The 144179-nt window shown below is 32.4% G+C and overlaps 1 protein-coding gene across 1 annotated transcript; it reads left to right on the top strand.

The window, feature by feature from the left end:
• The first annotated feature begins 9852 nt into the window (after positions 1-9852).
• On the top strand, positions 9853-105910 carry sNPF-R (short neuropeptide F receptor). The gene is made up of 2 exons (XM_085960125.1): positions 9853-11374; positions 105727-105910. Exon 1 carries the CDS (start codon positions 10057-10059, stop codon positions 11365-11367), a length of 1311 nt encoding a protein of 436 aa, XP_085816251.1. The 5' UTR covers positions 9853-10056; the 3' UTR covers positions 11368-11374; positions 105727-105910.
• Positions 105911-144179: the final 38269 nt, after the last annotated feature.

Below are 144179 nucleotides of genomic sequence, written 5' to 3' on the forward strand. Positions count from 1 at the left end.
ATGCAAAGTAACGGGACTAATATTGGCAGAGAAAAAAGTTTACATTCAAAATAAAATCTGTCAATATGAATTCAGTGAAATTTCCAAAACTTCCAAGAAAGAAAATGCTTTCAGCCTACATACCATATTGTAAACAAACGTGTACAATACACATATATTTGGGGATTGAGAGGGTTCGTTAACAAAATATAGTTTGCCCGGAGCGCCTAAGAATCACAAACCAGCCCTTCCTACTAATATTATTAAACAGGAAACGGATGATAATAATGTACGGAATAAAAAATACCATAAACGGAAAAATAGATAATTTCGTAATGTTTGTTTGTTAAATATTGTGTAAATAATTTTATTTTTCTTATTACCTACGGATTTGATAAAAATAACACAGATATACAATATTGTACACGTGTTCAGGGTCAAAGCTTTGTTGAACCAATGAACTTTCAATAAGAGATATTGGCATTACAATCGCAAAGGATTTGGAAGTAATTATTTTTTTTTTAGGTAAATATCGATATACTAATAATAATAATTATCAACCAGGATTATTAACCTACTGCCGGATGAAGACTTTCCCTATTTCCTGCTACTATTATCGGTACCTAGTGACACTCCTTCTTAGCTGAATCCTGTGTGTGATAGGGTGCTCAGGAAGTTCTTCATTTTGGAATATGAGTGGATTGGGGTTTTGCGGGTACTTGAATCACAGTTATTTAGCAGAAACAATTAGATATTAAAGGACATTATTTTCTTATTTGTATATAATTAATTCTCTTAGGTTTCCACCGCGCGTACTTCTTCCTTTTTTTCCCCAACGTTTCGGGCTCATTGTAGAGGCCATTATCAAAAGAGATGTGTTATGATGAAGTGTAGGATAGGTGTATGAATGCAAACGTCGCTCTAAGAATGCCAAAAGGAATCCGATTAGTTAAGAGTAAAAATGCTCAGAGTAAATAAAAAAAAAAAAAAAGATACAAGAAAGTACACTAAATGAGCTAAGTAGACCATATTTTAAGAATTTATAAAACAATGCCTACCTATACTCATTTCACGTAAGTGGAGTATGTACATATTCGAAACGATTTGTTTGAACAGAGTTATTGCCCTTCCAATTGGCATTGCCAATGACACGTCAGTTCTGCAGCTTGGTAGAATTAATAGACAACTGATGATCCGATTTCTAAGATAGTTATCGGGGACGCACATGTCAATACTATCAATAATGACAGGATTCTCATTTACACCGCGTATAAGTCATATAAAATAAATATAGATATCGTATAGCGTTATTAATTAAAACTGCTTCTATCAGCTAGAAATTTACGCTCATATCAGTTCGATCTTGTTCAAACATGAATACTCACGCAATTTCAATACTAATAACTGAGACTACATGGAAATTCTTGAAATTAAAATTGTCACAAGTGTGTGTTGCCTCAAGTAGTCTCAAGTAAAAATAACTTAATTTAATAAAAGATCGTAGAAATGCAATCGAGATCTACGCCGGGAAGCTTGGTTACACCGTATATACGTCGTATATATAAATATCGTCTAGTGTTATTAATTAAAACTGGCAAACATGTTCAAACACGAATACTCACGTAATTTTAATACCGTCATAACTGAGACTACATGGCCATTTCTGTAATTAAAATTGTCACAAGTGTGTGTTGCCTTAAGGTGACGCATCAGTGAAACGCTAAATAATTTTAAACTGTAGGCGCGACGAAATTTTGGACTCGCTGCCATTCACTGAGAGAATGTCGAGCCAGGAACACGTCACTTTGCTGCGTGATGGCGACGGGTCAATTAATTCTAAAATCGTGTAAAGATGACTAAAAACGTTACCCATTTACTTTAAAAAGAAAACATGTCAATGAATATATTATTATTGTTACTAATAGAACAATAAACAGAACATAAAATGGACGTATGTTGGATTTATATGACAAATATTATTTCGTTTGACAGGCGTCATTTGCACCCGCCACCCGCAATCCGCGCATCGCCTAGCGACGATCTTTTTAGACCGAGCCTCAACTAATGCATGGCCTTAAGTAGTTTTCATAAAAAATAACTTAATCAAAAATATTTGATAATAAAAGATCATAGAAATGCGGTCTAGATCCACGCTGGAAAAGCTTGGAAAAATATTAATATGATTAAAACACTTGGATTATAATGATTATACATAATGTTCCTTGTTTGTACTTTAAAACTTTTTATTATTGTATATAGATGAAAATTATATTTTAACTTTAAAAACATGTATTATAAATAAGCTATCATTACAATATGCCAACCTCTTTACTTATTCCATACTTTCAATTCTTACCTAACTCTTATAAAAGAATTTTAATAATCAAAGCGGAAATTTTGTTTGATTTTATATCCTTTTCGATGTGTATTAAAACATTTTACAAAGATTCCAAAATTTCACGTTGTTATACGCCGTCATCTCTTTAACTTTATTTGCATGGAAAGTTGGATATAATCTTTGAAAGAAAAAAATATACTGTCATGTTCCTTGTTAATTGTACACCTTTTGAGTAAATTATTGGAAGTTGTTTTTATTAAAACTCATCTGTATTTTTAAATATAGATAACTAATAGCTGACAGTTGAAACGGCCATCATCATTGGCAACTCAGAAAATGAAGAACTAACAAAATGTTTCAAACTATTAATTATTAAGGTGCTTTTAAACAATCAGTTTTGTTATCCAATCAGTCTCTGTTTCCGTCGAGCTGTCAGTTAAATTGACGTGTAAATGCAAAATCAAAACGGCCGACTGAAACCAGGAGAAAAACGGAGACGAGACATGTTCCATCAGTTATCGTTTTCGTTTTTAGAGATTCCTGTTAAATTTCCGAATAAAATTGCCAAAGAATTCTAGTTAAAGAACCGTTTCTTCATGTCACGCCTATCAGGCACCATTAGCAAGGGGTGCAAGATTAGAAAATGCACTCCCTAAAGACATAGACATTTTCAGTGATGTACTTTCCATTTTGTTTTTGAAACTTTATTTTTCTGTATAAAATTGTATGTTTTTTGTTTTCAAAATTTTATTTTCCTGTATTAAATTGTACTTATGTATGTTTTGATTTTTTTTTGTTTTTATTATTATTTTATATATTCTCTTTTTCTCTCTTGTGAGGGTAATATTTGTTTTAATGTAAATCTCATGTTGTGTACGTCTTGAATTTAGATTTGTTATTTCAACAATGTTTTGTATTCTTAAATAAATAAATTGATGTGTTGCTTCTGTTCCGACTATGTTGCCATATTTTACAACGTTTTTATTAGGTCATATTCTTATTTGTCCGGTGATTTTTTGTCCGGTACAAATCTTGCAATCGATTTTTAACTAACTTCCCGACTAGCTAGATATTGAAAAATTTTAGAATATATCAGAACACGATGCCAATGCATTTTTTTAAAACACTTTTAGCCATCTTTAAGTAGAATTGAATTCATTTTTAGTTAATTCTGTTTTGTATGAAAAGTTGAAAAGGTGAAAAGTTACTATGGAAATCAATATGAATGTCAAAATGACATTTCAGTATAATTTCTATCAAATACATTTTTTTGATCGTTTTAGCTAGTCAAGTCAAGTTTATATGATTCAACAGAAAATTTAAAAAAGTTCTTTTTATTTTGTAATAATTTCATACTACTTTTCTAATTTCAATTGAAATATTATAATTTATTTAACTATCGGTATTGCATTATTCCAACCAATATGTTTAGGAAGTCATTATAAAAACAATATTCATTTTTAGTGGATAAAAATACGCAAACATACATCACCATTTCCCAACTGAACAGATAATTAAACTGATTATCTAAATAAACCGCCTTTTTAAAACTGAACGGACCAAAACATAAACCTCGACTGAACGGACAACAGAACAGACGTTTGAAAGGATCTTTACTATTGAATATAGTAAAAAATAATTAATAGCTCCATATAAACGATTTGCTTATTTACTGAAGTTTTATTTACCCTGGTTTACTCGTAACCAACAAGTGAGGAAATAATACGAATAGTTATAGTAGCAAACGGGTGCTACGTTGGTCTCCAAAATTAGTTAAAATCTCGCATCCTCTCTCGTTAAGCAAAATTTCAGATGTGCAAGACGGTGATTCGACCATTACTCTACGGGTAAAAGTGCTGGAATCGCACTAAGACTGACAAGCATGCACTCAATATGCTATGTAGGATATATAATTTTAAATTGAATCCAAAAACAAAATTATGTCTAAATAAATACACCTATAGTATGAAAATTGGATAAATAAACGAACCTTAGCTAAGGTTTTAAAATCTCCCATATGAAGATTTTGTCAAAATGGTTTTTCGATTTTTCTGTTCATTTATATTAAACCTCATAGCCAAGAGACCTAAAACTATAACTTGAAGTGCGGCTGTTTAATGCACTGATCATTCAAAATACACGGAAGTGTACTTATCGCGACAGTAGCGCCAAGGTTACGCCTATAATTTATTATGGTTATCGGTCTACAAATACTAAAACTCTCAAATTTCTTTATACTACTAACATTTAAATCTCGTATCATTCTATAAGTTAATAATTAAAAATTACAAGATAAAAATAACTTTTTATAGACAACGTTTTTAAATTTTCTGTTGAATTATTATACTCAATATGCTCAAACTTGTACTTGATATGAAGTAAATAAAAAACAAACAAACAAACAAACAAATATAGCATACTCAAATGTCATTTTGATTTCCATAGTAACGCACGTATTAATAATTTAGTTGCTAAGGAGGTCGTCCTGATGATAGTTTTACTTTTTACGAATTTTTCTGAAATAACTTTCCATACAAAAAAGAATTAACTGAAAATGAATTCAATTATGCTTATTTATATATGGCTAAACGTATTAAAAGAATGCATTGGCATCGTGTTCTGATATATTTACTTACTCGGGAAGTTACTTAAAAATCGATTGCAAGATTTGTACTGGGCAAACAACCACCGGACAAATAAGAATACGAGCTAATAAAAACGTTGTAAAATATGGCAACATAGTCGGAACAGAAGCAACACATCAATTTATTTATTTAAGAATACAAAACATTGTTGAAATAACAAATCTAAATTCAAGACGTACACAACATGAGATTTACATTAAAACAAATATTACCCTCACAAGAGAGAAAAAGAGAATATATAAAATAATAATAAAAACAAAAAAAAAATCAAAACATTTATGCGTCTTTTATAACTACAAAATATTTAATACTGGGTATACAATTTGTCTAAATTATATAATATTACTAGCTGACCCGGCAAACGTTGTTCTGCCAAATAAATTTTTCTAGTGAATATTTTGGTTGTTAAATAAAAAATAACGAATGTATCGTAAGTATGTGGGGATGGGATCTATGACAGAAAGAAAAATGGAGCGCTGTAGACGATGACCGCCAATAAAAACAAAAAAACACCAACCATTAATTTTCTCAATTCAAAATGAGTAATGATGTTCATAATGAATGAATTACATGTGACAGGATCTCGTTGTTTAATGTTTATGCAATATCCGTCTTGTCCCTTCCAGAAAATTAGCGAATAATGGAGAGCGTCGTATGAACGGTGTGCGTCAGCGATGAACTTCAAATTATTGTTTCTTCTTCGAATCACGATTTTTCGCGTCGATGTGCGGTCGCCAACCATGATTCCAGCAATGTCGTGAACAACAGGCGCATTGAATCGACGCACGTGCTCTCCAGCTGGTGTTTTATCAGGATTGATGACAATAGCGTGATTGTCACTTTGCAATTCGTGCATGTGTGCTTTGAAGAATTTCAATAATTCATTGTGCTCATTCAATAGGGGGTCCAGTTCACCGACAATGCGCCTGGCATTAGGCAAATTGAGGTTATTGTAGCCGCAACGTGTATCCACACGATTGATGTCCTCACCGCCCATGAAGTAGATTTGTAAAAATTGATGTGGTTCGTTTGGCATTGGCAGCAATGAGCCTACTTTGTAGTATACCTACTTAGCCTTTGATTTTGAACGTAGAATGGAATTGTTGACCATTTGCCGCAGTATTGTGAACTATTTCTGTTGCTCCGAACGAAGTCATTTGGAAGCATGAATTGAATGTGCGAATGGACTTGAGGAACAGGGTTGAATCTGGAACCGTGCCGATGAGCAAGCCGTTCAATGGTTCTGGTGGTATCTCAATTTCTGGTAGTTGCACTTTTCCTGATGCGCAACATATTTGAGCGCATGACAATGGGGACATTCTTTGTCCATAGCACCAATCAGCACTTTCGGATGAGCGGAATATTCAATATCTGGCTCGTACTCGAATGCAAGACGAAGGAATAAAGCGGATGTAAATGCTGGATTTACTTGTTGGCGTTGTCAGTCATTTTCTCTGCGTGTGTTAACTACGAACTGGCGCGCTTGGCTCCGTTTCAATTGTCGTTGTTGATTTCGTTCAGCTCGTGCCTCTTGTAATTTAGATGCACGCAATTGCAACATGCTCACACGCACGTTTTTGTTATCTTGTTGAATTTGTTCGTCTGTTCTTTCTGCTCTACTATTTTGCATGTTTATTGCTTTATTCGTTTGACGGCCCAAATGGCCCCCCTTGCGTCTTGCTGGAATTGTGCACTGTAATACACACACACAAAAATAGATTATTTAAAATAAATCGAAAAAAATTTTGCACGCACTGCGTTGTGATATTCCGAATGAAATGTCAAAATGACGCGACGCTTCTCTTGAATTCTTCTCGGACGTAGCGCCATCTGTCATTCAACAACATAAATAATTTCGTTCTGTTTGAAATACTAACGACGGTTAAATTTGTTCATACAAAAATAATAAAATTGCGATTAAAAAATGGGAGGGTAGGGGTAGGAGGATGAAAATTTGGGGTTATAAGTATTTTTTGATGCCAAATAATAAAAAAAATACAAAAAAATGTCAAATAAATAAAAGAAAAAAAATTCTGGATAGAGATACCCTATTCACCTAGCGGTATGAAATATACTTGTTGACCTATTCTCATACCCAACAAATATACATAAAAAAAATCATAAACATCGGTCGAGCCATTTCGGAGGAGTGCGACCACAAACATCGTGACACGAGATTTTTATATATTACTAGCTGAAGTACCCGGCTTCGCACAGGGTCACTTCGTGGTTATATTTATCTTAGATATTTGAAAAATAATAAGAGTTAATTATTTTTTTAATATTAAAATATCTGTGTAATACAATATGGCAATATGAAAATAATTCTAATAGGAGTAAAGGTCAAACATAAGAACACTAAATTAAAATCGAATCCAAAATATGAAAACGTTATTAATGTTATTAATATGTGGTAAAAAAAAAATCAAAATTGGATGGAACAAACAAACAACAAACTTTGTATTTTATATAATAATAATTTAGAAACCTTCGCAAGTGTGCGCACAACAACTGACAAAAGTTTCATCGCAATCGGATGAATGGTATAGGAACGCATACGAATATTAGAAGATGATTTTCTAAATCAGAAATCTTCGTGGGCATGCGCATGACAACTCACCAAAGTTTAATTGCAATCGGATTAATGGTATAGGAACGCATACGAATAGAAGAAGAAGAAGATGGTTGTACTAATTCAAAAACCTTCGCGGGCATGCGCACAACAACTGGTCAAAATTTCATCACAATCGGATGAATGGCATAAGAACGCATACAAATAGAAGAAGAAAAAGATGATTGTACTAATTCAAAAACCTTTGCGGGCAAGGGCACAACACTTGATAAAAATGTCATTGCAATCGGATGAATGGTATAGGAACGCATAAGAATAGAAGTAGAAGATGATGGTTTTACTAATTCAGAAACCTTCGCAGGCGTACGCACGACAACTCACCAAAGTTTCATTGCAATCGGATGAATGGTATAGGAACGCATACGATTAGAAGAAGATGGTTGTACTAATTCAGAAACCTTCGCGGGCTTGCGCACAACAATGGTCAAATTTTCATCGCAATTGGATGAATGGTATAAGAACGCATACGAATAGAAGAAGATAGAATGAAGGAGAGGAAGAAGATGATGATTTTTCTAATTCAGAAACCTCATGAATGTGCATACAACCACTTACCAAAATTTCATTGCAATCGGATGAATGGTATAGGAACCAAGGAAGAAGAAGAAGATAGTTGTACTAATTCAAAAACCATTGCGGGTGTTACCACAATAACTGACGAAGGTTTCATCGCAATTGGATGAATGGTATATTGACCATACGAATAAAAGAAGATAGAATGAAGAAGAAGAAGAAGAAGAAGATGGTTGTACTAATTCAGAAACCTTCGCGGGTGTTGGCACAATTATTGATGAAAATTTTATTGCAATCGGATGAATGGAATAGGAACGCATACGAATAGAAGAATATAGAATAGAAGAAATAGAAGAAGAAGAAGATGGTTTTACTAATTCAAAAACCATTGCGGGCGTTACCACAACAACTGACGAAAGTTTTATTGCAATCGGATGAATGGTATAGGGACCATACGAATAAAAGAAGATAAAATGATGAAGAAGAAGAAGAAGAAGATAGTTGTACTATTTCAGAAACCTTTGCGGGTGTTAACACAACAACTGACGAAGGTTTTATTGCAATCGGATGAATGGTATAGGGACCATACGAATAAAAGAAGATAAAATGATGAAGAAGAAGAAGAAGAAGATAGTTGTACTATTTCAGAAACCTTTGCGGGTGTTAACACAACAACTGACGAAGGTTTCATCGCAATCGGATGAATGGTATAGGAACCATACGAATAAAAGAAGATAGAATGAAGAAGAAGAAGAAAATGATAATTTTTCTAATTTAAAAACCTTTATGGATGTGCATACAATCACTTACCAAAATTTCATTGCAATCGGATGAATGGTATAGGAACCATACGAATAAAAGAAAATAGAATGAAGAAGAAGAAGAAGATGAGGATTTTTCTAATTCAGAAACCTTCATGGGTGTGCATACAACCACTTACCAAAATTTCATTGCAATCGGATGAATGATATAGGAACGCATATGGGACAGGCACACATACAGACAGACATTCATTTTTATATATTAGTATAGCCTATACTCTTCCCGCAAGTGCAAGCAATAAGTTTACAAAGTTTTATCGCAATCGGATGAACTGTATGGCTGCGCATTAAATACGAACAAACAAACACACAAATATTAATTTTTATATATTAGAAGATATAGAGATATTATAATAGTGACATTATTTGAGTATATTTTCTTTAATTAAAATATATTAGTTTTCAGCACCTAAATGTTGTTAAGAAAAAGAAATTGCCTAAACGTTTTAAGTTGTTTTGAGTAGATAATAATGCGGTTTTTGCTTTGTTTTGTTTCAGATTCTACGCAGCTTCGGAAGTTTGAAATTCCAATTAGCGGCGGCAGGACAAAATGGAACCGCCAACTTGACGTACCGTCCAACTCTACCGAGTCGTTCCATTTCAAATGCAATCATATAACGTCAAATGAAATTTAAAAACTTGGTAATTAAATTCTTATCTTAACATAGACATAAAAACCGTCAAATTGTGTTTAAAATACGAGTGTTAAAAAGTTTCCCTAATATTTTTTTTATAATTTAAATTTTAAAATCTTTAATACATAATAAACGACTAAAAATATCATTAATTATATATAAAACATGACAATTTGAGTGATTCTTTACATGAATTAAAATAAATAATCAATAACATAAAGATTTAAAATACATATAAAATTTATTTATTTATTATTTAGACATAAAATATAATACAATAAATCATTATTAAGTTGTTTATTAAACTAAAAAAATGGCTGTAATCTAGAGTAATATTAAAAAATCTCACTAAAATTATTCTTTGTCATAAACGGTTTTGAGTTCAAAAAATATCGTAATGTAAATGCTAAATATGTAAGAGCGCATATTATACGCGAAGTATTCAAAACCACGTGGCTATGATAATGCTCAGTGTAACGTGAAGGGCAGCGAAATGAACGACTCACTCGTATGGACGGGGGTGGCCTCTACGGCCTACGCCGTAGAGACCTCTACGCCAGTGACCACCTATTTGGAGGATATCGCGGAAAACGCTACGAAGGACGACATCATTGAAACCAAATTTGTGCAAGCTATATTCTGTGTACTTTACACCATAATATTTGTGTTGGGGATCTTCGGAAACGTTTTAGTGTGCTACGTGGTATTTAGAAACCGTGCAATGCAGACAGTTACGAATATGTTTATAACAAATCTTGCTCTATCTGATATACTTTTGTGTATTTTTGCAGTGCCTCTTACACCCCTTTATACGTTCCTAGGGAGGTGGATTTTTGGGCGATTGCTCTGTCACGTAATGCCATACGCTCAAGGAACAAGCGTCTATATTTCAACTCTAACCCTAACATCAATAGCGATCGATAGATTCTTTGTAATAATTTACCCATTTCACCCAAGAATGAAGCTTACTTCATGTATATGGATAATAATTTCTATATGGACTTTTTCTCTATTGGTGACATTTCCATACGGACTTTATATGGATATACTTCAAGACGAAACTACAGTACTTTGCGAAGAGGCTTGGCCTTCTGAAAAATTTCGAAAGATTTTCGGCGGACTGACAGCTACCATGCAATTTTTATTACCATTTTTAATCATCGCGTTTACTTATACAAAAGTAAGTCGGAAATTGAACGAACGAGCAAAGGCAAAGCCAGGAAGTAAGAATACAAGAAAAGAAGAAGCAGATAGAGATAGAAAACGAAGAACAAATAGAATGTTAATATCTATGGTGACAATATTTGGAGTATCTTGGTTACCTTTAAATCTTATAAACATCTCTTCAGATTTCTACATACCGATCCAAACTATGAAGTATTATTATCTAAGCTTTTTCCTGGCCCACTCTTTGGCTATGTCGTCTACGTGTTACAACCCCTTTTTGTACGCTTGGCTGAACGAGAACTTTCGTAAAGAGTTCAAACAGGTTTTGCCTTGTTTTGACCCGACCGCAGGGGGGAGGAATGGCACCCAGGCGGGACGACTGGGGGGTTATCGATCAGAGAAAACCTGTAATGGAAACAACGAAACTATTCAAGAGAGTCTACTGCCTTCTTCAACGCACCGGGTTCCTTCAATCAAGAACGGCGACGAGAGGAAGGAGAGCAGGGTAGATGTAGAACAGGTAGTCTTGGGCGCCAGCTATAGTCCTCATGGAGAGACCGTGCGGCTTCATCTTATATCTGAGGACTCACCAGTGGAACATTTTTCATCAGCGAGATCACCACTCCCAGGAGTTTAATTTAATTGTAAGTATGAAAGTTTTAATTTATTATAATATTAACCCAATGCTTACGGGCCGCACAAATATTGAATTTTTATTATTAACCATTATTGCAATATAAATAAATTTTCAAGATGTCCATCTGTATACGAACGAATAAAATTCGTACGAGAATACCGAGAATTGTAGATTCGTTTACGAGGGCCCTTTTATTATTCAGATTCTGTATGTATTGAAAGGTCAATGGTTTCAGCACGTCATTTGTGATAATAATAATATGACTCGCACTATTCGTACTCAATAGTACCAAAATCAATAATTGACAAGCTGGAGATTAAAAGATTACAAGTGACATGTAATTAACGATATTCTTTAGGGACATTTTTTATATTATTACATACAATGTAAAATAATTGTTTCATATACCTAGTAATATAAATATGTCATATTTATATGATTATATGAAACAAGAAAAATGTAACGGTACTGTTCGGTTATACCGGAGCCAGCGGAAAACGCATTTTGAAAATAGTCGATAAACTGGATTATTTGTTAGTTTGGGTTAGTTTAGGTTCGGTTAGGTTGGGTTAGGTTAGGTTAGGTTAGGTTAGGTTAGGTTTGGTTAGGTTAACCTAACAAATAATCCAGTTTATCGGCTATTTTCAAAATGCGTTTTCCGCTGGCTCCGGTATAACCGAACAGTACCAATGTAACTTCTACGTAATATGTAGTCTTACATTTGATTACACATTTGATGGATTCCTGTCTATGAAAAATTATTATTATTGAAGTTATACTTCTTTAGGCGCGTTTGGAAAATCAGATCAAAGTGTATTTTTGGCGTGTGACATGTAACACACAATTTATTTATTCAACTTGGATTCGAACCACCGATTATTCGGTTATCATCCGAACGCACTACCATTACGCCACAGTATAATACTCCAATCCTGACGATTATACGGTATAATATTATAGTTTAGAATTGTTCCGTTAATTAGGCAGCGAATTTATTATTGTCGGCCATTTGTAATTCCTTACGTAAACAAACTATTAAACGTCATAGTGGCAGTTGTTACTTTAACAATGAAAACAACGATGAATCTGCTGCTTGCTTGGGATAATGGCATAACATATGGGGCGCCGACTAGTAATAGCCATCCCCGTTATATCTAGTGTGAATCTGTGGTAGTGCCTTTTGGGTTTTTTATTAACCTCTTCTGAGTTTATTGGGCCTCAGTGGCTTCGCGACCGATCCGAGGCCCAATTTATGATCTGGATTTTAGTAATATAATTTAAAGTGTTTAGAAATAAACCAACGGCGTTCCAATAAGCGGTTCTTTTTCTTGAGTGTGTAATTTAACAAGATAATTAAGAGCTAGTCAAAGAATCTATGTTATCACAAGTTTTGTTTTTGTTTTGTTACGCCAAAGAAGTATAACTTCTAACGCGCGTACATAAGTACACACACCGATTGTTTTTTATATCGTAGGTATCTTAATTTGAATGGTTTGGCTTAACTTATCGTCCTTTGAACACTAAAAATATATTATTTTTTTGGTCAGGTATAACAAGACCATATTATTCAAAATGTCAAGACTCAATACTATATATAATATAGATTGTTGTGATAATGGTCGGATTACAACCGAAATTATTTTTATAGCTATTGTATGATGGAATTTTAGGTATCTACTTAAATGATTTTACGCCTTTTTAAAGCTTAAAGTCGATTTTTTCAACTTCAAAAATGTATAATAATTGTTTTTTTTTAATATATAATATTATATTTATCATCATCATCAGCCGGGGTTGATCCACAGCTTGATGAAAGCCGTTCTCAGCTCCCTTGTTCTTTGCTACCACGTACATCCACCGAACTGTATGATTTCGTCTATACATGAGGTTTTAGGCATCCCTGTGGACGTTTAGTGTCTCTTGGGTAACACTGTATGACATTAATCCGGCGGTTGTCCACTCATCAAACGACATATCCAACCCATTGCCATTTCGCATACTTAGCGACCTATATCATATCGCGTACTCTTAACTGTGTCCTTATCCATTAGTTTATTTTATCAGATTTACGCGTTATGCCCAACATACACTATTATATGCTGCATTGCGCTTCTCATAATTTTTGGATTTCTCTTACATTAAGATTAAGAGTCAATTTTTTACATGCTTATGTGATCGTTGGTAGCATATATTGGTTGAACACTTTACGATTAACTATTCAGGCGCCCAAACTACAATAAATACTACAAACTGCCCTATAAATGCCAGTTTGGTTTTGTGAGCAATCTTGTCATATATATTATGATGACATATTAGAGATTATTATACATGAACATATTTGTGAACTAGTACATATTATTGATTATAATATTATAAAACATTTTGATGCCAGTAATAGATAATTAGATAATAAATAACAATACGTCATAATGACTGGAAAAAACATTAAATTGTATTCACCCACATCTCTCTTTTTGGTCGTGCACTCATGGCTGAGGATCGTGACCACATATAAATTTCGCCATCCTTTGAGCGACCAAGACTTTCCATCCTTCTCGATCTTCCGCTTCTCTCAGGGCAGAATGGATGGTGCTCCCAGTCAGCTCTTTCACTTGGTCGCTCCATCGCGCAGACGCTCTTCCTCTGCTTCGCCTTCCCTGGAGGCTACACAAAACTACCAGTCCCTCCAGGTTGTCCGGTCCGCGCCTGACAATATGTCCAAACAACTACAGAATTCTTCTCAGACATATCGTCGAGAGCCGTTCCTTTATCTTAAGTCTCTGGATGATTTACTGGTTCGTCCTGTGCTCCGTCTAAGAAATGCGAAGCATTCGGCGCCAACACCACATCTCAAAGGCATCAATTGCCTTCCGTTCTCTTGCCTTCAGGGTCCAAAACTAATGTTTGTAGAAGCATCATTTTTGTGAGAAATATCCCTTATTCCGACCCAGGATCTTGGTTTTGAAGTAAAATTTGTGTCCTGTATCCATTGAGTGCTCGGTAATTGCTAACATCGTAGTGTTTAAGTCGGTATGCCTTCTCGTGTTCACTCATGCGCTTTTTTACCATTAGAGAAGTTTAGCTATATATTTTTTGGGCTCCGCGATAGCTTAACTGGTACACACCGGCCGAATCCCAAGGGTGCGAGTCGTTTACTGGTCTTAACATATTCTGTTCCTTATCTAAACGAATTCATTTTGGCATTCTTAGTGCGACGTTTGCATTCATACACCTACATTACACTTCATTATAACACATATCTCTTGATAATGGCCTCTGCAAAGAGCCCGAAAAGTCGAGGAAAGAAGGAAGAAGTACACACGGTGGAAACCCAAAAATCTATCACGATAAGCAACTGAATTTACTTATTACTAGAAAACATTGTATTTATGTAGCTATTTACTAGTAGGTATGTTACATTTTATGTTTTTTTTTACATATGCGAGTTATATATATATAAATCTAATAATAATAAATGTAGGTACTGATTAAAAAAAACGGAGCGTTGTTAATTTATACAGCATATTTTTCAACGGTAAAATTAAAATATTTGGTACTGTTCGGTTATACGGAATACAGCGGAAAACACATTTTGAAAATACCCGATATACTGGATTATTTGTTAGTTTGGGTTAGTTTAGGTTAGGTTAGGTTGGGTTAGGTTGGGTTAGGTTAGGTTAGATTTGGTTAGGTTAACCTAACAAATAATCCAGTTTATCGGCTATTTTCAAAATGTGTTTTCCGCTGTATTCCGTATAACCGAACAGTACCAAATATTTTTATATACTGTTATCTATATCTATAGTTAATTGCAAAGTGATTCACGTTTTTTGTTGGCAGTATTTGATTTATATTAATTTAAGTTATAAATAATGGTAGATATGGTAGATTATTATTTTATTTCTTCGTTTCACTTTTAAATTCAAAACACATAAATTTATGCGTTTTGTAAAGTCTGCTTATTTCTCATTTGGCTTTTGAAAATGTAGATAATAGACATAGGGCATACAATATCTTATACAATAAAATATTTACTTTACGATCGACTTGTTGACCATATCTGAATTATATACAATATTAATGATGGAATTCTGTCAATAATTAATTCACTATGTCGGAATTGTCATAAATTTACCTAATTAGGTGTTATGGCACACACTAAAAATTACTAAATTTAATGTTTCGAATTTAGGATTGAATTAATTAAAAATAATTTCAAAATATGATGTGGGTTGCGTCTATAAATGAACACATGATAATAAAAGCAGTATCGACATGTATTGATAGTTTTTAGACACTTAGACAAGTTCAGAATAAAATAATTGACACCTTGTGCGTAAAAAATAGCCCTCATACACGAAGATTACGAATTTATTTATGTAATTATCATGGACTTATATTATTATAAAGTACCTATATTATTGTCTTTATTCTAAAGTATATTACTATTTTGGTCAACTGCAACTGTTTCAGTCAAATAATGTCAACTACTTTTGTTCTCAACAACTACTGTTGTCAACAATGGTCAACTGTCTGAATTTTTGCCTTCTTCATCGATTCTTAATCCCTTCATTGAGTTAAATTATTGGCTCAGTAATATATAAGGCTCATTTAATCAATCTGCTCATAGCGGGTATTTTAATTTTTTAAATAACTATGTTGTATTTTTTTTAAAAAGAATTTGAATACCTTTTTTATTTGTCTGAAAATTATAATTCTGTTTAATCAAATATTTTTAAAAATGATTCTTAGTAATTTTTCCAACTCATTGTAGATATGAATCAAATACTATATGTCAGGGTTGGCGAACCATTTTATGTACGCGTGCCAAAATTTCCCAAATATTATTTTTCAACTGTCTGACGTGCCGAGCAGTTTTTCATGAGAAAATAATTTTGAAAATCTATTTATCTAAAAAATTGTTGATTTTCTAGATACCACTCACAGAACGTAGCACACGTATAGTTTTGTCACTTTTTTTAATTACGCCATACATTTTGGTCCACCAATTTTGAAACTGTCTGCCAGAATTACTACTACTAGCTCCACCGAGTTTTATTTCTTATTTGGTGCAGTTATTTTTAGTGGTCATACATGAAATTGTTTGTTTATGTATTGATTAGTTTGGTTCTTATCTTACAAATTGATTTGAGAATTGCTCCGATCAGATGGGGCATTCTCTCGCTACAGTGGTCTCAAGCATCGTAAATCGATCAAAATTAGAGGTTTGCAGCGCGGCATCTTCCGCCGCCTGAAGAGGATAGTGTGATAATATTATTTGTGATACATAAACTGTAAGGACCGACCAATGCAATTATATATTTTCATTAAACGTAATGCTTATTCTTGAAGAGTATTTGCCTGCTATTTTTTATACTATGCGATTCGTAATTTATTATTATTATAGGTATTTTTTTCTCTTCAAACGCGTGCCATGCAAATTCATCTCGCGTGCCATAATTTCGCCACCCCTGCTATATGAGAACAAGTAATATATATATATATTAGATTATAATACCTTCTAGAAAAAAATGGATTCGAGCCAATGCTAATTAGGACGAAAGAAATTAGTAGTTTTTACATCTTGAAGCGCTTAACAACTTTTAATTTTTGTCAGTCAAATTTTGTAATCAATTACCCTAATTATTAACCGGTCTAAGCAACAAATTCTGTAGTAAGAATGTCAGATTGAAAAACGACTATTTTTATAATATTAATATGTAAATACACTGTTTTTCAAAATGATGAATTACATATTATTTCAATAATAAAATTCTAACATTCTTAAATCACGTGTATATTAATTCATTTAACATTGAATTTACTGGCAGTATTTGTTCAAAAAATATTTCAAGTAAACTTAGTACAAGTAAAATTTATTTCGACACTCGTAAGTAGGTACTGAAAAACTACTAAGTAAGTTTTAAATTAACTGTGTAGATAGAATATTACTAAAAAGTTTTGAACACCTATTATAATTTCATATCTAGATTATCTGCCAGAGATCGAAAGTACTTATAGAAGCTTGACTTGGGGGATTTTATATTATCTGATAAAATTTAAAAAAGATTAGAGTTTTATTTTCAAATTAAAACATCTTAAGTGTAATCAGACAGATTACTTTGTAAGTTTTTAATAACTTCCGAAGGCGAACTTATTCATATTTTATTAAACGCCACTCTTGGAATATTCGGGGAAAATGACAATGTTGATAAACATTTTGAGCGAGCTCTTAGTATTTTACCCTCGCAACAAATATGATTTAGGCATATTTTTTAAACGAAAATAACTTTCGCGGAATCACGATTCAATATTAAAGTAGGTAATTTGATTTTATGATAGGCGGCTTTAAGTGTACATGTCAAATCTCGGTCAAAACAGATTATGTGGATATTTAGAACTGAAAAATTAATATCTATTGTTACCAACAGAATAATAAATCGCCAAGGTGTATGAGGTGATATAATATTATTATGTTTGAGATAAATTTGAACAAAACAGACCATTTGATTTTTATCTCGCAATTCTAAAATAAACAAAGTTCGAATGAAAATCAATAGGCACTTCTCGTCGCAGATGGTTAGATAATATTCATCTGTCTTACTGGAATATTGGAAACCATGCCATTATGTTATTTGTGGGATAGGAGAAATATTCAACTATACTCATAACTAGGCAGCGGATTTATATGCAACAAAAAACATGATTATATGCATGCACGTATGCACTTAAAATCATTAAAATATGCACTAAAACTGAAAAAATATGTAGTTAAAAATTGACATTGTTTATGAAAAAAATTGTAATTACTCATTTCACCCAATATTACTGATATAGAATCGAATAACAAATTAATAATCTTAATCAATATAATACAATAACAAAAAAACACAAATAATCAATATAAAATTAATTAATAATTACAATTTTCAAAAAGTTTGTTTAACTAAAAATAATTGAATAAGAAATGCAATGTAAACTTAACACCACTTAAAAAAACAAAAAAACATACTTAACTAGGTAGTACTAAATATTATTTGCTCTTTTTTTGTCCGAAAAAATAAGTTAAAAAATATCTCTTTTCAGTGTTTTTAGACATTTAATTTTTCCGCAAATCTGTCAGTATTTTCTTTATATGCGGAAAACGACCTCTCAAAGTCCACAGAGGTGATTGGGCAAAATTTAAATAAAAGTGCCCGAGTTGACTTTCTGGGATACCAATAAAAAAATGCAAGTGCACCTAACCTACCTAATTTAAATATATTTTGATAAAATAATTAAAAAAAATAAAAGTATAAATGCAAAAGCCCTAAAATATGCACTAATGTCTCAAATATGCATTTATATACACAATAAAATTTTATTTTTGGATTCTGTGTCTTTCAAAACATTTCTGTGAAACTCTCGTGTCTGTGCATACACCCTAACAAAACATGCACTAGCATATAAATCCTAGCATATAAACTCATAGCCTACCTTCTGTAATTGAGTTTAATGTATATAACAGTATAATTTCGTAAGTATATGTTTAATTTTGGTTAAATGTTAAAATATCTGTTTAAATATATACATTTGTCGGGAGTCTAAAATTATAACTAAGTTTTATTATAATTCAAACACATTAACTGCTCGTCAATGGAGTCACGCCATCTATTCGATTGTAAACCGTAGTTGTTGGATTACTCTATGTTCAGACGAGATTGTGTAAATGAAATATATTTAATCTTCTTTGTGGAGACTTCATCACTAATAATCGTGATGATAACTTAACATTTTGGCGTCAGGCATTAGAATTCATCCTGGTCTGGCTCAATCTTTCTTGGCATTGAGTAGTTCTCAGAGCTCGCGTCAGTAAAATAAATCTGGCACTCTTGGTTTAGCTTGTTGATCTATATGGAGACTTTACCAATTATCACCAATATCATCTTCATTGCAAGCTACACCTCATCCCACCAAATACCGAAGACCTCAAAAATATATTTATTGAAAATAAAAATGTTTATAGCGAATATAACTTACGGGTGACGATTTACGAATTATGCAGCATTATAATATGAATTAGAGGTGTCACTTAAAATTCGGTTGATATTGGCAACCGTGTTTTCTTATTTTTTACGTTTTTATTAGCTCGTATTCTTGTTTGTCCGTCCGGTGGTTGTTTGTCCAGTACAAATCTTGCAATCGATTTTTAACTAATTTTCCGACTAGCTAGACATTTGAAACTTTTAGAATATATCAGAACACGATGCCAATGCATTATTATAATACCTTTAGCCATCTTTAAGTAGAATTGAATTCATTTTCAGTAAATTCTGTTTTGTATGAAAAGTTATTTCGGAAGAAATCCGTAATCCAATCCACTATTATTGGTTGCTAAGTGGGTGGTCCTGGCAACTTAATTATTAATATATACGTGCGTTACTATGGAAATCAAAATGACATTTTAGTATTCTATATTTGTTTGTTTGTTTGTTTTTTATTTACTTCATATCAAGTAAAAGTGTGAGCATATTGAGCATAATAATTCAACAGAAAATTTAAAAACGTTGTATATAAAAAGTTTTTTTATCTTGTAATTATTTTTATTATCAAGGTATTATTAATTAATAGATAGGTGCTAACCTTGGTTCAAAGAGAGAGATTAAAAACAAAAGAGACAAATATAATTCTATTCTTTATTCTGATTTCAAATTATGTATGGTCAATAAAGTTACAGGATTATTAAATGATACGTATAATTTTTGTACTGAATACACTGAATGTACACAGTAACAGTTGCTATATCAAATAATATATAAAAAATGATTTGTCGGTTTTTGTGTTTCAGCTTACTAAATAATTTCTAATATGATCTGACATTTCTTGATGGAAATCCAATAACGTTTGAGCAATTAAATTAACGTTAGTTCTGCGTTGAAATTACTTGGACAGCCGTTTCAAGTTATCGGACAATCACCCGAGAAGAATAATTACTTTTCATTATGTGTAAGTACATACTTATTGATTTTAGATTTAGAGTTATGCTGATAATGATCAACTAGTTTCCAGAGTGATTAATGTATGCTTCTATTTATTCTTGTATTGCAAACATGATAGTCGCAAGTCGCAATTTTGAAGGACGGGGGATGGGGTGTATATTGGAAAATATTACTATACAGTCGTCAATACTTGATAATGAATGGTAATTTAATAATTAATGTCTTCTCTGACTTTTAAATATATAATTTAACGACTTACTCACGACAATGTATTAACTAAGTTACTATACCTATTATGTTTTTTTTATTTATAAAATAAAAATACTTCCGGTTTTAGTATTTATTCAGAGTTTACAGAGATTAATCAACAATAACAGAGAATACTTCAAACGGTACACAAAATAAGATGACTCGATCCACCAAATAACCAAATGAATTTGCCAAAGGATTAGTTCAGTTCAGATAGGTATCACATTTGACAACTGGAAACCACACTTATCACTAGAAAAAAATCTTGACAGTGTAATGTGATTAGTTTAAAAATAGAGAAACTGTATGACCAAAAGAGTCAGAGCTAATCAGACTAAGCTGACTGGCTGTAAGGCTGTGAGAGATAAAAATTACGGTGTTCACATAGAGTTAAATCCTAAACGGTGTACATAGCGCGTTCGGCGTCTAGTCAATGGGCCGCGCCATCTATGGGTCTCGTTTCGAAGTCGCGCCGCTACATTACTTAAAATATGCAGTGACATTAGTAAGTGACTTACAATTTTTATTATTTAAACCTAATATACGCGTTTAACCCATTGAAAACAGATTTAAAATGAGAAAAAAATGGACGAACGGGCAGATAAAATTTTCTAGCAAATATGATATTAGAATTTACTAAAACTTCTAATTATAGCTTTTATATTATAATATTGTTTATGTTTATTATTATTTGACCATACCACCCGTTAAAAAAAAATATGATTTTCGGTTAGGTACATGTTCAAACACGCGCGTTAACATCATTTTACTCCCTACTTCAATTTTAGTTTCTCAATTTATGGCTACGGCCGTATATTGTAGCTTAACCACTGGGGAATGCCAAAAGAAATGGTGTATTTCAAAAAAACACTACCTTATTCTTAGGTCCATAATAATTATAAAGCAATCATTATTCATAGGATGTTTATCACACTTGAATGATCAAAGACATAGCTTATAATAAGTATCTTGAAAATTATCTTCAAATGTGTTAATCTTGCCCATTTTTTGAATAATATAATGCCTAATTCTTGTCAAATTTGCGATCACAGAGATTATCAATATAATTTTTTATCGTAAATATTTCACTATATTAATGTCAATATAAATTATACTGATAGTTTTATACATGTGTTTAAAAATTAATAAATGTTAAAAATCTTAACACCACTGCACAGTTATGTACTGAAATATGACTATATTCTAAAACATTAGAGCGAGAGGTTTAAAAGAATACTATTTTATGTAATAAAAATACTTTATGCAGTCATCAAATGTTTAAAATAAATATAAAAGAAAATAAGGCTTCAAAATTATATAAATAGATTATCTACAACGTTTAAGGTATGTCCAGGATCATGCTTTGAAAATAGAAAAAATACTCCATTTTGACCCACGCTGAGCACGTCCGCCCTTAAGACGATGTCTTTACCTACCAGAGGCACCTAGCGGAAAAAAGAAGCGTGCAATTTGAGATATTTTTTGATAATTTACAACAATTTATCATCCGTATATATCATATTTATTATTAAAATTTGATTTACTAAGTTTTCTAAGCTTAATCTAATAGATTTTTGACTAATTCATAGTTTTAATATTTTATAATATTATATTTTATTAAAATTTTTATAAAAATATAAATGTGCATAACTTGAAATCCTTTTTTATTTATATGAAATTTTATTTAGGTATGGTTCCAATATTGAAGCTCGATTTGATATAAATAAAAAGGATTTCAAGTTGTACACATTTTTACACACGGTTGTTTTATTTATGCAATTGAAACTTTTGGTTTGAGAGTCGGGTATTCGATTTGAAAATCGAATATTATATTTAACTTCCTACTTTAAATAATTTAAGATAATGGATATTATTTTATAATAGTAAAATATAGGTCGAAATTGACGCCGAATGCTTCAATGGTGGAATGACTAAGTAAAAGAGCTTATAGGAAACAGCCTTTACTCTGCCCTGAGAGAAGCAAAGTACCGAGAGGAGTGGAAAGTCTTTGTCGCTTAGAAGATGATTGAACTTTTAGGTGGTCACGATCCTCAGCCATGAGGGAACGATCTCGAAGAAGATTGTAATAATGTGAATCAGCTTAACACTGAAGAAGCCCCGAAGTATGACTAGGGATCAATACTGAATTAAAATGTCAATACCGGGTTTTCGGTATTTCTAATTGAATACCAGTATTCGATAAACATTATAAAACAGAAGTACTTACCAATGAATAGGTATAGCTATTAAAATCTCTTTAAAACACCTACCTACATTTATTATGTTGACGTCTACAAATATATATTGATCATTATATTGTAGAACTAGTGATTTTTACAAATAATTTGAATATATTGATATTTTTAACTAAATCCCTCAAAATACGTCTAGTTCATCACGTGCAAATAATTCCAGCTGCAGGAAAAGCGTCTTAAACTCAACGCTTGTACAGTCATCAATAATTATAGAATAATTATAGAATAATTATTGAACATCTGTCACGAATATTTTCTATTTCGAAATAATGTTATGATAATTAATTCATCGCGACAATTATATGAATTTTATTTTATTATTATTTCACCTCTGTAGGATTCAGTCAATATTATATTTGAATTTTAGCAGCACACAACTTATCAAAAACGTAAGCGAGTGTGCTTTCTTAATACCAAAAATTCCGGTATTTTGAATTTTTAAACCGGTATTTCGGTATTGATAAATACTAGAATACCGGTTTTCAAATATCGGTATTGCAATCCCTACATATGACTAACCATCGCTTATTTTCCTACAACATACATTTTTCACCACTGATATTTATTATTATGCAACCATGCAGGATTGACGGAAATTTTATTGAAGGTATAAGGTATAAGGTATAATTTATCAAGGTATATAGATTCACTTATCGTTTTTTGCTGGTAGTGTCGTTACGTCCTGATTGTTTTTAAATAGCAGCTCGTATACACTTTTATTCATATAACCTAAAATGGTTGCCTGTATAGATGGACACACAATACTTTCAAATGAATATAATCTTGGCCGCATTTGAATCTTCACAATGTCTACTTCTTAAGGGGAATGCAATACTGAAAGAAAGAGGAGACCGGAAAAACACACTAAAGAGTTAAATGCCATAAGTACATGCACAATTTTATTATTCTAATTTAACAATAAATGTTATTAAATTAAGTAAATAATCTTATAATTTAAAAAACACAAATTCGAAAAATACTACAGAAACAAACGTACTCGTATTAGAAAAAGTTTAAAAAATTCACATAGTCTAACAATAAACAGAACCGATTTGTTTAATTAAATTACATTATTTTCCAACAGCTGTTTAATTTATATAAATAGGTTCTTGTGTAATATTTTAATTTCAGTGTATGTATTTTACAACGTTTTTCTTATGTAGTATTCTTATTTGTCCGGTACAAATCTTGCAATCGATATTTAACTAACTTCCCGACGAGCTAGACATTTGAAACTTTTAGAATATATCAGAACACGATTCCAATGATTCTTTTAATACTTTTAGCCATCTTTAAGTAGAATTGAATTCATTTTTAGTTAACTCTGTTTTGTGTGAAAAGTTATTTCGATACCATTATTGGTTGCTAGGAGGTCCTAGCAACTAAATTATTAAATAATAATATATACGTGCGTTGCCATGGAAATCAATATGAAATGACATTTCATTATTCAGTATTTCTATCAAGTACAAATTTTTTTGATCGTTTAATAAGCTAGTCAAGTCAAGTTTATATGATTCAACAGAAAATTTAAAAACGTTGTACATAAAAAGTTCTTTTTATCTTGTAATTATTTTCTTTATATTTAGCTTATAATAAGTATCTTTAAAATTATCTTCAAATGTGATAATCTTGCCCATTTTTTGAATAATAAAATGCCTAATTCTTGTCAAATTTGGGATCACAGAGACTATCAATATAATTTTTTATCGTGAATATTTTACAAAAATCATCTCGTCATAAATTATACTAATGGTTTTATAAATGCGTTTAAAAATTAATAAATGTAAAAAATCTTAACACCGCTGCACATTCATGTACTGAAATATGACTATATTATAAAACATTAGAGCGAGAGTTTTAAAAGAACACTATTTTATGTAATAAAAATACTTTTTGTCGTCATCAAATGCTTAAAATAAATATAAAAGATAATAAGGCTTCAAAATTATATAAAAAAAATCATCTGCAACATTTAAGGAATGTCCAGGATCATGGTTTGAAAATGCAATAAAAGTTACATTTTGACCTACGCTGAGCATGTCCCCCCTTAACCTAATGATATAATATTCGATAATGTACATAATTATATAATAAATATTTTATACAAAATATTTATACGATACATTTAATATGACAATATGTTAATAATATTATGACGATGCCATTACATAACGTAATCCTATGATAATTGGGGAAGCGTATATTTATTACGAAAACGTTTTTCTGGGAAAAATAATGGATACCTGAAAAGCATCGATCTTCCCTTCCTATACAAGCCATGTTAGTATTCTGACGTTAGCAATCACCGTGGAAAAGAATGGCCTATCTTGCGTTACTCAAAACTGTTTCTCTTCTTACTGAATTTTCGTATAGAAAAGAAAATATTATTTATGTAACAATGCAGAGCTAGTGGACCTCAATAAAACGGAAATTATTTTTTTTTAAATATTTTTAAATTTTGTTTTAAGTATGTGAAGTTCAACAACCCCAGGCCGTGTCATCAAATGCTTTGTGATTATAATAACGTGTAATCAGCGAATTGCCCAATGTTCGATTCATACACGGTCAGTAGGTACATTCTGAAAGTGTGACATATGTCGGTGAGGGTCGATAACCTCGAGCCTCGTCAGCGAAACGCTGCGAGGTAACAGCAATGCGACAGTCTGCATATTACCCAATTGTTACCTACATCAGTAGTAGCTTGCCGCAATTTATCTAATATTCATTTCATTAAAAAATAGCGAGTCACGATTGATGGGAGATAGCACTCTGCCAATACGCCTCGGATCACTATCAGAACGGCTAGCACTGGGCAGTCTTCACACCTGTTATTATATTTTATTTATCAGTAAATAAACGCTCATCATAATCCATTCGACAACCTCCGGTTTATTCATCTCCAACATCCTTTATCACTGCCAAAGGTATTTACTGGGAAAGGTTGATAATATTATAATGTTTGATATACTAGACTTTCGCGGTCGTTTGTTACCTTAATAGATTTTTAGGTTATCACCGTATTTTCTTCCTTCGTCTTTGTTTGACGTTCCGGGGTCATTGCAGAGGCCATTCTCGATACTGTATTGAAGTGAGAAAGCCTCAATCATTAAATAATTACTATCAATTTTTGAGTAGACTAGTTCATCGATTAATTATTCATGTTAATGTATATCGTTGAACGTTTATGATACTTTCCATGGTAATTCGATTGGAGTTCGAAATTTGAGCAAAATCATATCCGCTTTATGAATTTTGCGTCTAAAATCGCTTGTCTGCAAACATGCCATATCCCTTTTTACAGTTCAAACATCAACAACAAATGCATTTGGTCGTAAAAGCGTTTGCAAACTGCATGTAGAGCTTTTCAAGATAAGGATGGAATTTATTTAAATAACATAGATATTTTGAGCGCGTTTCATAATATATCTTTAGCCGGTATAAAATAACATGAATATAAAATGACGTCAGTATAATAAAATATGCATTGTTTGATTTAACAAGTATTTATCGTTACAAAGGTTTTACATATACAATTTTTGGGTTTTACATGACAAATTAGAAATTTAAAGCTTTCACGAAATTACAATTTTTTATTTAAATAAAAATACATGGAAATTTGAGTAAAAAAATAAATACAACAATTACATGGAAGTACTTCTAAAGAACTAAGTAGACCTTGTCTTAAAAACTTATAAAATAATGTCTACTTAAACTCACCTTCATGAAAGCGACCCTCGCAGTCTAGTGCATAAGGCGCTGGACTTCGGTGTTTGTTTCTCTTCTATTACTAAATATACTACAGTTTTGTTACAACGTGGCTTATTGTAGTGTTAAAAATAAAATATATATTATATAAATATCCAATTAACTTGATTGAATATAGTTATTGCCCTCTTAATAATTGGCGTTACAAAAGGCAGGTTTGTTCTGCAACTTCGGAGAATAAATCAAATCAAATAAAATTTATTTATTTTACATATAATGAACATAAAAATTACAAATTCAAGCGTTCACGACATGACATAAAATAAGTGTTAATTTTTAAAACAAAAATACAGATAAATGTGACTAATACAATAATTGATAAAATAAGAAATAAAATAAAAAAGAAATAAAATAAAGCAACAAAAATAAAAGTAGATGGAAGCACATAGAGTGAACTATCGATAGACCCAATCTTAAAACTTATAAAACAACGTCCACCTAAATTCACCGTCACGTAAGTGGAATATATCAAGATCCGAAGCGATTTCATTAAACATGGTTATTGCCCTCCCAATTGGTATCACTAATGGCAGGTTAGTTCTGCACCTTGGGAGAACAAACAACGGATGCCCTAGATTTCTAAGGTAATTATCAGGGACACACAATTCAACACCACCAAGAATGGCAAACAACGAATGTTCTTTTATGATATTACAACCAATTGTACACCCTTGCTACTTTAAACAGACTCATATTTTTCTTGCTCTAGTTGATTATACCCAGTGCTCGCGAGCATGTCTATATAGATTTTTAATTTATTTCACCTTGATTTTTAGGCTGTGGTTAATATTAAATAATAAAAAATCCTTTTGTAGAACAAAATTGAGCTTTGATTTATAACTGTAAATAAAATTCATAGTATTTTAATTTCAAGTAGGATTTAAAATTTCCCGCCTCTATCTTCGGGGAATACCAAAATAAGCAGCTGTTATCGAAAGTATACTACATCTAAACATAAGTAGTATATAAAAATTGAATAAAGGACTAATTCGTAAAGAAATTTCAGCAGAAAGTGACGAGTAAGCCCACCCTAATCAAACGGTAGTGATTGTTGCTAGAAAGGGTGGCATTGAATTATGTTTATTCTGCGGATCTTGTAGGCATAATCTCTCGTGGGCCGCCATGCCTTTTGTGTTCCGTATGATTGATTATTTCCCATGCTCCGTCACTCCCACGCGGCATCTTTTAGGTCTCTTTTTGATGTCTGGTCCGCCCCCGAAACGTGTCAATATTGATAGCACTTGTTATGAAACATGCTCGAGTGACAGAGGACCATTTCTATAGGGATGTTATGCACACATAATTATATTGTTATGAAGAGAAAAAAAAAACAATTTGCATACGAATAAATAGTCCGATTATCAGCCGGTTTCACTATAATCCGGTTGGTCACGCCTTTTAGCAGTGGACTGTAATTTGAAGATGCTGGTGGATTACGGATCTAAGGGGGGGGGTTTATATAGGATACCAGACACTGACATTTTATGTTGTGAGGGCTGGCGTGCTCTGGAGCCCGTTCGGTGTTCACGCACTCACGCACTGATAAACGGGCGGTTCGGAATGTCATTCTCACGGTTTCACTTGGTTTTGGGATTAATGTTTTAGGATGATGAAAAGTTCAGGATGGATGATAGGTCAAACATATGTGTTTTGAGTCACTCAGTGATTAACAATGGCTACCTAAGCTATAAAAAGCCCGCACGCGATCGCTTTCTTGATGTCACTCGAGCTAACTAAATATTATTCGCAATCACGGTCGTCTCATTACCCGTAACAGCTGGTCGCCCTGGTCTTGCGACAATAATAGAGAAGGATTTGAGGTAGGTGGGTTAATAAGGAATGGTGGCCAATATAATGGCCCTACCACTGGTTTTTTGTTTTTTCAAATTATAAAACCTACCCAATATTTTAAAATAATTATTATGTGCGTGCAAAGGATATGCATCGGAAATCAATCCTCTAATAGTCTAATAGACGAAGGCCTCTCTTGGCTCCATTCACTCTTCTCAGTTCCTAATTCTTTGCTGCCATATACAACCATCGAACTTTATGAATTCGTCTATCAAGCAGATTTTGAAGGTTCTCTGTGGGTGTTTAGTGCCTCTTGGGTGCCACTGTATGACGGGATTTGTCCAGCGGTTATCCACTCGCTGACAAATATTTCCAGACGATTAAAATTTCATCTGCTTGTTTACTTCTACCACATCGCGTACTCATGCCTGCTTCCTTATCCAGTACTTTATTTTGCGGTCTTCCCGCTATATGTCCAACATGCACGTTATGGTAATCTTAATTTTGGTGTCTCTCTTACATTAAGAGTCCATGCTTAAAAACTTTATTTGTATGTATTTTCCGTTCATTAATTTAATATTTTTCAGAGCTCTTACAATAAATTAAAAATAGTCTAGAATATTAGAAAAACCAATTAGCCCGACAATGCGAAGTATTGATCGGTTTTTATTTGTAACAGGACTATAACAATAATTATATTGTTGTTTTTATTTAATAAAACGCAATTTTTTTGTAGTACTTATTCCACTTTTAATCAATAGATTAGACCGGTTTCGTCTGCCTCAGTGGGACATTTTCAACTGAATCAGTTGAAATCAAAACAACAATACAATGCAATTCCACCATGAATTGACAGTTAACAAAATAAATGAAATTATAATAATTGTCTTTGGTTATATTAATGTTACGTCTATTTTTATAAAACACAAAAAAATCCTCCTTCTGATTCACTCTAGTATATATTTCAAAGACAATAACAGTATTCTAGCAATCTTATTTACGTAATCTCTAAATATATTTTTGTTATTGTTTATCAGATATCATGTATTTTCTGGCCCTTACGAATAAAATCACATTAGGTTACATCATAATAATATCCATAAAGGAAAGGTGACCAAACATTTATTATATGGACGATAGCCTTGTGGAAGAATACATAATAATATAATGGATGAAAAAATACACCGACGTTACATTAAAACAGTAAATAATAATCTTAAAATAGACTCTTTTATTATGTATACGAATACCACAAAATATTTATTGGTAATTTCCTTTATCCAAAGAGTCAACACCCAGATGACACTTAGCATGCCAGTTATGTCAAATCATTATATTTTTGTTCTATTATCCTCATATCTTTAATTATTACTGTCGAACAAATTGTTTCTCACTTAACTAACAAAATCAAGTTATACACGCTAGCAAGTTATCTACAAATACAATTTGAACAACAATTAAAAACAAAAATAATAAATCAATTCATTCATCAAAACTGTAATTATGTTTTACGGAAATAGCTCGATTACCAGTTGTGGAAAATTGTGTACATATAATTTAATTTAATACTTATTCAAACGGAAGTCAGTAAATATTTTCTTAACATACCCCGTTGGGAAATAACCACTTAATTTATTTGTTATATATTCATCATGAGATGAGATTCTTCTTAAGCTAGTATGAAAGCTCTAGAGTACAATTTATATGTTGGTTTTATAAAAAAAGTGCTTTTCTTCTTTTAGATCGTGATATTATTCGGTGTATCCTCACAATTAGTAATAAAAGGAAGCTTTATTAACATATCAATTGTATCCAACGGTATGGTTTAAAATGCGTGTTCAAGTTTATTCCATATTTTACTATAATAGATTATCGCACCTTCTTAATGCAATGTCATGGAAGTATCCTACTTGGCACTTACCTTATTTTTGTGTTCCCTGTCTACAATAGCTGTAGTGGAATAGTGGTTGCATTTTAAAGTTATATTGTAATTTGGAACATAATCGCGACTGTCAAAACAACCCTTAATGTGGTATTTGTGGCATTGAGTCGGGCATGATTATTTCATATATTTAAGATTAAAATAGCATAATATTAACAAAAACACATTAATGAAAATATAGGAATATTTACTGCTACATTTAGATTTATTTAAAAGGTTGCACATAATGGCCGATAAAGCAGCATGTGGTCTTAAGCCGGCTCTCACATCTAAACTCGCCTAGTGTGCCGCACAGGCAATCCAGTGTTGCGTGTGAAGACCGCGCACATCTATCTAGCCAGCGACAGTCGCGCGTAGCCTTCGAAACGTATCTGAATGCGGGGATCGGCCAGCCGGTATATGAATGAGCAATCCATAGGTGTTTGTATGCGACTTTGACTCTTCGACTCGGAGCCCGAGAAGCATGCAACTTATCGATTGCAACAGCAGATGTTTATTTTCAAACGAAACAGTCGCAATTGACCAATCTGTGGAGCTCCATTTGGAAATGTGTGTTTTGTGAATAACGAGACGTTGTAGGCGAGACTAGTTTTGATGTGAGAGCTGGCTAAAACTACAGGTTCCCAGCTTCTAGATCAGTGGTTTTCACGTAAAATTTAACTGTGGCCGCACAATTGACATTGAAAGTTCTATAGAAACGTCTGGTGGCCGCACCAAATTTCACTTTAGTTGTGATTGAAAAAAATAAAGTTAAATTTTATTTACTAGTTAAGAGTGTTCGTTGTCAGTGTTTGTTTTCCTTTGGTGAGTGTACACGACGCCTGAAGATGCCGAAAGGCGAAACCTGGGTCGCAAAAAACGACTTAAATGTAATAGTACAGAGCTTGATTCCATTAGAATTTCAAGTAATTTATGTTATTGAATGTCTATGGATCTATTGCTACGACCAGTCATAATTTTGTTAAGACGTGACCGTATTTTGTATAATATTTCGTATGTGCTTCATGTACAGCCTGCGTACTGTTGTGTACACTGATAAGACATCACACCTATTTAATTTACAATGCTATTTGATTATAGCATCATACAAACATTAAGCTTTTAAAGTAAACAATATAATATAATATAAACATTTATGCACCCACTTGACTGTGTCAACTTAAGTAATGTTCAAAAGGACCTCACAGTATTCAGTTCACAAACTAAAAGCAGTAAATTAACTAAAATAATGTCTTAAACCAAAATGCACACCTGCAGTAATAAATAAGATGATATATGTATTTTTTATACAAATAGCACTTTAAAGTCAAAGTAAGAAAAACTCTTATCCATACTTTTGAACAGATGTATACTCTTACCCTCTTTTAAAATGCTGACACGAGTTAAGAAATATATTTAAGTGATAATTATTAATATTATTTACGAGCTCATGCAATTTGTTGTCACCCTTTTGGAGTAAACACCTGCGATTCATACCTCATTTTTAACTATGTTGATTTAAACAAATGCATCATTATTAAATCGGTCCCACGCTTTTGCGAGCATAGAAAATGCACTTAACTGGTAATTACCAGTATTATTTACGAGCTTCTGTTCAATACTTGAAGTAAAGCAACTTGTTATCTACATTAATTGCACAAATGTGCATCTTTTTGGATTAGTTTAGACACTTATGAACACCTGCATAGTCAAATAATGTTATAAATGTTATTCCTTGTTAATGTAAAGCATATATCATAACGAACACGTGCAGTCTGTTCAAGTCAAAAACCCATTAAATAGAATAGTATAAAACCTCAGGGAATGTCACTCCTGTTGTCTTTAGTCTCCAACCATTGTACAGTACGTAACCTATGTCTGTCAAACACTTTGTACTAAAATTATTACTGAAATAAATAGTAATGTTTTACTTTACGTAAAACACTATTTGCTCCGCCGTGTTCACAATCAATTACAAACGCCCACCGCTCAAGCATCCTAGAAGGTAAATCTCCTGACAAATTACCCTCAAAGACGTACAGTCTATAAATGTACAAGAAAACTGTGAAGAATTACATCAAGGAGTTTCACAGAGTGTCCCAATTCTGGTAAGAAACTTAAGGAAGGTTAATATCATCAAACCATACAGGACCTGCCAACCCAGATCTCTTACTTCCTTAAGCTACTCATCACTAGGACATAACAGTACGATAATACTCTTAGATGTGAATATTATATACATTGAATATAAAGACTGAGATTTACAGATGCGTAAAACAGAAACACACAGAAGAAATCCCAGCTAAAATATAATAATATGTATCATCAAAAGGATTCGTGTTTTTGCTTTAAGGAACAGCACCTACATACATGATATTATGTAAATCTAATTTATTCACTCGTAAAGCAGTACGGCAGTGGTTTTCAATTTTTTCATCTTGAAATGTTCTCCGTGTCGAAATATTTTCTAACAGCACTTTAAAAAAATAAATCTTAGCGGTATGTGTGTGGCTGCTTACTTTTACTACACCCAGTTTATTTTTTTAATCTTTAACTAGACATAACTACTGATATATATATAATAATATAAGCACAACCATTAACGAAACCCAAAATACTGCGTTTATATTATTTTTGTTTGTTACATATACAGACACAATATGGAAAATCAGCGCTGCATGCAAAAAAGAAATGACGAGGAGAAATTGTCAATAATTTCTGTAGCGCTTTTCATAGTGTACTGAAATTTTGTAACAAAATGATTGTGATGGTGGATGTAAATGTGGATACTAAAGGTGGAGGGGGGTTACACTTAGGACTTAGGATACTAGTTACTGATATTTTATGATGTTTTGCTTCTAGGCTGAAGCTGGTCTCGATTCAAAGTTAATGTAGTAACATGTGAATCAATTCTAATATTATGGATTGGATTCCCTACTCCAGAGTCAAGTATTCTTAGTATTCTATCTCTTCAAAAGATATTTTTCCCCAACCTTTTATTTTAACTAAAACCTTGTGAAATCTGGGAGGATAACTCAATTTCCTGGTTAATTATATTTCTGGGATTGGATCTTGTAAGTAATAAGTCTTAATGCTCTTTCCCACATATAATATAGCTAAGTATCGAGCTGTAGAATTTACATATTTTACCGTCGCTTTTCAAACAAGTCTTTCAAGGGAAAAAGGTTAAGAAAAACCCTTTTCCGAATATTGTCCTTATATTCTAAAATTTATTATTAATTATTATAACTGTAGCTTCACTGACTCAGGCAGTCCATTGCGGGCTTTAGCAGAAGTGATACGCATACAGATATACCATTGCGTTGCAAATAAAATTATTATCTTATATTATACATAATTATACATAATTACCCGTTTATACTACATGGATTTACTGCTGACAGTACGTATTATCGCGCTCATAACAAGAAAATGAACTTGTAAGCATATTGCATTATCTTGCAAGTTGCAGGATTGCATGCATAAATCAAAAAAATTTGGAAGCTTCTGAATTTTCACGCTACAGTTGAGATTTGTTTGATATTTGCGCCTGGGCATTAGAACGATAGTGGCGAACCTGCCGTGCAAAGACTTATTTTGAGGTTAACCAATTTTTACGACTGTCAAATGCAGGGGTGACGAACCGTTTCCTGTGGGAAGGCCGTATTCATTTATCTTAAATCAAATATGGTCGCATTTAAGAAACATCACATAAAAATGCATGTACAGTCTTCCCTCAATTTACGCGGTAGATGGGTTCCAAAAGATTATTTTGGAAGAAAAAATGTCAAAAAAAAGTTGAGTTTTTTTTGTTTTTTTTCTCGACCGCGTAAAAGTAAACCACGTATATCGAGAGATGAGTGAACATTATTTTATAAATGAAAGAAAATAATGAAATTCATTAATTAATTTATTTACGGATTAACCCTTCAAAATGTATAGATACATTATAATAATATACATATTATATTTACACGGTTATGTATACCAACTATTTAAATATAATGAAAACAATTTGTTAATTTGACAGCTTTTAACGTCAAATTTTAATGACAGGGCTGTATTTGGTTTTTCTTTGAAACATAAGATTTTTTTAATATAAAATACGCTCTTTCTCTCGATGCTTGTGCATTCACTCCTTTGATACTGCATGGAATTATTTATTAATTTATATGATAAAAAGAACTAAATTTATACAAAAATAACCTAATACCTTTTATACTTTATACCTAATAAATAAAAAGTTATAAAAAAATAAAAGGATTTATTTTGTAAAATTTGATTCAGTCAACAGTCCACACTTGACACCCTAAAAGGCCGCAGGTTCATCACCCCTGGTCAATTGGTACCATCAAATGAAAACATCGCATCTCGTTTAAGCCGCGTTGACACGGTCCAAGTACGATCTAAGTACACTTGGACCGAGTGCCATCCAAGGGCATTCGTATGAGACATCTTCATACTAATTATTCCTATCCAAGCTAACTTGGATGAGTAAGACGCGGTCCAAGTAGCTTGGATAGGAATAATTAGTATGAAGCTGTCACTTGAATGGCACTCGGTCCAAGTGTACTTGTATCGTACTTGGACCGTGTCAACGCGGCTTTACTCTTAAAGAATGAAATTGGCGAGACAGTCAGCAATTTTACGTGTTAACAGTTATTATCCAGATAGTTTAAAATACACACTATTCGTGCAAGTAAATCCATGTACGTGTATAGACGCTATTAATAATTATAGTTAAAAGTGTAAAAAATAAATTTTTATCATTGTTTAATTTGTGTGTTACTTCTGCCGAGGTCCGCAATGGACTACTTGAATCGGCGATGCTAGATAACTATTTTTGAAAAAAAAGAGATTTATTAACCTTATTATAAAAAATATTATAGGTCATCGAAAAGTTACATTTATGTAAGTGTGCTTTTTATTTTGATCAATAGGTCGCCTCAAAAGAAACACTTTTTTATTTTTGTCAGATTTATTTCCGCCATCAAACAACGTTTTATATGAAATATGTCAATACGGAGGTAGGGTAAACGAAAATAAATGTCGTATTTTATCTTTAAAGGTATTTATCAACGTCAAATAAACATAAATATTGTTGGTTTAATATTGTGCTCTTTTGAATTTGGAGACTTTATTATGATTTTAATTTATTGTCTCGACTTAGATTCGAAAAGTATTTTTATCAGCTATAACTAAGTGGTAAAGATTGCTTGTTGATATTAGGTAAATGGTAAGTAAACAAAAAGTATAACAACACATAGAAAGTAGGATAGTATGCCACTGTTGACTGTATAATATAATATCGTCAGTCCCAATTAAAAAAGTCGGATCTGAATTTTTGTCATTTTCGGAATATTACGTAAAAGTTATTTAAACACTTTAAACATTTATACCACAATCACAGTTTTTTTTTGTTTGTTTGAAAAATTCCGAGATACATAAGTTAAAAATGACGGATCTACCGACAGTGTCCGAATAACAATGTCGGTTCTTACCAACCGACATTGTTGGCTGGGCGCGGGTGAGCAAGATGCGTCGGATCTGACAGTTGCTGCTATGTTCACCGGACAGACGGATATTTTTATAAAAGTTAAGAAAAGTTTCTATAATCCGTATTTTTATTCATCATGGCAAGCAATAGGTCACAAAAGATATTAAAAAATGCTTTGGACTCAAAGTATAGTGACAAATTCCCGGAGAAAAAGAAAGAATTGAACACTGAAAATTCAAATCTCAACGGTCATTCTGACAGAAAAGATAGTTTAAGTAAAATATTACTAAAATATTATTTTTAACTGGCATTCTTATAAAATTAAATAAGTGGATATTTTATAATTATAATATTTTTACATTTACTAAAAATAGTTCACAACTAGGTGTTTTCTAGTAATAATGTCGGTTGTGGAAGATATGACTATTTTAACCTGCATTTTAATAAGATCTCTGTCGGATGTGGGAAATCCGACGTTTTTAATTGGACAAAACTTTATGCCTAATGTCATAAGTGGTACAACCGACTATTTTCACTGTATATTAACAATTTTGTTTTGTGTTAAGTGGTAGAACCGACAGTTTTAATGGGACTGGTGTTTTAAAATTATTGTAGTACCGACAATGCTCCTTGATTAAATTATTTTTTTATTAAAATGTTTAAACTAACTTTAGGTTTACCGGCAATATCTATAAAATGGCTAATTTACATATTATTCTTCATTATTTTGTTTAGTATATCGTTAAGAATGACTATTTTTATTTTTCAGCTAGTGAAAAATGTTTGAAGAATCCATGCCAAAATGCCGACTGAAGTGCTATGATTATTTTTCTGAAGAGCAACGCTTACACATTTTTCACAAATTTTGGTCTCTAAACGTAAAATATACCGAGAAAATTCTGTAGCATTGTCAAACAACTGAAATCACCAAGCATGATCGTCGAAATACATTTGTTTATTATCTGCCTATTGAGGATAAGTAAAAGAAAAATTTGGAAGACCATGTTTCTGAATACTATTTCATCTGGAAAACGTACTATTATAAGCACTGCTTGGAAGAAATATGATGGAGATAATAATATTGAGCCTAACTAACGTGGTAAATACGACCATAAAAAACCGTCATAGATAACGAGATGGTGAAAAGCATATTATGCGATCACGTAAACTGTTTTCCTCTGGTAGAATCGCACTATATTTGAAAAGATTCTAAAAAACTGTAAACTAAGTGACTCTTGAATGTTCAATTTATATCGCGAGTGGTTTGATCTGAATAAATATTCTAACAAGTCACTAACCAAAGGGTAATACAGAGATATTGTAAATGAAAAGTTCAATATAGCATTTCACCGGCCAAAAAAAGATTGCTTTTGTCATGCATTTTCGATCAAGATCGGTCCAACAGACGAAGACAAAAAAAGACATGGAAAACATTTAGCCCTTAGGAACGCACATCGCACACTTAAAAATGAAGATAAAAACGAGGTTTTACAGAGTAAAAGTATTGTAATTGTTACATTTGACTTTCAAAAAGTACTAACGACTCTTCATGGGGAAGTATGACGTATTTTTTATTATAAACGAAAATTTCCAACTTTAAATTTAATGTTACTGTGTATAATATGGCAATGAAAATCGGAACTTTTTATATTTGGCACGAAGGAATTGCAAAACGGGGAGCAAATGAGGTTTCTAGTAATATGTCAGTACAATTTAATAAAAGAACCGCATTATTTATCGGTGTAAAAGAATTTAAATTTTGGTCCTACAATAATTGTGGTGGTCAGAATAGAAACCGCATCGTATTTACCTATTATATGCTTGCAGTCAAGGAGTTCAATGTCACCATTACTCATAGATTTATGGAAAAGGACCACACTCAGAATGAGAATGACAGGGTCCACTCAACTATTGAAAGAGCTAGTGATCGCAAAATGTTTGTATGTTCCTGAGAAGTGGTAGGTATTGCTTAATCCGTTAGGCAAAAGCTGAAGGTGAACCATACATAGTAAAGAAAGTCTTAACAATGATGTACCTATAGGATTTTAAATCATTACTCGCAAACAAAAATTGGACAAAAAATACTTCGTGAATTTATGTAATTGACTCGTGTAACAGAACTAAAGGTAAATGCACAACAATGCGACACGATTGAGTATAAATATGATTTAAGTGAACCTGTAAAAGCTGATGGCTCACTTCCTGTAAGTTACTATAAGTATAAAGATTTGCAAGATATGTGTAAGAGTAATCTTATTCCAGAAAAATATCACAACTTTTATATGGAGCTCGCCCATATTGAAAGATTCTAAAACATACAAGCGGAAAATATCATTGATAGTAATAGTGACAAAAAACAAAGTTAACTATTACTAACTATAGTTTTTGGGGATTTTTAAGGTAAAAAAAATACTTAAATATATAGGAATTTTATTAAGCTACAAAAATGTCCAGTTTTTATGATTATAAGGTATATTTTTTATGTTTATAATGTAAATTTTATGATTATGTTTTCTTTTTTGTATGTTGCTTCTTTTATATATATCTGTGATTTCGATTTTATACATACATTCTTTAAATTAAGTACTTGGAATTGCTTTATTCGACAGATCCGACATAAAATTTTCATCAAATTCCAGTTAATATAGTCGGAACTGACACATTCGACATATTAATTTTAACATAGTCCCATTAAAATTGTCATAACTGACACTTCTGACAAAATAACTTAATTTATTCCAGTTAAAAATGTCGCATGTGACTGTTCTCGAGTTTTTATAAGTAATTCTCAAAAATTGTAATATATATATTTGGAACACCTAAAAATAAATGTTTTTGCCAAATTTGGTAACAATATTTCATTATTAACGATTTTATGGATAAAAACATCTTTGATTGCTCGTACTGAAATGTAGCATTTTGCAGATCCGACTTTTTTAATTGGGATCGACGATATGATAACCCAGTGTTTCCCAATCATATTTGGCTGAATGACAATTTTTGAAATACGCTTTACCTATTAATTATCAAAGAAAATCACATTTTGTGTGAGAAAATTTACGTTTACTTTGATATGGTTTCGATATAATAGAAGATTAATTAGCTACATATTTTAATAATAAATTGTTTTAATAAGACCACTACAATTACTATGCTGATTGAATTTCAATTTTTTTTTTAACATATTGTGGACATTACAAATTGTAAGTTTAAGACGTTCACAACATGACATGAAACATTATTATAAAGAAGAAAAGTAATAAAAACGATAAAAATAAAAATATAAAGAAAATCATATAAACATTCAAAAGCAGTGAAAATACAATTATACATCTAGTTCAAAGAATTACATCGAGTTTCCTAAGGAGACCCTATTTTAAGAATTTATAAAATAGCGTCCACCTAAGCTCACGCTTACGCAAGTGGAATATATCAGCACCCGAAGAAATTTGGTTGAACACAACTGATGATATGTGGGTGTTGATTTATTGCCTTTACTGCTTCGGGGACATAATACGAATTTTGCAGTGAAGACAAGTGGTGTATTTTATTTTCCAGAATACATACTTGAGTACAGGATATAGCGTATACAATAATCAATATTTATAATACCGTAATTATTTTTTTTAATATCGGAGAACCCTGGTTTGCAATGATTTCAACAGATAGTTACGCTAAGCATCGAGAGGTTGATTTTTTCAAGTCAAAAAAAATACGAATATACTAATATTAATAATTCAAGTCAGTACGGTGAACCACACGAATTATTGATAACATGCATAGGGTATTTTCAACATTATGTTCTTTCGAAATTTATAGATGGAATATTCGAATAAATTCATCTATTATATACGGAACAATTCCAATTTAAGAACCTCTAATTACGCATTCTTTTTGAAGTTATACTTCTTTTGGCGCGTTTGGGAAATCAGATCAGAGTGTATTTTTGGCGTGTGACATGTAACGCATAATTTATTTTTTCACACGAAAAAAAACGCACTCGATTGCATTCAAACCACCGATTGTTCGGTTATCAACCAAACGCACTACCTTTACGCCACAGTATGATACTGCAATCATGACGATTATACAGTATAATATTATAGTTTAGAATTGTTCCGTTGCCTAGGAAGCGAATTTATTATTGTCGGCCATTTGCAATTCCTTACGTAAATAAACGATTAAACTTCAGAGTGACAGTTGGTACTTAAAAAATAAAAACAACCAGAAACCATTGTATAATTTAGTAATATAAGTTAAAGTGTATAGAAATAAACCAACGGCGTTCCAATAAGCGGTCCTTTTTCTTGAGTGTTTAATTTAACAACATAATTAAGAGCTAGTCAAAGAATCTAGTTTATCACAGGTTTTGTTTTTTTTTGTTACGCCAAAGAAGTATAACTTCTAACGCGCGTACATAAGTACACACACAGATTTTTTCAATTTGGTTCATTCTATTGTATTATGTAAATAACAATTAGATACCTAATCGAACTAAAAATGAAAATTGCTTTTATTTTCAGAATATAAAAGATATTTTGGATACAATAATATTGAAATTACAATTTATATTGAACAGATTCATATAAAAATCGTCCCCTCAATACTACCGTGGGGGTCATGGTGTTGTGGGTGTAGAGGTCGAGATTTGATGGTTGCTCCGACGGAAGGAGGAGCGAGTTTTATTTGCAGCAACAGTCGGTACAAAAGTATATTACAGTAGTTATGTTACAATACATATGATACTGTTCCGAGGTCCGAATCTCGGTAGAATGAGGTGTTGTGTGGAACGATACAGAGACTGAGATACTAACTGACCGGGAACTTATATTTGAGTGACTGAATTATGATCCGCTATTCATTGACTTACAATCAAAATAATATATTGAAAAGAATATTTAGGAAATAATTATTGTAGTTGAGTCAGCTACTCCATATAGAGTTGAATCATTATTGAATATTGCTGACTATGTGGAAAAACTATTTGCTAAGTTTCCCATAATTGAACACTACGGGAAATAGTTATTAGGCCATTTACAATTGAAGATCTTGGCATAAAAACAGCAAATGTCACAAAACACTTTTTTTTCAGGAGGGGGTAAAAACATAATATCTTGGTTATCAAAAGAAATTTTATTAATTTGACAATGAGAAATTATAGAGAAACCGTATATGCACTATATGAATGTAAAAAAAATATTAAATGTATTTTGGTTAAATAGATATTTAAAAAAGAATGAGTGTGACATTTGCTGTTTTTACACAATTTTTGGACATTTGTTGTTTTTATTGCAAAATTGAAAAGATCGAAATGTAAATAGTATGACTAAAACTATAATTTTATTAAATAAAATAAAGAATATATATTTCTGTTATTTTTTTATCATAATACAACTTTTAATAAGGTTTGGACATATTATTTACCTATTAACAAACGACTTCAATGTTTCTAAAAAATCAAGAATTAAATATTTGAAAACATGTTTTAATCATGTGCGGGTTAATACTGATTAGCTTCATATTATTATTATTGATTTAATTTAATAAAACACATTTTTTTAGTATCTACTTATTCCACTTTTAATAAATAAATCTGTACCGGTTTCGTCCGCCTCTGTTTTTCTGCCAACTGTTTTCAACAGTTGAAAATGTCCCTATAAGGTGGACGAAACCTATCCAGATTTATTTATTAAAAGTGGAACAAGTACTAAAAAAATGTGTTTTAATAAATTAAATCATTAACACAATGGATTTCTACCATGAATTGATAGTTAACATGAAAAAAGAAAACCGATGAGCCTCGTCTGACACCTTCACTATCAGCAAATTAAACGTTACATTTATTGGGTTTTGTAAATATTTAGCTAATTTTAAAATATTTTTTTATTAAGCTACTTTCAATGGAACTAATCCACCATATGTTGTTTTAAATGCAATCGTGACTTGCATTTGATTTTTATTCACTACATTGAATCAATCCCACAGCCTAGAGAGAAACTGAAATGTTCGCAAAGCACTTCTCCCTTACTAGCCTGGTCTATTTTGTACATTATAACTAGCCTACAAATTTTTACAGAAAAATGTCAAAGTTTTAACCTATATTTCATATTAAAAAAATTTTTTTCTCCGGTCTCTTTAGATTTTATAATGAAGGGCCCAGAATTTTCCTTATTGCATCAAACTGAATAATAATGAAAGTCACCGTTATTTGGTAAAAACGTTGCATAGTTTTGTTAATTTTTCTCTTTCGAGACGTTTCAGATGTCTTGCTAGGAATATTCATGATAAAATATAAAAACAATCATTAGAAAACGTTATAAAAAGCAATAATTAAACGAATCAAGGATAATTTGACAGCTCAGACACTAAATTGTATGGAATGTATACTAACATTACTAACGCCGCCTGGTGATAAAAGTGTAGAACTACTGGACCTTTGCTGTTTTCACACAAAAATGCCTGGACTATTGCGGTTTTTAGAAAAGTGGCATATTTTCGAGAGCAGATTTGAGGGACTTATAATTTTTTTTTAAAAATGTATCTTTGCACAGTTGTATGTAATCATACACAGGGAATATAGAAATGCAATAAAATGAAAATGGAAAAAAGTGGACATTTGATGTTTTTATGCCAAGATCTTCAATTGCGGTCAGTTATTTAATATCGTCGATCAATATGCTGACACGGATTGAGTTGTTTATCCCCATACTACAACTAGAAAACTCTGATATGGTCATTATTGGGAAAATAAAATTTAAACTTTATTTGATTAACATAAATCTAGGCTTCAATAATCATTATTTAAAATAAAAATTGAAAATCGTGATTTATCTAATATGGGGAACAATTAAATTATGTTCAATTAAATTATATAATATTGTAGAAATTGTATTATATTTATTCAATGCAATAATAAAGTTATCTAATATTTTCAAACACAAAATTAAAACAGTTCCCATTAACTTTTGACTAGGGATTGCAATACCGGTATTCAATGATTTATTGATACCAAAATACTGGTTTCAAAAATTCGAAATATAGGTACTTTCGGTATAAAGAAAGCAGATATGTTTGTGTTTCGAAAATAAATTTAATGTTATTTTTTTCATTATTTACCCCTATATTGTATTATAGTGTATAAGTTTTCTGCTGCCAAAATGCAAATATATTGACTGAAACCAACAAAAGTTACGTAATATTAAAGCAAAATCCCTCAAATATACTTATAGAATTGTTGCGATGAATTAACATATTTCGAAAAAGAAAACATTCGTGGCAAAAATCATCAATTATTCTATTACTATTGATAGATTTAACGTTGATAGTAAATCCAACAAACGTTGAATTTCCGAAAGATGTTCTGTAGGACCCGGACTAGTATTTGTAAAAATTAGCAGTTCTAAAATATTATGATCTATATATTATATTATATATAAAGGTCAACAGATTAAATGTAGGTAGGTAGATTGCAAAAAAAAAATACTTGTTAAATAGGTTTTAGTAGTTATATTTATTGATAGGTACTTCTTTTAATAAGTTTTGAGGAATACCAGTATTCAATAAGAAATACTATTCGGTATTGCAACCCCTACTTCTGACTAACGTAGTTTTATCATTTTGTAGAGAAAGAAATGTAGAATAATATAAATATTATCTGAGCTTTAAGAATCGATATTTCTGCCGAATCTTAAAAGTACATTGATACGACCGCGTTACAAGCACTCGAGTTCGTGAGCGGACACAGCAATCACTAAGAGATGCTTTTCGTGGCTGGAACATGTTTTACGAATGCCGCCAGAGAGTACGACACTTCCGTCACCGTGGCCTGCCCTCCCTCACCCTACAACGGTACTAAAAAAATGATCTACACGCTATAGGTATAACCTGGCGGGAAGCGTGAGTGTTGGCGATGGACCGAGGGAAGTGGAGCGAACTTGTGCTTTCCCTATGCCCCAATGCTGGGGCATAACAGGGTGAAAGAAGAAAAGAAAAATTGTCATTATATAATGTATTTAATACAATAAAAAAAATGCTACTAAATTAATCGTTGAACTTTTAAAATGAAAAAAATACATTCAAGGTGTTTTTAGTTATAGATATTAAAAATTCTAAATAGGAATAATAAATAAATGTAAAATATTGTCAATTTTAGTAAAGTATGCGGACAAATTTATATAAACCGATTAATAATATAATAAAACATTTTAAACTAAATTGTCATATCGGGGCTTTTAGCTTGTAGATGATATTTAAGTGCTTTTTTATTTTTCAAATAATCTCACAGTAGACGCACAATTCCATTTACAATTTCGCTTAAACCGTTTAATATAATCAAAACATTTAAATATTTAATGTACTTTAGAATGTGAAATAATAGTTGGGATAATAAATTAGGGGTTCATTTGACTTTCAAATGCACTCACAGACAAGTCGGTAAACATCTGAACGGATTTTTAACCCTGTCCAATCTAATAAATACGTTTTTTTAATAGCTTACACGGCCAATAATTTTTTTCAGCTTAGGAAAATTATTCAGTAGACAGAATTTTTGCGGCAGAATTCGGTGAAATATTCAAATTAGGAAGACTTTCTAACGAAGAAATCCTTTTTCGTTCGTTTTTTAATAGCATTCGGTATGTAACGTTGGACGCAGATTTATTGCAAAGTTTTTTTCTTATATTATAAAAATTATGAGTTTTCTAACAAGAAAATTAAATTTATAATAGTTCAGTAATAAATAAGACTTAATGTCAATTCGTTGCTCGTTATTAGAAATTAATTTGAGAAAAAATAAAAATATAACGATAAGAGGATTGATTACCCACATTTTTTGTTGTGATATTTTTTTAAAACAACAATTAAAAGAGACTTCAATGACCAAAAACAAATAATATATATTCTGTGTACATATATATTATATATCAACAGCGAAGGGTGGAGGTAGGCTGTTAAGATCTGTCATAAATAGTGTACATTAAACTTTGTTAATCTTACGTATTTGTTTTTATTGAACTAAGACTACAATTATTTACAGATGGTATTGGTAAGTTTTTAAAAATCAATTAAACCCTGCCTTACTAAACCAAAATAGTTTTGGTATATTTTGGGCAATGCGACAAAATTGTGCACACTTTTTCATTCATAAGTATTTGTTTTTGTTGGGTTGAGAATACATATTACACATATTGTTCGTTAATTTTTTCTTAAGGGAGGACATGCTCGTCGAAGGTCAAAATTGAGTTTTTATTGTATTTTCAAACCATGATCCTGGATCCTTGCCATAAATTGACAAACTATAATTAAAGTAGGGAGTAAAATTATGTTAACGCGCGTGTTTGAACATGTACCTAACCGAATTTTTACGGTACATGTTCAAACACGCGCGTCAATATCATTTTACTTCCTATTTCAATTATGGTTTGTCAATTTATGGCTACGGCCGTATGTTGTAGCTTAACCACTGGGGAATGACAAAAAAAATGGCGTATTTCAAAAAAACACTACCTTATTCTTAGGTCAATAATTATTATAAAGCAATCATTATTCATAAGATGTTTATCACACTTGAATGGTCAAAAACATAGCTTATAGTAAGTATCTTTAGAATCATCTTCAAATGTGTTAATTTTGCCGATTTTTTGAATAATAAAATGCCTAATTCTTGTCAAATTTGGGATCACAGAGATTATCAATATAATTTTTTATCGTGAATATTTTACAAAAATTATCTCGTAATAAATTATACTTATGGTTTTATAAATGCGTTTAAAAATTAATAAATGTAAAAAATCTTAACACCACTGCACAATTATGTACCGAAATATGACTATATTCTGAAACATTAGAGCGAGAGGTTTAAAAGAATACTATTTTATGTAATAAAAATACTTTATGCAGTCATCAAATGTTTAAAATAACTATAAAGGATGATAAGGCTTCAAAATTATATAAATAGATTATCTACAACGTTTAAGGAGTGTCCAGGATCATGGTTTGAAAATACAATAAAAACTTAATTTCGACCTACGACGAGCACGTGGGCCGTTAAGCTATAATATATGAAAACATTATTCTATCTATAAAATATTCAAAGTTATGAATGATTTAATTACATCATTTAGATATTATATAGAAAGACGACTTTTTTTATAACTATTATCTATTATGGCTTGTTTTTCGCAGAGTTTAATTGAACTTTAAAAACTAACCAACACCGTAAATTATTCTAGTCTTATTTCAATGAAAACAAATAAATATGTCTCACAAAATTTAGATTGCACTATTTATCGCGGATCTTAATAGCCTACTTCCACCCTTCACACACGGATATATATATATATATATATATATATATTATTTTTTAATATTACAACAGACCTAATGCTAGTAATGTAGAGAAACAGTTATGTTAGTAGTAGAAACAATCAATGCTAGTTAAACAATCAAACACATAGGCTTTGAGAAAATCACACACCATGTAAATATATCGTAACCTCTTCGGGAGTTGAACCCGGAGCTCATGGATGAAAGGCCAGCGCCTTACGCACTGGACTACGAGGGCCATATATCGTTATCTACATTTTTTTTGTTTTGTTGTTAATACATGATATAATTACATAGTATTAGAAATCATAGACAATAATTTAGTTTTTGTACTTTACCACAATTAAATAAAAATGACGTACTCTTTGTTTATATCTAATGATCTACCAATAGGCATGTCTAACTTTTAGTGGATGTATAAAAACTGTAAGTAATCTACCACATTCTAATGTTGACAATTTCTAAACTTGAACAATCATATTGCCGATATTGTGCGATTACAAATTAAACAAAATTTTATAAGTATTATTATTATAATCAATTATACATTTGTTTTGAAAATGAGGGATTGGTCTTTTTTTTGGGCACACATTACTTACAGTCAACGTCAAATTAATATCCAACTGCGCAAAGAGCTGCGACAGTCAGAGGAAACTACTACCATGCTTAAAGCATGGGGATTAACATCGTTTCTTTCTATAACTTATACAGTAGGTAGGTGCAATGAGAATCAAATAATACGATAAGATTACACGGGTTCCCTCTCGGTTCGAGTTGGGTATTTCCCGAGAATATCTCAATCTCGAGATTCGGGATTTCCAGAAAATAATTCTCGAGAATTCTCGAGATATCAGGGAATTCAAAAAAAAACTGTAAAAATCCTAAAAACAGACAAATTCCAAAAAAAATATGATTTTTTTTAATTTATGTAAGAAGACAAACAAAATAAAATTAAGAAAATAAAAATAATTCAAAACATTAATTATTAAAATAGAATTTCAAAAAACACAGACTGTCGATCGCTGCGTTTGACAATCGCATACGCTTTTGAGACACAAAATCCTCTGATGTTGCAAAAATTGCGCTAATTTCTCAGTCTCGCTCAGTCGACGTTGGCTTAATTGTGTTAAATGCTCCGATCATTCTTTGAACTTTTTGTGTTTTTTTATATAAAAAAATCGTTTTTTCAATTAATATTTGATAATAAAGAAATCCCGAACCACGAGAAAAGATTCTCGAGATCCGAGATTTCCCCAAATGTTAAAATTTTTAATTCTCGAGATTCGGGATGGAGAATCTCGAAAATTTATCGAAAATTCCTGAAACCCAACTCTACTCACGGTTAATTTAAAAACAACTTTCACGTAAGTTAGAAAAAGAAATAAATATTGGAATCGTTAATGGTATCCTATTAAAATCCCAATGAAATCGTAGTATATTTCAATTGAATATATTTTTTGTAATAACATGTTAATGGGTTAATAATGATGTATATAATATTGTTGTAATTTGAAAATAGAATAAAAAATAATGAAAAATAAATCTAGAAAGAAAACAAACTAACTAGAACTGAAACAAAAATTTCGTTTACCACAACATATTGAATTTTAGACACATTTGTATTACATGCCATGAGAATTAAAAAATGGACTAATATGGACAATAATGAAAGTCATACATAAATGCTTGATAATAGTTTTGTCGATTCAAATTTGAATTGAATTATTTTGAAGTACTTATTGGTCTAAAAGTAAAGTAAAGAAATAAAATCGCATCACTGTTTAAATATTTAAATATGGAATATTCAGACACGAAATTATAAATATATAGGTTTATCAAATATGAGATAATGTTATATACTGAACTTTTCTCTCAATAAGTTAATAAGCTGTATGGCATATTGCACCACCTTGCTAGAACCACAGTCATCATGTTTCTGTAGCATCTTTCATTAACAGTAACCAGCATTGCCATATTTATTTTAAAAATAAAAATACGGTCCATTTACACTTCTAGACCATGAAACACACCAAACTGTTAATTTTTGTGTACGAAAAGGTGTTTAGAGAATAGCATGTGGGTTTTCATTACTCCAAATGTGACAATAAATTTTGTTTATTTACTAAGCCATTTAATAAAAAATGAGCTCATGAAATAATTGATATGTTTCAAGTTGCTCAAAAGCTTAATACTTTGGACGCGGAAGACGCACCCGGCGCGTAATGGCCAGGCGGCCGATCAATGTAATTAACGTGCATTTTAAAGGTGCTAATTAAAAAATCATTATCTACTCAGCAGCGAATGAGTTAATCAGCAAAATTTCGACTCACCAAACGATCATTTGGTTTAAGTCATTGTATTAACTGTATTTTATATGCTTTCAAACGCAAATCTTGATGTAGAATATTCAATGTAGTGCCATAAAACAGTGTGTAACGATGTGTAATTGAGTATTCTGGATTTTTATCCAGACTTTTGATTCACAACATCGATATTTTTAGCAGTAAGTTTTTACGTGTTTGACTACTTGCATTCAATTATAAAAATTACCATTCAACTCAAAACATAAATTACGAATAGTAAGGTACTATAGGATTATTTTGACCATAAATTTCACGTAATGTCTGAAACGTTTCTCGAATAAGTATAAACATTTTTTATACGCTATACACCTGTGTATCTTTTCATGATGATTTACAAAACACAAATGTCAATTTGTACGGGAATCAGAAACATGGGTGCTCTGACGTTTTAAAAATCTATAGTAAAATTGATAAATATTATATAAACTGACGAATGATTTTTAAATATTATTATGAAATACTTTCTTTGTAGCATACAATCTAGTCTAGTGAACTTAATCATTGATTTATACAAATAGGCATTGATTTATTTATTCACCACTGTGTATACTTTTCGGTTCTTTGAAACTCTATTAAGGAAGTACACATGTCAAACAGTTCGTCTGTTTTAATAATATATTGGTTTTCCAATTCACTTTACAACCTTGGATGTTGACTTAGAGATGCCCTTTGAACGTAAATCATTTTGAATATTATCGTACACATCCATTGAATGCTATTGAAATTATAATGTTTTTCAACATTGTACGCTTGGAGCTTTTTTCACGGAGCTAAGCTTTCAAAAGCTCATGTCTAAGAGTTAGATAGCGTAAGTATTTTGTTTACTGAAATCGTCTGTATATGGGAATGTTAACTTTCTAATGTATACGGGATTATAAAAGCTACATAGATGTTTATTTTAAAATTACAATTTTAAATTTGAAATTCAAAGTTTACTTTAATCGATTATTTATTAGCAAATAAGGCTTTTATAATATTTTCTATTGAAAAAAGTTAATATTGTAATTATAAAAGAATAAAGCAATTTACAATTTATATATCGATAAAGTAGTTATACACTGTCCAGTTACCAAAACTTTAATAGTAATATTAAATGAAATAAAGTTTACCTCAACATTTCTACCAGACATTGTTAGGAAAGTGAATGGTCTATAAGTATGAATTTATATAACTTGAAAATACCTCAGATACAATATACCCACTAGAAAAAATCATATTAAAAAAAACATACAATTCTCGACGGTATTTGAACCCGTATAACCACTTGTATCATACCACTGTGCATTAACCAATTATGCTACAAGCCTCATATCTGATTGCGACAATTAAACTAGTAGGACTTGTATGAAATGCTTATTAAATTGCGTTTTTATTGTCTATCGGTTTCTACGTATTAAATCAAGGAATAATAATTACCTTTATTACTAGCCGACGCCTGGTTCTAGCCAAATATTTTAATAATATTCGTTATTTATTTTAATATTATTAGTTCTAACGTATTCTTGAACTTGCTAGCATTTTTTAACACCTCAGATACCCACTAGAAAAAATCATATTGGAAAAAAAGGCGTTGCCGGGGAGCCTCACGCCAAACTTGTTGGTGTCTAGTCCAAACATATTCGTTTATCTATAAAATATCTGAAATTTGCAATTAAACCATACATAATTTTAGATATATTTTGTAGATAGAAAATATTTTTAATCGTTTATGGTTTGATTTAAACAGGGGTTAATCAATTTAAAACAAAACTGACCACCATACGTATTATTATATATTCTTAATTCAACGAAAATAAATAAGTAAGACTCAAAAAGTGTGCACTATTTTTGTCGGAATGACCATCGCATATCTAAACTCTTATGGTTTTCTCTAGGCAACGCTTAATTGAATTTTAAAAACTAACCAGCATCATTTGCTAATTGCATTTTTACTTCAATGAAAACAAATAAGTACGCCTGTCAAAGTTCAGTATGCACTATTTATGTCGAATCTTACCTCCCTCTACCTACCTCTACCGCTGATTGGTTTAACTTGGTTAAGTTAATGTGTATGTGTCTGTTAATCGTCAAAATATTTTAAATTTTATATTATGTCAACAGAAATGTTATAAGTAATACAATGTTGTAAAACTGTATATTATATCTATTAGGACAAAACTGGTATTATTATAAAACATCTAATAATTTATTATAAAACGAGTAAATAACTCTAAATAAAATATAACTCAATATTTATTATTGTGTGTTTGAAATATCCGCTATTTCTAACCCGGACCGATTCTATACCGAGTAGGTATATAAACAATACCTACCTATCCAGAATTATTAAAAAAAATGATATAACTATATTTTAATTTAAAAATAAACTTTGAAAACAGTTTTTAGATTGGCAAATAGCTAACAGTCATATCTTTTAGAAAGTATATAAATGTGGCGTTCACTACGCTGAGATAGTGAAAACAGTAATTTTGGTTATGGTTTTATTCTGTTATCATGTTAATGCTTAGTTTTATTCATATATTTGAGGCCTATAAAATCAAATGCAGCAAACTCCATATTGGTATGTTTTTCAGAAATCATAAAAAAAACTGTTTAACGGGCGGAATCATTGGTACATAACCAAACAAAAAAACAATAAAAATGTACAATGATTAAACTGATTTATTAGTCATAAGTTATAATTATAAAAAAAGTACATAGTTTATTTATAATTTAATATTTATTTTTGGAGTTTTCTGTATTTGATGTTGAACTACGAAAATTGCTGTGTTTGTTTATTACTCTTGTTGAGTTTGCTGTTTTTAATACTAACAGCAGCATGGCATTACGTCACTAATAGTGATCATTATAGACCGGTGCAGTACTATGGAAATTAAAACAATGGGTTTAGAAGATTTTCTCATCAAATTTATTCATAATATGAAACATATAAAATAGAAGCGTATCAATGACTAATTCTTGGAAATATAACAAAAGATCACTGTTTAAATTGGGTTAAATTTCACGGTCGTTTTGAAACATATTTATTTTTATTTTAGTTTCTGAAATATCTGCTGGCTTAGAAACAATTTTTTTTTATATACGAATATTTGGGGTGATAATAGGGTGAAATAAATTAAATGTACTAATTGTATGAAATCGTATGTGCTCTTGGGAAATCATAAACTACATTTTGAAAAACATTAGATAAATAATAAATAAATCGATTTATTTAATTATGGATACATTTTTGACGATTCCTGAAAATTTCATCATTTTACTTCATTATTGTTTTACGTAGGTAATTTTTTTATATTGAATTTGAATTAAGTACACCACTGGGTTTAGAATGACTTCCCTTTTATTTTTTGCAACATTTGACTTCCAAGTATCTGGATTTCTCTCCCTTTTCCTAGCATTCTTTTTATTTACGACGGAAGAATGACAATCCATAATAAAGTAGCCAAATATTTTGTTTAAACACGCACGTTAAAATATTTAAAAGTTGCAAAAACTACAAGAGCGTCCACCTTCACAATTGTCATTTTAGTACTGGCGGCCATGCCTTCGGAATGGTTTCTGAATGGTCGAGTAGGAGGTTGCTACATTTGTTTCTTATTAGTGTGCAGTTTGGTGCATGTGTTATTGGCATGATTTTAAAATATGTAATTTCTACCGTTTACGGCTTTTTAAAAATCAAATCATTTGATTCGTGGGACCAAAATATACCACCGACAATATCTACATTGTTGGTTAAATTTCGAAATATGCTGGAGTTTGCTGCATTTGATTTTATAGGCCTCATTTTATACATCGTAGCCTTTCAAAATAAACGTGACACGCTATTTTTCTTTACTTGCAGGTAAATTATCTTCTATTATCGATATCCTAGGCGCAATATCTGACAAATATTTGCCATGGATAAGCGCATAAAAGTGTGCAAAATGGCTTCCGGCAGAGTGCTTCTCAGCCGCCATACTGATCTGTTTATACAAGCGTTGCGATTTTATCTGAAGCCTATTTTGCAGTATAGTCGTGCCTACATCGAGATATTATGGTATTGCGTAACTTTTCGTAATAAAAATCATAAGAAAGTTTGCGTGTTTTGCCGGTAGGATGGGATACGCCGATACGCGTAATGGCGACTAAAAATTTGTGTTCAAGGATACATTTTGCATTCATCGAAAATGCTTTGCGCACGAACGAGCACTAACTACGAGGATATAATACCTGTAATTAACTTATCACAGAATTAATCATTATTCTAACCAAAAATATTGATTATATTATATTATATAATATCTAGTACTGTCGAAGGGTGGGAGGTATGCTGTTAAGATCCGTCATAAATTGTGCACATTAAACTTTGTCAGCCATACGTATTTGTTTTCATTGAAATAAGACTAAAATTTACAGATGGTGTTGGTTAATTTTTTAAATTCAATTAAACTCTGCAAAAATCAAGCCATAATAGATAATAGTCAAAAAATACTCGTCTATCTATAAAATATCTAAAATTATGCAATCAAATCATACATAAATTAAGATATTTTGTAGATAACATAATATTTTTACCTATTATGATTTGGTTCAGGCAGGTTTAATGAAAAAAAAAAAACTAACCAATGTAATACGTATTCTTAATTCAACGAAAACAAATACGTATGAACAAAAAAGTGTGTCCTATGTTATCGGATCATCCATAACATACCAAAACTAGTATGGTTTGGCTAGGCAAGGTTAAATTAATTTTTAAAAACCAACGAACACAATCTGTAAATTGTAGTCTTAGTTCAATAAAAACAAAAACGTATGACTGTTAAAGTTTAGCGTGTTCTATTTCTATCAGATATTAATAGCATACCACCACCCTTCGCCACTGCTATATACTATACCTATATCGTAGTATTATGAAAGCGATTAAAACAGGATCTCTTGTATATTGACTGCGGATCTAGACTGCAACATCGAGACATATCCATCATCCCAGTCGTTTCTGGAACTAAAACCGTTGCAATACCGCCAGCATGCAAAAAACGCGTACTGTAATCGCATACAGCGCCATGACGTAGATGTCAATATATGGAGGCGCACAGTACCAGTGACTTAAATAAGTTAATTTGCGTTAGGAGAGTAACTACAGTCCTACAAACTTATCTAAAGAATAGTCAAAAACGGAACTATGAACTACTATATGGACGCCATTTTAAAAACGTCATTCGAATGTCAGATTCTGTCCAGTTGTGAGTGTTGATTGGGTAGTTTTCGACTGTGGCTCCCCCATCCATTCTTTAGATAAATTTGTAGGTCTGTAACGTTTGAATCATATATCGCGGACCAATGATCTATCATTTATTTGCTACGGTTTGAATGAGGTGGACTACGATTGACGCAGTATTTGTTAGATATTTATAATAATTACAATCGATGACTTACTTTTTTATCATATCAGAAAATGGATTGTTCCTAATAAAATAACATTTTGAACTACCTACCTAATGTTATTGACATGTATTAGTTTATTTACTATAAGGTATAGGAGTGTCACACTGTCCCATTTTATTATAGTACGAGTATATTATATAATATAACATTTAATTAACTAGTTATGATACAAGAAGCTCTTGTAGTGTAGTGCGTAAGGCGCTGGCCTTATATCCGGGGGTTCCAAGTCGATTCTCGGTGATGTTACAATATATGTATTTATTATGATTTTTCTCATGTGTTTGTGATATTCTTTCTCCTTTATTACTAATTGTACTACTGTTTCACGACACTAATATATTTGGGGGTAATGGAATGTTGTAGTCTTAAAAATAATATAATATAATATGTTAATTTATGGATATAAGAAAATAATATTTAAAAAAAGCAAGTGAGATATATATATTATCATGCCTAATCATAATAGAATCGCATTTATAAGTTTCACTATCAACGTGCATATTTTACACATATGTACCTACTTAAGCGGAAACAGAAAATTTTGAGAAGGAAAAATATTTCCATTAAAATACATAACCTACAAATTATGTAAAATTGTAAAAAAAATCTTAAAATTTTGATAATTTAGTCGTATAGTATCAAAAGTAGATCTGTGTGTTATTCACCATTTCGAGAAAATGACGAAAAACGTTTTGTTGGGTTTTTTGATGTTATAATAGCATGAAATATGTTTCTACATTTAAAAATTAGAAATTCAATTTAAATTCGACAGTTCTAATTTTGTTTCCAAAGTATTGAACAGTTCTAATTCTGATACCAAGCCCTATTTTCCATCACAATTTTATACCACACAGATATGATTTTGATTCAAATATTATATTGCTAATCGTACATTAGGGTCAGAAGAATAATTTGGCATACTTACTTAAATTTCGATATATTTGCGAGAGTTCTACCTTTGATACTATACGACTCAATTAAACTGTTTTTTTTTAACTTAAAATTTCTCGGAAAAAATTGAAAACAAAACCTAGCCCTCCTTTGGAGGAGAAGATAAGTGACCCTTCAATTCAATTGAAATATAAGAATCGTTACAAGTAACATTCATAGCAAATTGCGAAAAGGGTTCCCTAAGGATATCGACGGCAATGAAGATTAAAGTACTTCTTTATTCGCCTTGGAGAAATCTCTATATTGTTTCATATTTGTGAAATTCATTCAAATCGAAAAATCATTCAACCGGCAAAAATTTTAAGTTTATATCCTTTAAAGGGTCGTTATTATATTGCTTGAGACTTTCACGGATGGTTAGTATTATATTTTATTTTTGGGCTATCCTCTTGTGTTTTTTCTTCTAGACCCTTACACAGATATACAAATATTGTATAGAGAACAGTATGGCGAGAGTGTAGAATTTGTGGCGGACTTACATGGTAAGTTTTTTTTTCTAAATGACTTCATGGATAACCTTCGTTTAAAAAAAAAGTTTCTTAATGGGTTTTGGTATGCAAAATACTGTATAACTGGGCCCCAGGACAATAATTGGGTGCTGTATTGTCGAATGAAATAAATAAATGTTGGTAACGAACAAAATACGGTGAGTATTAACACGTATATCGAAAACAGAAAGGAGATATCCGTACACAGTGAAATATTTTCCTTTAATTATCTTAGAAATTAAGTCGTTATATTTTTGTAAATATTGTAATTTAGAAACCGGCCACCACGAATCGATTGGTGACGGTTACAGATCGATTGAAAATAACGAAAAGATGTTGAAAACAAAGTGTCATCAAGGCTGACTGCCGTTCAAAATAACTTTTAGCGAATATTGAACTAAAATATTAGATTTAGGAATATGGGACCCACAGACTTTGATAAAATCACATAAATATAATTATTATATTGGGGTTTTTTTAATTTGGACGTAAAAAAATATCTTGATGAAAACTGTATGTGATAAGAATGTGGAGATACTGTTAAACGTCACAGAAATAAGATGGAATAACTCACAGTGACATCACAAAAACTAAATATAATTGTTAATACATTGTTATATACGAAAAACGATTTCAGATCCCTGATACTTATATCCATAAATGCGCGTATATTTACCGGTACAATTTTGAACGTATTATATGCACACACACTCGATGTGCGGCGTGTTTTTTTTTTATTTACGCAAGGCTTCCCGTCGTACAGGAGAAATTGCTTTATTATCGTCACATTTGAAGCAAAGTAACTGTCATATCAAAAATAAATTGGTTCCTTTAATATTAGCACACAATAGATTTTTTCCGGCGTTACGGTAAAAAGCGACATTTCAATTTACATATTCATAAAACGAAATCGTGATGGACTAACATTGCGGATTGTTTACATTAAATATTATTCATAATATTGAAGATTTATTTTCATCTAAATCATGGTGGTTTTATATTTTGTTTTTTCAATAAATGTTCTGTATTTTATGTGAATACAATAATTCTAGATGTGAATATTGTATCGGCGGACATTGAGAATTTTCTACATAGATGACACACTATAAAGGCATGGTACATAATAACCGTCTATATAAACTGAAAGGATTTAATTTCAAACGCAAACAGTGATGTCTAGGGGGATGAAACCTAAATATATTATGCTACATCCTAAGAAGTATCAGCATTTTTATTTTATTAATCAAGGGTATATTTCTGATATGCGACGATACGGTAGAACAAAAACGTCAAAGCTCAAAAAGCTCAAAAACCGATTTAAGCTACTCAACCCATTATTCCTGCTTAGAGAAGCCATCGCCGACGACTATTAGAATTATTATTAACATGACAATTACTATTTTTTATATTTATTGCTTAATATTACCGATATCATGTTGCCACGTCATGGATTTATATCTTGTAAAGTTAAATATTTATGTAAAATAAATAAATTTTAGTTTTTTTAAATAAAAATATACTATTTTCAATAGTTAAAAATATGTTTTTGTCACGTTAATGTAACGTGTGTTTAATCTTTCGGAACAGTCGACGCGGTTTTTTTTAATTGGATTTTATGGCGGTCAGGCCATAAAATACCCTGCTTCAGAGATTTGGTTCATGGAGATGGTTTTTATGTTTCTATTTATTAATCTGTTCTGTGTTTACAAGTTATGGATAAATACATATTGCTATTTCGATGATTATACAAAGTAATATGATAGTTTTAGTTAAACTAACATTCTTTTGAAAATTAATTTAAAATATTACCAGAGATATTCACATAAGATACCTTTTAAATAATACAGTTTATATGCCAAATATATTTATTCATTTTCATAAGTTTTGATCTTCCTAAATAATTATACCACCAAAGCTGACATCGCGCTTCTTATTTTTATATTAAATCTATTAGCAGTCATTGGCGATGATTTTAGTAATCTAGTAATTTAGTAATCGTTTCACCGCCAGAGCTTCACTAAACAGGGATAGAGGGTTGAGCTTAAATCGGTTTTTGAGCTTTTTGAGATTTGACGTTTTTGTTCGACCGTATCGTTGCATATCAGAAATATACCCTTGAATAATAAAATGAAAATGTTCATATTTCTTAGGATGGAGCATAATCGGTTTAGGTTTCATCCCCCTCGACATCACTGTTTACGTTTAAAATTAAATCTTTTCGGTTTATATAGATAGACGAAACGTCTAATTATGTACCATGACTTTATAGTGTGTAATGTATGTACTAAAATGGATAAAATGGGTCCTAATCAAGAGATGATCACAAACTAACCATAAATGCAAGTGAAAAAGCATTCTGTATGAATATAATCTTCGCAATACCTGTTACACGATGATATATTTTTTTTTCGGCCATGTCCGATCCTAATAAGATCATATGGGCCTCCACAGAGTAGAGGTTTATATTAACAGATTTTGTTTTTTACGAGAAATGGATGTCAGCCACTTGCTCAACCTATTAGGTCCATACCCTGACAGACACAAATTGAAAAACAATATGTGTACTTGCCAGACCCAGGATTCGAACCTGGGACCCACGGCGTTATAGTCCAACGCTTAAGCCGCGTGGCCACCGTGACGTCATAATATGAATATTATATATATATATATATATATATATATAATATAATATGAATTACGAATAAAGGAAAGGTTTTTCTACGTGTCGCCGGTAAATATTAGTTTGACGGATGTGCATAAGCACAGTCGCACATTAAAAATCCTCTCGACTGGCATAATAGTCATAAATCAAAAATTGGCGCAACATGCAACTTTCTTATGTACGTGTAAGGAAGACCGAGCGATGATAGTGGTCACTCGGTAAGCCAAAATGAATGACGAAGAGCGACATTTCGGGATTATACCTGCGCTGCATGTCAGGTGAAATTAGTTGCATGTGACTTCAGCTATTTTTTTCAAACCAAAATTACTTATTTCACCAATGTGCGGAGCTCCAATTAGCAACGTGTGTTTTGTGAATAACGATGACGTCATATCGACGTATACGACATTTTGCAGACGAGACGAGCTTAGACGTGAGAGCCCACTAAGCATACGTGTTGCTGAAATATATAGTTTAGAGCAAAATATAAAGTTAGTGGTTAATATTTCTAGTTGATTTAGTAGAAAAAATGGTTTACTATATTGTGTTTAAATGGTGGCCGTATTGAGAAGCAAAATGATGTTATAACATTTCATAATATTATGTAAGTTAATAATCATAAAATCAAGGTTATACACAAAGAAAGCGGTTTCATACTGTCGGAAAATTCCCTCTCTCTTTAGTATTATTACTCTAAAGTTGATGACAATTAATCTATGTCTCGAGGCAAAAGATTTTGTAACACAAATAAATATAAAACAAATATGTGTAAAAAATTAGGAAAACAGAATAAGGGCACATTGCTAAATAATTAAATTGAATTTTGAAAAATAAATGTATTAATTAAATACAATTTTTCTAGAATGGGATTACGTTAAATTAAACGGAAACCTATTATTTAAATTGTTTGCTATATTAAAACAAATACAAGACGTTTATTTCTCTGTTTTTTTTTTAATCCCTACCTGGCTATTTTCCGCAGAAAAAATCACCTTTATTATACTCGTAGAATAATTGAAAAGCTTAAGGGAAGTTTCGCTGTATTTTCAGTTATTTCGACGTTGACACTTTTGGCTTTGGCGATGTTTTTTCGCGTACCTAATTACTCGTAGGTTTTGTTTTTAAATTGTATTTTTATCCGGCAGGAGACTGACTTTAGATTTTTTTTATTTCCATCGAAAAAAGGCTTTTATTTTTGTAATTTAATTATTTTAGACAAGCGTGCAGTGCTACCACTTTGAAATTATATATACATCTTTCTGACAAAGCTCACTAACATAGTAAAGCTTTTAGTTAAAGTAAACCTTAGACTATAGATACATCAAGTAAGCCGTATTACATTATAAGATTATTGAATTAATCTGTATTGATTGGCTGTCAATGAATATAAATAGACATAGAAATTCAATATTTTAAGTAATATTATATTATTCATCATCGTACCTATATTATCGCAGATAATTCTATTCAGTTGATATAAAATATCACTGTATTGGTGTATTGGAGGTCATATATTATAATCAAACATAATAACTAGGGAGCGGATTTGCAGTGACGTCCCTTGGGGGTAGGCAGATTTAGAAAAAATTGTAGATACCCACTTCACCCAATATTATTGATAAAAATCGAAAAATGAAGTATTACTTTTAATCATTATAATACAATAAATAAAGAAAACAATTATTTATGATCAATACAAAGTCACATACATGCTTTGTGAATAACGATGAGGTCATATCAACGTATTAGATACATTGCAGACGAGGCGAGCTAAGGTGTGAGAGCCGGCTTAATGTAAGAGAAATCCAAAAATTATGAAAACGAAAAGCGTAACATGGTATGGAAAGGTGCATGTTGAGCATAATGTGGAAAGATAAAAAAATAAACCATTAGATAATGAAAAGTACAAGAGTGCGCGATGTGATAGAGGTCGCTAAATAGATGAAATAGCAATAAGCCGGACTGTCTCTGGGCGAGTGCATAATCCATATCCAAGGGGCACTAAACGTCCATCGGTGGACGTACGTGGCAGCACAGAATGAAAGAAAATAGATCAAACATAATATGTTATATATTATATTTTTTAATAATTATGGTGTTACAATTTATATATGTATCTGTGGCGAGGGGTGTAGGTAATTCGACATAAATAGTGCACACTAAACTTTTTCAGCCATACTTATTTATTTCAATGAACTAAGTATACAATTTGCAGATCGTGCTGGTTAGATTTAAAAGTTCAATTAAACCCTGCTTAAAATAAACCATAACAGTTTAGATATCCTATGGGCGATCCGATAAAAATAGTGGACACTTTTTCAGTTATACTTATTTATTTTCGTTGAATTAACAATACATATTATTACAAATGGCGATAGTTATTTTTTTAATTCAATTACCTAACCAACCTAACAATTACCAACCTAACCTAACCAAACCATAATCGATAAAAAATATTCTTTTATATATTATAAAATATTTTTGACTATACAGGGTTAAATTAATTTTAAAAACTATCAAACACTATCTACACAATGTAGTTTTAGTTAAATGAAAACAAATACTTTTGACCAACAAAGTTTAGTGTGCACTATTTATGTCAGATCTTAACAGCCTATTTCCACCTTCCATAAGTGATATGTATTTATTAAATTGAAAAGTTAAATCCAATACTGGCATCTTTATTTAGATATCATGTATGAAATAACTAACTTCACACCATAGCAAAATATTAATAGTTTAATTAATTAAAACTTACTAGAACGATTTTATCATTCAACGTTAGTAAGTACACGATTTACTATTTTTTGTTCATTGATAGTCCAACAGGAAATCTTCACCAGTGACGTACGGATCGTTTATATTAAGTTCATTTGTTTCCCTTAAACGGCATAAAAGCGCGTCTTAGTGTTTTCCGTGAGCAATTGGAACTTATTTGTGTTTTACAAACAACTGTAAACACTGCTTGTAGAGTTTTAGCTCACTTTACTTTACGAGATCTACGAAATTATAATCCGATACGGTAGCTGCTCGACCATTAATGATGAGCACAGTTAAATTATTCTATTAATTTTAAAAGCATTTACTTAGAAATGTCCTTTTTATATTAGTATAACATATCGAAACTGGTGAAGTATAATAATATTATATATATTATTATTATTTGTGATTAACTTGTCGAATTTATTGGAGAAAAATCTTCAAAATGCGGCCAAGATTTACTTCAGATTGAAGTGAAAATATTAAGTATCAATTTTAAATAATATTCATTACTGTTACTGCCAAAAGTTGGTAAGTCTTGAAATCATGTTATGGAATAATTGCAATTTGAAGACTGACATGTCTTCTAAAATCAGGCATAATGTTGATTTATTTTCTTTGTGCTTTATGTGCATGTTTTATGTATCGGATGACCTTAATTTTTTTTGTAGCATACATAATATTTTTAATATATATATATATATATATACATAGTTATAATCCGCTGTTAAGTATATATACTTAAATTATCGACTTACCAACTTTTGGCAGTAACGCCATGATCATATTTCTTCACTCCACAGTTATTTCAACTATAACAGCTTAAGACAATTTAACTTTGGCCTCGATTATGTGTACCGTACAGAAAATTAAGAAGATTTTTCTTATTATTACTAGTAATTTATTTATAATGCCATTTTCTGGTAATCTTTTTTAAAATAAGGTGTTAATATACATAGATACATTAAAAAGAATGAATTAATTTAAAATGTTATATGAAATCAAGTCTTAAATCTACACTACTGCATCTTAACAATCATTTTTTATCGGGTTAAAGCGTGTACATTGACATAATTTAAATGTGCTGATGGAAAAAAATATTCAACATCTCTGGGTAAACACAGCCTGGCATGAATAAGTTAATATTATTAAGAAAAGAAAACTTGAATATATTATATTTAGGTCTTAATAATAATGGAAAGTATTAAGTAATACAGGAGAAAATTCCAGGAAAGACATGCATAAGAAAAAGATAAATTATTGTCGCAGGTTACAAACGAAATACATAATTGGCACTGTACAATATGAAAATACAATTTTTGTATTATTATAAACTATTCATTTTTTTTGGTCACAATCCATCGTAATGCAGACGTATTTACTAAACTCATACAATATGATAACAAATCCAAACTTTATAGTTAATTTGACAATATTCTTTAAGCTAAATTAATAAGCTTTTCTGCAAAATAAAATAATACGTGTGAAGTATGGTGTAAATAAAGTTATTTAACAAAATCAAAACCTTTAACGGTGAACGCAACCTTTTATTACAGAAAAAAATAATAGTTTTAGTTGAAATCGTTAATATCATCATCATCAGCCGGGGTCAATCCACTGCTGGATGAAGGCCTCTCCAAGCTTCTTCCAACTCTCTCGGTCCTGTGTCGTTTGCTGCCACGTATTTCCGTCGAACTTTACCAGTTCGTCAATCCAGCGGCTTTTAGGGCGACCCTGTGGAAGTTTCGTGCCCCTTGGGTACCACTAGATGACGGCATTTGTCCAGCGGCCGTCCTTTCGGCAAACAATGTGCCCTGCCCATCTCCATTACAGCTGTTTGGCAACGTTTATTACATCGCGTACTCCTGTCTGCTTCCTAACCCATTCCTTTCTCTTACGGTCCTTTCGCGTGATGCCCAATATACACCTCTCCATGCCTCGCTGTGCGACTCTTAGCCTTTAAACATCTCTCGTGTTGAGTGTCCACGTCTCGCAGCCATACGTGAGCATGGGTAGCACACATTGATCGAACACCCTACGCTCAGGACACAATGGTAGGTCACTCTTGAAAATACTATTCAAACGTCCGAAAGCACTCCATCCCAGCTTTGTTCTTCGAGAAATTTCATCGTGCATGCTTCCGTCTATGGACACCTGCTGTCCGAGATAGACGTAGCTGCTGACTTGCTCGAGTTGGGTGCCATTAATACAGATAATTGCAGGGTCCGAAAAACAGTTCCTCATTACTTTTGTCTTTGAGACGTTTATCTTTAGGCCGACTGTTTGACTGACATCCGCGAGTTCTTGCATCCTACCTTGGAGGTCTTTCGGGTCTTGTGAAATTATACCAACCTAATAATATAATAACCTCACTTTTCATAATTTTATAGATAGAGAATCAGATTGAAACTCAAGAATTCTCTTTATGATAATCGTAGAAAAGATTAAAAAATACATCGACTACTTTACTAAAACTCCGACAGAGTGTGGAAAAAAAAATAAAAAGAAGAGAAATATTAAATATTTTGATAGCTGATTCAAATTCATAACGTCTCTTTACGCCATAAATACTCTTTTAAAAATAATAGGCATATCCGTCAGAAAAAAGCGCTAGTCACGCATAAACATCGCACCTCATATTAAAGAATAAAATATCCTTTCCATTACATTTTTTTGTGTTGATCGGAAGTGTGACTTTGAGTTTTTGAGAGCTTTATACTCGCCCGTTATTTAACGTAACAAATAACGACTAACGGCCCCGAACGACTAAGATGTAACGAATAACGCCGTTAGCACTGTGGGAGACCCGTTTGAAGTCGGGGCACTTTATCGTCTACCGGAGAAAATTTCTCTCCTTATTTTATTATTAGTCGCCTTTTGTAGATTTCTGTGCATGGAGAAATGTAAATGTTAACATACCGCAGAGCCGATTATGTTACATATTACAATATATATAAGCTGATTAAATTAAGCTCGTCACAAAGAGTTTAATGTGATACAGTTTTACGTTGATCCTATTAAAACTACATTTAAATTTAATAATTGTTTTAATCGTGAAAGCACTAAAACTATAGAACGCTTCTCTTAGTTAGTATAATGTATTTATGCACATTTGATTTAATTTATTATGTTTTACAACTTTTGAAGACGGTGCAGTCTTAAATTATTATTAAGGTACTCTATTAATGATATTAAAACTTAAGTATTAACTTTTATAATATTTAAAATAAAACAAAATATAATATAATGAAAGAAATAAAAAAATGCAAACATTTTTTAACATATATTTTATTATAATTACTGTATTACAATAAATAATTGTGGAAATGCTGTTTAAAATTAACAAAAATAATAATGTTTATTTTTCTGTTATTATCACGTCTCTCCATTGAGAATAAATAACAACTGTGCATATAAATATTACCTCTACCATATCTGATCCTAATATGGGCATCCACAGAGTGGAGGTTTGTATTAACAGATTTTGTTTTTACGAGAAATGGATCTCAGTAAGCCATTTGCTCATCCTGTTAGGTACATATTCTGACTCATACACAGATTGAAAAACAATACTGTCTCTACTTGCCAAACTACGGATTCGAACTTGGTACCCACGACGCTATAGGCCGACGCTTAAGCCGCGCGATCATCGTGGCTAATTAATACTACCAAAAAATAATGTGGATTAATACTCATAATAAGATTATAAATTCAATGTAAACTGTTTTTTTATTTTTATTAGTAAAAGTAAGTGTACGTATTTTACCATGTTTTTATTAGATCGTTTTTTTGTTTGTCCCGTACAATTTTTTTCTTGTTTATCCAAGATTTTTAACTAACTTCCCGACTAGGTAGACATTAGAAACTTTTAAAATATATTAGAACACGACGGGAATGCATTCTTTTAATACTTTTGGCCATCTTTAAGCAGAATTGAATTCTATTTTGTATGTTTTGGAAAAAAATCGTTAAAAGTAATATTTACTACTCACTATTATTGATTGCTAAGTGGGTCCTAGCAACTAAATTATTAATATATACGTGCGTTACTATAGAAATCAATATGACATCTCAAAATGACATTTCAGTATTCTATATTTAATAATACATAGAATTGTCAAGTTTATATGATTCAACAGAAAATTTAAAAACGTGGTATATAAAAAGTTCTTTTTATCTTGTAATTATTTTAAAAACTAACCTAACTCATACAATGCATAAAATCGTTCATTCATTTGTATATTTATTGATATTATGTACAACGTAAAGCGATGATCATCCCATCGTAAATATATATAATTTTTTTTTTTTTAGACCATGTCCGATCCTGATAGGACCATATGGCCCTCCACAGAACTATAATGACAATATTCTATTTATATATACGAAACTACATAGGGAGTGTGAAGAGTGGAAGGAGCTAGAGTAGGCATTCATCCGGCCGTGGATTGACCCTGGCTGTCGATGATAATGTTATACTAATGACAGTTGAATATTTTTTTCAATATTCTTAGAAAAAAAATTGGGCCAAGTGGGATTCTAACTCACATCTCTCAATATCCGAGTGAGTACTTACTCTTGTCCGTTAAGTTATCGATAAATTTTATGACTCACTTAAATTAATACAAGCAATTATGTCAAAAATATTATTATTGATGATTATAATATACATACCTAATATTATGGCGAACGATGTCGTTGTACTTGCGAATATTGCATTTCTTGCATGTAATAGATAACTCCACATTGATTCATAAACAAAAACTGCCGTCAAAGTCTTGATCCACGCTTGCAGAAACTAGCAACGTATCTATATAAAAAAGCTGATTCAAAATCATCTGCAATAAATAGCATATTCGAGTACATTGAGATGCTAGGACGTATCTGCAGGCATGTGATGGCAGTATCAAAGTTTATCAGAACAAATTCGGTGCCCATTTTTAAATATATTTTTTTATTCAACCAATAATTCACAAGATTTAAGAATGTAACATTCTAATTATTGAACAAACATAATTTTGAAAACACTTCTGAGAAACCAATAAAATAAATCTTTTTTGAAAAAAGTAAGACACCCCACCCGCAAGAATCGAACCTGCATCTCTCGGGTATTGCACCCACGCACATTGACCACAATGCTAAAGGAGTCATACTTGATTACGACAAATTTTAACCAATGGCTTTCAATACTCACCGAAGCGCATTCTAAATTAAGCTACATTGACGATCGGCTTTTTTTTGTATTTGTCGATTTATGATCAGTTTTCGTTATATTTTAAGCCATGCATCGATTTATAAAATGCGCTTTTAATAGGCTTACGTGTAGAGTAGACAAGCTTAATAATAGTAACTTGTTTACATATTAACTCAATAATAGCGATATTTAAATAATTACAAGATAAAAAGAACATTATAGATACCACGTTTTCAAATTTTCTGTTGAATCATATAAACTTGACATATCTATGTATAAATAAAAACTTTTTATTGTATTTGATAGAAATACTGAATAAATAGAGAATACTGAAATGTCATATAGATTTCCATAGAAACGCACGTATATATTAATACTTTAGTTGCTAGGACCCCCTTAGCAACCAACAATAATAACTGTCCATACAAAAGAGAATCAACTGAAATTGAATTCAATTCTGCTTAAAAATGGCTAAAAGTATTAAAAAAATGCATTGTCGTCGTGTTCTGATATATTCTAAAAGTTTCAAATGTCTAGCTAGTCGGGAAGTTAGTTAACAATCTTCAGTCGTCCAATACAAATCTTGGACAAACAAGAAAAAATTTAAACTGGACACATAAGAAAAAATCTGTACCCGAAAAACAAGAATACGAGCTAATAAAAACGTGGTAAAATACAATTCCACTTTTTCACTTTTCCACTATACTAATTTTATTTTCACCATCAATCAGAAAATCTTATACCACGCCAGATTTGAAAATGGAGAGTAGTACCGGGTAGCTTGTTATTACTTAAATTATTTGTTATGTTTTTTGGTGATTGTATCAATTTTCTTTGAATAATATTCATAATATTATAATTATCATTTAGAAGAAAAATTACATTTTTAATATTTATTTACATATTATAATATTATAACCATTGCATGGTTATGAAGGTCGTATGTCATGATTTTATGAAACTCTTGTAGGGATGTAATTCAAAGCATGGGTTTAAAAGAAAATTCACGTATGTAATGGAATTAGTTATCATGTCAAATACACCGCAATGGGCGTGGAAAAGTGGCATGTGGTAAAGGTAAAAGCTTGACGTGTGGTTGAAAGTAGACATGTAAGAGGGGCTAGAGATGGGGGTGTAGAATTATTGTAGTAAGTCAGAAGCCACCTTGGGCTGTCATGTTTTTGACCGGATGATAGACTTGTATTGTATTAGACGATTACTAAACTTTATGTAAACAACATATATTATTATAAGCAAGATTTAAGTGGAAAATCTCTGGTAATAATAATTATTAATCATATCAAAAATAGTTTGAAATAATTACAAGATAAAAAGAACTTTTTATATACCACGTTTTTAAATTTTCTGTTAAATCATATACACTTGACAATTCTATGTATTATTAATTTAAGACAAATAAGGCAATTGTCAACAAATCATTTTTTTGCTATTTTGCAACAAATATATATTTAATACTGAAATGTCATTTTGATTTCCATAGTAACGCACGTGTATATTATTAATTAAGTTGCTAGGATCACCCCCTTAACCACCAATAATAGTCGATTGGATTACGGATTTCTTCCGAAATAACTTTTCATAAAAAAAAACAGAATTAACTGAAAATGAATTCAACTGTACTTGAAGATAGCTAAAAGTGTTAAGAGAATGCATTGGCATCGTGTTCTGATATATTCTAAAAGTTTCAAATGTTTAGCTAGTCGGGAAGTTTGTTAAAAATCGATTGCGAGATTTGTAGTGGATAAATAACCACCGGAAAAACAAGAATACGACTTAAGAAAAACGTGGTAAAATTGGGCGTAGTGAATCGAAGGACGAGTAATTTTTAATTAGATGAATAAGTATCTGATTTACAAAATATAACTATTAACTAATCAATTCTGTAATGAATTATTTATAACTAGGTGGACAGACCATAAAACTGACACCCCGGAAGTCCGGGTAGGGAGGAGAGTCGTGGCCGCACAGCCCGATCCGACCTCCGCGCACGACTCTCCGGTCAACCGGGCGTCAATTACGCTCTGGTTAGCGTGCTGTCGGTCGATTCGTGTGAGTCACACGACCAGCTTCCACCCTTCGACTAGTTCAGTGATTAAAATTGTTTAAGGCGGTCAATAGAAGCTGGGTTTTGTGTCTGGGTAGAGCACGTTCAGTGTAAGGTTAGGCCTTGACAGTTGATTATGGTGGATCTTCACAATGAAACACACGTTGTTCGAAGCACAAAGTTTTATTTTTAACTTTTAGTTCACAAAAAAGGGTACGTACACAACACACAGATACACAATATTAAGTTTTACACGGTTTATAATTTTTCAACAGCCCTAAATTTATTAATGATGGGCGCCGTAGGCTGTGTCAATTAAAATTTAAGAATCAACGGGACACGAAGTCCGTCGCGCATCGGAGGCTCGGGCTTACTGCCCGCCAGATTGGTTATGTCCCCGTTCCAGCCTTATCGCTGTCCCTCTCGATCTACCCCTGGACGCTCATCCCTCTCTGTCGTTCTCGCCTGCGGCAGAACGCTTGGGCCTTTACTTGGGTTTTACCTAAAGGGTCATCCAAGTCACTATTTTGCCAAGTAGATGAAAGTTACAGCGATTTCGGAGGGATTGAGCCCAAAAGAAACAACACTAGGTGTCTTAATACAAATACGATTTAAAACTAAAGTTATTTCCTTTGAATCTCGATCATACCAATCCCGCAGGACCAACCTTTATCTCCCTATCTAGCAATTTGTATATTTATAGTTAAAAAATAAAAAGCATCTTATGCATAGAACGGCGATAGAAGGACTTTGGCTTGGCGGACTATAAGAAACATGAATGTGGTATCTATATCTTTGCTCGTACTTTGCCCTTAAGGGATCGTCCATCCACGTAGAAACGTGGAGGTAGCAAAACAATGTACAAAAAATATCTAAAATCGAGTTTTTTAATTGGTAGAACTACGCAGCAGACCCGCGCATTTCAGGCTATTTTTTTTATTAAATTATGACATACATTGCATATATTATACATTGTATAAGACAGCGATTTCCAAACTGGGATGCGCAGAGTGTGGCAAAGGGAGGTGCGAAAAGTTTAACACAATTAATTAACGTAGCCACAGGTTTGCAGTTTGCAAATGCATAGTTTGTAAAACAGCCGCTAGTTATAAACTACATAAAAAACTGTCCTATAAAAGGTTGTTTGCAAACCTGTCTGAAAATATGGAGACTTATTGTATAATACCTCCTTTCTATAACTGTTGTGAAGCGCACTGGCTATTTCGTGAAAAAATGAAATAAAAAGGTCGAATCATAATGTTGAAGTTTGAGGCAAATTTCTTAAGGAACGATAATTTTGTTGTTAAACTTGTCTATTTAGTTGAAATTAAAAAAAAATGATTGAATAAATCAATGCAAGGGCTACTAATGCATTCACTGATTTAAAAAGACAGAGTGAAGGCATTCATTAAAAAATTGGAGTTACAAAATTACAAAAAAAATAAGTTCGCCATGTTTCCACTTTTAAATGATATCTGCGCCAGATATATTGAAGCAAACAAAAATCTATTTACTGAGTTCTTGTTGACTTTGCTAATGCACTTTTCACAATAAGTATTTTATTTCTTTATTTTAAGGCTATTAAATATTTTAAATATGACGAAGTTGTGCGTTGCAATTTGATGTGAAGCCTATATATGATTATTGATATATTTAAATGATAACTACCGTGTATAATTTAGGAAACACTACATTAAAGCACCACACTGCCCTTAACCTCAGCGATAGGTAGGTGGGCCCGCAAAAGATCCTGGCCTGGGGGCCCGCTTCAGGATGTGGGGCTCATGATAAAATGGACTATTTTCAATGAACGATGATGAATTTGGATTGACTAATATATTTTTTTTTCATTGTTGTATTAGTACATTGTTGACTATTTAAAAAAAGTGTCTGTATTATTTAATGAAATAAAGGGGGGGGAAGCGCCAAGCTTAGATTTTTTTAAAAGGGAGGCGTGGTAACATAATGTTAGGAAACCACTGGTACAAGACGTGTTTTTAAGAGAGCTATTTTTTTAAACTTCTGTTAAATAGTCTTCCTAACATTATTATTTTTTATACGTAAAATACAACTTACCTAAAGCGTTAATTACATTGAGCTTTTTTATGAGCTGATTATTGGCAAATTTATAATCTGCCTGTAAATTCGCCCAGTGTAATCATCGAATAAGCTAATAAGCAGGTTGTAAACACTCCACCTAGAAAAGTTGAAAGCCGGTCAACTTTTCACACTACACGCCGGCGTGTGGGCTTACTGCGTCTGCGCAGTAGAGCGATGGTGGTGGAAAAACGAACTACTCATTTTGAAATTTACATTTTTGACGTTTAATGGAAACATTGTTATGGAGCGTAGCGACCTCCCGGTAAAAAAACGAACTACGTTCCGTCAAAATCGCTCGCTGGCTTGTGGCTTATCAGCGAATGGAAAGTTTTGTGTGTAATCATGAAATCGCAGTAGCTGAACCGCCCGTTTTTAAATTCGCCAATAAGCAGCTCGTAAAAAAGCTCAATGTAATTGACGCTTAAGATAGGTACATACTATGTATTTGCTGCTTCGAATAAAATAATATGATGTACTAAATTAGTGTCGAACGGTGTTTGAATATTCATAAGAGTCAACTGATTTCCGCGGTTCGCCGGCCGACTCCAAATCAAAATATACCGTCTCGTTCAACTTTATCCATCGTGTAAAGTAGTTATAATATAAAATATAATACATTTTGAAAACATCTCATGCATATACACACTAGAAAGATTTTTTTTGTAAAAAAAATACGACACCCGACGGGACTTAAACCTGTATCCGATGGATTCGCGCCAGTGTGCTTTTTCAATTAAGCGGGCATCATATTTAATTACGCGCGATTTTAACTTTAATATGATATGCTTATCAAATTTTTCGTCGTATTTTTTTCTTCAAAAAGTTTTTTTCTAGTGTGTATATGTATGAGAGTTTTCAAATTATGTATGTTCAATATATTATGGAATGTTAAATGTCAAATCTTGTGTCTTATTCGTTGAATAATAAAAATCGGTGTGTGTACTTATGTACGCGCGTTAGAAGTTATACTTCTTTGGCGTAACAAAACAAAAACAAAACTTGTGATATACTAGATTCTTTGACTAGCTCTTAATTATCTTGTTAAATTACACACTCAAGAAAAAGGAGCTCTTATTGGAACGCCGTTGGTTTATTTCTATACACTTTAACGTATATTACTAAATTATATAATGGTTTCTTGTTGTTTTTATTTTAAAAGTACCAACTGTCTCTCTGACGTTTAATCGTTTGTTTACGTAAGGAATTGCAAATGGCCGACAATAATATATTCGCTGCCTAGACAACGGAACAATTCTAAACTATAATATTATACTGTATATTCTTCACGATTTCAGTATCATACTGTGGCGTAAAGGTAGTGCGTTCGGCTGATAACCGAACAATCGGTGGTTCGAATTCAATCGAGTGCGTTTTTTTTCGTGTGAAAAAATTAATTATGTGTTACATGTCACACGCCAAAAATACACTCTGATCTGATTTCCCAAACGCGCCAAAAGTATAAATTAAAAAAAAGTTTATCAAAAAGTAATACATACGAGTAATATTATGTAGTGAATGTTTAAAAAAATCATGTAGTGCACTTGCTGTCAACAGAAAGCTTGGTGATCAGAGGTTCACCGTAGCCTACCGTGGCATTAAGGTTTTTGATAATTACTATCACCTGTATAACGGGTTGTCATTATCAGTTAGAATTACTGTGTATTGTGTATCCCCACGTATGTCCAGAAAAGACATAAAATTAATCAGAGTAATTATTATAGGTGTACAATTAGTCAAATATCTTTCATTACTATTTTTTAGGTACTTATTGTTATCTATGTATCCAAGTAGGCCAAACAAACAGTAGTTATTTTTAATGTATTCAGCATCACTCATTCAAACCTAGTCTTAGATTAACTGTCAATCACTATACCATATTTTTCTTCGTTAAAAATATGATTGATAATAAAAAAAACCAGTCGCTGGTTTTTTGTAGAAGGATTACGCCAAATTGGAGTATGTTCATAAAGTCTTTTTTAATGATTTTCCATTTGAGTCGTGCGATGTTCATCTGGAAATAACTTTCAATTGTCGCGATGATTTATGTTTTTCCAAATGCTGTCGCACATATTGACGCAGCAATTTCGTGCGATTTGTTTACTCGGAACACTTTGAATTGTATTGTGTTTTGCCTCCGTAAATCACCAATTGAAACAAATAAATAAACAAGAGTTCTTAATCGCTCTTATGTACATTTTCACAAAAGCATTTTTTTTTTCAAATCTATCAGAAAATATTTTTAACTTACCTGCACAATCCTGGATTTACTATAAATATTTTCATTTATTACGTACTGTGTATACCTTTTGACTTCGAGCTATTTTTTAGGTTAGGTTAGGTTTTCATTCTTGAATGAACATTATTATCTGCAATGCTCCACGAATAACGCCTATTTTTTCATCTCGGTGTTATGGACATGGCCGTACGCCCGTATTGTGTATACCTTTTGACTTCGAGCTACTTTTTAGGTTAGGTCAAGTTTTCATTCTTGAATAAACATTATTATCTGCAATGCTCCACGAACAACGCCTATTTTTTTCATCTTAGTGTTATGGACATGGCCGTATGCCCGTACAGTATACGGTCATTTCTTTCCGATAACAAAGCTCATAGCAAACTGTGCTACGGTGAAATATAATACGTACAATTTAGATGTAACCATATATTTAATACCCTCGTATGACGAGATCGTATCTTTAAATCCCATCCGTGACTTTAGACCTCACAAACAATATTACCAGGTTTTATTGAGACTGAAGTAGATTAGTTTATTCGATAAGAATTTAATCTTCTAATGTGATTAAAAATGAGGAAGATACAAAGTGTAATCTAACGTTGTTATCACCGTAACCCAAAAACAATTCTCTTAAGAGTTTCCTAAATACTTTATATTTTTATTGTAATGCCAGTTACATAAATACGTAACGTCATTATCTCTTCAAATTGCTGAGGTCCGCAATAAAACCAGCCATAATGGCAGTAAAATATGACCGGATCTTGAGACGTTAAGTAAATCTCATGAATTTTACGACCAGACAGTGAAAGTAATGTGGCGTAGCTGAAAATCAAACGTTCATCAGTGTGTCCAGTACATTATCAGTTTTTCTTAAAATATTAAATCAAAAAAATAGTTATCAATGTAAATATTGGTGGCGCTTTTAGCAGAGGACTGTAATTTGAAGGTGATTGTCATCTCCCTCCATTTATGAAAGTGGTGAGATGCTGTCACTTTGTTTCTTTGTATGGTTTTTCGTCTGGATTCGGGAGTTGGAGGTGGATAAATACCACACCGGAATTGTGGTGGAAACGACGAGATTTATTTACGTTAATATATTATATACTAATGGTTACATTTTTATAATTTCTTGTATGCGTGGCGCGAGTTAACAATGTTTACTCTCTGGCGGTCTGCCGCGTATTATCCGCCATTTTATGTTTCGCTTTCAACGGAAAGCGCTGTCGAAAACGGCGACAATGGCGACGTCGCAGATATTTTTAAACGGCCGCAATTTACAGCATTGCTGGCTTTATTATTATTTATTTTCGTAATCAACCCTTATTATTTGTAGGCTTGATTCTCCAGATTCACAAAGACATCCCCAAATGGGGACCATTTGGGAGTGTAACATGATGCTAGTTGGTGGATTACGGATCTAGGGGGAGGGGTTTACACAGGATACCATACACTGACTTTTATGTTGAGGGGGCTGGCGCGCGCTGGAGCTGGTTCGGTGTTAACGCACTCACGTACTGGTAAACGGACGGTACACTTATGATGGATGATATATGAGGTTGATGAATGATGATAATAAGTTCAGGATGGATGATATAGACTCGACGTTCACTCAAACCGTAACAGATTTAGTGCAACAAAGATCGAACAGATACGTTTTGTATAAATCACGCTGTAGTTTTAACAAGATGCACACGTCCGTTTTTTCGATATCACTTGAGCTATCACGGTCATCTCATGACCCGTAATAGCTGGTTGCTTGGTCTCGTGACAATAATAATAAGAATGTCAGGTATGTGGGAATAAGGAATGACTGCCACCATATTTGGCTCAACCAACATGTATTTATAAAGTCTTTCACTATTTAGTAGCGGTAGCTTAACGGTGACGTCTCTGCATCTAATGTTATTTATTTCATGAGGGTAGTGTAGAATCCACCTAATTCTTTCACATGCATATTATAAATGAGACAAAAGAAAACACATTATTATTAGATAAGTATGTAATATATTTTGAAAATAGTTTTAATCGGAGCATTAAACACATAGCTGCAAGATTACACCTCCACGCCTGGATAGAGCACAGTTGTTTCTAAAGGTTTTTGAGATGTGAAACAGCAAAGTTTTATGGCACATTACTTAATGTCGATTTTCGGGAGTTTTTAATGGTATGCACGCTTAGTTCTGTTTTCTTCTTGTAAGCTAGCTACTCATGTGAAAATTGTGAAACTGTGTTAACATAGTGAGGAACATCAATTTTCATTAATAATACATTAAACATATACTCACGTAAGTAGGGTAGTTAGCTGATGGCCTTGTAAAATGATTTTATGCAATCTCGGTGGGGTGTTTAGCTATTGTGTGTTTCTTTGTTTATACAAGAGATCCAGCTTTCAGTATATTATGCAAGACTAATATTGTATATCGATTACCTAATGTCAATATCCCGTAAGTGACTTTTTACAAATTGTGCAGGAAGCTAAAAAAACTAAATATTTAATATCCCGTATCTGATTTTTTTTTTTTTTTTTTTAAGAATTATTATTAACCATGTCCTTGCTTTTTCGTACAAGGTGGTTGTTAGTAATTTTGAACAATCACAAACACCCAGGCTTTGAGAAAAACACATAAATGTTTTTGTCATGACCGGGAATCGAACCCAGAACTCTCGGGTGGAAGGCCAGCGCCTTACCCACTGCACCACGAGAGCCGCCGAAGTTAATAGTTCACACATGTTGTAACTATATGGCATGCCAATAACCCGTAACGTAAAACGTGGTAAAGCTAAGCACATAACGCCTAATATAATGATTACATCCAATAACATGTGACATATATATTATAAAAATAAACATCAAAATTTGTTATAATATTACTCGCTGTTTTACCTTTTAAATAATTCGAAAGTGACATTTTGAAGCTGAATTCAACACACGTCATGCAATACGCTTGACAGTTAGAGGCAAGATACGGGCTATTACAGATTTATTTTTGCAATGTTCAGATATGGGAAATTATTAAAATGGCTGAATCATTTTTGTTAACATAACTACAGATATGGGAATTTCGCAGTTGATGGGCAGTATTTTTGTTGTTTTTAGTACATAAAAAAGTAATTTTCGTTATATAGATCAAATACGGGGTATTGACATTAGAACATCGATATGACATAATGCGCGAAACAATTGGAATACCTTTCCTTGGAGAGAGTAAATTCCGTGACATAATAACTAGAACCATAAAATTGAACTTAAATGTCGAGTTGAAATGACCTGCTTCATAATACTGAGGAAAATAGCCACGATCTAAGTAAGGAACTCTCTAGGTGCCCGAAGTTTCTTATGGTACGTTTACATTTGACACTTATATTACGAGTATCATATTAATGTACGAGGGTGGGTCAATAATTCCTTAGAAAAAAGCATTAAAACAGTTTTTATTTTTGTATTTTTTTTTTATTTCTCAACATAATTTCCTTGGAGCTCAATACACTTGGTTAGACGTTTCTCAATTTTTTTTAAACCGTCAGAAAAATAAGTTTTCGGAAGGTCCTCAAAATAAGCATTTGTCCGATCGATGACTTCTTCATTTGAAAAAAAAACGTTGTCCACTTAGCCATTTTTTTAAGTTTGGGAAAAGGAAAAAGTCACTGGGGGCTAAATCTAGCGAATACGGTGGGTGGTCGACCAATTCGAACTTCAATTCTTCAATTTTAGCCATTGATCGTAAACATGTGTGAACACGGGCATTGTCCTGATGAAAGAGGATTTTTTTCCTGTTTAAATGAGGCCGTTTTTCTTCAATTTCGTTTTTTAGCTGGTCCAATAAAGATGCATAATAATCCCCTGTTATTGTTTTTCCTTTTTCCAAATAGTCAACGAAAATAATTCCACGTGCATCCCAAAATACAGTAGCCATAACCTTACCAGCTGATTTTACGGTTTTCGCCTTCTTTGGACATGGTTCGCCTTTCGCAATCCACTGCTTTGACTGTTCTTTCGTCTCGGGAGTATAGTGGTGTATCCATGTTTTATCTACAGTCACAAAGCGACGAAAAAATTCATCCGGATTGCGTTGCATGAGCGACAACAGGGCTTTAGAGGCCACCACCCTATTGCGTTTATTGTCGACTGTGAGCAACGCGGCACCCATCTTGCAGAAACTTTTTTCATGCCCAATTTGTCATGTAAAATAGAAATGACGCTACCTTTTGAGATCCCTGTAACCTCAATTATCTCACTCAACTTTAATCTTCGGTCACTTAACACCATATCGTGGATTTTATTGATCATTTCTGGTGTAGTCACCTCTACAGGACGTCCTGAGCGTGGTTCATCCTTTGTTGATGTACGACCACGTTTAAATTCATTTAACCAGTTATAAATAGTTGCAAGTGAAGGAGCAGATATGCCGTGAACTAAATCCAAATCATTTTTTATGTCCTTTGCTGTTAACCCTTTTATATTAAAATGTTTAATAACAGCTCTAAACTCAATTTTCTCCATTTTTGTAAACAAGCAAATTTTTTTTTTAAATGTACGAAAATAAATAACAACAACCCGACCAATCTGATTGAAACTTCGCAGCATACTGAATCGGTAGTGCCGCTGCATGAAAACAAACCGCTTACAGTACTAGTCGCGCCACCTGTCGGCTTTTCTAAGGACTTATTGACCCACCCTCGTATGACACCATATTCACTAAGTGTAAACAGTAATTATATTTGTACCAGCCACTTATTTTGCGTGTGTCGACACTCACCTGTCACTTATTCAATCTACTTATATACGCAAATGTAAACACCGCGTATTCGACAATTCCGAACTTGCAGCGATATATCACCGAAGTTGGACCACCGTCTAGTTTTATGTCAAGTACCTGACACATTATTCGTAGTTTGACAGGTAGTGAATTGCATAGGTATATTTCTAAAACAACGGACAATCAATTATCATAGGTACACCATGAATGTATGCCCAACGTTTACGTTAATAAATAATGCACTGTAGCGATCTGCCAAAAATCGTAGACAGTGAGAAATAAATCGGATGGGCCGTGTTCTATGGATTTTGTTCGAAAATAAAATATGGCTTGTTCTTGGCACATATGATTAATTCTGATGCACTCTGTGAAGAAAAAATGCGCTTCAAATGGTATTACCTAATTCATTTTGGCCCACACCTGCACTCGTATTACGATAATATTATATTGAATATGCAATGACGACCAAGTGCTAGATATCGCAATGTTACTGTTAATCGTTCTTCTACACTTATGGCATTTCTGAATTGTGTGTCTTATTTTTTGGCAAAATGCCCAATCTTGCAAACTAATGTTCACAAATTGAGTTGGATCTTCGATTTTAAACTCTGACATTAAACGGAAGGCACCTAGTTCTTCTCGTCGCTGAATCCATTCCCGCACCCATCTAGACCATTTTTTCCTTCTTTTTGTTGCCAAAAGACTTAAAATAATAACACTCGCTGCTTTCTTTTTTAACATTCCCATATTGACAACTGACATAACGTTTTTGAGAAGTATACGAAATAAGTGTCCGAATAAGTTACAATACCATATGTAAACACCGCATATATTTATTCCAAATGTTTCCATTGAATAAAGTGTAGAGACTTTATTTCAACGAGAAGTATACGAGAATTTTATGTCAGAGCCATGCAGGTGTAAACAGTAAGTGAAATTTTATGTCAGACACATAAAATAAGTATAACGGTATAAGTGTCAGATGTAAACGTACCATTAGGTCATATATTATTATAGTATATAAACTCACAGAAACAACCCTCAAAAAACTTTTTATACATATTAATTATGTAACATACGTCTATATTATGAAATATACACATTTATATATATATATATATATAATTTTCGGTACACTTAGGGCAGCGTTCCCCCATTCATACACCTAACAGTATTCGTACTGTAATATCTCTTCTAAGTATGACATATAGAGAAAATAATATACTTAGTTGAATACATCGTGACAGCCCAGCACCCATTTACAATACGCATTTCAATGAATAAGCATGGCTATAATAATGTTTTATATTATAGCTTCATCCAACATCAATTTAGATTTAAAATCACACGCGTCCGCGTCTTTCCGTGTACTTAACTTCGTATCAACTCATCTTCTCCAAGTCTCATAATCTCACCCATTTCCCCCCATCCCTGCAATCTTCGCGTTTCTATCGTTTCCTCCCGCCGACTAACTTCTATCGTAATGCGTCGTATATTTTGATGGCACTTTCTATTGTCATTTCCTCAGTTTACTATACTATTCATACTGCCATAATATAATTTATTAGGTACTTACGTAAATTAATTATTTATATAATTATATACAAATTATAAATATACCTATTCATATAATATATATATACATATATATGTCAGCGGCGAAGGGTGGAGGTAGGCTGTTAAGATCTACCATAAATAGCGCACACTATACTTTGTTAGTCATATGTATTTGTTTTCATTGAAATAAGACTACAATTTATAGATGATGTTGGTTAGTTTTTAAAATTCAATTAAACCCTGCGAAAATTAAGCTATAATAGATAATAGTCAACAAATATTCGTCTATCTATAAAACATGTAAAATTATGCAATTAAATCATACATAACTTTGGATATTTTATGGATAGAATAGTATTATGTCTATTATAGTTTAGTATAGGCAGGGCTTAATAAATTTAAAAAAAAATGAACCAACAAGATGTAGTCTTAATCCAATGAAAACAAATAAGAATGAATGAAAAAGTGTACACATTTGTGTCGTATTGCCCAAAGTATACCAAAACTATTATGGTTTGGTTTAGGCAGGGTTTAATTGATTTTTAAAAACTGACCAACACCATCTCTAAATTGTAGTCTTAGTTCAATAAAAACAAATACGTATGACTAACAAAGTTTAATGTCTATCATTTATGTTAGCAGCGGCCGAACGAGCCGAGCGGCTAACCGAATTTTTTTAATTTTTTTTTTAAACGGTACATGTTCAAACACGCGCGTTAATATCATTTTACTCCCTACTTCAATTATAGTTTGTCAATTTATGGCTACGGCCGTATGTTGTAGCTTAACCACTGGGGAATGACAAAAGAAATGGCGTATTTAAAAAAAACACTACCTTCTTCTTAGGTCAATAATTATTATAAAGCAATCATTATTCATAAGATGTTTATCACACTTGAATGGTCAATAACATAGCTTATAACAAATATCTTTAGAATCATCTTTAAATGTGTTATTCTTGCCGTTTTTTTGAATAATAAAATGCCTAATTCTTGTCAAATTTGAGATCACAGAGATTATCAATATAATTTTTTATCGTGAATATTTTACAAAAATTATCTCGTAATAAATTATACTAATGGTTTCATAAATGCGTTTAAAAAATAATAAATGTAAAAAATCTTAAAACCACTGCACAGTTATGTACCGAAATATGACAATATTCTGAAACATTAGAGCGAGAGGTTTAAAAGAATACTATTTTATGTAACAAAAATACTTTATGCAGTCATCAAATGTTTAAAATAACTATAAAGGATAATAACGCTTCAAAATTATATAAATAAATTATCTACAACGTTTAAAGAGTGTCCAGCTGGGATCATGGTTTGAAAATACAATAAAAACTCAATTTTGACCTACGACGAGCATGTGGACCGTTAATGCATTTTAAAAAACTAATGAATACCATCTATAATAATATTAATGTACTCTTAATTTAATGAAAACAAATACGTATGACTGAAAAAGTGGGCATTATTTTTATCGGCACACCCACAGCATAATTTAAACTAATACAGTTTTGGCTGGGTTTAATTGAATTTTAAAAACTAACCAGCACCATGTGAAAATTATATTATTAGTTCAATGAAAACAAATATGTGTTACTAGTAAAGTTTAGTGTGCACTATTAATTGACAGCGATCCTTCACCCCTTGTCACTAGTGTGTAAGTTTTTATATATACATACAGATTTATTCATATATATATATGAATAAGCATGTCCAGTAAGTCAATAAAATGACGTATACTGTGTTTTAGTCGTATATGTCTAGATTCTAGCAGAATCATTTAAGGGGGATGTCATCAAAAGTTTCGATTTAATAGAGCCATCTATTCCCCGAATTGCAAAGCATATAGGTCAAAATTATACCAGAATCTAATTCCAATTTAAATAAATCTTCGAGGTATCTTATCTAGATGTCACTGTAATTATATATTAATAAAAAAATCTAAAAACAGATATTATTACAGTTATTATTTAAATAATGGTATATAATATATTTTTTGCATTTTATTTCAATCGGACTTTTTTATATTTTGTCAGATTATTATAAAAACATACGTGGACCATTGACCTGGTAGTACCTTATAATAATTACTTATGTGAGTTTAATTGGAATGTATTAGATTGTATTAGAATTTTAATTTTATAGGAATATTAAAAAATATATAAAATTATGTATTTTAATTAATTAATTAATTAATAAGTAATTTAAAAAATAACGAGTTACCTATTTTATTTTACCGTAGTCACATCACTAGTGCTACATATGCCATACTTACCCAACTTTTTTGATTTCATTTAATATCTTCTGTTCCCTAAGGAAATTTACTACCATAAACAATGAAAATATTGCACTTAAAATATTATATTATCCTGAAGTTGATATATTTTTCGACTAGTAATAATTATGATAAATAATTTAACTAGATGCTCTTACACCAAATGCGGGGGGGGGGGGGTAAGAGCGTCTACTCGTCTTGTTTCCTTAAAACGTTTTTATTATAATTAATCATGCAACATTTAGATCTAATGAATATGGTAGTCGAATTAGATTATTGGTGAACAGTCAACAAAAATTTTGAAGAGATATTACAATCGTTTAAAGTTCAACATCAGCTTAAAGTTCATCTAGTCAATTTATATGTCGCACTTACCATAACTCACCTTACCACATTTAACCCGTGTCCCTAAACAAAATGCCGCCCCTAGGCAGCGCCAAAATACCGCCCCATTTTGTCATACAGTATTTTTTATCATCCTTTCATGACTCCAATATCTGAGAAAGGTGTTGTATGGATACATTACTAACAAAATATACCACTAAACCTAATTTAAATGCCATCTCTACTTGAATAGACAATATTGAGAGCCCACGGATTCAGATACATTTAAAAATACTACACCTGACAACTTGCATGTATCATTGCTGCTCACCAAGGACGTGACGCCCAAGGACAACGGAAGTAAACTAGACATCACGACCCCGACAAAAAAATACCGTCCTGTTAAACCTATTATGTTAATTAATACATTTTATTTCCAACTAATGAGCTGAATTTTAGCTAAGCTGTGGTACCTACCTATTTCTATATATACCTAATGATTCTCCTCAATTTGCCACCTTTCGAGTAACTGCCGCCCCCAAGCGACGCTCATTCTGCCTACCCCCACAGGACGTCACTGAGAACAGATCGCGACGCTCTTTTGTGATAGCCAAGTAACATGCGACCCTTCGCCATATTGGATAAATAATCATTTTTATTAGGAAACACACACAAAAATAATCGGTGTGTGTACTTATGTACGCGCGTTAGAAGTTATGCTTCTTTGGCGTAACAAAACAAAAACAAAACTTGTGATAAACTAGATTCTTTGACTAGCTCTTAATTATCTTGTAAAATTACCATAAGTACCATACCGTGGCGTAAAGGTAGTGCGTTCGGCTGATAACCGAACAATCGGTGGTTCGAATCCGATCGAGTGCGTATTTTTACGTGTGAAAAAATGAATTATGTGTTACATGTCACACGCCAATAATACACTCTTTTATCTGGCTTACAGAGCTTTAGCGAGATAATACAATGTTTAATGCAACCACGATCAAACGATCTATTTGGCGATAGTACATATTATTGGATTATATTGTATTGTAGTTGAAAGCCACGCAGTCGATGTGATCTATAATTTAATATTATTCCACGACCAAAGAGTTGCAAATGTGATATCGAAATCTCCACGTAGTTATTTGAAAATGGAAAACGATGTTGACAGCCGCTCCGAGAAAAATCGAAAACAAAAGACATTCTATGAAAAAAATGGTCGCCCAAAAAATCCGCGTGTGCGCATTGTCTCACTATAAAATATCGTAAGGGTATAAACCCCCCCTCGTCAGCGGATCCGGCTCATTTAAAATTTGCACGTCGAAGACACCGGAACAGGAAAAAAAAACACCGGAACTCTGACAACTGTTTTGATTTTCTTTTGAAATAATTTGCTAGAAAAGTAGAATTTCCCTCACAATACGTACAATATAGTAACTTTATTATATATTTGGGTAATTTTTTACTAAAAAAAATTTTTTCCTCGATAATTACAGCATTTCGTTCACGTACCTTGAATAATATTTTGTTTTGTTACGTAATAATATTAATATTATCTTAGTATTACGTAACAAAATGTATGAAGTGCAATAATAAAATTACTACTTCTCTTATAGGCGGAGCATATAGGCATCACAATAGACATAGTTTTTCCACAACGAATAATTTTCTTATCAACACAATTAAGAGGAAAACGATTAAATCTGGAAAATTTATATCTATTAAAAATAATCCATACTCCTTATTCTATGGGCACGATGGTCGGCTATGATCACGTCATTGCGCGAGACGTCATGTTTCAGATTTGTCAAATAATAAAGTGTGATATAAGATAAAATTGACGTTTTAATAGCCCCATATTAATAAAAACTAAAGTAAAGGAGGGCCGTTTATTGGAATGCCGGTGGTTTATTCTAGACACTTAAAGACAACTTTAATTATTTCTCGTTATTTTTATTTTATTTTGGCCAAAATAAAAAATTCGTTTCTTAGGCAAAGGAACAATTCTTCGTACATATAATTATAAGTTCGCTGCTTAGGGAATGGAACAATTCTAAACTTTAATATTATACTTTATATACATCACGATTGCATTATCATACAGTGGCGTAAAGGCAGTGCGTTCGGCTGATAACCGAACAATCGTGGTTCGAATCCAATCGAATGCGATTTTTTTAGTGTGAAAAAAACATTATGTGTTACATGTCACACGCCAAAAATACACTGATCTGATTTTCTAAACGCGCATAAAGAAGTATAACTTCAAAAATAATTATAAAATAAAATTTTTGTGTGGGTTTATCTCACTTTACTGTTCGACCTGCCTCGCCAGGCCCCCCAGGCTAGAGCCCTGTTAGCCCCTCGTTGAGGGGTCATGATGTGGATCCAGTGACGTCCCTAGACAAAATGTCGCCCCATTTCTATACAGTATCTTTTATCATGCTTTCATGACTCAAATATCTAAGAAATGAAGTGTATTGAAATTGACTGATTATATTATGATGAATGTTTGCTTTATTTTATCAATATACAAGTAAACAAATGAGAAGACGGCTAACTTTAAATGCTAACATAAATTTCTCTAATTGTTTCAGACCATTCGTAATAAAATATATTATGTTTCTTTTGTTTAAATCGTAGTTTGAGGGACTTTTCTAAACTTGGCAACACCACCATTCGTCAGGAATGAATTCATCATAGGGGAGTGTTTTCGATGCTCATAAAAATAAGTTTACGGCAATTAGAAAACACACCAATTCAAATCTTATTGAAGATATAATCGCCACTTTTCGCCGTTAGAGGCGCCACCTCCTGGAGCATAGTAATTAAAAAATGTTAATTAACAAAAACCTCATTAAAACGCAATTAAAATATTACATCTAAAAATTAAAAAAAATATTTTGAACAGATCGTCGTATTCGTTTGTTGTAATTAATATAATTATTCAAAAATAACCGAATAAAATACATTTTTATTTTTCGTAAAAATCGATGTTTTTTAGATTGAAAAAAAAACATTATAACTATAATTAATTGACAAATAGATACAATAGTTCCAAGAAAACTTACCAAACAACATTAAATCGATAATTTTGTTTCAAGAAATTACTTAGAACAATAAATGTATCTAATAGTAAAACCCTTATTTTTAGCCGTTTTTTCTTATTTTTCGCTTTCTCTTTAAAATAAAAAAATATATTTTATTTTTCCCATTGTATTTAGATAGGTATCGATCGATTTAAATATGTTTAAAGCATTAATTTGATAATGAATTATAATGAATTTCTATGCGTCTTCCCCCTTAACCAATAATGTTATACCTACATAGATGCGATTTCTTTTCGTGCGCGTATTTAGTCAGGCAGCACTAATGTGATTTTTGTTAAGGATGCCATTGTTGACTGCACTTTCATTACACCGTGTCTGTACTAGCGCGAGTACAAATTATTAGTAAATACTAAGCCCGTGTAAATAGACGTTATTGGATCGATTTCTCTCACTCGGTGCCCCTCCAACTATTTCTTGTTTCATGGTTAAAATATCGAACGTCACGATAAGCATAGTAGGTATAGGAAAATGCCACTATATGAAAAACTAAAAAAATATATATATATTATTTTATATAGTAAACGTCCTTTCACATAACTATCTTGGTAGGTACACCAGTTTTCACTCATACAAATAAATTATATGCTTATATTATGAAATATTATTTAGGTATGGTTCCAATATTGAAGTTAGATTTTTTATAAATAAAAAGGATTTCAAGTTTTCTTAAGTACAGCATAGAAAACTTAATGAACTAAATTTTAATAGTGAATATGACCATAAAGACGTATATGTAATAATACGACCGAGTCCTTTGAGAAATTCACATTTTTCAATATTTTTTTTTACAATTTATTGTAAGTTTAACTTAAAATATATATTTTGTAATGTTTTAAGATACATATTTATTAATTAATACTTTTGAAATTGTAAATCTCTGGTAGGTAAAAACATCACGTTTTTTTTGAATTATTAATAACCATGTCCTTGCTTTTTCGTTCAAGGTGGTTGTTAGTAATTTTGAACAATCACAAACATCCAGGCTTTGAGAAAAGCACATAGATATTGTGTCCTCACCGGGAATTGAACCCAAAACTCCCGGGCGGAAGGCCAACGCTTTACCCACTGCACCACGAGAGCCGCAAAAAAAGAACATCACGTTAATATTGAGATTTTGACGGTTGAACTATATTCTGCGTATAATACCTACATCATATGTCAATGGTTTTAGTTAATATTTATTATTATCAAGATAATAGAAAAAAAATCGTTATCAATGTGGAAAAGAGAACAATAACAAAAAAGCACAACTTTATAAATGAACCATTTGAAAAAGTTATCTGTCAAAATTATTATCTGGTAGGTAGGACGAATTTTTGTATCACGAGATATAGGTGCATTTATTCGATATTTTTTGCTTCTAAAGTTTTTGAATGACCCACCCAAAAAGTAGTATTTTTCGTGTAATCTCTTTTTATTTCCATAACAAATTTTATTATCCTTACACAAGATTTGAATCGCAATCTCATACACAATATTATATTTTTTTTCTTTTTTGTTTTATTTGAAAGTGAGAACAATACACAAGTACTTGACCTAATCAAACATTATGTAGGTTCATAAAATATTTGAGAAAATGTCAAGTAAAAGCAATCAATTATTTTTTATTTACGATTCGGCTCATTTACTGACAAACTATAAAGTGGGTCAATAAGACTAAGATTAAGAATCAAGAAAGAAAGTGGAACGGTGAAATAAAGCACACTTTCAATAGTTCAAAATTATTTTTTGTTCCATAGTGTTCAGGGTAGGCAGATTGTGTCTGGAATCTGGACACATTGGTTAGAAAGCACTGAATAGAGTACAAATTTATTGTACCTGCTATCACGTCGTAGATATACTTAAAATTCAAAGTATGCAGGTAAATCCTGAGCAAGTAGAAGAAGATGCAAGATTGGTTGTCTCGTTCCCACCAACCCTCACCCTGCGGCAGGACGAGATCTCATTCTTGCTTGGATTCTTTCACTTTTACCCTGGCGATCCACCTGGAAGAAGCTCTGCCGCCAAAATAAAAAGTGTGATCTGGTCCTGCCGCAGGGTGGGGGTTGGTGTGAAAGAGACAACCAATCTTGCATCTTATTCTACTTGCTCAGCATTTATTTTACATACTTTGAATATAGGTACATCCACAACGTAACACTACATTAAAAAAATTAAATTGGAAACATTCATATCGTAGTAGATTTTTGGGTTTCCACCATGTGCCCTTCTTCCTTCTTTACTTGACGTTGCGGGCTCGTTGCAGAGGCCATTATCAAGAGATGATATCTCATCTCATCACATCTCATCTCATCTCTTGATAATGACCTCTGTAAAGCCCGAAACGTCGAGTAAAGAAGGAAGAAGGACACACGGTGGAAACCCAAAAATCTACCACGATAAAAAACAACCGTGAAAGCCTCAAACATTATAGAAACATTCATACCGACATAAAATATAATACCTAATTACATTACCTACGAATAATATCTATATATTCCAAATAATTTTATGATAGTTCCTCAGAGTTCGTATTAGTAATTTATCCAAGTACTTAGTTTTTTTTTTATTTCAAATTTACCGCTCAAAATTAAAAAAAAAAACTTTTAAAATTACCTAATAATAATCGTTTTATCTGATAATCTACCCCAGTACCTACCAGCAACCATAATATATTTATAAAAATAACTAGCATTACCGTGACAATCCATTATTCATATGGAAATCCATGTAATCCAAACAAGCAGGTAACACAGCCACTGTCTTGGGAACGCTAGGTACCGTAAGCGACTGATTGAGTAATTTTACCTGTTGAGGGTTACCTGTGGTATTATCAAATTTCGAAAGCTATTCGATTTATTCTTGTTTTTAGAACTTGTATTGACGTATCCCCTTTTATAATTATAAATATATATGTATATTATATGAGATAATAAATTTATAATATTTTACACTATCATAATAATATAATATGTGGGATTCGATGTGGGTCATCAATGTGGGGTTCGATTTACATTCATCCGTTGTGTTTTATCGTTGAAATTCATATATAGGATTTAGATTCAGATTTCATCATAGCCTACCTATATCTGAATAATTTTGATTTTCGTATTTCACGCGGACAAAGTGGGTCATATTGCATAATATACATAAAAGGAAAAGTGCTCTTCCGTTTAAGGGGGAGAGGCATGCCAGCAGAGAACCTAGCGGAAAAATACGAAGCTTGCAATTTGAGATTTTTTTTGATAATTTACAATTTTAACGTTATAAATTAATAAATATGTATCTGAAAACATTAAAAGATTTTTTTTAATTCAAAGATAAACTTACAATTGTAAAAAAATGTAATAAAATGTGAATTCAAAAGAATTAAAAAGGATTTCAAGTTATACACATTTATATTTTATAAAAATCGATGGTTTTTAAAATAAATATAAAAATATTAAAACGATAAATTGATGTCAAAAATCAAAACGGTCAAAATTGAAAACTTAATAAACTAAATTGTATTAATAAATATGACCATAAAATATAATGTAATAATAAGATGTGACCCTGCAACGAATTCACATTTTATTACATTTTTTTACAATTGTAAGTTTATCTTTGAAATAAAAAAGAAAAATCTTTCAAATGTTTTCAGATACATATTATTTATTAATTGATACAGTTGAAATTGTAAATTATCAAAAAAAATCTCACATTGCAAGCTTTGTATTTTTCCGCTAGGTTCTCTGCTGGCATGCCTCTCCCCTTAAGTTGATATTTTTTCATTTGCGTAGTTACAGTTACACTCGAATAATACAGAATTATTAATAGAACTGAAGTGCCACGCCAAATTTTTGTATAATGGCAATCAATACAATGGAGAAATTCCGATAAAATTAATTATTAGTACATTAACACACTAAGAGAGTGGGTGGCTGGCGGTTAACTACTAATCGCAAACGGAAATTATTCAGCTAGCTAGAAAACGGAGAGATAGAATTGTTACGGATTCACTGAAAGCTGGGTGATACAGATGGAAACGACTTGGTACTTTTATTTTATTCCTTGGGCTACTTTTAGACCTAATTATTTTATGAATAAGTCAATCTTCCCTTTACGATGCTAGCAAATTCCGTCCGTTCCGGTGATGTCACCATGAGTTACCGTATGCCATTCCATTACTTTTGGCATCTGTTTACCCCTTCTATAATTTTAGGTTTTTAAATACCTGTATTGCAATCCCTAGAGACATGTTATGGATGTAATAGGTTGAGCAAGTGGCTAACATTAAATTGTCGTAAAAACAAAAATCTGTTAATACCTTAGACTATAGATACATCGTTAATACAAACCTCCATTCAGTAGATGCCCATAATATGATGCTATTAGGATCTGACATGTTCAAAAGAAAAGCTAGAAGGTATTTTCAAAAGATTATACATACTATATATTTTATGCACCGTACGCACCCTTGTAAATAAATAAATATAAATTATAAAATATAAAATAGAAATATAAAATATTAATATAAATAAATAATATAAATTCATATTTTTCGTAAGACAAAATCCATTAACCAAAAAGATAAGGGTATTCCAAGATTCACTCAGAGAGTTTGTCAAAGAAATTTATGGAAACGTGTTGTTGACGCGGGTTCAAGGGAAAAAATGTTTATTCCAATTTTCACTTTGATTCTGACATCTGACAACAGCATTTTTTCATACAGATATGTTTTTTAATCTGAATATTATGTTTTTTCTAAGAATACAATGGACGGTTTTTATAGACTATGTATAAATACGTCGTAATTATTATTTGTTTTTCTAAAGAAAAATATGTGTACCGAATGAGACTAGAACTTAGAACTATCGTAATCCAGGCGGTGTGATGTACCTACCTGGTTGAGCTTTTGTGGACAGTAATTTTGAAGGGTGCTTGTAGATTCCGGATCTGGGGGGGGGGGGCGATTTACACGAGTATACCAGGCACTGACTTTTGATGTTAAGAGGGCTGGCGCGCATTGGAACTTGTCCCAGGTCATGCATTCGCGCACTAGTTGGTAAATAGTTTTGGAGTGTTACTCTCACTTGGGTCAATAAGGATGATAATGACGTTTGTAGTAATGATCAGACACATGTGCCGGTAACACGGCTTGAATAGATGTTCTGATTTACTGAGCTCGTACGGAGTCTCGTACTGATTTATTGTTTAACGACGGCCACACTTTAGCAAGTTGACTCTTTCGTTGTCTACTAACAACTGTTTGTCATTAAATCATGGTCTACTTATGACCCGCGATTGTTAAGTGCCTGGATGACAATTATAATAAGGGTGGTAGGTGTAACATATTTTTACAATTTTAAGGATGGGATTGGGAACAGAATGGGCCCAACCACTACCGATTAAGCTATCGGCGCAATTACGCTAAAAATATTTAACAATATGCATCCAAAATGCTATTTAAATATTCGTTATTATTGACCACCACGTTTTGTTAAAAATATATATAACGACGAATCTACCATTCCGAAATCTTGAGCATATTCAGTATTGAATAGAAAATAATAATTTTGCCTACCATAATAATATTAATAGGACATCTCAGTTATATTTTTTCTAATATGTATAAATATCCAATGTGTTCCATATCGTATACGGAAACTTATACGTATGCAGTTAGCCGTATGACACTTCACCGTGAAATGTTGTATCGGAAATATATGGCCGTATAAGACCGTCAACCTCTTTTGGTCGTATAGTACTGACATAAAATTCATGTCTAAATAAAATACAGTTCTTGTCGGCTTACACTTTACAGGAAAGATTTACTGGATTATTTGTTAGGTTAGGTTTGGTTTTTATTCTTGAATTCATGAATTTTGCCAAAATCAGCTATGAAAATTGAATTAATGTTAATATTGAAACTAACAAAATTGGAGACCGTATAGTATACACTTGTCCCAGATAGATGTAGCTTTTCACCTGTTCGAGCTGAGTGTCATTGATAGATGGATGTATATTTGATGAAATTGTTCGCAGAGTAAAGCTAGGCTGGAGTGGTTTTGGCCGCCTGAATAATGTCTTCAAAAGTGACTTTCTACTGTGCCTAAAGCGCAAAGTGTTCAACCAGTGTGTGCTTCCCGTGGTCACATATGCGTGTGAAATATGGACCGTAAGTAAAAGAGAGATCCAGAAACTTAGAGTAGCACAACGTGGTATGGAGAGGTGCATGCTGGGCATAACGCGAAAGGACAAAAAGAGGAATGAGTGGATACGGAAGCAGACAAAGGTTTGCGATGTAATAGAGTTTATTAAAAGTCTCAAATGGAGATGGGCTGGACACATAGCTCGAAAAAGAGACAATCGTTGGACAAATCTAGTCATCCAGTGGTATCCAAGAAGTACAAAACGTCTGCAAGGTAGACCTAGAGGCCGCTGGATCGATGAAATGATAAAGTTCTGAGGAAGTACGTGGCAACGCAATGCACAGGATCGAGAGAAGTGGAAACAGCTTGAAGAGGCCTTCATCCAGCAGTGGATAGATTCACGCTAATGATGATGATGATGATAGTATACAGTCATCTCTTTCCGATAAGAAAGCTCACGGCGAACTATGCCACGGTGAAATGTTTTACCTATGTACAATTTACATGTAACCGTTCCATAATATAAACACGCATCTTCGACTTCAGGTGGTACGCTTACGTTTCGTAATTTTCGTCGGCTCTTTATGTGGTGATTCTCTGCGTTCAAATATTATAGAAATAGCGACGTCACGCATCGCCATACGCAAGCCTAGCAGATGTGGCCACCTGCCATAGGAATGTCGCAAAATTCTACGCTAAAACTACTTGTAGCTTCTGGCAATGTGACAATGTGAAAATTAATGTCTACGTCTCAGAACCGTAGCACAATACTGGACTAGTACCTTGACAGTGTTCAAACACTTATTCGTATTTAGTCGATATGTTGTAATTAGTGTCCTAATTATTAAATTAATGCTAGGCTTAAAGATTTTATTCACTCTCGTAGAGGTTTTCATTTGTAGTTGGTTTATAAAAAAAATATCTGTTTTACGTTGCTACGCATAACTATAAATTTCAAATCGAATATAAAACAGGTTACAAAATAAATCTAATTAATTTTACATCATCGCGGATGGACAACGTCTGCTTGTATCAACTGTTTGGTGACGTGTGTAGTATCGCTCGAGACAGTTAGCCGGCTCTCAAATCTAAACTCGTCTCGCCCGCAACGTATCGAATATGTCGATATGGCGTCATCGTTATTCATAAAACACACGTTATCTTATGGAACTTCGCACACTGCTGGAATAAAACATTTTAGTTTGAAAAAAAAACATCTGAAGGCACATGCAACTATTTTCATCCGACATGCAGCGCATGTATAATCCCGAAATATCGCACTTAGGCATTCATTTTGGCTTGCCGAGTGACGTCACTGTCCTCGCACGGCCTCGCTGTACGCACATAAGAAAGTCGCATGTTGCACTCAGTTTTGATTTATGAGTTTTATCCTAGTTGAGACGATTTTCGATGTGCGACTGGACTTAGGGTTATTTTCTACCGATAGATGTTACTATAAGGACAAACGTTGTTCATATTTTTAAAGTAGGTACTTAGGTTATTCGTAAAAGAAAAATTTCGTTCCATCTTAGTCTAAACTATTTTCTCAAAACTTTCACAAACAAAACATTAGCTTAATTCCATCTGCTGCAGCCTAAGTCTTCCGATCCTCATTTTTCCTATTCTCAATTAAATAGGAGTTTTCTCGGTGATAATAATCCAACTTTGAAACGTGGCCTGCCCACCAGACCAGACTCATCATATTTTAACATAAGGGAAGGCAGAGCAATAATTTTAATATGTATAAGTGAAGTTTGTTGTTGTAACCGCTGCAAATAAATTGTACTTCTCATTGCTGCCCATATTCAAATCCAGAAATGTCCACAAAAAAACTAAGACCCGGCTCTATATAACCGTCATACGCACAGTCGTTGCATACGGGTGCGAGTCATGGACGCTAAATGTGAAAGCAGCTGAAATGGTGGATTGCTTTGAGAGAAAGATCCTGAGGCTGAGGGATATACGGACCCATGAATGATGGTGGGGAGTGGAGAATTAGGTACAATAAGGAACTATACCGCTTATACCAAGATTCAAAACTCTCCACCTTCATAAAACTCCAGAGGCTGAACTAGGCAGGCCATGTCCAGCGCATGCACGAGTCACGGATACTGAAGAAGATCCTCGAAGGAAATCCAGGGAGAAAAGGCCAGTGGGAAAGCCACGCACACGATGGGGTGACAACATTACAAAAGATGCCAACCAGCTGCTAAAAATCATGAACTAGAAAAGACGTGCGGAGGATCGTTCCGACTGAAGGACGGCGGTGGAAGAGGCCAGGGATCGACTTGAGCTGTAGTGCCATCGAAGAAGAAGAAGAAAAAAGTTTGTTGTTGTATCTTTGTCGCCATGTGCATAGGGGATTATTTATCAACATTTTCTTTCGAAAATACGTAGAAAGTACGAGATGCAAAATATATGAAATATTATATTGAAAACAAATGAGCCCGCCGAAACACGCAGTTGTAATAACTACGAGGTATTTATAGCCGATATAAAATAAAAATTTTGCGATCTAGTAGGAATATCTAATTTGAAACGGTATGCTGGAGTTTTTCATGTGAAAAACGGATTTAATTGTTTGTTAATCGTATTAAATATACACTATAAATAACAAAGTGAAAATACCAAAACAAATGAAAGCAGGTAGCGTATAGTTTGATGCTAAAGCTGTTATCTAACTTTTTTCCAACAAAATATCGAAATTCTCAAGTATACAATCTACATAAATTAAGGATTGCAGTACTGAACCTAATTCAATCGGGATTCCGAGATTATTAACATAAAAAAATAACATTTTGAAACATTTTTAACGATATACTGGAGAAGTTACAAAGTGTTATAGTACATATACAAAATATTAAATTGGCTGACTACGATAAAATAAATACATAGGTAAGTAATATAGACAATCCCTAATATTACACCCACGGTGGCCGCGCGGCTTAGGCGTTGGACTATCACACCGTGGATCTCAGGTTCGAATCCTGGGTCTGGCAAGTAGGTACACATATTATTTTTCAATTTGTGTGTGAGTCAGGGTATGGACCTAATAGGTTGAGTAAGTGGCTAACTTCTCGTAAAAAACAAAATCTGTAAATACAAACCTCTACATGTGGAGGCCCATATGATCCTATTAGGATCGGACATGGTCGAAAAAAAAATTATGTTGTAAAATAATGACGTTTGATAAATAGAAAAAAACATTATCAAAATTACTTTATTGCGACTATGTCCGGTCCTAATAAGATCATATGGGCCTCCACACAGTGGAGGTTTCTATTAACAAATTTTGTTTTTACAAGAAATGAATGTCAGCCACTTGCTCAACCTATGACTCATACACACATTGAAAAACAATATGTGTACTTGCCAGACCCATGATTTGAACCTGAGACCCACGACGCTATAGGCCGACGCTTAAGTCGTGCGGCCATCGGTATTAGCAGATAATTCAGGTCCATAGTCGACTGTACAACCGTTCTCCAGGTATCTATATATCAGCTTCTCTTCCCTACTCTTGACGTTATCTCATCTCCTCTGGTGGTGGCTCAGAGTGCCTACAAAGGTTTCTTCATATACTTTACAGATAGCTCTACATCCATTGCATCTAATAACTTGACCGTCGCATACGAGTCTTCGCACCCTCAAGACATTTAATATTATTGTGCTTACATTAGTCGCAGAACTAAGTATTCATACGGATACGACGGGTCTAGGACGATTTGGTGCCAGGAAAACTGGACGCCACGCAATTCGAAAATAAATAGACGTTAGGTACTTATACGTACCTTTAAAAAAATTATTTAATATTATTATTTTTATTTAAATTATTATATTATTATGATTTAATAGTTGGTGAGAATTTCAATATGCACTCGTAAATAATGATTTGATCGTCCGTATGTTTAAGTTCCAACGAAAAAAGAGTTTTTATTTTTATATAAAGCCTTAGGCGTGGTAATTCTCAATCCGTAATAAAAAAAACATTATGTTAAGATTGAAATGAATTAAAACTACAAAGTAGTAGATAGAAAATGATTAAAATTCATCGTCTACGTTCTGTTTACGTGTCTACGTGTCTATGACAGTGCGGCGTCCAATTGTCCTGGCGTCCAGTTGCCCCATTCCCGATACAATATTTTTGGTTTTCTTTAACCGATCTGTCGGTCCATTAACTTTGGAGAATTTTGTTTTCAAATACTTGGATAGCCTTTTCTTATTTCTCCATCAAGGCTGCAGGTTTCACACTCATATAATATATAGCGATTGGTTTCATGGTCATATATATACATATAATACCAAAGTACAAATATATATAAGAAGATTTATATTTACTAGTAAAATAAATAGTTTTTAAATAAAAAATACATTAAAACTACGAATTATAAAAAAATCTTTCCTTTTCTGTGTCAGCAAACCGGACCGAACCGGACAAATAGGGACCGAAAAGAGTGGAGGGAGGTAGGGGAGGCCTTCAACCAGCAGTGGATCAGCTCCGGCTAATAGTGATGATAATCATTACGCTCACCATGAATTCATGAAAATACCTTAGCATAACATCAAACAATATGTAGAAGATAAATCCCGGTAATCCAGCCTTTCGAAACCAGCATTATATAGTTTTGCCAACCCTAACGCGAATAGATAATGTGGTATCTTTATTATCATCGATTTACTAAAACGCACTCAGCCGTTTACTTGTTATCATATGCCATGTATAATATATATATATGAATAGAAACTATAATATTATTACACATACGTGTGCATTATATAATACAAACTTATCTATACATCGCGGTTGTGTATTTCAACATAATCTCATCACATCGATAGTAGTCACGTAGTCAATCAAATAATATTAGCAGAACGGACGAGCCCTGTAGCTATGTAACGAGATTAAGCTTAAGAGGAAAAATATTGTCTAATAATGATTCCTGTATAAAAATTATAATTATACTGTATTAATAATATTGTATAATAGTTAACAAAAAATCTTGGAGTGATCCGTGACGTCGGTTAGTAATTAGAGTAATACCTACTGGTGGCGCTTATAGCAGTAGGCTGTAATTTAAAAATGATGCAGGTAGATTAGTGGATTACGGATCTAGGCGGGGTTTACACAGGATGCCAGACACTGACCTTTATGTTGAGAGGGCTGGCGCGCGCTAGGGCCGGTTGGGTGTTCACGCACTCACGCACTGGTAAACAAACGGTACATTTTGGATGGATGGTATATGAGGTTGATCAATGATAATGGATGGATGGATGATACACGCGACGTTCGCTCAAACCGTATCAGATTTAGCGCATCGAAGGTCAAACAGATACATTTTGTATGAATCACTTTGTAGTTAATACGGCCTCCTTCGTATCGTATCAGATATAGCTTGACAGTTTTAGAAAGCCAACGCGCTCGGCTGTCATCAAGTAACTTTTGAATCACTCTGTATATCTACATCATATAGCGCGGTGCAGCAACATACACCCGTTTGTTCTCTTAAGCTGACTGAATGTTATTCGCAATCACGGTCATCTTATGACCCGTAATTGCTCGTTTTCTAATCTTGTGACAATAATAAATAAGGGGATTTGAGTAGGTTGGGAATAAAGGGATGAATGTGAATATTGTTCCAACTATCTACTTTGATTTAAAATACGAAAGCCGATTGCCAATAGTAGCTCAATTTGGAAAACGTTTCAGAGAGTATTAAAAGCCATCAGTTAAAATTTGTCGCAATTAAGTATGACTCCTTTAGCATAGTGGTCTATATGCGTGGGCGCGATACCCGAGAGATGCAGGTCTTACTTTTTCAAAAAAAGATTTTTCTATTGGTTATAATATATTTTCTCAGAAGTGTTTTCAAAATTATGTATGTTTTGTATACCCGTTTAACATCTTTTCAGTATTGTTTTTATTTTCAAAGATCACTAAAAGATGTATTGAAAATTCAAAGTTACAGTTAAGTAATCCTTGGCCGCACATATAATATTATGTACCTATATCAATTATTAACATCCACGTATGCATAGACTGCGAAGTTACATTTTCTTGGTCCTTGTGTATGGTGTAGTTAACTGAAGCTTTTGTATTTTAAGTCGATAATATATATACTCGAATGATTACATTATTACGGTACTCTCTATTTAAAACTCTGTGTGAAGGTGACTTTACGTATTTCTAGTAATATCAGAGGATAATATTCTGTTCTTTGTAAAATTTTCAATTCCACTTTTTTAATATCCTGCTTGTTACGTAAAAAAAATACGACGTAAAACTTATTACAGAATAGTCTATACCCTACAAAATACAAAACTATATTATCCAGTTTCTGTAGAAATGTTTAAAATATTAAATATTTCAAAAACTTATGCATTAGCATATTGCTATTTTTTTTCAACAGATTAAATATTTTCAGTAAACTTCTCTAGCCAAAACCAATCTCGCAATTGATTTCAGTTTTAATGTATCCTTTGACAAATTTTTAATTCCAAGATTTTAATCATTTTCTTTTACATTTTTACGCATTTGCGCCAACCTTTGAATTTACGGATAATTATATTTTTTATAATGTATTCTAAATTATTAAAGTAAATACAGTATAGTAAAAATCAAATGCTTACGTATATTAAAATCTCATCGCAATAGATGACTTATAAAATACTTATTTATTTATTTGCATACATACATAAGACCAAATAAAATAAATACATCCCTACTTATTATATAATATTCAAGAAGTACAGATATAAATATAATATATACTGACATAAATGATATACCTACATACAGGTAATAGCATATTAACATGATTAATAATACATTTTTAAACATACAAAAACAAAAAAAAAATGCTGTATGCAAACATTGGTGTTGTCTATATTTTTATACAGAGCCAACTTATGGACCCTGAAGGCAAGGGGGCGGAAGGCAATTGATTGAATTGATATGGGCAGAACACAGGTGAACCAGTCAATCATCCAGATACTGCAGATAAAGGGACGGTTCTCGGCAATATGTCTGAGACGCATTCTGTAGTTTTTTGGACATATTGTCTGGACAACCTAGAGAGACTGGTGGTTTTGGATGGCCTCCATAAAAGGCGAAGCAGACGTAGAGCATCTGAGCGTTGTAGCGACCAAATTAAGGAGCTGATTGGGGGCACTATTCGTTCTGCCCTGAGAGAAGCTGAAGGTTGAGAAGGATTGAAATTCTTGGTCGCTCAAAGGATAGCAAAATTCAAAGTTGGTAACGATCCTCAGCCATGAGGTTACGACCAAGAAAAAACATACAATATATAATATATATGTATATATAAATCCGAGGATACGATATGTGTGTTGGAGAGTCGAACAGTGTTTGTAACTTTCATTTCAAAAGCTTGACACGAAGACATAGCTAAAAGTGAAAAACGATCATGATAATAATAGACATACAGATAATAATAATTGTTAGGAGTATACAATAATTTGCGAATTACAAAAATTATACCTAAAAATCATAGAGATTCAAGATTTAAGAGAAAAAAATAAAAGTATGAGTATAAAATAAAAGTATGTAGGGATTGCAATACCGAATGAAAATGTCAATACCTGTTTTTCGGTATTTCTTATTGAATACTGGTACTCCTTAACATTAAAAAAACAGAAGTAGGTGTTTATCAATGAATATAGATATTAAAATCTTTTTTAAAATATTATTTTATAGAAAAAAACCGACATACTTACATTTATTATGTTGACATTTAAAAATATGTATCGATTATTGTAGAACTAGTGATTTTTTACAAATAATTTGAATATATTGATAATTTTAACTAAAGCCCTCAAAAGTTCATCAAGTGCAAATAAGTCCGGCTGCAGGAAAAGCGTCTTAAATTCAACGCTTGTACAATCATCAATAATTATAGAATAATTGAACATTTTTGTCAAGGATGTTTTCTATTTCGAATTAATATTATGAGAATTTATCCCGACAATTACTTATATAAATATATTTGATGAAATTTGTTTCATCATTTTTCACCTCTGTTGGATTCACTCAATATATTTGCATTTTAGCAGCACATAACTTTTAATTCATTTTCGAAAAACGTAAACGAGTGTGCTTTCTTAATACCGAAAATATGGTATTGATAAATACTAGAATACCGGTTTTCAAATACCAGTATTGCAATCTCTATACTCAGCAGATAATATTTAGGTGGAAAATAAACATTCGGGGAGTTATCCAAAGGGAACTAATTAAAGCTTTTGAAGTAGATAATTATGCCCATATAAGAAATTTCGTAAGCACACGTTCTTAAACTAAAATACAGGAATTAATAAAATGGATGTGATGCATACCTACGTAACATGGACGAAATAAAAAAATCCAAAAATACGAGTAGCGTAAAGTGGCATAAAAAGGTGCAATTTGGGTATACCGCGGAAAGACCACAAAATAAACCAATGGCTGATGAGGCGAGAAGGTAACTGCCAGAGAATCGTCGTCATACAATGTAGTCAACTCATAAAGTTTGGTGGATTTACGTGGAAGTAAAGAATTAGGAACTGAGACGAGTCCAATGATATAAGGGAGGCATTCATCTAACAGTGGATATATCCCAACTGATTATGTTGATGATTATGAATTATATAAAATACACATACATAATTAGGTACAGTATGCGTAGAACATTTTACATCATAAATAACGATTTTGATTGTCTTCAGTATGATAAAATCTTCACGCCTATGATGCTTCTACAAACGTCTATAAGTTTAAAATACTAGTTTAATAATATAAAATGTATATTTTTATTAAGGGACAGATAGTTTGTACAATAATCACGTAGTATGGCAAAATTAAAGCTTATTGTCGACATTAAAACACTAATAATAATATAAAGGTTTCAGTGAATTTTTTGTTTTTCACCTCTTACCAAAACCCTTATTTATTTATTACAAGTCTGGGTGAAACGTGCTTCCGGAAAATTGTACACCTTATCTTTTATCTAAACGCACCCTTTTAGTTAATAGGTTTTATTGTAAACTTTTGTATATTGAAAAAAAACTTAAGTTCATTCTTAGTAGAGATTTTTTTTTCGACATGCTAATTACATATTATTTTTCCATTTATGCCCATTTTGTCGGTTATATTCAACCGTTTTTAGACATTGTTCGCGACTGTGCCATCGTGCGACGGTTCATGTACGACCATAGACTAAAATAGATTGTACGAATAATTAAAACTGTATATGAATGTCAGAAAGTGCATGTTAATTAGTCGTATACTACTATCGTCAATGTGCATGACTGACTCATATCGTTATGCAGTGACGAGGGGTGAAGAGGTGGCTATTAAGATTCGGCATAAATAGTGCTCAGTAAACTTTGTCAGTGAAGTCATACTTATTTGTTTTCATTGAACTAAAAATGCAATTTTCAGATGGTGCTGGTTAGTTTTTAAAATTTCATTAAACCCTGCCTAAGCCAAATCATAATAGTTTAGATATGCTATGGGCGATCGAACAAAAAAAAATTGTAAACTTTTCAGTCATATTTATTTGTTTTCGTTGAATTAGGAATTCATAATAATATGATAGATCTGATGGTGTTTGTTAGTTTGTTAAAATTCAATAAACCTTGCCTGAACCAAACCGTAATCGATAAAAAATATTCATTAATTTATAAAATATTTTATAAACTATTATCTACTATGGCTTGGATTAGGCAGGGTTTAATTGAATTTTGAAAACTAACGAACACTATCCACACATTGTAGTCTTAGGTCAATAAAAACAATTACGTTTGACTACAAAGTTTTGTGTGCACTATTTATGTCGGATCTTAACAGCCTACCTCCATCCTTCGCCACCGATGCAAGTCCATACTCTGGTTCCAAATACAAATAAAAAAAACAATATATTTTTTTATCAGACTAGAGACCTACGATATTATTTGAATTTTAGGGCGTCATATTGATTTAGTAACCTACGTAAATAGCAAATATCTATTTTTAACGTCAGTTATACATTTACCATCGAAAACTGTTCATAATTTATAATATCACAGAAGAGTACTGTACAACTTCAACGGACGTGCTCTCTGTCTTGGCTTCGGTCCTCTTTCTCGATCTGCACGAACAGTTGTATAGTACATCCAGGATGCTTCTCAAAAGCGAGGAAGCGGATGTCGGCACCTCTCATCTTATGCCGCCTCCTCGCCTTTATAGTGAAAAAATATTCAAAGCGAACTATTTGTCTAATGCGGCGTTAATTACTTGGCAGACAAAATGGGATCCTCCACCAAAAGCAGACAAATACACATGTTTTTTTCTAACTATCAAATGGCAAATGGAGATAACCTCTTTATCAATTCTTGACTGAATATGATAGCTTCGCTGGCAGGCTCAATGAGCTTGGTTTTGTTAGCCATTCAACATGTACCATATCGCGGAGAAACACAGTATGCAGACCACATCGTCTGGGAATGTCCTAAAATGTTTATGAAAAGAAAAAAGCTGTTAGGTCCATCTGATCGGCACAATGGCCAATTTTATTAAATTTAGAGAATTTTCGGCGTCATAATGTCAACATGTCAACTCTATTCACTTAGATTGTTCGGCAATTTTGTATTAGGTTTTGTTACTTACTACAATTTTTAATTTTGTTTCTACGTGCTCCTCTCTCCCATGGGCACTCTTCATTTGAAGGCATGTTAATTTTTAATTAACTACTTATTTATTTTATTCAACGAATAATTCACAAGATTTAAGAATGTACAATTCTAATTATTGAACATACATAATTCTGAAAACACTCATGAGAAAATAAATAGCCAATAGAAAAATCTTTTTCGAAAAAAGTAAAACACCCGGCAGGAATCGAACCTACGTCTCTTGGGTTTCGCACCCTGTGCATTACCACTATGCTACGACTGCCATGCTTAATTGCGAGAAAAAATTTTAACTCCGGCTTTTAACTACAATATCCGAAGCGATTTGGTTGAACAGAGTTATTGCCCTCCCAATTCGCATCACCAATGGCAGGTTAGGTCTGCACCTTGGGAGAATAAACAATTCCTAAGATAGTTGTCAGGGACACACAAGTCAATACCACCAAGATGGCCAAATATTGATATCTTCTAGCATTTAAACTACATTATGTAAGCATACCTAAATGAAATCCAGTTGGATAAACCCACGGATAGTATCCATATAACCTCAAATAAATGCAGGCTTGATTCCTGCCGAGTGTCTTACTGTTTTCAAAAAAGAATTTTTCTATTGGCTATATTTCTCTCGAGTGTTTTCAGAATTATAAATGTGCATGCAAATTTAGTCAGAATACATTTGAGTGCATGGCGACCTCAGTTTTGGGTAACTGGTCCTGAAAATTTTCAGTCATGAAGAAATGATGCTTCACACCAAACGTGGTATGCCTGATTAAGACCGTGTGCTGTTTAGGGGCCATTAACTTCAATATGCATAATGCTTTAATATTCCGAAAGTCATACTTAAGTCGCAAAAAAGCGAATCAAGCGGAAGAGTCTCAGATAGAATATATAGAGACGGTTTATTTTTCGGCAAAATGAAGTTGTGTTTCTAGTGTATAACTCACAGTAGAATAAGGATTTATTATACTATGAAACGTTATACCATCGTGTTGCTTCTCAGTACGACTAACAAATTTAAACACAACATAGTTAACCATATTATATTCTGTTAAAATAACTAAAAATAATTACAACTAACTTTATATTTAAAACAAAAACAATGAATTTCAGCAACACGTGCTCGCACTTTTTAATTGCATGTAATCAGCTAAATATTTTTTTTCCGGCGACGTTTCCAATTTTTTTAAATTCAGCCGTAGAAATTCTATCGCATAGAGCGGAGATATAAGCGTGCCGAATGCTTACTCACTCGCACTTATGGTTCGTTTTTGCTCAGGCCATGGAAAAAGTATAAAGCATAATTATAAAATAAAAAGAGCTTTTTATAAACCACGTTTTTAAATTTTCTGTTGAATCATATAAACTTGACAATTCTATGTATTAATAATTTAGGACACATAAGGCAATTGTCAACAAATCATTTTTTTGCTATTTTGCAACAAACAAACGAATATAAAATACTGAAATGTCATTTTGATTTCCATAGTAACGCACGTATATATTCATAATTTAGTTGCTAGGACCACCCCCTTAGCAACCAATAATAGTGGATTGGATTACGGATTTCTTCCTAAATAACTTTTCATACAAAACAGAAGTAACTGAAAATGAATTCAATTCTACTTAAAGATGGCTAAAAGTATTAAAATAATGCATTAGCATCGTGTTCTAGTATATTCTAAAAGTTTCAAATCTCTAGCTAGTCGGGAAGTTAGTTAAAATCGATTGCGAGATTTGTACTGGATAAACAACCACCGGACAAACAAGAATACGAGCTAAGAAAAACATGGTAATAAATCAATCAAAATTTAAGCACTGTTCGTATTATAGTGTAATGGTGAATACAGTAGAAATTATTAGTATCGCTGAAATAAATCCTGATCCGTTTTTCATCTCAATTTACTTTATTGTTTTGGGAAGCGATGCGTGGTTTATTAAATTACACGCAGAAATGTTTATGGCTTTTATCTTATGCGGAAGGAAATCCAAATTTAAAAATTTTCGTGTTACCTTTCTTTTCTCTTTTGTGTACAATTAGGAAACATAAAGACATAAGTCTTGGTTAACACATTCTCACCAGGGATTGCAAAATTTTATTTCTCTCGGTTCTACGTTTTGATAAACTTATAAATGTGAATGTAGACTATTGTCTACTTGTAGAGACTATTGTCTAACATCATTGCAGGGCAGGTATATCTGGATTGTGAAATCTCAATTGAAATTCTTTTTATGTATATTGAATCTAATTCCGGTATGGTCAAAATATTGATAATATAAATTTAATTTTCATCTGGTGACATCAGTCAATATAAGTGGCGTAAACTCCATAATAAGAGATTAATTAAAACCTACCTTCTCAAGAAAAATATGTTTAAATTCCTTTTTAATGTATTTGGTGGCGCTTTTTGCAGTGGACTGTATAATTTTGATGGTTGATGTGGATTCCGGATGTAAGGGTAGGGGTGATTTAACAGAATGCTAGACACTAACCTTTATGATGATTTATGTTAGCTTCGTGTTCTGGTTGCGCTATCAATAGCGCGGTATTGTTTGTTGGGTTACCCGGTGCGCGGCACTTGACGGTACAGTGTTGATGGATGATAATATATGAGGTTGATGAATGATGATGATAGGTTATATGAATGATGAGAGCCGGTATCACGGCTTGCCAGGTATTCAAAAGTATCGCTTGGACAACGGTCACACTATATCAAGCTAACCTGTCAGTCGGTATAAATTGAATTAACCAATAAACTGTAGTTTAGCGTTAACAAGCTAACACGCACACGTTGTCTTGAGCTAATTGAATGTTATTCGCAATCACGGTCGTCTTATGATCCGTAATTGCTAGTCGTCTGATCTTGTGACAATAATAAATAAGGATGTGAGGTAGGTGAGGAAATAAGGAATGACGGCCACCATATTTGGCGCAACAATGATCATTTTTTTAATGAAATAACTGTTATAAAATGTAAATTTTCATATTTTTTGTTCAGAAAAATACTAAAGATAAAAAAAACCTTGTAACTGCAATTTTTTCCCTCTTATCTATAATTTATTTTCCTTCATAAATCACTCTTCAATCTGATCAATAGTATTAAAACCATCACTTAAAAAATATAAATTTCCATCATTTATCACAAGAATTTCTAAATAAAAAGTCCATAATAATATGCCTACATATTACTATATAGTATTACAAGACTTTTAATACAATTAATATTATAATTTAAATGTAGTAGTTATCTGTACCCTAAATCTAAATAATCAGATTCCGTCCCAGGCATAATTGCGTTTTGTTAGAATTTGAAGATATATTTCAGAACGGTGCTCAATATCGCGTTGGTATAAACACGAGAAATGATAATATTTAGATATAGGAGTGTTATCACTAAATATTTGGGGCAACCCGTCAACTATTTCCACAAATACTTCGCCACACTATCAAATACACTTACCTAGATCTGCGGTAGTTGATGGTGGGTATTACGAAAGGTACAGAGTATTAATATCTAAGATCTGTTAAATCCACTGAAGAGAGGTTATATAGTTATATTGAATGCAATTCTAAATAAATGACAGAGTAAACGTAAATATACAGAATCTAATTTAAGCTAAAATCAATAATCTATACCTGAAAATTGGAAAATAAATAATGATTTTCAGACACTGATAGGTACGATTGTTACGTACAATCATGGCCCCCACGAGGGGGGCTGACATTGCTCTATCCTAAAAACCCGGGCTCTTGGAAAGCCCGGCGTCACAGGTCAACCTGATAAGTGAGATAAACACACATAAAAAATTTGCCCTAATGTGAAAAAAAGTTTCAAGTGGATTTATTCAACAATACAAAAAAAAAACGTTAAAAAACACCCAATACACTTAATTTTACTTGAAACAACATTTTTAGACGACAACAACGATTTTGTAAAGCTTCTCACTGCCTTTAACTCTAGCGATGGGTAGGGGGGGGGCGCTTCAATATATGGGGGCCATGGGTACAATACACAGTCTAACATTGACGATTATGGTTACTTTTCACTGGATATGCAAAAAACCACGCTGCGCACATAAATGTGATAAACTATTTTCGATAGCCGCCTTATGTATAAAATAGATCCACTGAGTTTAAAAATAATCAAAGCATAAAATAATCTGACAATATAACTATTATTGTGATAGGTACCTATTATAATACATATTATTGTCATAGCGGTTTATTGCATAGGTAAATTTTTCACAAGGATATCTCTAAACCTGTCAGTACCACATATCTTCATATACTTAAAATCACCACTGTTATTATTAGTAGTAGGTTTCGTGGAAATGCTACAATGGTCAGGAGATGGTGTGTATAAAATATTTGGTGTATTTGATTAAGATTCCTAACAAATTTGCAGGCGTACTGAAAATAATTTAAAAGCGACGATATTTTAAGTTTACTAAAGGGGAGCACTTAGCCTAACAACGTCACTGTTCATTGTATTGAGATACACATTATAATATTTTTTTCTCTCTTTATTTTCAGATGTGCTGGTAGGTGACCAAAACTGGAGGCCTGGAAAAAAGTCAACTGAAATATTATAATAATCGTGTGATTTCTTTTTATAAAAATAAATAAATTATTATTTTCTATTACATTTGATCATAAATCAACAGTGTCATAAAACAAACTTAAATTTGCTACTTTGTTTTAAATTAATTATTTAAAAAAAAAAAATTAACGTAACGTCATGTAAACGTTTTAAAATGTCATAAGATTTATTAAATAAGGTATGATTTCAAAAGATGTCATAATTTTAGTATTCTATTGTAATTTTATGAATGTTATATGTAATTACTAGTACCTAGAAATATATAAAAATACTCACTGTCTCTATGTAATATTTTTAATTATATATTTAAAAATATATAGTACATTATGAATAATGGTTTACTTTCTAAAACTGTCATATTATAAAGAAGAACTGCTTATGTAAATAATATTAATATTATGTTAACAGAAAATATTTTTTGCTGTTTTAGTGATAATATAAATGTCGGCACAACACACTTTAAAGAATTGAAATATTTAAAAAAAAACGTTTGATTTAAAAACATTGTTTAATGCCAGACCAGTCTGTTAAAAGCTTTATCAATAGATGTCATTCATATTATTATTTGATAATTACAAAAAAATATATAATTACATAATAATGTCGAAATTTTTATTGGATAAATACCGGTTTAATGTATCGATCACCATTTTTTATAATTTATTTGATAACATAATATCAGGAATGCTATCTTAAAATATACTGGAATATATCTAATAAATTAAATGACTTTGTATGTTATTTATGATGAATTTTCAATATTGTTGTACGAGCATTTTATTAGTTTTGAGTAAATTGAAGACTGAATTCAATTAAACATACTATGAAACATTTAGGTTTGATAATAATCATGATAATAACTAGTGAAAATATATAAAAATTACACACATTTGTTATGATGATACACTGATTAAAAAAAAAGATATTCTACACTTACAAAAATTGAGGAACGAAATAACTTACTGTGTTTTTATCAGTGGCTGCGCTGAATTTTCTTTGTAAAGATGCTATTGGACGAAAGATGTAGGTAATGAATTGAATCTTAACAAAGAATAAATGTATAGTGTGTAATATTTTGAAGTGGTAATACTGCGACAGTGGCGAAGGTTGGGGTAGGCTGTTGATCCGACATAAAAAGTGCACACTAAATTTGTCAGTCAAACGTATTTATTTTCATTGAACTAAGACTACGTTGTGTAAACTGTAAAAAATAATGTTTGTTAGTTTTTAAAATTCCACTTATCCCTGACTAATCCAAGCCATAATAGTTAACCGATAAAAAATATTTGTTTATCTATAAAATATCTAAAATTATACAATTAAAACATACATAATTTTAGATTTTTTACAGATAGAAGAATATTTTTTATCGATTATAATTTGGTTTAGGCATGGCTTAATAAATATGAAACAACTTCCTATAATAATTAACTGCCTATATATAAATACTATGTATTTTTAATTCAAAGTAAACAAATAAGTATGACTGCAGAGTGTGCACTATTTTTATCGGATCGCCCATAGCATAAATAAACTATTATGGTTTGGTTTCTTCTTCTTCTTCTTCTTTCACCCTGTCACGTCCCAACATTGGGGCATAGGGTAAGCACAAGTTGGCGCCACTTCCCTCTGTCCATCGCCAACTCCTGGTTTGGTTTAGGCAGGGTTTAATACAATTTAAAATCTAGCTATCATCATCTGCATATCGGATCTTATCAGCCTACCTCCACCCCCTGCGATATTCTAAAAATATTAACACAATAATTACACTATTTTAGAATCGTAGGAAGAAATAAAATTACACATTACTACAATTATTACATATTATCATTATGTCGTACTTAACCGATTACTTCTGGGGATGCTATGCATTTACAGCATTTATAATTCACACGGCACAGGTATAAAATTCATTTCTTGATAAAAACATGAAAGATTATAATACATCACAATTTTTTAAAACATGTATATTTCATAATATCGATTGCAAAAATGGTGATTGATATGTTGAATATTAAAATTCATTCGAATTATGAGAGGTCAAAAATAGTAAATTATAATACAAACTGTGCATTTGTTTGTAAATATTTTCAACATACCTATAAGAACATTCTATTGACTGTGTAGTTTATATAATTGTATATGTTAAAAGATTATTTTAAAAATATTCTCTTACAGTATGAACGGACATACAAATATGAGCCCAGATTTAAACCGAGATTAATTTGATTGAATATAATATTATTTGCTTTTTTATATTTGTTTATTGTTAATATCGTAAAATAAAATAGACGTAACTCTCAGACAAAATAATAATAATTCAAATTGATTTTGGTTTAAATTTATATGTATTTCCGTGCATATTTCAAGACAATATTAATTTAATAATCAATATAATATTTGATGTCAATTTAAAAATATAGCTTTACGAACACTACGAGATACTACTTAGATTTTAAAAAATTGTTGTTATTGATGAATTTTTAGCTAACTACGAAAGTTTATGGAAATAATATGTGCGCATACGAGTATTATAATATTATAAATTTGTCACTTCTAAAGTTTCAAAAAAATTCGTAGAAATATTTCGTAAGAAAATATTTTAGATTTTGTTGAATCAAATTATTTGTAAGATAATACAATGAAATCTTGAAAATATATTTTAAACCGTTGATAAGTATGAAAATAATGAAATTTATTTAGGTAATTAATTATTACTTATCAATCAAATATTACATGAATTTGATTCATTTTCGTTATAAATTTAATAACCTAGGTACCCAAAATATTATTGATTGAAAATACTTGTTCGAATTTGTAATGGCTGCAAACATTTGTATATATTACAGATGGGAGACGAACATTGATACCGATTTTATACTAATATCAGTCATTTTTTTATTTTAATCTAAACACACCTGTCTTGATATATATCGTAAATTAATACCACGTGTTTTTAGAATTCGTACTAATTAAAAATTATAAATTACCAATGCTATTGCGTACAAATGTTTTCAGCCATTATTCGCACATTATATTATATAACCTTATTAAATATATATTAAAAAAAACAATTCACAATTTATGTTTAAAATGATAATATCGAATTTTAATATTAATATCAAAGAATCGCCTATTTTGTGAGTGAGTACTAAATTAAATTATATTCAGATGAAATTATTCAAGTAGTTGAAAAATGAAAACTTTTTGTTTTCGAAATTCAATGTTTATTTATATTATAATAAATACTGTATATAAGCTTCAAACTTACTTTGAAGTAAAACATAATCTATATATAAAAAATATATAATCGAAAAATATTTATAAATAGTATAAAATGATAATTAGTTAAATTTAAGGATTTAAGGTGTGATGGCCTATTTATAATAAAAATAAGTATGAATATTATATATTAATATTATTTATAGTTAAGAAATAATTAAATGAACCTGGCTTTATAATGGTAAAACAGATGTAATAAATTAAATCTTTTTATTAGATAAATAATAATTATTGTGATGTTTAAAATGTATTGTTAGATATAAATTCAAATATATACTTGATATAGTTACTTAATATAATATATACATTGAATTATTAATTGCTTAAATTATGTACTTATTATTATTACAATTAAATACATTTTGCTTTTATATTTGAATATTGGACATTTCTGTGATGTTTTGTAGGAAAAATATGATGTAATGGATAATCTGTTGTAAATGTATGCTGAAAATAAACAGAATGAAAATTTTACATTGTATTTGTCATTTTGTCTCTTCGCTTTCCTTTTCCTGTCACGATATCGTGAGATAATAAATACTTAGGGTGTCAAAATTTGTCAAAACATACAAAGGCAAGACATTTCTTCTTTTTTTTGACAAAGAACAAAAATATAAAACTGACATAATAAGTGGCGAGGGCGAAATACGATTGTTTGAAAAACGGAAAATGATTCTAGCGCAGAATACACAGTTATAGGTAGCTGTATCTGAGTGTAAATCAGTAATTTTTATGTTTGACACTGAATAATTGTCAAGAAAGTGAATAACAAGAGAAAAATAACAATAACTGTGTAATCGGCCTACGTTTTCTTTAAAGAATTTTTATAAAAAAAATATTTCATAAATTATTAGTAATTGTAAATATGTTAATATTAAAATTTGGAGACATCCTGACATCCGTTAGCAATTAAGGTACTTAAATACTTATTATCGGTACCTTGATTCAATCCACATAAGCCGAATGTGTCTCTGATGTGTATATCATAGAAACTACTTGTTTATTTTTCACATAATTTATCTGGACATAATATAACCAAATTGACTCCTAACCACTACAAAAGTCAGTTTTTGACAGGCCATGGTAGATTTGCTGTCAAGCTTTAGACTTGTTACCCGGCCAGCATGTCCATGTGGCGGAGAACTAGAAGATGTAAACCACATCCTTTGGGAATATCTGAGAATGTGCTCTAAGAAGGAAGAGATGCTTAAGTTGGTCCAACCAGCTGTTGGGCCGTCCGATCTGATCTGAAGTTCTCTTCACATTTTTTTTTGTCCGTATTGTTTTAACTTTGTTTTTTATATCTTACAAGCTGACGTACCCGGCTTTGCACAGGGTCGCTTCGTGGACACATTTATCTTAGATATTTAAAAAATAATAACACGTAAATATCTTTTTAATATTAACATATCTGTGTAACACAATATGGCAATATGAAAGTTATTCTAATAGGAGTAAAGGTCAAAAGAACACTAAATTAAAATCGAATCCAAAATATGCAAACGTTTATAATACTATTAATATGTAGTACAAAATTCAAAATTGGATGGAACAAACAAACTTTGTATTTTATATAATACTAATTTAGAAACCTTCGCAGGTGTGCGCATAACAACAGACAAAAGTTTCATCGCAATCGGATGAATGGTATAGGAACGCATACGAATAGAAGAAAAAGATGATTTTCTAATTCATAAATCTTTGCGGGCGTGCGCGCGACAACTCACCAAAGTTTCATTGCAATCGGATGAATGGTATAGGAACACATACGAATAGAAAAAAGAATAAGATGGTTGTACTATTTCATAAACTTTTGCGGGCGTGCGCACAACAACTGGTTAAAATTTCATCGCAATCGGTTGGATGGTATAAGAACCCATACAAATAGAAGAATATCGAATAGAAGAAAGAGAAAAAGAAAATGGTTGTATCAATTCAGAAACCTTTGCAGGCGTGACCACAACACTTGATCAAAATTTCATTGCAATCGGATGAATGGTGTAGGAACGTATACGAATAGAAGAAGAAGATGGTTGTACTAATTCAGAAACCTTTGCGGGTGTTGGCACAATTACTGACGAAAGTTTTATTGCAATCGGATGAATGGAATAGGAACGCATACGAATAGAAGAATATGGTTGTACTAATTCAGAAACTTTCGGGGGTGTTGGCACAATTACTGACGAAAGTTTTATTGCAATCAGATGAATGGAATAGGAACGCATACGAATAGAAGAATATGGTTGTACTAATTCAGAAACTTTCGGGGGTGTTGGCACAATTACTGACGAAAGTTTTATTGCAATCGGATGAATGGAATAGGAACGCATACGAATAGAAGAATATGGTTGTACTGATTCAGAAACTTTTGGGGGTGTTGGCACAATTACTGACGAAAGTTTTATTGCAATCGGATGAATGGAATAGGAGCGCATACGAATAGAAGAATATGGTTGTACTAATTCAGAAACCTTTGCGAGTATTGGCACAACAACTGACGAAAGTTTCATTGCAACCGAATGAATGGTATAAGAACCGTACAAATAAAATGAGATAAAATGAAGAAGAAGAAGAAAAAGATGGTTTTTATAATTCAGAAACCTTCGCGATCAAAATTTTATTGCAATCGAATGAAAGGTATATGAACCATACGAATAAAAGAAGATAGAACGAAGAAGACGAAGAAAAAGAAGATGGTTGTACTAATTCAGAAACCTTTGCAAGTATTGGCACAACAACTGACGAAAGTTTCATTGCAACCGAATGAATGGTATAGGAACCATACAAATAAAAGAAGATAGAATGAAGAAGAAGAAGAAAAAAATGGTTGTACTAATTCAGAGACCTTTGCGGGCGTGAGCACAACAACTGACGAAAGATTCGTCGCAATCGGATGAATGGTATAGGAACCATACGAATAAAAGAAGATATAATAAAGAAGAAGAAGAATAAGATAATGATTTTTCTAATTCAAAACCTTTGCAGGTGTGCACATAACAACTCACCAAAGTTTCATCGCGATCGGATGAATGGTATAGGAACGCATACGGGACAGACAGACATTCATTTTTATATATATTCAGATATAGCCTATAATTTTTGCGCAAGTGCAAGCAATAAGTTGACAAAGTTTTATCGCAATCGGATGAACGGTATGGCAGCGCATAAAATACGAACAAACAAACAAACAAACAAATATTGATTTTTATGTATAAGATTATCATTACTTATGGCTCACGATGGCAGAGAAGTTTAAGCGTCGGCCTATAATGTTGTGGGTCCCAGGTTCGAATCCTGGGTGTGGAAAATACACATATTATTATTCAATTTGCGTTTGAGTCTGAATATGGACCTAATAGATTGGGCAAATGGCTAACATCCATTTCTCGTAAAAATAATCGGTTTATACAAACCTCCACTCTGTGAATGCCCATATTATGATCTTATTAGGATAGGATATGGCTTAAAAATATATATATATAAAACATCATTAAATTAATTTATTTATGTTAAGTCTCCGCGAATTTCACTCCCATGGCACCTTTTATAATTTAAGTCTTTCAGTAAACTCAGTCAAACTTCACTTCAGAGCGTGGTGATCTCAGTCTTGGGTATCTGCTCCTGAGAAATTCATAGGCGTTAACAACTGCTGATGCTTCACGTCTAAATGTAGAGCCTCGTGATACGCTCGATTAAGACAGTGTGTGGTGCGGGGCGGGATGGTTTGGAGGGTCCATGTTTGTATTGGACATAATATAAGGCTCAATAATTGGTAAATCATAATATTGGCGCGATCCCACCTGGCGTCATATTTTTTCAATGATTTTTTTCTAATAGGTATATTATACTGCCACGGTAACTAAAAAGACAGTGTTTTTGGTTCTATAAAATGTGACCTCAAGTTTAAACTACCTTTTTTCTTATATTATAGAAAATTATTGTATTGTTTTGACATAATCTCTAAATAGACAACGCTAGAGATTATGTAAAAAAAAAAAACACTGTCTTTTTAGTTAGCAGGGTAGTAATAACTGAGATTAAATAAAAAATTGTTTCTTTTCAGTCAATGATAAAGTGAACATAGGAAGTTATCGTTTTGATTGATTTTTATAAAAAAAAGATTGCAAAACAAATTGATTAGAATTTAAATTTAAATTCCACCAATTATGTAGCCATAGACTATTTTCATAGATATTTATAATAAATTATCCATAGTTCAATATTCATCTTCAATCATGAAAAAAAAAATGTTGTAATTAGGTCATATTTTTTTACGATTTAATTATTGTATTGATCAAACCAACTATTGAATTTAATCATATAAAAACATTTCAGATAGATTTTTTTTATGAAACTTATATCAAATCTATAACTATACACTGATCGTCATATTATGGAAGTACTGTGCCTTAAAACCCCCTTTAAAGCGATGTCCAATATATATAAAAGGAAGATATTGATAAAGAGCCTTAGAAGTCTTAGAACCGAATATAACACATGGCGAGGGGGGTGTAACCACGAATTTTATGTGCTACATAGTGATCTCTCTGTGGAATGGATCACCCTACTGGCAACCTTATATAAAAAGTGGGAACTCCACTTTTTTCGTAAAATGAGTAACCTATATGTATTTTATGTGTCCCATGATATATAATGAAAGGATGGTTTGACATTGTTAACTCAAAACATGCTGTATCTGCATATTTTTATTTATTTGTTTATTCAAGAACAGTATCATAACGTAACAGTGATTCGAAACTACGCTACAATATACTAACAATAAAAGTATTCGAAAAATATATAAATAATAACATAGATTATTATGCAACAGTTAAAAATGATTTTAGTAAACACAAGACAACCGTAGTCTAGTATATAAGGCAATGTTTTCTCACCCGAGTGCTTAAGGGGTCGATTCTTTATGAGGTCACCCCAATGAAATTATTAATGGACAACGCACTCAGTACAGTGACTAGCAAGTAAATTCGTGCATAACGACATTCACACATGCATACGTAGACGTCATGTGACACAATAATTTCGCAATTTCCATTATGCGATATCACGCATCGGGAATTTATAGCAATATCACCTTTATTGTAATGGCGTTAGAACAGTGTTTCTTGTGTCAATGTTCATTTGAGCAAGCGATATTGATATTAAAATATGAATTATGCCATTCGGCAGATCCGACAAAAAGCATCGGGAATTGTAATGGCGTTAAAACAGATTAAGCCATTCGGCAGGCCCGACAAAAAAGTGAGTGTCATTTTATTTTCCAGATGCTTCGTCCATATATTAATGTCATTGGGTCACCCTATCGGTTTCGTTCGTCTCCGAGTGACATTTTCAATCTCGGTCTAATTATTCAATAAAACTTTGAATAAGTACTATAAATTTTTCGTTTTTATTAAATTTATTAATATAATTCCCACCATGAATTGACAGTTAACACAATAAAAGAAAAGAAGGTCACAATATATTTATGTAACTTTCTCAAATCCTGGGTTATGATTATGTTATGATCGTTTTACTTCTACTAATATACTACTATTTTACTATCATTGAGTCTCATGGCATGTTTTATATTTAAAAAGAACATACATATGACACCAAATTATAATACAGTACGTATGTAATATTCGGCACAGGCAGAGGAATATTCCAACACAGGAGAACGATTCCAGTGGCTGGACAGAGTACAAAAGGACTTCCAGATTCTCAATGTATCCAGCTGGAGTTTGAGGTCAAGATATGGGAGATTTTGTAGAAACATTTTGAAAGCAGCCGGGACTCTCACCAAGATATTGTATAGTCAATGATAGTATTATAATAATAAGTAACACAGAGAAAATAAATGCTTATACAACATAAAGGTATATTCATAACCGACACGAAGATTACTGATCGGTCTGAGATTCAGATTGATACTAAGACTCAACTCATAAACTATGACTCGATATTTATATACATGCATATTCAGTAAATTACTAGTCATTGTTGGTATAGTTTGCGATCGGGAAATCAGCTAGCCTCTACATTATTGCAACTTCGAGCGTTTCGATGACCAAGCCAGAGGCAGTCGAACCCCATCAAAAAATGTTACGTGGTCCGCGGAGGTCACTGACCGCTACAGTTTCTTTAATATTTGGCAAACAAATTATACCAACTAATGCACTCCGACCCTTCTGTCAAATATGTTTTGCACCACTGCTTTAAAGTAAAGCGGATATATGTGTTTTTTGTTGATACAAATAATTGTCCATTATAAACCAAATAATAGGTATGAAAAAACTTTTTCTTTTGTGTAAACGCAATAAGAAATAACCCCAAATATTTTGACCTTAAAAAACGTAAATCTTCTTAATCGCTGCAATGCGAAAAGTCAACGAAATGCTGAATATTTTATTTGTATTCATAAATCACAAGTGTCGTTACAAATGTTTTTAATACTTCTGAATGTAATATTATGAAGTCGAATATACTCGTACAATGTCTCGTAAGCAAAAACCACAAGAATATATTTTATTTTCTTGACATAGGATAATTTATTTTGCATGTTAATAAACTAAATTTGTATACTTACATACATTTACTCGCGAGATGATCCAAAATTCGACAATAAAATCTACCCAATGAAATTAAAGATAAAATTGTTATTTTATAATATTATAATTATAAAACAGTTTCTTAAATGTTAATTTTTGTAGACTTGTGTAAATACTTTTTTTTCAAATTCAAGCGTATAGTATTAAGTATATTTTTGTTATTTTACTATTATAATCACAATCAAGCGAGTAAAACAAATGATGAAGACGTAAATCTTGCACCTTTGCTGACAATAAAAAAGACCTTGCGACGGGGGATCATATCGTGGGCATACAGGCAGAAGTCACTAACTCCAAATACACAGTTCTGAGATAATCAATGTTTTGTTATTAAAATGGTTGTAAAATCTTTATTTTTTGAGTTCTTTATTACTTTTATTTTTTTTATATGTTCAATAATCTCAAATCGTGGCTTATGCCAGTCGAGCAGCATTTTTTTTCTATATAATTACATTAAAATCTCAATTTCGTCAAAACTGGAGTTGGTGGCTTCTCCATGTATACCCACGATATATGCTAACAGAGAACCTAGCGAAGAAATACGAAGCTTGCAATTTGAGATTTTTTTTTATAATTTACAATTTCAACTATATTAATTAATAAATATGTACCTATCTGAAAACATTAAAAAGATTTTTTTTATTCTTTATTATTATTATTTTATTTATATTCAAAGATAAACTTACAATTGTAAAAAAATGTAATAACATATGAATTCGTTGCAGAGTCACATCTTATTATTACATTTTATTTTATGTTCATATTTATTACTAAAATTTAGTTTATTAAATTTTCAATTTTTGAACGTTTAGATTTTTGACTAATTCATCGTTTTAATATTATTTAATATTTATTTAAAAAACATCAATTTTTATAAAAATATAAATGTGTATAACTTGAAATCCTTTTCATTATCATTTCAAAGTTAATCAAAAAACAAACCACGATATAGTTAAACCAATAATTAAATGTTAGGTGTTTTGATATATCTAGCAGGAATAAAAAAAATAGTCGAGTGTCGCTTTGCTCAAACGTTTGATTCTGTTTGGGATGTATTATAAAATATTGAATAAATAAATAGTTAAAAAACGGAAAATTCCACGTAAAACGTCACGCCGACAAGTTGAATGTTGACAATCTTTTAAAAAAATATAGGTTATTTCTTATCGTGTAGGTGTGTATGACGCGTAATCGAAAGTAATCTCTATGTGTGCCGAAATGTAAGCCGTTTTACATTAAAAATATTTAAAATTGACATAAACATAATAATAAATTTGCGGCGCATTCAGTGGACTGTAATATGACGGAATGATTCGGATGCTGGGGGAGGGGGTTATACCAATGATGCCAGGCACTGACCTTTAATGATGATGAAGCTGTTTCCGTGGTCTTGTTTTCACCCACTCGTACTACCACTCTCACGTGTTACTTGTTATTGAGTCATCCTGTGCGCGGCAATTGACAGTTAAAACTAGTGCACGTTAATGACGTCTTAATGTTTTACAGGTAATTTGTGTTTACAAGCACGCATTTGCAGAATGACTGCCTATTGATAGTAGGCCTGGCAAGAATAATAATGTCAGGTGGGTAAGATATTTTTGAAGCTATACTTTTTTTGGCGCGTTTAGAAAATTAGATCAGAGTGTATTTTTGGCGTGTGACATGTAACACATAATTTATTTTTTCACACAAAAAAAACGCACTCGATTGAATTCGAACCACCGATTGTTCGGTTATCAGCCGAACGCACTACCTTTACGCCACAGTATGATACTGCAATCGTGATGATTATACAGTATAATATTAGAGCTTAGAATTGTTCCGTTACCTAGGCAGCGAATTTATTATTGTCGGCCATTTGCAACTCCTTACGTAAACAAACAAATAAGCGCCAGAGTGACAGCTGGTAAAAACAACGAGAAACCATTAAATGAGTCGCTTAGAATCATAACTCACATATTGCAATTTTGTCTTTTTTTAGTTAAATATGCCAAGTGATTCTAAATGAATTAGTCTATATACCTAAAAATAGTTGAGCATTAAAAGTCAATTTAAACCATGTGAAAATCGTTGACAAAGTTCATTGTTGGTGTATTATGTCGTATATTTCAAAGAATAGAGTTTTGTCACCAACGCCTTCCTAACCAGTCGGGGAGCTCTATTTCTCATAGTATGCTGTATGTCTGCAACGTTAGGAGTATTAGATATATATATCTAAAAAAAAAAGTTATTCGACTCTCTCACTCATTAATATTCTAGGGAGTTCAATACTGTTCTTCTAATTACAAAAAATAGTGCTCTGTTGGTTTTTAGCGATTATCTCAAAACTTGATTTTTGGAATATGTGAGTTATGATTCTAAGCGACTCAAATAATTTAGTAATATAAGTTAAAGTGTATAGAAATAAACCAACGGCGTTCCAATAAGCGGTCCTTTTTCCTGAGTGTGTAATTTAACAAGACAATTAAGAGCTAGTCAAAGATTCTAGTTGATCACAAGTTTTGTTTTTGTTTTGTTACGCCAAAGAAGTATAACTTCTAACGCGCGTACATAAGTACACACACCGTTTTTTTATTGTATTAGGACCGCCATAATTGGCTTAAACATATATCCCAGGAATTGAAAGTTATAAGAACCATATTCAAAATATGTTTTTATGAAAACAATATTTATTCTCTCGAAACCCTGTAATGTTTTTTTTCTGTTACTATTAATTATTCCAGTGTATCTTTTAATGTTAATCCATACTAACACATAATACATGATGTAGTGTGCATAATATTACTACAAATCGCTCGTCATTCTACCATAATATGAAAGGGTCAGCTTAAAAGCAGATTAGGTCTATCAAAGGTATTGATTGTGAGATAATGAGGCTTAGAATGCTACCCTTATTAGTCAAATGCAAGACAGCATCGTGAAACTCTGCACCGGTTCTACGAGGGGGTCCTTTGAAAATTAGCATTATATTATGGTCCTTTGGAAATATGGTCCTTTGAAAATTAGCATTATATAATCGTCGTAAATGAATTAACCGATTGCATGATCATATGCACACACAAGAAGATTCGAGTCCAGAACCCCCTCCAGAAACAAAAAAAGACAAATTATTTAGGTGAGTGGAGTATTACTTCTTCTTCCTTTTCGTCAGGACCTCATAACTGTGGATCGCGACCCAGATGATTTGGCTATCGGCACCCTTCTCAATGGGTTAGCCCCCTCTACTCTCGAAATTCACACATAATACTAATAATGGCTGCACCTGTTTGTGGCGTCCTATGTTTGATTTTATATTTTGATTCGGCATGTCTAAAAAATAAACGGACACACACTGCACAAACGGACTCGAACAAAATTAAGACTGCTAGATTTCACGGATTCGGTAACCATCCTGAGGATGCGACGACTCCAAATATTTCATAGATGTGCACCCTTAGAAATTAATTCACGTAGACTAACCCTCCCCTCCTCAAACCACTTTCTATGTACGCGCCTTGATTTAATACTAGGACATTCTATCAAATATTAATATCTCAATATGATAGAAGTGAAATTAAAGGTCAAATATGTTATATTCATCCTTCTCGCAATGTACATTACATGCATTAAATGGTGTAGCATGTCATCAACGACTGCCAAATATTAGAATAGGAGCGATATAGACTCGAAACTCTTTGTCGACAACATAATCATGAAATTGACATTAAAACACTTAAACAACAAAATAACACAAGAACACCATTGGCCATTAAGAAAATTAAAATAATAAATGGAGGAACAAAACTTAACACAGACTTCATCTAAACTGTAATTGAGCAAATTCATTTAAGGGGGTACATACTCAGCGTAGGTGAAAATGGAGCTTTTGTTCTATTTTCAAAGCATGATCCTAGGCATACTGTCGCACACTGAATTTTCCGCCCCTGTGGGGGGCGCTCCCATAAGGAGTAGTGCCTCCCAGCCACTCGGTCTGACCCTGGTAGTCAATGCGCCACCGGTGGAATGATTACGACCCTCGACAAAGCTGAACAAAATTAACATATGTAGAAGTCCCACAGTTTGTCTTGCCGAATGTTAGCACTCCGCAAGGTGAGCTGTGGAAGAAATAAGTCGGTCGCAGACCATGTAAATATAAGGTAATAAGGTTATAGGATTAAATTTTAATTAAATATATGTTTAGGTAAGGGGGTAATTAAATTAAATTGAATATAAAATATGATTTGTAATTGTAATATATAATGTAAATTGTAATATAAATGTAATATAAAATGTAATAGGCAATGGGTTAGAGAAATAATAAAGTAGGACATATGGATGGGCGTTAGTGGTATATAGTAATTAAGGAATTAATGTAATTAAAGTAATATTAATATTAATCATATTATGTACATCGATATCGCTATATGTTTGGTTGATAGACTGACGTCCGTCAACCTTATATAAATGTGTAGCGGCTACACCGCATATGGCGGTATCGATGATCGGTGTGAATTAGTAAGAAATACGACCACCCACCGCTAACGGATAAAAAGGGCAAGATTATTAAATTAAACGAATATTACTGACTTTTCTTCAAAAGCGTAATAGATATACTTTTTAATAACTGCAAACCTGTATAAAATTGATATGTCATGTCCAATTTATTTTAACTAGGTACTAGGCAACCAAAAGCTTATTCAAATATTATTTCAAAATATGTCACATATTATTAGATTTTGGAATGGCAAGTCCAGCGAAGCGTGTGAATTGCGCAAATCTATCCGAACAGGAGTGGCATATTTTGGGCAGGTAGCCGTTTGGGTCAAGCCATGTGTTTTACAACACATGATATGGGACCGAATTTGAAAAAAATGTACGAATCAAATTCATTTCTGGCGGCAGAGATAGTATTAAGAATAACAATCGATAATAAGAAATCGCCATGTTTTGATTTGAAAATACCAATGCCAACGTGGTGGGCGGCGCAAGCCAGCTGCCCGCCCGAGAGGTGGAGGAGGCTGCGGAGAGACTACAATCGAACAGCCGTTCGACAAACAGTAGGTACTCTGTATCGACGCCGAAACTAGCGCCGGCATTGTGTAGAAAAATACCGACTAACATTGTGTCGACTCTAACTGATAATTATTATGCTAACAGATAGCGCTGAATCTAGCACCCTGTATAATTATTTGGTGATTAATATTAAATTTGAAACTAACAATTAAGAAAAATTAATAGTAATAATAATTTTAAATTGTGCATGAGGAATTTGGACATGTAAATTGCAGAATATTTTTTTCCGATGTAACTGAAAAAAAACAGGGGTGGCGGGTTGCGTCATTTACCGTAGCTGCTGGTGGCTTTGACCACGCACGTAGGCGAAACACAACGTCCCAGAACCTGTTCGCCGTACCTGGGATGACCAGACGGAGGTGGCCGGATTGCCCCTCACGTCAAAGACCATCGCCGGAGTTCACCGTGACAGGGGAAGATGTAATCTTGGTCGGCTAGAAACGATCGCCCCCAAGACACGGCATCGAGCGTTGGTATGTGATTGTGGCACGTCGTCTCATACAAAATAGATTCTGGTAGGAGTTGCGTGCGAGCGTCGCCGGCCTGAGCTTCTGGTGACCTTGGCAGAGCCCGTGGGCGAGACATGACGTTCCAGAACTCGCGCACGACGTCCGGATGATGCGACAAAGGTGCGCGGAGTATCCTCTCGTCCAGTGCATCGCCGGAGTCTGCCGTGGCGAGGGAAGGCGGAATCCTGGGTCGCTGACACGATCACGCCCGGGACAGGGCGCCGCGGAAGCATGTGGTAGCCATGGACGCTTCGTAGGGTGCCGCCGGAAGGCGACGGTGGGCGGCCATTGCACGTAACTCGGAAGCGACGCCAAACTGTTGTGTTGCAGCTGTTCAAATTGGCGACGAAGGGTAGAGGCAGGCAGCGTAGCAGGATGTGTGGTTGTCCATTTTTGGTTTCTTTTATAGGTTTTTTTCTTTGTTACATTTCTTTAAAAATGACTACTTCTTATGCAACAATATGTCGCGAACGTACTAGAGGACGGTTCTCTGACGCTGGAGTTAGTTATACGCGCCGTAGGTCGGCGACAAGCGAAGGGCGTTGAAAAACGAGTAATGACCGTCTTGAACAGTTACGCGAAATTATATTGCTATTCCACTGCGCGCGGACGTCGCGCACGTAACACAAACAGTTATGGACGGAAGGAGTGCACGCCACCGCCCTAAAAGCTCTCTAATTAGAAATGTACCGACGTGACGTGACGACGAATAAACCGCGCACAAAATACAAGGACAGATGCCCGGAATAGCAATGTTCAAACGATTTACGGATTGGTTTTCACCGATTCAATTTAGCAGGAGAAAATATATGAGGTCGGTTTAATCACCGACCTGCGATAAGTAGGTAGAGAGGAAAGGACCGGCGGTCTAATCACCGACCTGTGGACAGGAACGAAGAAGGAGTTACGGGAACGACGTTTTAATTGTTGTGTGTTTTTGTCATTTTTTTCCCATGCGCATGGAACATCTCTTGTTTTTTGTAGGACCAATCTATGTACAACTGACGTCGTAGATACGACCGGGGGAATCTCCCTGGCGTATGATCTATAGTCCCACCGAACGGGTTGCCTGGCTCACAACGGGAAATCTGTACGCCCACCCCTGACGATGGACTGGTGGAAAGATGCTTTTCCAAGATCTTGTCCTAGAAAACACTCCTCGTCAGGAGGGTAACAGACAGACCACTTCGTCACCAGCAGCCCGGGAATGAATTATTCTCTAGCCCAATATTTGCATTATATAAAATTTTTTTTTGTTCTTTCCTTGTTTGCTATGTTTCTTGTACCCGACTCTGGGAAAATCAAAAAAAAATAATTACCCCTTTATGTGCATGCCGTAGTGTCTAAAATTACTTAAGCAATTTTTTTTTATTATTTTTTTCCATTTGTTGTTAAGCATGAACTGTTTTTGTTTTGTGAGGCGGAGTCGAGGGGGCCGGTGGCTGATTGAGGTCAATTAGTAAGAAATACGACCACCCACCGCTAACGGATAAAAAGGGCAAGATTATTAAATCCAAATCAGTCTGTTTTGCGGGTTCCGGGAGTCGCTTCAGCGACGGCTTGTTGCCCCGGGACCCTCACGATCTCGTCTGCATAACTAATTAGAAATAATTAAGTTAATGTTAAATAATTAGTTAATAATAATCAAGTTAATTTTAAAATAATTAAATAATAATATTCGAATTAATTTTTAATTAATCAGTAATAAATGTGGTTATTTTTGTGACTTCGGATATTAGTTGACTCTTGTTTATTGAGACTTCGAACTGTGAGCTTCGAATATTAATTGATTTGACTTTTCTTTTTTTTTTACTAATTGTGGTGTATGGATAATAACAATAAATCGAGTTTCTTTTAATTATTATAAACTTTGGGACTTTCGATACCAATGTGAATGATACCTTTGGACTATAATCCTTGATGAAGGAATGCCATAAGGCCAAACATATTCTAATAACAATAAAATACGAGTTCTGAAGATTTCATCTGGTGTTTAATTGACTTTGTGCCCCGTGACTTCTTGGTTACTCCACGTCCATGAGGTTCCTGCCTGTTCTTCCACATTAATGAACCTCCACTTCCAAGTGCCGGAGCTAGTTAGGAAGTCGGAGGCCTTCAATACCTTAAACGTTGTAGATAATCTATTTATATAATTTTGTAGCCTTATTATATTTTATATTTATTTTAAACATTTGATGACTGCAAAAAGTATTTTTATTACATAAAATAGTATTTTTTTAAACCTCTCGCTCTAGTGTTTTAGAATATAGTCATATTTTAGTACATAAATGTGCAGTGGGGTTAAGATTTTTTACATTTATTAATTTTTAAACGCATTTATAAAACCATCAGTATAATTTATATCGACATTATTATAGTGAAATATTTACGATAAAAAAATATATTGATAATCTCTCTGTGATCCCAAATTTGACAAGAATTAGGCATTTTATTATTCAAAAAATGGGCAAGACTCATACATTCAAAGATACTTTTAAAGATACTCTTTATAAGCTATGTCTTTGACCATTCAAGTGTGATAAACAACCTACGAATAATGATTGCTTTATAATAATTATTTACCTAAGAATAAGGTAGTGTTTTTTTGAAATACGCCATTTTTTTTGGCATTCCCCAGTGGTTAAGCTAAAATATACGGCCATAGCCATAAATTGACTATAATTAAAGTAAGAGTTTTATTGGTAGGTAAAACTCCTTTCATTATGTATCGCGACCCAAAGTTAGGTTTCTATTATTACAACACAAGTTATTTTTGTAAATGTCGGTTAATGTTTTACGGAATTCCAGGCCGTAATTTGTTTATAAATTTTAAGGCTGTATACGATACAAAAATAACTATACTTATGCTGCTATGACAGAGCAAAATATACTCCACAAACTTATGAATATGGTAAAATTAAGTATGTCAGGGGTTGAATCGAGCATGTGGGTTCCAAATAGACCACCTTCACTGACCATGAATGTTTTTAGATAAAGAGACGCTTAACGTAACCCAAATAGCGTGGTCTAAAATAGAAACCTATGGTATACTATTCCATAAGTCCATTCAATTATTGGCATATGCCGATGATATTGATTATTGTACGGTCTCCAGAAGCCCTCAAAGAGGCATTTATTTCAGTAACGTTAACTGTCCAAATAAATGAACGTATAACAAAATATAGGTATACATACCAGTTTTCCATTTTATATCATCAAATAATGATAAAAGAAGCCAGTTATTTATCAAAGTAACACTATCAACGAAATAAATCGCTGGATCAACAACGCTAATAGATGTTATTTCGGTCTAGAGCACTCTAAAGAAAAACCATGACAACTCTATATAAAACTACCCTTAACAAATTGATAAAAATATTGGACGCTCCACAAACCGAATGAAATAAATATAGATATCTTTGAGAGGATGTATGTAGGAAGAATCTATGTGGCTGTTCAACAAATCAAGCATCTGGAAGCTGAGGTACAATAAAGAGCTGTACATACTTTATGAGAGCAAAAAGATCACGTGACATATGAAAATGCAGAGACTTAAATGTACATTTAACAATAAATGTATCGAATAAAACCATAGTTAAAATTAAACACTTAAACAATTAAATTAACCTTACATTAGTCTAATATTGTATCAAAGTAAAAAAAAACAAAATCAATACAAGTGTTAGGTACCTCTCTAGGTGCGTCTATATAATATTATGTAGATAAAAAATATATTAATTGGAAATGTATGAACAAACTCAGATGTCTATAAGTTTCTTTTACGAAGAGTTTTTTATTCGTTACATGCTGATGCATCCATAAGTTCATTCAATGAAACCGACAAAGAAGTAAAAAAATAAAATATAAAAAAGGTTTTTTTTAACAGCTTTCTTCAGTGCCATTATTAATAATTCAATTTTCTCCAAAGCTAGAAATGCAAAGTGCGATGAATTTATTAATTTATCTGAGTCGAGAAGTAAACAGCGTTAATTGGAATCGAGGTCTGCAAAGCTCAAACGAGCTTAAATTTATTTCTCTGTTATTTTATTACGAGTAATTTAATACAACTCTTTAGGATGCTCCGAAGGCGTTTGTTGAATTGGTTTGTTTTTGTTGTTTATCAAAAATTGTAGATGACCGCACACTGAGACAATTTAATATTAAAAGCTCGCACAGACACAACTGTAATGTTTCACTTTCCAATGAACGATTACTAGATTTGACTTAAAACAATCGTTTATCTGTTTTATTGTGAATTTAGTTATTGATAAATATCTACAATATACTAAATTTGATTAATTAAATTTTAAAAGATATAATATTTTCAAAGCTAGAGCGTTTTATAGGAAATATTGGAAATAAAATGAGCTTATAATGGTTTACCACCAAGATATTCTGACTCTCTTGATATTGAATCCACCTGAGATAAATAATTATTAAACTATGTATGTAAAAATGCATGAAATTATCATTTTACGGTTTTATTAAATTATGATTATTCGTATAGCAATTCTAAAATAATTACCTACAATTTATGGAGAGATAACATTTCATTAAAAAAAAATTTGCTCATGTTTTGTATGGTGAAATTGGATTACCACCAGCCTCTAAGGCAGGGGGGGCAAACTTTTTGGATGGAGGGCCAAATTCGAGAATTCAAAATGAGCGGCGGGCCGCAAGTAAAATACCATTAATTTTAGATATACACTATTTATTATCACGAAAAATAAACATTACAAAAAAAATAATGAGAAGAATGAAACTGTTGAAAATTCAGGTGTTAATTTTGTAGTTGATATTCTCAAAACTGCTTGTAAATGGGCATCGGAGATATTTGATCGAAAAGAATTTTTATTGAGGTTCATGATCGAAAATGTGTATATAGTTTCACATGTATACACACATAGTATGTCACATGTATAGTTTGATTAAAAAATAACGAACATTATTCTTGCATAATCTTTAAGTTGGTCGAATTTGTTTGAATTAAGGGCATTGTAAAATTTTGAGATTTCTTCACGACGATGCAATTCTCTTAAACCAGTGTCACACTGCAGATCAATAATCTCAAGTTGTAGCTTTGTTGGCACACTATCAATATCTATTGAAATCGATGTTCAACGTAGAAAATAGTGGCTACATAGTGTGAGACGACACGCAAGGAAGACGTATTGAGATAATACATTTACGAAACAACAAAATCTTCAAATTTTAATCTATTGTCAATATTTTTTTAAAAATTATAAAACAAGTTATTCGTGATCAGAAATACAATTAATGATGGTGGGCCGCAAAAAAATACCCGGCGGGCCACATGCGGCCCGCGGGCCGCAGTTTGCCGCCCCCCTGCTCTAAGGCATAAACTATAGAACGACTAACGCATCTAAAAAATACACATAGAAGAATATTTTTCAAATTGTGGTGAATTTTATAAACTATTTCTTTTATTCAACTAAAAAATTCACAAGATTTATTTTGAGAATATAATATTCTATATTATAATATTGAACATGGATAATTTGAAAACATCTCATGCATATTATAATACCCACTAGAAGAAAATCCTTAGAAAAAATACGACACCCGATATTTTATCCAGTATTTTTTTTTCTAGTGGTTATAAGTTTATAAAATTGTTAGCAAGTACGTTATAAAAACTAAATACTTGGAGTGATCTATGACGCCGGTTGGTAATTGCGGCATTTAATTGATATAATTTACAAAAACCGATAGCATTTTATGTAAGAACTAATAGTTAAATTCGCCGCAATTAAGTAGAATGCCCGTAGCTTAATTATTGGAAATGCACACTGGCGCAAATTTAGGATTATAGATTCATGTCCCGTCGACCTGTCGTATTTTTTTTTCTAAAAAGGATTTCTTCTAGTGGGTATATACATGCGATGTTTTTAAATTATGTATGTGATGAATAGTTGTATCAACGACATGAATATTGTAACATGCAATCGTTTTCCTCCACAATTTTTGTTCAGTGGACCCGCCTTACACAGAATCACAATAAACATTAATCGGTTTACGGGCCCTCTCCTGTAAAAATAGATCACAATATGATTACAAAAAAATCACAGTTAAAATTGTATTGTTGAAACCTCAGAGAAATGATATAAAGAGAATCTGTATGGTTCAGCTGTTTGCAGCCGTGTTTTTTTCGTATAAATAACGCACAGTAGAACCTCAATTTTATTTTATTATTATTAACTTAACTATGAAACGTTATAACATGATGTAGCTTCTCAGTACGGCTACAAAAAACACAACATAGTTAACCATATTTTATACTAAATTAACTAAAAATAATTACAACTAACTTTATATTTAACACACAAACAATAAATTTCAGCAATTCATGTTCGCAGTTTTTAAATGAATGGAGTCATTCAAATCAATATTTGTTTTACCGGCGACGTGTACCAAAAATATTTAATTCAGTCGTCGAAATTCTATTTTATTCTAACATATATTGCGGAGAATATAAGCTTGTGGAATGCTTTTCCACTCGAACTTATGGTACGTTTTTGTTCAGGTCTTGGTTAAAACACTAGAATAAGAGAATTCGACTTGGTGGAATGGACTCGACGTAAAGAATTGTTTGCATTCTGCAAACTTAAACGCTGGAAATATACTACCATAAATGGTTTATATTATAGTGCTTTTAGCGGTTAGTTACTAATGGACTTCGTGTGAAAATATTACTGACTCCGCCTTCACTGGTAATGTGAAAATAAATTTTATTGTATTGTAGAAAATAACTGAAGAAAAGCTGTGTTGTCAGTTCTGTTTTTATTTATTTTCCATTAAACGTTTGCTTTCAATACAATATTTGATATTTTTTCAATCTGTATTAAAAATAATAAAAAGGGTTGGTTCTTTGCTATCCTTTTCTGTAAACCAATAAAAAATGGTACGCGGCACAATATCTAGAAAAAAATGGGTTCACCACGTCAAGTGGTTATTATAAATTTATTACATTTTGTACATTGTTGGTTTGAATAAGGAATGAGATAGTTCGGTATCGCCGACTGGGCGTTGAGCAACCGGACGATGGGATAATTGGACGAGAGACACCTGGTCGCCGCACATGGTTTTGTTTATCAAAGTCTTTATTTCTAATGATAGAAAAATGTTGATTTTTTTTTTCGGCCATGTCCGCTCCTTACTTGGAGCATATGACACCACACAGTACCTTCAAGAATCATCGTAGCTCGTCAGTTTTCTTGTATCATACCACGTGAAGCCAGCATTCCGTAGCTCTTTCGTATACACTCTATAGATAAACAGTATTTAGCAGCCTTCCTGGATGTTGGAATCTGGTTGAATTGAAAAAGAGGCAAACTAGGTAGTTTTTTCTGCCATCCGCAGAACGTGGCCGAATCAGGTCCGACGTTGCCTCTTCACTCTCAGCGTGATAATAAGTTGATTGACTGTGACATTTTAACTTTATTATGCTTTGAATAGTTAACATAATTTTACTTTGCATTGTCTAATAATTTATTTACTGAGTGTGTTTGAATGGCTTAACTAATACACGTAAAACGTAATCATAAATAATAAATAGTTATGTGTTATATTGCTTGAAAATAAATATAAATGGAGAGGATCTACCTAATTATGGTGCACTGTGGGTGTTTGAATAAATCTTAGTGGCAAAGAGATCTTCAATGCCGAGTCAAGGCGGCAGTTAAGTAATCTGACCACTAAGAAAACTAAAGGTCATCTGGAACCTGATTGATTATAAACCTTCTAAATGTAAGCTGAGAGGGAGTAAAATTACCGGCTCGATAAGTGTGTTTTATGAGTGTAGCTGTAACACCGTCACCGACCTCAATTGTATGGTGTAGAAAAGAATGAGAATCCACTACACTATGTTCTGACGAGAATCCATGACTTTATGGTGCAAATTTTACTGATCAAAATCCATAGTAATGAGGCTAAGGATATGGAAATTGCTTGAACCAGTAAATAAATGCAAGCATAATATAAATAATACCTACCTATAATAAAGCAAGGTTTATGGTTTTTTGCAAAAATTTGCTTTCACATGACAATATTACACCGAACCACAGCAAAATATGCTGGGTATCCGTAACTTTATGAATATCCAGATAACTTTCATATAACTACTGAAGATGGGATAAATTATAATGATGACAAGAATTATGTATACAGTTGTAATTTAAGTATGATGACGATATTGAAGTCGCGTGTGCTCGCAAAACACAATTATTATTTAAAATATTTTTTTACACAAAAATGTGTCACGAAGGCAGTAATTACAGTACCTAGTGAAATACGTATTTACAGCTGGCACTTAATCACATAATAGGTATATATTAAGTATATTGTGATCTCATCAGAAAGCGTATTGTTAAACCGTACTTACCTGAAAGCGAGCGTGGAAATGCACGTGTCAAAAGTTATTATATAGCGATGCACTGATAGCTGATAAGTAGGGTTTGGCACTGTATTCTGAATGAGCGAGATTAGAAATGTGGTTGTCAAAACCTATATAGATGTAGGCGCGAAAACTACGAAGTCTAGGCTTTGGCAATACGCCATCGTAAATCAAAATAGGAACCCTGGTATGAGAAGCCAACAATTACGTATTAAACTACGAAGGCTGTCTTATGTTTAAATCATTTGTACAGTTTACTCTTAATTAATGGTGCTTTTAAATAATATGTCACTTAATTATTCATGCAAAACTCATTGTGAGTCGCCATGTTTATCAAAAGTGCGACTGGGAGAAAAGTGAGTAGAGTAAAGCAAAGGGGTTCATTAAAATTCTGACTTAATTTATTCTTGGCCCTCCGTCCTTCTGCTGGCCTTTCCTTTCCACTCCTTAAATGGTGCTCTGCCGCAAATTATTACCAATTAACAGCGCCCGGGGCCCTAACTTAATTTCCTGGCCTCTGGAAAATTAGTCGAAAAATAAGTTTATTATACTGATAACGGGATTGCAAAATAATCCGGGGTGATGACGAGTTTTAACTGAAAACTAAAAGGGTTATTTTGTCAGTTTGTTATGTTCAGTAATCTATTTTAGTAAAGAGAGGCAATTGACTATAAAAAAAAAGTGTGTGTATGTGGCGACCACATACGACGGCGGTTAGACCAAGACCGCCGCGAGGGTTACAGTCACCATGTGCGAAAAAAAAATTCGACAGTAGTTAAAAACAGTTTTCTAATAAGAAAATCACTGATGCGAGTTTAATGTCAGTTTCACTCGATAAATCTAATTGACGATTGAAGATAAGTATTATTAATACATTATGTATGTGAAACTTCAGTTGCAGTGAAATATTTGAAGTTTTAATCTAAGTAGTCAAACATTCATACACACTTAACAATTATTAGTAAATTAGTAATTTATTAAAGTGGCATAGTAAATAATTTAAAATTTATTTATAGTCAGACTGACATTATAATATATGATTGGGATAATTATTGGGGCCGTCATCCTAATTCCCCCACATACTCAAACCCCCTTATTAATTATTGTCAGAAGACCAAGTGACCGACAATTACGGGTCAGGAATCGACCGTAATTTAAAAGAACAGACGGTCATTTTAAGATAGCCGTCGCGCGTGAGTCAGCTCAAGAGAACGAACCGGTACGTGTTACCGCACCGCGTTATACAGAGTGATTCAAGAGTTAGCTCAAGTGATATCCAGAAAGTGGACGTGGAAAAGTTTGTTATAACTTTACCGTCGCTACCTACAGTGTAACTCATACAAAACGTATATGTTCGACTTTCGTTGCAATAAATCTGTTACGGTTTGAGTAAACGGCGCGTCCATCAATTATACAACCTATAATCATCATCATTCGTCAACCTCATTTATATCATCCATCAAACCGTATCGTCCGTTTACCAGTACGCGAGTGCGTGAACACCACACCGGTTTCAGCGCGAGCCAGCCCTCTCAACATAAAGGTCAGTGTCTGCCATCCTGTATAAACCCCCGCCCCTAAATTCGTAATCCATCATCCACAAGCATCATCTTCAAATTACAGTCCACTGCCAAAAGCGCCACCAATATATATATACAAGAGCATTTCATTAAAGAGACTTGCTGATGACAAAACAAAACAAAAAAATGCTGTTTTTAGACTCTATTTATTATGTAGCTAGCAGACGATAAATAAAATAATAGCTATGATCATACTAATTAATGGTGGCACGAGTAAAAGGTTGAAATGTATTTATCAAAAAATATTAAATTTAAATATACCTATATAAATAAGTATAATAATAATTATAAAAGAGTATGAATGTAGTATTATAGAAATAAAAAAACGAGTCAATTTTCCACAGATGGAAAAGAAATCCATTTTCTAAGCTATCTTTCGAGTCGAGTTGTACGCTTTGTAAGCACGATTTTCTAACTTTTGTTTTTCTCAAGTGAGGCTTGGAACAAAATATAGTTTTATTGCTTTGGTTTCTCTGGACGATTTCACTTGTATGCTCGGTGATTTTAACGTTTTTGTTCTCAGCCGAACGGTATTAGAAAATGCACGTGCCGACTCTGGTACATTGTTCAGGTACAAAATAATATTGTGTAAACTTTTCGTATTCACATTGGTGTTAGTATAATAGGGTGGGTTTATTTCTTTATAACATAGAAACACTTTGGGCCCACATTATATTATGTTATAGCATTTATAAAATAAAAACACTTCCGGTTTTAGTATTTATTCCGAGTTCACAGAAATTAATCAGCAATAACAGGGAACACATAAAACGGTACACGAAAACAGATTAACAAGATAAGATGACTCGCTCGACTAAATAACTAGATGAACTTGCCAAAGGTTTAGTTCAGTTCAAGTAGGTATCACATTTGACAACTAAATACCAAACTTATCACTAGAAACAAATCTCGATAGTGTAAGGTGCTTAGTCTCAAAATAGAGGACCTGTATAATCAAAAGAGTCAGAGATAATCAGGCTAAGCTGACTGGCTGTAAGACTATAAGTGATCCCAATTACGGAGTAAACATTTAATCTGTCTACATAGTGCTTCCGTCGTCCAGAATGGCAAGGCCAAGCCTAAGTCATGCCACTATAGTATATATTTTTATAAATATTTTAATACAGGAGTGGGTAGAGTTTGTGATTTCGCTTCTCGATATCATAAATTCAAAATTGTGTTTTCAATGAGAATTCGAGATTGGTTTATTGATTTTTAAGATCCAGAGAATTCTCGGGATATTATTTTTTTTTTTTAAACATTATAATATGGCCCAATTTTATTGTTTGAGATCCGTTTGAAATCAAATCCCAGAGCTTTTTATTAATGCTGGCTTTGCTTACAGGCTCTATGAGCTTGGTCTTGTTACCTATTCAACATGTCGAAATGGAGGAGAAATACGGAATGCAAACCACATCCTTTGGAAATGCCCTGAAATGTATACGAAAAGAAAAAAACTGCTTTAACCAGCTATTGGGCCAGTTAAAGTCCCTCCACCAAACCCGCCCCGTACCACCCTCGGTCTTAATCGAGAGTATCACGGGACTGTTGGGCTATTGGGTCAATCGGACCGTCTGATCTAGACACCATCATGATGCCAACTCTTTCCTTCTTCAATCTCTTCACTTCACTTCACTTCCGATTATTCGGCGGTTTTGTATAAGCTTTTATTACTTATATTTTTTTTAATTTTGCCTCCAAGTACTCCTCTCTCCCTGTTAAAGTCATGTAAATTCAGTCAAAGCATATTTGAGGATGGCAACCTCAGTCTTGGGTAACTGGTCCTGGGAATTTTCCAGTAATAAAAAAATGTTGCTTTATATTGAATGTGGGGTTCCGTGGTATGCCTGATTAAGACTGTGTGGTGCGGGGTGGGTGTGGGTTACTTTTTACTTAAAATCATATAAATTAAGTCAAAGCACATTTGAATGGATGGCGACCTCCATTCAAGACATTCCCGGTCATAAAAAAGATGATTCACATTAAACGTAGGGCCCAGTGATTGCTCTTTTATAACCTGGTATGTTGCGGAGTATGTGTGATTTGATATTCAACTTCAATATACGTATTTGGTTTGGCGAATTTTATTATGGACAATCTCACACAAAATGTTTCTTATAAGCTCTAATTTGTAGAGATCTATTATTATAATCTGCGCCATAAGTGATATTGAAATAATTTATCTTACATAATTCATTGCTGACATTTATTTTGTTGCAGCCAAATTCGCAAAGTATTATAAATGATACATATTTTTAATTGAAGCTGTGAAAGACAATGTATTTGATATTAAAATATTTAAAGTTATTACAAGCACAAAGCAATAAATAATGTGTAATTAGTATGACAAATCTGTTAGTTATTTTAAACAAAGAACTTGATTATTTAAAGAAAATGTAAAAACAAAGAGATTAAATCTTGTATACGGCACGTCGCTTGTCTTATTAAATTTATAGTCTGTAGTTTGTTATCTTTGTTTAGAAATAGCTGATAAATTATTTCTCTACTTATGTATTTTATACTGTCTTGGATTTGACAATGCCAGTTAAGTTAAGATAGCTGATTAACCGATTAAAGACCCCAAGGCAAGAACATGTTAACTAGCAAAAATTACTTATGTGAATATTCAAATATTTGCAAATTGGCATGTATTTTAATCATTTATAACAAATATTCAAATATTTATCCTGGAGTTTTTTATTTTGTATGTGTTTGCCAAATAAACATTTGTTTTCAATTTCAATAGAACAAACTCTAATGGATTTAAGTTTTGTATTCGTTGTTGTTTTGGTTAGTACACATAGTGCCTGAATATGTCGAAATGCGAAACCCGGGTTTCAAAAAACGACTCAAATAGAATAGTATAAAACTAAAATCCATTATTAGAATTTACATTCAAATTCCATCAAGTATGTACCTTCGGTCGATAGTATTAATGTTAGAACAAACTCTAGTTAGAATATTTTTTCCAGAAAAAAATCAAATATTTATAATCGAATCTGAGCAGGAATTTGTTAAAATTTAAACAATATTTTGAGTCTCTTAAAATGTCTCTTAAAAATTTAACAAGTTAAGTTGGAAACGCTGTAACCTAACTTGTGAATATTAAACCTATTAAGTAATTACCTACGCAAATATTATCATATTATTTAATTTTATTGACAACTTATTCGACTCATATATATTTCAAAATGCAAAACAAAAAATTGACCATTATTATGGCTTAGATTGGGCAGGGTTTGATTTAATTTATTTGAAAACTAACAAAATTCTATGTAAGTCGGCAATATTATAGTCTAAGTTCTTCAATGTAAACAAATACATTTGACTGAAAAAGTTTAATGTTCACTATTTATGTCGAATCTTAACAGCCTACATCCACCCTTCGCCACTGAGTTGTTTCGTATTGATTAATTATAACAGTTTTATATAAACAAAAAACAGTAAATTTGATTTGATTGCAAAATTTTGTCGATAGATATATGGTGTTAAACAACTCAATTAATGTCAGCATATTGATCGGCGATATTAAATTTAATACAATACCGATATGAGAAATTCTCTAATAATATCCATTTCCTGGAGTGTCCAATTATTGTAAACTCGGTAAATAGCTTACTGCAGATTATTTCTGCAATATCCATTTTTCCACATAGTCAAATATATTTGATGACGCAAACTCCATTTAGTAGCTAACTCAATTATATTAATTATTTCCTAAATATTCTTTTGATGATATTATTTTGATTGTGAGTACGTCAATAAATAGCGGATCATAAGGGCTTGCGCAGACAGAGAGCGGTCGGAGTTCTGCGTTCAACCGACCGTTGACCGCTAACGTTCAGGGACAGCAGACAGGTGGCGGTCAACAATAAGCGTTCCATTTTTTTACAAACGTTGTACTGACACAAGCGCTGCATAATGCGAGACCGCTATATTACGACTGCGAGTGGAAGTGAGAAAGCACCGCTGTTGCGTACTCACTCCCCCGTGTGGTTTCACTCTATGTTGTGTGACTGCTCAAATTCCTATGACGGGACGGGACTGGACGGGAGGTACGGCGTTCTTTGTAATTCCGGGCATAGAACTCCAGAACTCTAGCGTTCCAATTGACCGGCGCGGTCTGACCGCCGGCTGTGTACCCATACAGTATGAAGTCCATACAGTAAAAAGAACGCCGAACTCCGAACGCGGAACGCAGACCGCCTGACCGCGCTCTGTCTGCGCAAGCCCTAATTCATTAGATGTGTTATTCGAATATAAGTTCCCTGTTTGTTGGAATCTCAGTCTCTATATCGCTCTGCACAACATCTCATCCTACCGAGATTCAGACCTCAAAACAGTATTATAAGTATTATATTAACATAACTACTGTAATTTACTCTCGTACCTACAGTTTAGGTTGCAAATAAAACTCGCTCCAACATTCATCGGAGCAACCACCAAATCTCAACTCATCTCATCTTTCCTTCTGACGACCTCTTCATCCATCACAGTCATGACCCCCACATGTTCTTAATATCAATCCCTTTGTCTTAAAATAATTCACCAAAATAGTCATAGCAACAATGATAACCCATCATAATGTTAACATAAATATTATCAATATATGTTATGTTGAATCTTGTATATTTTATAATATACGAAAGCTACTTGAAATAAATAATAAATTTGGTTCACTCGCATGTAAACCTGTATTAAGTGTAATCCGATTATTATTGATAGCTCGATAAAAAGATTTTCATATGCGTGCGTATGTAATTGAAAACATACGAAAATTGGATTTTGTAAAAAATTAATTCTCTGTTATTGAGAGAAAATTCACAAAAGGATCTCCTACGGGGCCTGGTGGGAGGACACCATGGCACAAAAGTTATAAACAAGTCGGGAATTGAAAAAATCAAAAACTTCTACAAGGGAATGGTGTTTCTGATTATATTTTTGAAGCGGTTTTTCTTTTAAATGAATTTTACTTCGGAAAAGTTTTATTTAAACAATATTTGTGTAATAATAAATAATTATTCAGATTAGATAAAAAATTAAATCAAAATCATGCGTGTACGATTAATTGGTTTTGGGATTCGGATTCACTAGAAGAAAAGCTACATATATATTTTTTAAAACATACTTTCATGTTTTTATTAATAAACCATTTCTTTTATTCAACGAATAATTCACAAGATTTTGAGAAAGTAACATTCTATATATTGAACATACATAATTTGGAAACACCTCAGATATATTACCCACTAGAAAAATTCATATTTGAAAAAATACGTTGCTCGACGGGATTTGAACACGTATAACCACTGATATCGCGCCACTGTGCATTACACACAAACACACAGAAACTGATAGTCAATAATACCGCAGTTTGATAAGAATTTCATATAGGACCTACTAGTTTATATTATCACAATGGATAGGAGGCTCATAGCATAATTGGTAAATGCACAGTCGCGCGATACCAGTGCTTTAGTCAGTGATTTTTGACAGTCTTTTCCGTCAGTGATTTACAAATACAATTTTTTCAAGTTGGTATAATATATCTGAGCTATGTTTATTACTTACATGTGTTAGGATTTTTAATATTGTCTAATTTTCCATATGCGTCAGAAGACATCTGTCATGATTTATTTCACTACTCTACACAATAAGTGCCGAACTAACGCCAGTCTCTGCGATTCTTGAACCAGGATGTTCTCTCTTGACCATATCCCGCAGGATAACCAAAAATGTTGAGAGACTGGTAACCACTGGCCAGTGGCGAAGAGTGGAGGTAGGCTGTTAATATCCACCATAAACAGTGCAAACTTAACTTTCTCAGTCATACGTATTTGTTTTCATTGAAATAAGATTACAATTTTATAGATGGTGTTGGTTAGTTTTTAAAATTCAATGAAATCTGCGAAAACCGAGCCATAATAGATACTAGTCAAAAAATACTCGCCTATCTATAAGATATATAAAACTATACAATTAAATCATACCTAACTTTGGATATTTTATAGATAGAATTATATTTTTACCTATTATAGTTTTGGTTTATGCAGGGCTTAATGAATTTAAAATACGAACCAACAATACATTGTGTAATATTTATTCTTAATCCAACGAAAACAGATAAGTATGAATAAAAAAGTGTGCACAATTTTATCGTATCGCCTAAAATATACCAAAACTATTACGGTTTATTAAGGTAAACTAACCAACACCATCTGTAAATTGTAGTATTAGTTCAATAAAAACCAATACGTATTTATGACTAACAAAGTTTAATGTGTACTATTTATGGTAGGTCTTCACAGCCTACCTCCACCTTTAGCTACTGCCATTGGCAAAGTCAAAGGACGCAGGTAACATAAATCTTGATTTGCTAGAATAACCAAGTGAAGGATACAGGGAACTCAAAAATAATGGGAACTGAAATACCTAACGGGTGTGGAAAAACGGGCAAGCGATCTCGAGTGTGGAAGAATATGGGATAAACTTAAACAAGTGCCAATAATACGCATGTTGCAACACACTATTGCACGTCTATAATGAGTTGTTTATTTTTGTAGAATACACACATTCAAAACCTGCGTTAAAATGTAGTGTATTGCGATATAGTCTATTTACTGTGTATATATGTTTTGTGGAAGGATACTACGGGCTTTTTTCTATAGAAGGTAGATAAAATGATAGAGGTATTAATTTATATCCGTATACAAAAATGACTACGAAGGAAAATATGAAATAGTCACTTCAATTAAATCTATAAATCATATATTATTTTTGATTTTATTCTATAGTAGGTTAGTACCTACCTGCAAGCTTTTAAAAGTTTTTTATAATAATAATTGTGAATTTTAATTGCGAATTGTCTTATTGGTCAATCAATACCTATATTATAAAAAAGCTTAGTCGCAAATAAGATACGAATATAGTAACAAGAAATTTTAGTAATGTTTTATTATTAATTAATATTAGTCAAAATAAAATGACAAATTCCAAGAAGATTTATGTTTTGATAATGTGTTTTTCAAAGTAAATTATGTAAGGACTCCTCTAAAAATTTAGCAAATATTTAATTTTAAACGACTGCTAAGGATAGGAAGACAATAACAAGTTAATAATTAATTACTTTGGCATTTTCTTTACGGAATTCACAAAGTTATTTGTTCGTTACTATTCTATTTTGAACAACCAATACATCTTATAGAATTTTACTAGATATACAGTTTAAAAGCTTGATTTTTAGCTAGTCTGTTTTATCTTTATTGCTATTAAAAGCTAAAAAGAATGACTTAACAGTATGTTCGCAACAAGGCGTTGAGGTTTAAGCTATTTTGTAATAAGTGTTAAATGGTGAATTCAATGATCAACTGTATATATGAGGTAAGGTTGACGCGGTTAAAGGTTAGCGGTCTTAGCGGTTGAAGGTGACGTGTTTAGATTTATTAAAAAACTTAAGAATACGCGCTCTTTGGGACCGGATAACGTCCCTACATTTTTTTTAAAGGGGTGTGTTGATTTTGTCAAAGGCCCACTTGCATCTTACAATGGAGACAGGTATCATTCCGGAAATATGGAAGATGTCGAATGTGACTCCAATTCATAAGATTGGTACAGAGTCGTCAGTAGAAAATTACAGGCCAGCAGCTGTTCTCTCTGCACCAGGAAAAGTTCTGGAGATGATCATGCACAGCATGATTTCTCCAAAAATTGAGTCATTTATAATTAATGAACAGCATGGATTTAGAGCAGGCCGATCGACGGAAACTAACCTGATGGTATTCACTGATTATGTGTCGTCAGTACTAGATAGAGGCGGCCAGGTTGACTGTTCTTACAATGATTTCTCGAAGGCATTTGACAGAGTCGATCACGATATTCTAATGGAAAAACCTTATTGGATTGTCGGATCGATTTTTGAAGCTATTCGGGAGTTATTTTAGGAACCGTCAACAATACGTTTCGTACGGCCTTTATCAGTCACAAACCTTTTACACATTTTTTGGTCTCCCCCAGGGCTCAAACTTAGGGCCATTGCTGTTCACGATTTTTATAAAAACATACTAGCATTGGTAATTAAAATGCTATGTTTTTGTTGTTTGCTGACGACTTGAAACTCTTCATGGAAGTTGTCACCTTGGACGATTGTCGTCAACTCCAACTTGATATAGATAATATATTAGATTGGGGCAGGCGTAACAAACTGGATACTGGAACTTATATTGATAAATGCAATGTTTTATCGTTTACAAAAGCCTCACGAGTATTGTTTTTCCAGTACTCGATGCATGGCAGAGTTCTCTCGCGAATATCATCTGTAAGAGATCTTGGAATTACGTTTGACGGTAAACTGACGTTTAGTGGTCATATAGATACCATTTGTAAAAAGGCGCTAAAGATGTGGGCTTTGTCTTGCGTACTTCCCGGGTCTTTTCGGATGTTACGGTACTAAAAATTCTCTATAACTCCTTAGTTAGAAGCAGACTTGAGAGTGGGTCTATCGTTTGGGCCCCGCATCAGTTGAAGTACGGCCTTATATGGTGGAGAGAGTCCAAATGAATTTTTTAAGACTCATTTACTTTCGGCTGTATGGATGTAATCCATCCGTATGGATGTAATGTAGAAGGGATCTTTTTTAGCTATATATTTTTTCAGACTTATACGCGGCGTAAATGTGAACTCTGCCATTGTTGGTGGTGTTGGCTTGTGTGTGTCTGATAATTACCTTAGGAATCGAGGGCATCCGTTGTTTGTTCTTCTACGGTGCAGAACTAACCTCCCATTAGTAATGCCAATTGGGAGGGCAGTAACCACGTTTAATGAAATCTCTTCGGATATTGATATATTCCACTTACGTGATGGTGAATTTAGGTGGACGTTGTTTTATACGTTTTTAAGATAGAGTCTATTAAAGTTCACTCTGTGTGCTTCCATCTACTTTTATTTTGTTACTTATTTTATTTATTTTCTTATTTAATTTCTTATTTTATTACTTATTCTCTGTATTTTATTTTTTTTAAATTATTAACACTTATTTTATGTCATGTCATGAACGCTTTGAATTTATAATTTGTTATGTTCATTTTATGTAAAATAAATAAATTTGATTTGATTTGAAAGCAAGATCAAGGCGTGTGATCGCGCTGTCACGTCATGGATATGACCGTCGGTGAAACTTGAATCTATAAAATATATATAAGTGGTTTTAGCTAGAATGTAAAATATGTTGAACAAGCAAGCCTTGTAGGTGTGTAATATAATTATAATAATTGGGGCGTCATGTGTGATCTAAATATTATATACATTATGAAATACTGTAGATATAAGAAAACATTGCAATTTAGAGAGTTAATAATTGTACGTTTATTATAAGCTCAAATATATATTAATCTTATTAGAATAAAATTAAAAATAGAGACAAGGTATAAACTAACAATCAAGGTTTTTGAAAGTAGTAGTTGAAAAAGTGTGTAAAGACAGAGAAATTATAAAATCATAATATAATATTATATGGATACTCATCTGTTCTTACTGTTCTTTCTGTACTTGTAATATTTAATTTAAGGTTAGCAACCGTCCGAGCGGCAACCGCCAACGCAAAAGCTTTTTCAATGAGATTCGTCCATCTGTGCAGGCAAGATTAAAGTGACTTAGTCTAAGGAATATAAAGCCCTTCTCTTCTGCTGCTGCGTTTCAGTTGATGCAAAAATACAATCTTGGATCCTTTTCTGCTTGCTCGTCCCTATACCTATTTTGTGATTACATAGGTACCACGATTTAATTTCAATCATAACAATCATAGTCTTCATTTTATACAAATACAATTTAATAATCCAGTAAACGCATAGTTTTTAAACACTATAACAATATCTAATCATGCACTGCTTTCTCTTTTACCTGGCGTGTGGTCTTCTCATAATGTTGGCATGCTTACATTACCCGCAATAACCAGGTTTTTTTTGTAAATTTACAATTCTTAAAGCTACACAAATTTTATAATATTATTTATATAACATTAAATTTAAGCTATACGTATAAAACCATCTTAAACCGGTTCCGGTTTGATCCTTGAGGAGGTATAATAAAGCGGTTGTTATTAGTTACTAGTTGTATTGTAATAATAATTACTTGACATTCAAGTGCTTCTCCACGAATTGTCAATGTACATGGAAAACTATTTAATAATCAATTTGCAAAATAATAATTATTGTTTATGGTCAACCGCTCATAGCCGGTCGAAAGCCAAAATAACCGCTCGTTATGAATTGTGGGTTTAAAACCAGCGTGTGTGCAATTGATTCATGCGCTGTATTTTTAGCGCGCGTTTTGATATAATATTTCAATTTTAACGATTTAAATATGTTTTGATAATTTCTGATACTATCTATAAGCATGCTAGTGATATTATTACTTTGATAATCAAAGCGGAATTTAAAATACCTCTGATTGCGTAGTTCGGTACTGTGACGGCGATCGGTTATAACTGCTGTTTACTCAATAATTTAACGGCCCACATGCTCAGCGTAGGTAAAAATGGAGGTTTTATGCTATTTTCCGAGCATAACCCTGGACATTCCTTAAACGTTGTAGATAATCTATTTATATAATTTTAAAGCCTTATTATCCTTTATATTTATGTTAAACATTTGATGACTGCATAAAGTATTTTTATTACATACAATAGTATTCTTTTAAACCTCTCGCACTAATGTTTTAGAATATAGTCATATTTCGGTACGTCCATGTGCAGAGGTTTTATATTTTTTTTATATTTATTAATTTTTAAAATCATTTATAAAACCATTAGTAAAATTTATCTCGACATAATTATTATGAAATATTTCCGATAAAAAATTATATTGATAATCTCTGTGATCCCAAATTTGACAAGAATTAGGCATTTTATTATTCAAAAAATGGACAAGATTTACACATTGATAATTCTAAAGATACTGATATAACGATTTAAAAGCGGGCGATTCAGCTACTGCAATTGTGATCATGACACACAAAACTTTCCATTCGCTGAGAATCCAACAAGCTAGCGACTATTTTGACAGAACGTAGTTCGTTTTTTTACTGGGATGTCGCTACTACGCTCTACTGCGCAGACGCAGTAGGCCCACACGCCGGCGTGTAGCATGTAAAGTTGGCGGCTTTCAACTTTTCTCGGTAGATTGTTTACAATCTGCTTCTTAGCTTGTTCGATGATGACACTGGGTGACTTTTCAGGCAGATTGTAAATTTGCCAACAAGCAGCTCGTAAAGTAGCTCAATGTCATTGACGCTTAAATAAAATACCTACCTACAGTTTTTTTTTTCCAAAAATCTTCTGGCGTTTGTCATTTTATTTAAATTTAAGCTCTTCCCATGTTTATTGCATTTTACAAAGTGACGCGCTTGTTGCGTATTTTCCCCGCCTAAAATAGTACAAAGCGAAAACTACAGTATTGGAGAAGTGAAAGAAAATGAAATGAAAAATATTAAGTATTAAATTAATATTATTTATATTTTCATTTATTGTAAAATGGAAGTAAATTAATGCTAAATCAATTAATATATTATAGTTTTCAAAGTAAATACAAATAAGACTAAGCTATTATATATTCAACGTTTAAAATAAATATAAGTCTTCCAAAAATTAATATTATATGAGACCCAAGATATTAGAAGGTTTAATTGATTTTTTCTCTCTCAGCTGTTTATTCGCCAAGGCTGCCGAATTAAAACTATACATCAGCTGAAGGCATGGTCTAAAAAGTTCGTGACTAGGCGATGCGCGGATTGTGCAAATGACGCGAGCCGAACGAAATATAATTTGTCATAAAAATTCAACATGCGCCCTTTTTATGTTATGTTTATTATTATATCCGTAATAATAATAGTATATTCATTGACATGTTTTCTTTTTCAAGTACATGCGGAACGTTTTTCAGTAATCTTTACACAATTTAAGAATATATTCCTCCGACGCCTTCACAAAACAAATTGACGTGCAAACAGGTCGACTATCGCTCTCCGAATGGCAACGCTGCCGAAATTTCGTTCCACATACAGTTGAAAACTATTTGCCGTTTTACTTATGTACGCTCTTAACCTACTATTGAAAATAACAATTGGGAAGGAGATTTATCTTATATTTCATTCTTATTGCATTATTTTTATATAATTTTTGTTGATAATGTTACATCACATTTGTGGTTTTTCATGTCACGGTATGAACGCATAATATTTGATTTTTGTAAATAAATATAATATTGCAATTTAAATTTGAATCATTTCGTAAAAAAAATCATTTTGATTTTTTGGCGATCCGCATCAACGCCACCCAAATCGATTGGGTCAACAACTACGTTAAAGTTCCCACCACCACCTGTCATGTATGTACAGCCGTGGATATGCACGGCCGTCTTCCATGACGCTTTAAACGTGTCGGAAAAAAGTGGTTTTAAGTGCTCATTCCGTCCCAAGACGGAGCCGCACGGCACTGATGCTGCAACCATGCACCGTAGAGCTTAAAGAAGAATGTTAAGAAAGAATTTTTGTGTATATTTTTAAATAACAAATTTATTTCAATTTATGGTGATATGTATAATTAGATTAGTCGTAGAACTAAACTGGCATGGGCTACTGGCTACTGAATAGTATCTTCCAAAGTGCTTTCAATTGTGTATTAAACGTAAAGTGCTAAATCAATTTGTGCTATCAGTGCTCACGTATGCATGTGAAAAATGGACTAATAATGTTAGAAAAATCCAAAAATGATTACTAGCGCAACGTGGTATAGAAAGCTGCATGTTGAACATAACGCGGAAAGACCACAACATATACCAATGAATAAGAAGACAGACAAAATAGCAAGCGACGTGAAAAAGGTCGAAAAGCAGATGAAAATGCTAAAAGGCTGGACATATCGCTAGGTGAGTGGACAAATCCCTTCATACA

Source organism: Rhyacophila brunnea, unplaced genomic scaffold, assembly GCF_057557595.1.
Source record: "Rhyacophila brunnea isolate RB1 unplaced genomic scaffold, BYU_Rbru_1.0 scaffold_9, whole genome shotgun sequence".
Classification (NCBI taxonomy): Eukaryota; Metazoa; Arthropoda; class Insecta; order Trichoptera; family Rhyacophilidae; genus Rhyacophila; species Rhyacophila brunnea.

Bases quoted from the DNA above. Each gene is read 5' to 3' on its own strand.
- sNPF-R (XM_085960125.1), top strand. From the start codon at position 10,057: ATGAACGACTCACTCGTATGGACGGGGGTGGCCTCTACGGCCTACGCC.